The sequence below is a fragment of the Rhododendron vialii genome, chromosome 9a (genome assembly GCF_030253575.1).
Source record: "Rhododendron vialii isolate Sample 1 chromosome 9a, ASM3025357v1".
Lineage (NCBI taxonomy): Eukaryota > Viridiplantae > Streptophyta > Magnoliopsida > Ericales > Ericaceae > Rhododendron > Rhododendron vialii.
In genome coordinates, this window is record NC_080565.1 from 24,839,115 (window position 1) to 24,983,293 (window position 144,179).

Below are 144,179 nucleotides of genomic sequence, written 5' to 3' on the forward strand. Positions count from 1 at the left end.
GACAAGGTGTTGTAATTTTTGCTGCTCCTTGAGGCAAGAATACATCTTACATATGGGGCAAGTTAATTAAATTCCCAAACAAATTACACCCATCCAATGAAAACTTAACACCTTAGTGGGGTCAAGGGACCCCCTTGACCCTTAATCCCTCCGCCCTCGTTACTATACATGAAAGACATTAGGAACCAAACCAGACACAAATCATGACCAAAATGGAAAAAGATTGATGCGTCGGTTCGGTTGCAAGGTTCAATGTTAGAGTTGCAATATCCAGACTATTCAAGTCATCGAAGATTAGTTATACTAATATAGAAACTTCATTAATATCACCCAATTAACTATTACTACGTATTATAAATGTAAAGAGACAAACTGATTCTTCGTACAAATTAACTACTTCACATGATGCACTGTTACTAAATGGTTTTTGATAAATCAATCTTATATATTTTTAGGTTGTTTATATATCAAAAAATTAATTATGACCCTTTAGAATAAAATGATCAAAAAATTAAGATCTTCACACCGGTTCAAACAGATTGAAAATTGAAACACTTAATTTTTTTAGGCTATTTATATATTAAAAAATATGGTGAAAAAATTAAGTGTTCAATTTCAATTTGTTTGAACCAGTGCGAAGATCTTAATTTTTTGACCATTTTATCCTAAAGAGTCATAATTATTTTTTTGACTTTAAGGCTTTCAATGAGAACCCTAAGAGAACCATGAAAGAAAAAAAAATCAATCTTTCCAAATTCCAACCAAACGACACCGGCCATTTTGAGGGAGGGAGAGAGTGAAATACCAAGCTTGCCCTTTGGTTTTGATAGAGGGAAGGAACGGCGTAAGCCGCAGAGACCATTTAAAAATAAAATTGATACTTTGGGGATGCAATGTTAGCAATTGAAATATTGAAGACCAAAATAACATAGTGGAAATAATTTGGAGACCAAAAAAGTCAAAAAGCCGATCTTAGCCCCCCTCTATCAATGTCCTTATCCACTTCCCTCCGACCTTCATCTGAAAATGGTGGTCAGACAAGCGAGCTAGGTGAAATCAAAAAGTCTGGCATTGTACAACAGTACCATAATTGTTATCGACAAAAGCAACCGGAAAACCTAGGAGTTGTGGTAGTGTCACGACCCAAATCTAGCGGATTTGAATATCGTGACCGGTCAGTGAGTCCATCTCACCAAAAGCCTCTATTAACTCTTTATTAAAAGAAATAATCATGACATTTACAGAAGCTTTCTTTAATAATCAACGATCACTTAGAGTGATTTATTCATTATGCTAATATCAACATAGGCTACACTCTTCTTTTATTCATTACATAACCATATCACCAGCATAATAATATTAATACTCGGCCCGTCTCTCTAATCCTGATTACCTGAAAAGAAAGATTTCAATAACATAAGCCACTGCTTGTGTGAGATTATGAATTATCAGAGTTACATGAGCTACCATGGAATTCTTTTTATCAAAGAGAAACAGGAACCATAACTTCAATTTTTCATGGCTTGAACTGTAACCAAAATCATAACTTCAGTTTTTTATGGCTTAAACTATAACCAACATCATAAACAAGTTCGTATATAACATAACATGCTGTAAACATAATACGATATACCATCCAACGATTACCGCCTGTAATGAGAGAGCGACCCCCAACATAACATGATGAATTCAGTTGGACACCTGGCTGTGCCCCCTTTTCCATTCCGTCCTTATAACACCATTCCGACTAGTATCTTTAACGTCCCCTTGATTCAAGGACATCGTTCGGATGTATCGATAATACATTAATTTTTCCATAAACTGTTCAAAATATCATAATTTCATGGTATATTTGCTACAAAAGAACTTTATTGTTAAATTCCCATAACCATAATTTAAAAACATAAACTTTACAAAAATTCATGTAACAGGGATAATTCATAACTCACCTCTTTGATTCCGAAATTAATCGTAAGATCTATTGGATCGTACTAGCCCTCTTGGAAATTCTCTCTCTCTCTCTCTCTCTCTCTCTCTCTCTCTCTCTCTCTCTCTCTCTCTCTCTCTCGCTCTCTCTCTCTCTGTCTCTCTCTCTCTCTCTCTCTCTCTCTCTCTCTCTCTCTCTCTCTCTCTCTCTCTCTCTCTCTCTCTATTTATTTATTTGCTAGTGGTGGTGTGTGTTGTTTGAGGTGTGTGTTGATATGGAAGAGGGGTTAGCTATTTATACTAATTGGGTTAGGGTACAAACCAAGCATATTCTTTCCTTGATCTTATCCTAACTAGAATAATCTTGGGATTATTCTTTCGTGCCAAGAATATCCTTGGAATATCTAGGATATCTAGAATTATACCCAAGTATATTCCTAGAATAATAAAAATCTAAGGGTTAGATGCCGAGAATATTCTTACAATAATAAAATCTAGGGTTTAATGCCGAGAATATTCTTTTGATGCTTAGGATAAAATCTAGGGATACCTAGAATATTCTTTCTCCGGATTTTTCTTCTTAAACCTCACAACGTTACGTCTCATGATCGACTCGTGCCTTAGATTTGACGACACGATGTGCCATTTGGGACAATATCTAAAAACATACATAGGAAATGAAAATTTTAATAAGCTTCAAGTCATATATATTTCCTAAATCCTAACGGTAAATAATTCGCTAAATGTTAACTGCTTACTAATTTATTTTTACCCTTTTTATCATCTTATTTGTATTTTTAAAAGTCGGGGTATTACAGGTAGCTCCGGCACCGCATATGGAAAACTCATGGACGTATGTAGATGAGGTTTTTCTGAGGTCCTGGCGGTGGCAAGGCGGAATAGGAGGACGTCGACAGTAGTGATCCCGCGATAGTGCATTAGGATGGAGCAAAGGCGGAAGCCTTGATGAGAGGTGCATCTATTGGCCCTCATTTTTGGTCTCAGGTTTAGAGGATATATGTAGGGCGTGGGAATGGTGAATTTTTGAATGATAGAGGATCGATATTGGGAGGCTTATTATTTCAATTAGTCCCCATATTGGGATGATGTAGAAACATGAGGTTGCAATATTTAAGTAACTTTTTTGCCTGATTGGAACAAAAAGCAGTTTGTTAGGGTGTAGTAAACAAATTAGTCCCTATATTGTGTGCATAAACATAACAGTGTTAAAGTGGAATTATAATAAACAAATTTACAACACTAATATACGTGTCAGATTAGTTTCCTCCTATCTACCTAATAAAACACAAGGGTATGAGGACCACACAAACACAAGTTGAAAGAAGGGCTGAGATCCATTTGATCCAAAGGCTGATGTGTGCTCTCCAATTTCTCTTAAGAAAACTCTCACACTCTTACAAATATATTACAAAAATACCATCGGTTCTTTTTACCCACTGCTCGGCTTCTGGCGTTAGCATAAAAAAATAAAAATATATTACAAAAATGCCCGTGCCTATGACACTACGGAGTGCATAGTGCCGTAGGTACGGACAATCACTAGTATCTTATAGTCCTAACTAATAATGCCAAAAAAAATCATTTCTTTGTTCACGACTCACAAGTACTACAAGAATGCTCTTTTTGAAAAAAAACAACAAAAAAATCCCTCCTCACTAAATTTTGCTTTAGTTATCTCAACTCGCTTTAAAAGATTAGTAAAACGTTTTAGTCCACAAAAAAAATGAAAAAAAAAAAGAAGCTTAGACATCGAATTAGTCGACTTCAAATTGATCAACTAAAAAGATCTTATTCAACCTTTTTCATTTTGCTATCAAAGTATAAAGTGAAATACCCACTCCTTGTAAGCTTTCTAGCTGTTAACCAGAACTTATAAACCAAGAAGACATCATGCAAAAAGGCTGTCAACAAATATCACACCTATTGGAGCCCTAGCAGGGACGGAGCTAGGAATTTCATTACACAGGGCGATCATGTATGCAAGACAAAAACATAAAATGAAACGTGCATAACGTGAATACATTAAAACTAAAAAATGTATACAAAACAGCAACACTCCATACTTAATTATGCTTTTTATAAATTAACATATTGCAAAAGTATTAACGACTTACCTCAGCTTATCTAGTAAAACAAAGCATTTTCAATTGCACTCGGTGCTCTTTTATGTCATTAAAAGCATCAATGATAGAATTGATCGGAATCAAACATTTTCGCAATATCCTTCTCCATGTAAGTGATTTAGAAATTTGTTAAAAGTTTATCCCTCATCCTGTTGCAGAGTCTAGTATTCACACATTTCATAGACTTAGACTTCACCAAGATTACTTAGGATTCCCGAAATCTCTTCTCTTAGGTTCTTATTTTCTCGAAAATGCCTTCAAGTGTTGACGATGTGAGATTCTTGTGCAGAGAGAGAGAGAGAGAGAGAGAGAGAGAGAGAGAGAGAGAGAGAGAGAAAGGTCTAGTGTGCCATGGAGATTTTTTAGGCAGAGGGAAGAAAATGTGTGAAACTCTCTTAACGATTGAGGATTTTTGTGGGTACAACTGGAAGTTAAATAATTGAGTACTCACAATGTTAACCCTCAAATTTTATGTTTTGTTATATTTAACCCGTAGTGTTTAGAAATTAACGTTGATATCCTTGTATTTCAAAGATTACTAACTACTTACTACCATTTGATTTTAATTTTTCCCTAAATACTAGAGGGGGGCGAGCCTCGATACTTTGATAGGAAAATTTTATTTTATATATAATAAGTATAGTTTTTTTTTTCTTCTTGCAGGGGCGACCGTCCCTACTGGCCCTCCCTGGCTCCATTCCTAACACTAGGCCAGATTGTGATGTCCGGTGTCATATATTTGGCATGTCAGGGTTTTTTGTTACGGAGTATGTGATTTACAAGAAAGATGATAAGCACAGTAAATCAAAAGTTCATGGACTACTTACCCAAAGGCCAAAGCCCAATACTTGAATTCATCTGGGAAAAACAATTGAACAGCGGAAAGCCTACAAGACCAACAGATTATAGCCAAATCATTAGTAGCAAGATAGTCAAATTTTTTATTTTATCCGACAAAGAAACCTTCGTTCACAAAAGGCATATGGCATCTATATGATTTCCTTCCAAATACAGAGATAAGGAAAAAATGTTAATCCGGAAAACTAAGGATAAACAACAGGCACAAAGAGACAAACTAATGTCTACTAAGCCTAATCGCGAGCACAAATCTCTCAACATGTTACTGTCGAAACCATTCATTGGGGTGGCTTTTATCCATGTTGCATTACAACAACAACAACAACAACATAACTCATTTAGTCCCCAATCATTGGGAGTATGAGCGGGAGAGGTTTGGAGACCGGGGAGGAGCTATGTTGGGGCCCGGGGGGGGCCCCGGCCCCAGCTCCCCAAGTGTCCGAATTTTAAAAATTTTCTTTTGTATATACCTAATTTTGAATATTATTGATAATTATTCGTGTATAGCTACTTATAATCAAAATAATTTTGGTTCGATTTGATAAAAAATCGGTTCTTTTACATTATCATTTCTCAATTTCTTTCATAAATAGAAAAATAAGCACGTGATAGTTGATGTAGCCTAAAGAATCATTTTAATGTACAAATGTGACAATTTGTGAAGAGTACTATTGAATGACGTGACAATTTGTGAAGAGATTGTCACTCTTCAAGCCACACCAAAATATGATGTAGCATGTTTGCTACTTCTCGAAGAGTGACTTTTGTTGACAACTTAACATGTCTCTGCAACTATATATAACTGGGTTGCTACCTCTCTTGGAGATGCTGTTAGTGAATTGTAGAAATCATCAGGAAATTTAATTTGTTTGTACATTGTGTGGTGTTAATTAGTTGGTGTTTTGAATAGACAAGCAGTGGTGGACTAGTATTTGAGAATTTTGGGGACCATAATTTATTATAGAGTGCACGAATAAAATGTAATAACTTTAATTTTAATTTGATGTTTTATGTGTAAATACTATTATGTTTCTTCTCCCATATTCAAAATGTATTTTTTATTGTGAAATGAAACTTTTGTCTCCAACTTGGAGAAGTGGAACCAAATGTTCAACTTGCTCTTCTGCATATCTCTATTAAGCTCTTGGGAATCACGAGAAAGATTGAGATTCATTATCCATGCCTAACTCCTAACACGAACTTGATAAAAATTCCTTCTCAATAGAAGGAAAACAACAAAAACCAAAGACAAATGAAAATCGAGGGCCGGGGCGCATGCCCCAGCAACAGTTCCTCTTCTGGGCTTGTCAATTACGTCATTGTTTTCAAAATTTGGTCTTTCCAAAAAAAAAAAAAATTTGAGATCCTCCAGAGTAGAAGAATCTGAGAAAATCAGCAAGTCTGTAGAAAACCAATTCAAAAAAAAATAAAAAAGGTCTGAAGAAAACCCCAAAACAAAAACATTAGCTGAAAAGCAGGGGCAAAACCTTTGCTTTGTGTTTTCAATGGGGATAATGTTTCCACTTATTGAGTTGGGGGACAGGAGGCCATTGCAGTTCATCAAGGTGCCCCCCTCCCTCCAGTGTGGCAGAGAACACAGAAGCTCATATATATACAGCTTCCTAAACTTTCATTTCCAATCTAACATAATATGTTTGACAGGAGAACAAATTTGGCAGGGCATAAAATCGGTAACACATCATGTACACAAATTTATTTCCCTAATTATTCAGTCAAGTGTTAACCCTTGATAAACATATATGGATAATGGAGTGGTGTTCATACAATGTTGGCTCTGTTGTGTTTATGTGTATAGATAGGCGAAGTGGTGTTCAAACAATGTTGGCTCGGTGAGTTATTTCATAGTCTATAGTAATTGGTCAATGTCTTTCCATCCAACTCTTTCTTGAAGAACCTTTGCAAATAGTCTGAGAGCGTAAATTGACGATAACGAGCTGGTTTCTCCTGCAACACTAGCTCTGGCAATGGCCCAAACAGTCCATCTCTGTTGCTTGGGTTGCAGAAAACTGCAACTGAAACACGAGGCTCTTGAAGGGGGTTGGCCAAAACTCGATGCTCCACACTTTTGTACTCATCATTTGAGATGATCTGCAAAAAAAGATGGTTAGGAAACCCGGGAAATTAGTTCCAGAAAGAAAACAGGAAATACTCTCTGATACGAAAGAGGTGAAGCAAAAACACACAACCATAATTGACGAGAGAAGAAAGCACAAACAAAATATTAGGCTTTGTTTGGAATCATGCATAATACTGTTAACTATCTTCAAAGCTTACACATGCTTTTTTCTTTTTTTAAAAAAAGGAATCTCAGTATCGCTACACAAGTTATTCTTCCAAGCAACTTTCTCTAGAATAGGCTTTCTTCAGAACACTATTCTAATTTCCAATGACTCTCACCCATTTTTCATTCAGAAAATTGGAAGAGACCACAAACCAAAATCATATCAACAACAATCATAACCACACACGCACTTTTTTCTGAATCATATCTTTCTCACTCCAGCTATCAGGTAGATAAGAAAGACTCTGATTACACTACTTATGAGAACCGTCACCGAACCAAAATATTAGGAACCGAACCAAAACCAAAACGAGAAAAATAGAATGTTTTGGTTCCACGGTTCAATGCTAGAAAGAAAGCTAAATACCACATACAAACTACCTAGTCACCATAGCAAAAAAGACTATTCAAGTCAACAAAGTTTTTCCCCTTGAAAAATAAATGTCAACAAAGCCTAATTCTACCTATAGAAATTTTACTTCTTTTGTTCAAATAGATAATTTGTAAGTGAAAAGACAAAAGCTAATTGGTCGTACGACACAATATAAACTAATCATTGCAAACAAGATGTCAAATGTCATATTGACAACTGTTCTTGATAGGTGAAAAACAATTGACAATTTTAAGCATCTCCACTGGTTTTAACTTCCCCCAAAAAAATTATAAAAAAATAAAACATTCCAATAATTTTCCTTGAAACAGTTTTAATTCAAGCATTTCCAATGGTTTTACCATTTTGGCAATGCTAAACCCACATTTTGCTACAATCAGGAAAATGATTGAATCTGGCAATTATGTTCCAATGGTGCTAATGTTATGTCTAATGCTTTCGTCACACAATTAAATAAAAATGTCATTTCGCATAATAAAAGAGGTAAGAGAATTATCTTGCCAAAACATGGCAGTCAAAATGGCTCATTGCTTGAGACATTTTCTCAAAATCAAAGGGTGATTTTCTCAAAGGGTGACAGGAGTTCAACAAAGGGCTGGCTCTCAGAGGGTCTAGTATATCTCTTGCAAGACTTTTGGCAATTGCCAAAATTAGGCAAGCCAATTCTCTCTACCTCTTTCTTAATGAGGCCCACAGACTTATAGTCCTGGATTGTGTGAACAAAATATAACAAACCAAACCAAATCGAACCGTAAGTTCCAATCAATCGGATTCGGCTACATGATTTCATTTCTCCATTGAGTTTTGTCGAGAGCATCAATTTTGGTGATATTCAAAAAACTATAGAGGAATGAAATAAGATGAATGAAACTTGAACCATTGGATTAGGATTGTCAATTATAACATTTTGGCTAGTCAAGCATGCCAAAACAATAGGTCTAGCATTGCGAACAGATGCAAAGCCACCGGATGCTCTTTCATTACTTGCCATTGAGATGCTCTTAGTTTGACCTATCCAAAAGAAATTCCATACCTGAAACAACACAAATCCTAAACTACATAACCATAAGACTATAAAATAGAGCTTCGATTGAGTAGTTTTATGAGAAGGTGCCTAGTGTTAACATGTCCAAATTAGGTTTCTGAAACAGATTCCTCAAATTCCAAACCAAACATTCAAATGCTCAAGTCACTCAATGCGAATAATCCATATCCTTGGAACTTTACCTAATAAAAAGGTGCCCAAACAATATGCAAATATGAGTTAGGTCACATAATCCTCTGGCAGAATACTACACTCTCGCTTTCAATCCTCGTTCTTACAAAATTATCGCTCTTATGAACTTATTGTGTAGTGGCCCCGGAAATGGGGCTCAGAGAATTCACCGAGACACAAGCCACCGGGCACAATCAAGCAGGTCCCCCAAACCGGCAATGGGCGAAAGGTCCGGAGCGTCCTACAGCCCCCTCGGTGTATTGCTCGGTGAGCAGCACCGAGCTAGGCTCCGTCGTATCAGGATGGCTCGGGAGCGGGCCTGTCTCGGGGATCCTGTGGCCATGTCCAGGAAGGTGTCATTATGACTGGACCCCAGATGGTTACGCCAAGAGAATAATCTTTGAGGCGTGACCTAGCCATGTGCTCCGTAACCGCCTTATCCCGTACGTCACATGTGACATCACCCGAGGCAGTTACCAGAGCGTACCTTCCACACGCTTGCTTGGAGACCAAGTAAAGCGAGGTCTATAAAAGCAAAGGGACTCTAACCTAAAGAGGTATGTCATTCTACCTTAACCCTAGACCTACACTATCTTTCCTAGATCTAACTTGATCATCAGAGGGTCCCTGGACTGCCACCAGCCCTAGTGACTTGCTGCAGGTCAGGCGAACGGAGCACGGAGCGACGGAGGAAGGAACAAAGCCCTACCACAGTCCAGATCCCGATTAACCGAACCCCTACATATTGTAATATACTAATATGGAATGTTCTCGAGAGATGTTTTTCACGCTCACACACTTTAACTTATAGACTTGCAGTGGCGTAGCCAGGAATGTGGATCTGTGGGGCACTACAAACAAAAACCTCCGATGAAAGCCAACCTCTGAACCCACCAACCAACAAATTAATGGTTGTTGGTGATGCGACGGTGGCTTGCATGCTATATCATGAGAAATGAATGGGAGTTTGCAAGTTTTGAAGAATATTTCATTCACTCACCCAAATAGTGGGTGACCACTACTCTGCTGTCCATACAAGTGAACATTACTCATTTTTCATAAAGTTCACGCCGGAATTTTACTGACTTCGAGGATAAGAAGCATTCATTTTGGGCGTCTTGTTTTCGTCAATTCAAGTCATTCTTATTCTGACATTATTTGATCGAATATCTTGCTTTAAAATTTAGGTCCAGAATTTAAACCAAAAATTACTCCAATTTGATTAAGCAGTTGTGGATATCTAATTGAGATATTTTTCCTAAAAATGATCAAAAGGGTAAGACATTAAAAATGGCTTTGACTTTTGAAGTGTGACCTAGTGTGAATCCCAAATAAAGTAGACAATGCTCACCCATTTTCTAGTTATTGAACAACATATCCTTTGTAAGTGCGTATTTGAGCGAATTGGCTGAACTATATAAAAACAACAGCTATTTGATTCAATTTAAACTGAAACTATTAAAAACAAAAGGGCAGTGGGGGTTGTGCTCCGGTGGCCCTACGGTGGCTCTGCCACTGATTGACTTAGTATACGACTAAAAAATGTACTATATAAACCAAAACACACAAAACAATGTCCTGTTTGGAAACGGGCATACCTGAAGAATATCCCCAATGTTGATAACCACCGCACCCTCCACCGGCTCCACATCCACCCACTCCTCCCCAACCTTCACCTGCAACCCCCTCACCTCGTTCTGCACCAGCACCGTCACCACCCCCGGATCCGTATGCGACGTCAGCCCGTACGTCAAGTCAGGCCGCGGGCAATACGGATAGTAATGCGCCACCATCGTCCTCCCCTCCAGACACGTCATCTCCTTCAGCCTCCCCTCCTCAACCCCCAACCCCTCCGACAGAAACCCCAGCACCCTTCAAAAAAACAAAACAATACTGTACTATAAATTAAGCATATGTAGTATTTAGGTCGTGTTACCAACGACCTCGTTTCAAAAAACTAACTGATAGTGTGGTGGCGTACGTATGCCACCACGGATCCCACACAAATAAATGATCCGATCTGTTTGATAACTTCAAAATATTTTTTCTTTCAAGTGGTTCTGTTCAAAATCAGCTCAATTGAGAAATTGAGAATATGTGTAAGTACTTAATTCAAAATTTTCAATTTCTCAACCTAGGATCCTAACTTGTAAAATATCGTATTCGTCTAGAAGAAAAACAAACCTCTTTCCTATCCTCTCCACCTCCTCGTTCCACTCCAACAACTCCTCTCGAACAACCTCGGGAATGTCGCTAGGGTTCGGAGGGACAGGGGAAACCCTCATCTGGAGCGTGTCGCGCCAGCTGGCGGCTTTCGATTGGTAGAGGTCGACGTTGGTGGAGAACGTCACGCCGCGGCCCACCTCGCGGTGGTAGTGGGCCGTCTTGATCTCCGCCGGGAGTTCGTTGAAGGACTTGACGGCGGCGAGGGTGCGTTGGATGACGTGGAGGGGGATGCCGTGGTTGGTGATTTGGAAGAATCCGACGGTGGAGGCGGCGCGGGTGATTTGGTCGGTGAGGATGGGTTTGGGGGCGGAGAAGTCGACGATGGGGATTGAGTGGTGGGTGTGGGTGGGTCGGGTATGGGGTATGGGGCCGGGTTGGGAGTCGGGCGGGTGGTGGAAGATGAGGGGGATGGAGGAGGAAGAGGCGAGGCCGGAGTCGAGGAGGCCTTTGACGCCGAGCTTGGAGTCGTCGAATTGTTTGACTTCTTTGAGACGGTCGTAGTCTTGGTGGGGGTGGTGGGGGTCGGAGGTGAGGGTGAGAGATGAGGAGGACATGGTTGGTTGGTCTGTTTGGATGGGGTTGATCGTGGAGGAGTTGCGGTGGTTTTGGAGGAGATAGAGAAAAAATGTGGAGAGTTTGGGTAAAAATTCTACTGTTTGAGATAAGATATGTGTTGCAAAATTTATACAAGCAGGAGGAGTGTTTTCTCGAGAATTCAGGTCCTATCCAGCCCCAGCCCTCCAGCACAGCACACTTAAGTCAATGGACCATTCAGTTACGGCTCTTATAAGTTGTTTATGGAACGAATCGATCTCAATTTAGTAATAAATTTTAATTTAATCTGTTTTGAGTGTTAGCTTTTTCGAGCTGAGTTTTGAAACTTTAAAAAAATTGTTGATTATAGTAGGATTAAAGGACATTACCAAGTTCACTTCATTTTATGCCAATGCAGGTCCCACCTCTAGCAGGAATCGATCATGTTTAGCCCCTTGAGGAGGGTGGTGAGTGAGGACAATGGCAAGAGCCAATGTTTAGGGGGAAGCCATTTTCGAGAAGTTTGGGGAGCGGGATGAAGAGAAGGGAGGGAGGGAGGGAGACAAAGAAAGAAAGAAAGGGAGGGAAATGGTTGTGGAATGAGGAATAATGGGTTGTTGGGGGTATTCATAGGTGGCAAGGGAAAGGGGGTTTAGGGATATGGTTTTTTTTATGCGGTCGGTTTTGCCGGAGTTGTTGATAGAGATGAAGCTATGAGTGGCAAAGAGAATGGTTTTGCTGGTTCATGCCTTTCATGAACTAAGAACTGATTAGCTGTACATTCTAAATATGAAGCAAGAGGTAGGGAGATGTATAGCTCTTGATGAGAGACCTAAGCTGTACTTTTGAATTTGAAGACGACGAGCAAAAAACATGGATAAAATGTCTCCAGATGTGCAGGAATTGCAGAGATTAGCCATAATTAACAATAGCATAGGGTAGTTGCTGGAACTAACATTGTACACCATTCTAAGTTTAGTATACCAAAGGTAAATAGCTGGGAATAACATATATCATCTTATTTATGGCTTTTCTGGGTCCTAAAATGGTGCATTAGAGAAAATCGAGTGTGAACAGAGAGAGCGAGAGAGAGATTCTATATTCAATGCTCCCCGAGCAGTCATTTGGCATCCCAACCTCTTTCCCCACCACTCTCCCCTACAGTCATATGACTGGTGGAGAAAGGCTGGGTGGCCCAAGTGACTCTACCCAGGACCAGCCAAACCAGCGGATCTCAATCGACATCACATGCTGCAAATCTGAAGGTTAAGCTGAAATATGAACTACAAAACTTAGCAAGCAGCCTCCGAGCATAGCTTTGGCGGATAAAGCAAAAATAGAAATAAACCATGTTGAAGAAAGGAAGCGATTATTATCCAATTGATATTCCTATAACACCGCAACTTTTTATGTCACAAAGCAACCTTGGCTGAAAGAGTGTCCAGGTGTGGCATCTAGTAAGAAAGCAAGTTATGGAGCGGAAGTTTTATGTCAAGATTCCCGGTTTATGCCAACGTCAAACAAAGCAAGTTACAGTATAAGCTACGACAAAAATCTACTTCTTCAAGGCATCAAATAGAGCGAAAAGCTCATCCGGTAGGGAAATTTTCTTGCCCAAAATAGCTCGAGTGATCTCATACTTTAGGAAACGAAGTCTTCATTGGCATGCATAATATCGGCAAGAACTCTGGCTTACAGGCTACACTACAAGAGAGATAACATGTTATCTGATAGGATATCAACACCTAACTACGAGCAGGCAATGTCACAATGCGTCGATCAAAACTGTCCGAATAAGATCTTCCAACCATCGATCAACGCTTGACCCACTGGAAGCTCTTTCTGGCTTTTGCTTGTCCTGATTTTTTCCTTTCCACAACTCTAGGATCCCTTGTCAGGAAACTAGCTGGTGGAAGATAGAGTAGGATGGTCAGTGTGAAATCAGAGGACGAAATATACACATAAATGCACAAAAATCTGCACCTGTATCTAGAGATTATTAGTATGAGAGTAGCACATATTGTCTATCAGTTTATGGAAGTATTTGTGGACAAACTCAGCCAACGGCCAAGCAATATTACCCCATATTGCTTTTCCCAACCCTATAACCAGGAAAAGCATATTGCTGAAACTGAAGAGAAAAGGGAAATAATGGTAATAACCATGCTTGCATAAGTTGTACCTGATCTGAGAGGTGGACGTAGATCTGGTTCCCAGTTTTGCAAGGCTCTGCTGATCCCTAATTGAATTGCCCCAACTTGACCTGTTCCACGCAGATATAGTTTTCCAATTTAAGAAATAATCTCAAGAAAAGCCAGAAAGTTGAAATGCAATAAACAAAAGAGAACAGCATAACTAGGGATGGCAATTCAACCTGCCCCTGTAACAACCCGGCTCCTCAAGTACCACTAATTAAAACAACACACCCTCAAGCCAATTGTAATCCTTAAGACTGAATCAAATACCAAAATATGGTGATTAACAACTTAAAATTATATCAACTAAAACCCCCACCAAAATTACCAAACTCCAAACTGTTCATTTATAATCCGACATATTTGTCATGTATAACATCCACCCCACCCTTCCTCTCTCTACTTACCCATGTCTTTCCCCTCTACCAGCTACCCGCTTTTATTCTTCATTTTCCTTCCTTTGTGTCTACCAAAACTTCCCCTCCATAATCAGACGTGAAAGAATTCCCCCTTTCTATAACCCTATCCTCTTTTTTATAGTACAAAGTTGACACACTAAAGAAATTAGTTCTTTTGCCTTATGTTTCTTATATTTCCTTGTCTCTTCCCATAAAGGCAGAAACATATCTACATTAACGCTTAGCACCAACTTAAGTGCTCACAATCCTACAACATTAACACCTATATTTTCCCATGCAAGCTACATTTTTATCCCAAACGACTGTCTTTACAGGTACTTGCTTCATTGAACTTAAATTTAGTCAACTTAATTACTAACAAAACACTCATTTGTCAATAAAGCATGTATACAAAACGCGGGTTTTACAATATCCCTCCTTCTAAAAATTTCATCCTCGAAATTTATTCTCGACGTCGACTTAATTAGCACACTTAGCGGCTATGGAGCACGGGTACCGGTACGCGGTACGGGTACGGGAAACGGCAAAACCCCAAAAAAGTAGGGTACGGGTACGGCGGGGGTACGGTGAATAGATATATAATTTTTTTCTATTTTTTATTGCTTTAAATGAAATATAAACCCATTTTACCAACAAAATGTAAGATAGATAAAAGTTCGAAGTTCATACATCAAGTTCAACGTGCCTAGATCAAAGCTAGACGAGTTTCTTGTTCCTTACATACCAACAGTACTTACAAACATTGACTCAGTGTAAACGTGTATGTGTATATAAAAGAGAGAGAACTTACGTCTTTTGTTCCAATTTGGAGCCCTAGACCGCTGCCTCTTTCAGTGACTCAGTAAACGTGTATGTGTATATAAAAGACAAAAAAATTACACAATAAGCCCATATTTTATAATTATTTACAAAAAAATCCCTGAAATTTTGAAAAAAAAATCATTTTGGGCTAAAACGTACCCATGCCGTACCCTTGCCGTACCCATGCCGTACCCAAAATTATCAAAAGTACCCGATCAAATTTTGCCGTACCCGGTACGTTTTTGCCGTACCGGCGCCGTACCCTTACCCGGTACGGGTACGGCACGACATTTCTGAAGTACCCGTGCTTCATAGCTTAGCGGCAAAATCTACTTGCTTTAGCTGCACACTAAATGAAATCAACATTTTCCTGTCTCGTTTCCCTTTTATCCCAACGTTATGTATTAACAACATAACCTGATAGCCAACAATAAGAATTCCACGTATCACCACTGATACGCTTGCATCTCCCAATTTCATTATGCATCTATCCTCCCACTTATGGTGTACATAAACAACACAAGTGTAAACAAACATATACAATGTAGCCTACTTTAGCAATAATATACATTTTTCTAATTTCATGCCACATAGGCAAACTCCATACACATAGAATTCTTGTCACAAAAGCTCATACCGGCATAAATCCACGTCATAAAAGCAATACTAATGCATAAATTCCCCGCCACAAAGGCTAAGGCACAAAAAATAATACCACACCAGCCACGCCACTAAGGCTATATATATACCATGGCACTAAGGCCAAATTTCATGCCACTAATTACGTAAGGTGAAATACATCACCTATGGAGCACGGGTACCGGTACGCGGTACAGGAAACGGCAAAACCCCAAAAAAGTAGGGTACGGGTACGGCGGGGGTACGGCGAATAGATATATAATTTTTTCTATTTTTTATTGCTTTAAATGAAATATAAACCCATTTTACCAACAAAATGTAAGATAGATAAAAGTTCGAAGTTCATACATCAAGTTCAACGTGCCTAGATCAAAGCTAGACGAGTTCCTTGTTCCTTACATACCAACAGTACTTACAAACATTGACTCAGTGTAAACGTGTATGTGTATATAAAAGAGAGAGAACTTACGTCTTCTGTTCCGATTTGGAGCCCTAGACCGCTGCCTCTCTCAGTGACTCAGTAAACGTGTATGTGTATATAAAAGACAAAAAAATTACACAATAAGCCCATATTTTATAATTATTTACAAAAAAATCCCTGAAATTTTGAAAAAAAAATCATTTTGGGCTAAAACATACCCATGCCGTACCCTTGCCGTACCCAAAATTATCAAAAGTACCCGATCAAATTTTGCCGTACCCATGCCGTACCCGGTACGTTTTTGCCATACCGGCGCCGTACCCGTACCCGTACCCGGTACGGCGACATTTCTGAAGTACCCGTGCTTCATAGTACATCACCAATGATTACTAAGTCATAAAACATACCACAAGTTCATACCAAATTTATAGCATCATAATGAACCCATATATATGTCACAAACTCAAACTATCCTGGAATCATGCCACAGTTCCTTGATAATTCGTATTTTCATATTACAACAAAACCATTGAAATCTAAAATTAAAGTGCAGCGAATTTTACATTCCTCTCTTTTCTTCTTTCTGATGCTAAAGAGAAACATGTGCACCTCTTGCGCATACGGATTGAACCAATAATATTTTCCACTCTTCAATGTCCTTGGTTCCCTCATATCTGATTCATAACTCACCAAAACATAATCAAGACATTTCAACTAATAAAAAGTACTGACCATTACCTCACATATCTTCATAACCCGCCACTACTGGCCCGACCCTTATCTGGTTCTATTTTCTACACCATAACTAAGAACTTGCTCTATACTCATTCCTTGACTTTAAAAAGACCATGAAACACCAATTCCGAGAAAATATAGCAATTGATTTTTACTTTCAGCAACTGTGAATAAATATTGTAGCACTTCGATTCATATGTTGAGCAAATACAAACACTCATGTACATGTACCAGCATCTAACACCAAATTCCTGCATTTAAGCACCCATTTTCAACATTGACGTTCATTTCCAGCCTCCCATTTACAATTTCAGCAACCCAAATTTCATTTTCCAGCATCAACAAAGATGATTTCAACCTCAAAGCTTCAGTTTCCCGCATATTTTAGCACTGAATAACATATACAAAATTCTGCTACTAAATAATTAGTACCATGAATATTTTCAGCCCAGTTCTCAAAACTCAACACTTAACACTTAATTCCAACAATCAACCACAATCCCAAATGACCCAAGGAAGGAGCTAGAGCTCACCTAATCAAGTGCCCAAAAGCTTTACCAAATCTTGATAAATAGAAACATGTTGAGTATTCGAGGCACCAGTCCACTGTCTTTCATTTTAAGAGGACTTGAAGACGAAAGCAAGGAGTATTAAGCCCTTACCAAATATTAGTCCGGTAATTCGAACCCCAACTCTCATGTTGAGTATTCGAGGCACCAGTCCACTGTCTTTCATTTCAAGAGGACATGAAGACCAAAGCAAGGAGTATTAAGCCCTTGCCAAATATTAGTCCGGTAATTCCCAATTCTCTCTCTCTCTCTCTCTCTCTCTCTCTCTCTCTCTCTCTCTCTCTCTCTCTCTCTCTCTGTAAAACCCGTTCCGAGCATGCACGTGCATCGCATATGGCATTTAATTTTATGTTGCATAGGTCATACTAATTGTTACACGTGTTGTGTTATCGTTCATATATCATTCATAAATTGTTTAGCGATACATGATTAAATTTGAGAGTTTAATTAAGTTAATTAAAAGGGATTGGTCTTGGTAGGTGGATGAAGGGTTAAGATGAGTTATTACCCTTTTGTAGAGGTGTCAAATGGCACGGCACGGCCCGTTTAACTACGTGCTAACCGTGCTTCGTGCCGTCCCGTGCCGGCCCGTTTACTTTATTTACTTAAATCGTGTCGTGTCGTGCCGTGCCGTTTGTCAATCGTGCCATGCCGTGCTGGCCCGTTTACTTAAATCTTGCCGTGCCGTGCCGGCCCATTTCTGAAATCGTGTTGTGTCGTGCCGGCCCATTTTCTTAAATCGTGTCGTGTCGTGCCATTTTCAATCGTGTCGTGTCGTGCCGGTCCGTTTTCTTAAATCGTGTCGTGCCGGCCCATGTTCTTAAATCATGTCGTGCCGTGCTGTGCCGTTTTCAATCGTGTCAAGATGTGCCGGTCCATTTACTTAATCGTGTCGTGTCGGATCGGGCCAGGCCGGGCCGGGCCGTTTTAAGTCATGTCGTTTTAGTCTTGCCCTAACATGTGTGGGTTGACTTAAGGCATAACTAATCTTGCATCAGACATGCAACCATTGTATACATTTGGTTTTTTGGCATATTGGAAACTCAGCGACATTGGGCAAGGATAGAGAAATCCTTGCATTCACTGCATCCTCATAAAAAACAAGGGATGAGTGTGTGCGTTTGAGAAAGAGAGAGAGCGAAGTTGCTATTCAACTTCGGTTGCCCCTTCTTTTTCCTTCTTTTTCTTTGAACGTCCCCTCTTTTTCCTCGCTTTTCCAGCTTTCTACTTAATAAATCTTAGATAACTTTTAGGTTAGTATACAAGCGAGTTTGGTAAAGGGCTCAATCAATCTGCAGTTGCGCTTTCAATTCTTATTGTCGCACATTTGAATAGTTTGAGGTGTTTTCTTAAAATAGCTTTTACCGTTTTACGCTCCTGTTAGTGCACGAGAATTATGCTAGGCCAAAGGTTCACACTCGGTCTCAGAATATCATAATCACTCTATAACTTGCAGAAGAGAAAAAAGCGAGGACAATTCACAATGAAAGGAGAAAAATAACAATGGACGCTGCATTTTCATATACCATGGCACGCCAAAAAAGTTTAACAACTAAAAAAATAACATATTACAACCCCTAATTAAAAAGAAATTCTTGGTCTTAATGAAGTAAAATTTAACAATTAAAAAAATAACATATTACAAATGGTCCTATTGTCTTAGTTCAGGCTGTCCAGCTAACCCTTATTTATATATATTTTTTCCCTTATTTCTACTATGTATTTTTTTTCTTTTTTGTTTGACTTTTTTTTTTTTTATTTCTTGTTAGATTTGGGGTAAATAATATATATGACTTTTGCACGTTTCCTTTCATATTAAATTACTCTTGCACCATAAATATTTTGATAAGTTTTTTTAATTTTACTTGTTATCTTGTATTGTAATGTTAAATTTGCAAACCAAAGGTCCAAAGCCTATTTAATTTTACTAACAAAAACAAAACAAATATTTTTACCGAATAAAATTTGATAGTTTTTTAAAAGTGAAAAAATAATTTTTTAAAAACATGATTTTTTAATAAATTGTTTTTTTTTAAAAATTAAATATCTTAGTTGTTTACCTTTAAAAAAAGGTAAACAAATATTTTTTACCGAATAGAAATTGTTTAATTTTTTTAAAATTTTAAAAAAAAAGCCATTTGGCTTATTTAATTTTTTTTCCCGTGCCTCGTGTCGTGCCCATGTCGTGCCCGTGCCGTGCCGTTCTTATCCACTTTTCGTGCCCGTGCCCGTGTCGTGCCATGCCAAGCCCACTTTCGTGCCGTGCCCGTGCTGTGCCGCCCACTTATGTGCCCGTGCCGTGCCCCGGGCCCACTACAATCGTGCTGTGTCATGCCGTGCCAGGCCAATACCGTGTCTGTGACGTGTCGTGCTGCCCCGTGCCCGTGCTGTGCCCGTGTCGTGCCGTGCCGGCACTGCCCATTTGACACCTCTACCCTTTTGAACCCATGCACCCAACCTCATGGGATATTTCTTCCCTAATAAACCTTCTACGGTATTTCATTGTTTCCTCCGTCCCACCTTTGTATAACGTAGAGAGAGAGAGAGAGAGAGAGAGAAGAAGAAGAAGAAGAGGAAGAGGAATTGGGGAAAACTAATTGAAGGTAACCCTATCTTATACCTATTTATGTTTTGGGTGTTGATCAAACATGTATATACCTGGATATTCATGTAGTTTAAGTCCTAATTAGGTATAGAAGATTGGATTTTACTGTACCAAATTCGTCCATCTTTGGATATGTCAATTGGAGCTTGAGCAAGATTGAAATCTGTCATGTTCTTAGCGAATTTTTCTCTCTGATTTTCCTACCTTGCAATTTTCTGAAATTTTTACTGGAGATGGATATGCATGTCTAGTTTATTGGGTAAAATTTTCAGAATTTATTTCAAAGAGCGGAAGAAGTTAAAAATCACACACCGAACTGCTGCTGTGAAACTCGCATTGCTGACTGCACTGACACAAGTTGGGAAAACAGTCATATCTCCTAGCTCGAGACTCGAAAACACATTCCGCTTGCTTTGCTGAAAACTAGACTTATAGAGCTTTCCAACGATGCAACCCATGCGCTGTGGTTATGCCTGAGCAATAACAGATTTTCTGTTAAAGTTGACCTAAAATCTGTCTCTGCACCAGTTTTAGTATTATGTTAAGTTATAATCGCGAGGCCATAGTAAGGTTACCCAAACTCCATTTTTTGATGAATGACCTGTCGATTCGAAGAGGAAGAAGTTAACTTTTCAACGGTTTAAGTGAAATTCTTAGAATTCATGATTATGTATTGGATACGGTCAGAACTGTACACGTTGGCCATGGACTAAGCCTTATTCTTGGAAATTCTTGTGTCAAACCTTATTGAATCAACTTTGGAGCATTGAAACACATCATCCATCATTTTTATTGTATTGGTCTCATTCAGTATCATACTAAGGATGGAGATTAAAAATAAGATCATATGCTAGACTTATTGATGCATTTTACTAGCATTTTAACATGAGTTGGAGTATGAATTATACTAAGTGTAGTGTCATTCATATTCTAGGATCGGGGGACGAGTCTCCACCTCAAGGTTGAGAAGGAGGCTTTTTGCTTTTGTCTTTTGAATCTCAAAGGTGAGTGTGCTATTTTCATTGAAGTGGCTAGCTAAAAATAAACTTATACCTTTCTGCAAATGTTGGAAAATTTTGACGGTTGTGGATATGGATCAAGTGCTTGAAACATGATTTTATTTCAAAAGCATGCCATAGCTGTATTGTTGGTTGGAATTGTTTTCTTCTTGATGTACACAAGAAGGGTATAAATTGTCTGTTTGCAGGGTATAAATTGTTGGAAGTACCCTGTTCATAGGGTCATGGTACCGTCATAACTCCTGGTTGCGAGGGAAGCAACCCTTTGGCTTCTTGAAATATTGTTGCTTACTTAATGGTTTGTGAAAAACTGTATGTTTCTTGCTAAATATGATTAGAAGCATTACTCGATCCATGTTTGCTCGTGTAAATTGTTTTATGCTTTCCGCTTGAATGAAGTAGTAACACTCACAATCCTTTCAGGTAACTGAAGTAGAGTTTTGGTCCACTACTGGTCTGACAGGCTGTAGGAGTTGGGATGCAGGTCGACTTGGTGTCCTTTTGGCATAGTACATTTTGTGATATCAATTTTTGGAGAGTTGTCATATCATATGTGGATGCAACTCGTCTTGTATAGTTCTCTTTGCAAATTTTATTTTGGAAGCCAGATGAAATCTCTTTAGTCTACTTTGTCTTGCGTTTATGGAATGAATCTTATTAAGGTTGTTGCTTAGCTTTCTTTAAGACAGTTTATGCCAATCATCCGAGAGCGGGTTGTTACACACACACACACTCTCTCTCTCTCTCTCTCTCTCTCTCTCTCTCTCTCTCTCTCTCTCTCTCTCATAATCCCATAAAAGATCTATTTCTTATGCTCTGATACCAATTGTAGCAACCCGGCTCCTCAAGCACCACTAATTAAAACAACCCATCATCAAGCCAATTATAATCCTTAAGACTGAATCAAATACCAAAATATGGTGATTAACACCTTAAAATCATATTAACTAAAACCCCATCAAAATTACCAAACCCCAAACCGTTCATTCATAATCTAACATATCTGTCATGTATAGCTTCGATCCCTCCTCTCTCTACTTACCCACGCCTTTCCCCTCTACTAGCTTCCCGCTTCTATAAGTTATTTTCCTTCCTTTGTGTGTACCAAAACTTCCCTTCAACGCCCACCTTTTTTTTTCCTTTCTTTCCCCTCCATAATCAAATGTGAGAGAATCCCCCCTTTCTCTAACCCTCTCCTCCTCTTTATAGTACAAAGTTGACTCATCAAAGAAATCTAGAAACATGACACTTGTCCTTGTCTAGTTCTTTTTACTTTTGTTTCTTATATTTCCTTGTCTCTTCCCATAAAGCAAGAAACATATCTACATTAACACTTAGCCTCTTCTTTATAATACAAAGTCGACTCATCAAAGAAATCTAGAAACATGACACTTGTCCTTGTCTAGTTCTTTTTCCTTTTGTTTCTTATATTTCCTTGTCTCTTCCCATAAAGCAAGAAACATATCTACATAATTAACACTTAGCGCCAGCTCACATGCTCACACTCCTACAAAATGAACACCTATATTTTCCCATGCAAGCCAATATATTTTTATCCCAAACGATTGTCTTTACAGGTACTTGCTTTATTGATCTTAAATTTAGTCAACTTACTAACAAAACACTCATTTATCAGTAAAGCTGTATACAAAATGCAGGTATTACAACCCACCCCTGGGTTTTTGTTATATTTTTTTGGGTATCAGGGGAGAACTGAAGAAAACCCGCTTGGGTTCGGGTAGACATTAACCTGCCCCAAACCCGCCCCAAAATTATTTTACGCATAAAATATTTATTGTTATTCCTATATAAAACACTTGCAACTAAACTAGTACCACATATGACATAACATATTAAACTATTTCTTCCATTTTGCTTTTAGATTGTAGAATTTGGTTAAGTTGTAATAGTTATTTTGGAACTTTTATTATTTGTGCTCACTTATTTTGGAGCCTAGAACATATTTTCTCAATAGAAAAAAAATAGGGGCGGGCAGGGCAAACCTACCCAATAGGGAGAGGGGGGTTACCAATACATTACCCAATCGGAGTTTTGGGCGGGGCTAAATTTTCGTGTCGGGTCAGGGTATAGCAAAACCCGCCCCGCCCCGTTGCCATTTCTAAGCATAACATGCCTAAAGTATTTCAACTGCAACTTCTACAATAACTTGTTCTTAAACCAACTTTATCGATCAGAATATAAGCCTCTAAACCTTTTCTCAAAGAAAATCTTAAGATGAAAGAGCAACAATACTTTGTTGGATTCACATGATGAAAGATGAGTTCTCCTGTATTTAGCATGGAGCTACAACGAGAACACGATGATGAATTAAGAGCAACAAGACACTAAGCATTTCAAGGATATGAGTGCACTCAAAAACCTAGAAAAGATGTTATTATGCAGATAGCCAATCCCCCAGAACATCTTTACACTTTCTACATTCAATTTTTGGACGTCAATTTTCTTTACTCGACGAGCATATGTCATTTGGTTGAACCCTCATCTTCAGCATAACTAACATTCATCCTCACATAAGAAACCCACAAGAAATATGTAAACTACAAATTTAGTTCAATTCGTTGTACAAAATAGGTAATTGGGCAAGTCATAGACATGCTTAGCATGTGCAAGTCTGAAAACCAGTGCAGAATAGCAGCAATATTGTCCTAAAATGTCCTTATCTCCTTCCCACTATATACCCCAAGCAAGTAGAACATAAAGGTAAGGGGAAAAAAGCATCATAGTATGAGGTTCTTTTGCCATAACCATAAAGAAACATAAAGTTTACTATTTTACCTTTACAAGAATTACTATCTTCCAAATAAAGATGCTAACCAAATCATAAGATATGATAGGACAAGAGTTGGGCTTACCTGAGACACCACCTCCTTTCACAGTACAATCGATGTTCCACAGACCCAAAGTTTTAGTCTCAGAAAAAGGTCACAGAAGAGCAACACGATGATCAAGCATTGGGAAATAGACATCAAACTCTTTCTCATTGACTACAAATCTACCATCACCAGGTTGAATCCAAACATGGGCTATGCTGCATTTCCGTCTTCCTGTTCCATAAGCCTTCCCTTTTTCATCTACTTGTCTCACTCTTGCTTTGGCAACTTCCTCCTGTTTTTGGCTCTCTATTTCAGCTCTTGTCGATTTTCGTGTAGTTTTCTCATAGCGCATGTCTTCTATTTCTGTAAGAGGCGGCAATCCTTTAACGCCATCCATATCCTTGAGCGCCATCAGACTATCCAGCATTTCTTCTGTGATACCAGATGCTGCAACTAGATCACCAAATGCATGATTTGGACCTGCAATCACACAAATTTGACAAATATGTCTGCAGTCAGATCCTGTACACATGATATAAGCAGCGAAACTTGGATACAGCATGGAATCTTCTATCACAGCATCTATAAGCACAATAAAACTTGCAGTTAAAGGAGAAGATAAGCACAATAAAACTTACAGTTAGAAGAAGAAGAACTGGAGCTTGCAGTATTTCTAAAGAGTAATGTCTATTTGTCCAAACTACAATACTTCCTATCCGAGCACAAAGCAACAATTCAATTGCAAGATTGGACATAGATAAAGTTTAAAAATCCAAGATGCTGCTCTTATTATTAGTCAGCTGTCAGCCAATCATCTTTATCCAAACAGAGCCTTAAGTGCCGATCAATTGGAGTTGGCTACATGAATCCCTTTTTTTTCATTGAGCTCTGTGGAGGGGTGTCGTGTTCCATGGTATCCAAAAGAACAGACATCCTTTCAAACTACTGCCAATCAAACTTGAACTACATTATTTGACGAAAACGCGAAGCAATATAGGATGCTAATAAAAGAGGCAGTTACCAAAATCCTATAGCAAATGGGCATGGAAGAGCACTGAACTAGTAGAAATGTCGCAATGAGAGAATCAAGGCATTGTTGCACATATGAGTTCATCAGAAAGCACATTTCAGATGAAGAACTGGAGCTTGCCTTTGAGTACATTAGAGAGCACTTTCTCTTCGTCCTTAGGTCTCCTCTCCTCTTCAACCTTCTCCTCAAGCTTCCTTTCTTCTTCACTCTTCCCAATCTCCACTGTTCCACCCAATTCATCCCCTCTGAAACCAAACACGTCATCATCCCCGATACCGAACACGTCGTCGACCTTATCCTCTTCTCCCTTCAAACTCCACGCCCCATCCCCCGTCGCCCACTCTTCGCTCTTACCCCCCTCCACCCCCTTCTCAACCCCCTTGAAAATATCATCCTCTGTGTCACCCCCATCCGCTGCCGCAGGAGATCCCAGCCACGATTCCTACTCCGCAGCCTCCGGCGGTTTCCCATCCCCGCCGAAGATTCCCTCGACAGTTCCTCCGGCGTCTTCTCTGAACATGGATTCTTCTTCTTCATTCTCCATTGAAATATTCCATAAGTCAATCCTTGGTGTGGGGTGATCATTTCCATTGTTGCTGTTGTTGTTTCGATTGGTGGAGAGAGATCGGGAGGTGGAGAGGAGGAAATTGGAGTTAGGGATGGGTTCGTAAACTGGGGGGTTGAGAGTTGAGAAGTGGTTCGGGGAAGAGATTAGGGTTAGGGAGATGGAGGTGGGGGGAGAAGGGTCTGAAGCAACTGAGCAAATTAGGAATGGCAAAAGGGCGGGGCGGGTTTTTGCATGCCCCGACCCGACTCAAAAATTATTACGCGGTCCCGACCCTGATCGGGTATTTTTTGGATACCTTGTTTTTGCTCCGATCGGGGAACGGGTTTATCCGCGCCCGCTCCGTAAGAAATTAAAAAAATTATTAACATAAAATGAAATAATTATAAAATATAGTATAATGGTGAAATATAAAGGTAAGATTAGAAAGTTTTTTTAGTAAAATGATAAAAATATTAGGGTAAAAAAATTAGTATAATGATAATTAGATTAGTAATAAAAGTATAATTTTATATATAAATACAACTCGGGGCGGGTAATGTTGGGGCGGGTTCGGGGCGGGTTTAGAAGCGGGGTACTTCCACCCCAAATCTAGCCGGGTTTTAAAAATTTTACCCCGACCCTATACCCGAAAATAAGGTGACAACCCCACCCTGTTCGGGGCGGGGCGGGTTCAAGGTGGGGTGTGTGCAATTTCCATGCCTACTAAGCATCGTAGATACTACAGGAGAGAGTAGGGAGGTGGGGGTGGGGGTGGGGGTGGGGAAGGAGAAGGGAGTGCAATTTTGTTCACTCTCTCTCTCATTGGTTGAAATGATGTGGACCCCACCATAAAGTGATGTGATACTTATCATGCAATACATTTTTTTAGTAAGCATGACATCACTTTGTAGTGGGGTCCACATCATTTCAACCAATAGAAAAAATGGTAATATTCACCCTCTTAAACGGAGGCTGAACAAAACTCAGAGTGCCCCGTTCCAGAAACATTCTCAAAAAAAATAAGCAGTTTATTTCATATTTTTAAACTCAAAAATAATATAAATAGAAAATAAATTTTTAATTTTTTTTTCACCATTTAGAAGTTCTCAATCTATCAAATAAGATCCATATTGCATTCTTAAAAAATAAATACTCCCTCCGTCCCTTTAGAGTAAGTAGGGAAAGTGAAGATAAAAGTTGATGTGAAATGTGTAATGATGATGTTTCCTTAATAACTTAGAGTTACGAAGCAGGACACTTAAAAAATGACATATGGAGTATTTATTTGGTTTTCTGGAACGGAGAATTGAGCATCTCTACTCCTTACTCAAATCTTGACTCAAACTCAAATTTGAGTGCAAATCATCCAAACCCTCCTCCACTCATTACCCAAACATATACCAAATTGGTTAAGACTCAAACTCTTAATTAAATTTTTGAAGTCAAATTCCACACCTTCAAATTTATAATATTGCCATTAATGAAGTTTTTACTTAAATTTGTGCATATTTATGTTTGGGTTTAAGTTTACACACACAATACCAAATTAAGTTTTTACTCAAATTTTTATGATTTTCGTTCGTTAGGAATTACTCCAGTATATTAGGATTACTGGGGCGGTTCCGGAATACCTAAAAAAACATCTTGAAAAACACCCCAAATCTCAATCTCATAGTTTCAGATCAAATTTTGATGATCCAAACTGTTCAGTATGTTTAAAACATGTTTTTAATGGTACTTGTGAAAAATCAACTCAAAATATGAATGAAAAGTGCTTGATCCAAACAATTTATATATATATATATATATATATATATATTATTTTATGAAAAACTATTTGGATCGAGCATTTCTCAATCATATTTTGAGCTGATTTTTCGCGATTACCCTTAAAAACACATTTTAAACACATTGAACGACTTTGATTATCAAAATTTGATTGAAAACTTTGGGACATTTTTTTAGATATTTTTTTAGGGGTCCCCGGAACCGCCCCAATTACTTACATATCGTGACATTAGCTGGGCAGCAACCCAATCATTATACCCCTCCATTTATGGATATCAAAAGAGAGAAACTTATTCACGGTCATGGCTCAGCCGTTAACAAATTATTTACAGCAGCAACCAATTACGATTGTCCAAAAGTGTTCTAGACGGTCCGAATTTTATTAAAACCCTTCGTTCGCGATTGGTTCCGTAAACAAACTATTCACGGCTCCGCAGTTAAAAATATTTTGAAACCCACAATTGCCCAGACACTAAATTGAGAAAATTATGTTTCTGCGATTCCCTACTTCACCCGTTGCTTGTTACAAATTTTGGATTTTTAACCCCTTAAGGACCTCAACACCCACTCAATCGAAAATCAGGCGAAACTGAACTTATAAAATATGCAAATAACCTTCATGGCTTCTGCAATTCGTACTGCCTCTCCCCTTTGTTCATATTCATCAACGAGGCACCACACCAAATAGGCCTATCTACTTCTATGAAATCATATCCCAAATAGAAATGCTATTAGCAAAGAGCTATAGCTCGCAGTTGCATCTATGGCATTAACAGGCAAGCAGGTAACAATGATAAACAAACCGGTTATATCATAACCCGATTTTGACTATGGCATTAGCATGTAAGTACAATTAATGAACACTATGAATATGCATCCAACGTTAGTGCTACAAGAAATTGAAATACTTTGCACAACATGATTTTGCTGGATTAGGGCTTTTCATATTAAAATAATACATGACCCATCAAGCCATCATGATAGATACCAAATGCGAGAGAGAGAGAGATGGAGAGGGGCAATCGCATTATTTTGGTACACTGTCTTGTATGAATACAATAGGGTTATTTGGAAGGATGCCCATTCAATTATCACGTTTTGTCAACATGACCCCCTCACGTTTAAAACTTGTGAACCTCATTCCATCAACTATCAAAACCAATCGACATCACCCCATTCCGCCCAAATTCATTAAAATTTTGGATGGAAACAAGGAAAAAGACTGAGATACCCTGTTGTGTTAAAATTAGATCAATTTTGCTTCTTCATGCCTAACGACAACCGGCTCATGTCGACTCTCTTGCCGGCGGCAAGTTCTTCGGCAAGTTCATGAGCAATGGAATTCTATTTTCCTTTTTCCATTCTCTCTCTCTCTCTCTCTCTCTCTCTCTCTCTCTCTCTCCCCAAAACCACCACAACCATAACTTATTTCTCTCAGCCACGAAAGCCAGTTCCCGACCTGATAAAACTCGTTAGAATCGTTGATTATCAACATCAAGTTCATCGACGAGTATGTGTGAATCAATTAAGGAGTTCGTTGTCGAGTTCATCGATCTTCTTCTCGCTATAGTTGGAATCCCAAATCTGGATAGGAGAGAGAGATCCTCTCTCACAAAAGCACACCACACACATACACACACACAGACACATATGGACACACCTGATTGCAAAAATCAAAACCCATTTCAAATTCAAGAAATCCAAACCCCAGTCAATTGTCATCTTCTCTCTCTCTCAAACGCACACCACACACACACGCACACCACACAGCAATTGGAGCGGCAGATGACGTCGGCGATGGATTCGAGCTCAGAGGAGAGGCGGTCGGTGCGATGGAGGGTGGAGCGTAGTGGAGGAGGGCGTCGAATTCCATGGGTTGGTGACGAGTTTGCCATCCATACCCTCCAACACATAGGCCCCTTCTCCGGCAACCCGAACAACTCTAAAAGGGCCTTCCCAATTGGGTGGGGGGATATTTTTTAGGCTTTGTGCACATTGGATTTAGACTTAAAATGTGCAAGGACTAAGTAGTTTGTAAAGATTAAGAATGGCAATGGGGCGGGGCAAGTTTTGATGTACTCGACCGTGACCCTAAAATTCTCGAACTCCTTCAACCCTGCCCTAAAACCCGACCGGGTCATCATTATGGTGCTCGATCGAGGTGAGAACATACTTAGAAAAAGTTCTGAGAAATTCAAGTACAAAGAAATCTCAAACCGACCAAACTATTGTACTAATATTGAAACCTGCACTAAGTACTTCGAGAAATTGAAATAACCGAGCTGAAACTTGGCCGTACATAGGATAGTTGCGGCCGAAGCCGAGACAAAAACATAAAAATAAAAGATAGATAAAGCCGAGATAACAAACTCGCTTTTACAATAAGTGGCCGAAGCCAATGTTCCTACATGTAAGCTTTCTTCAGGTTTTGGGCATTCCATTAAGCTTTCTTCAGGTTTTGGGCATTCCATGGGTTGGTGACGAGTTTGCCATCCATATCCTCCAACACATAGGCCCTTTCTCCGGCAACCCGAACAACTCTAAACGGGTCTTCTTACTGGCCTAAACGACCTTTCTCCAAACTAGGTTGTCAAGTTTGAAAGTTTTGACCCGAACGTTGCCATTGAAGCCTTTAGCCACTTCCTGCTGATAGCTTGCCAACTTGAGCCAAGCATCATCTCATTTTTTTTCGGCCAACTCCATTTCCACTACTCCCCCATTTGTTTTCGGATCAAAATTCATTGATGCAACAGAGGGCAAATAAGTCAAGGTGGAGTTGAGTTTTGGCAAGAATAATTTGGGTTTTGGCATTATCAGCTCCCATAAATATTTATACATATATAGATCGGGATGGGTTTGGGACGGAGTATTGTCCCCTCGAACCCGGTTAGATTTTAGAATTTTTACCCCAATCCTATACCCGAAAATATGGTAGAAAACCCGCCCTGTTTGGGGCGAGGCGGGTACAATTGCCAAGCCTAGCAAAGATCGAATAAGACACACTGGTGTTTTATCAATGCGCGAAAGCATTACAATTGGGGACCAAAGCAGTGGACTCCGGAGCAGTGGATTGGCGTGTGAGAGCATTAAGATTGAGTAAAGAGACACTGCTCTTTTCTTAAAAAAGAGCATCAACTCGATAGCTCGCAATTGGATCTATGCCATTAACAGGCAAACAGGTAAACAAACCAGTTAAATTTTGAAGCAGAGGGCGAATGAGACCTTGGGAAGTTATTTCTAGCTGTTAAACCAAAGACATTGAGCAAAACACTGTATTCATACACAATCTAGGAAGAAACTTGAACTTTGGATACCTCACTTTTAATCTCTCACTTGGACTCTTACTTGCTTTTTTGCTTGCACTCTTTGTTGCATTGCATTCATAAATGACCCAGGACCTTATTTATAGGGAGCAATGGATGATTCTAGATAAACACATGTGACAATACTTATGGAAATTTATGACCCCGTTCGTTTTGAGATTTTGAATTTAGATTTGTAGGTAATGAGTGTAGAGAGAAATAGAGTAATGATTTGAGAGAGATAAAGAGAAAAAAGATATAGTAAAGATTGGAGGGAAATAGGATAATGATTAGAATCCAAAATTGAAAACCCTTAAATGAACAAGGTCATAGAGAAACCCCCTTTAAGTTCTATCATATTCCGAAGGATTCCGACAAAACCCGAAAGGTCCTAGTATGTTTTAGTATACTCCAAAACATTCATTTGGTTCTAGTTTTCCAGTGAGGTTTGATCTCAATTTAGAAAGTGAAAAAAATCAAATCAAATTGTTTGGTCTGTAGATTTATTTATTATTCTACTAGGCGAATCGCGACGTGCAAGGCACGTTTGTCATGCCCGTTGTGGAGAACGGTTTTCTAAATCGTAAACGAAGGTGAGTGGAACGGAAGTTGAATGCACAAGTTTGATATGGCTAAGTTGTCTGCGTATATACTATCTAGAATACTATCATGCAATTTGCATAAACTATACTACCAACATTATCACAATTAAGTACCTGTATAACAAATAAAATAGAAAAACAATATGCAAAATGCATCTACACTAATCAAACAGATTCTGGAAAATAAACATGGAGTACTATAGCGCATGAACGAATTGTGGACAAGAGCATCCGGCCATTTAACTAAATCACTGTGCAGAGTCCACCTCAAATTATCACCCAAACCTAATACATCTCTGTACTCGTGTTCAAAGTTACCATATGCTTTGTAATCAAAGTAACCAGTACCTTGATGCCTTGCAACAGCTGGAATCATCTTTCGGCCTTGAATAGGAATAAGATAATAAAAACCTCCATGTGGAGCTTGAGGATTTCGATGCTCCACATATATATACCCATCGGAGAAATGGAACATGAATCTAATCTCCCATTCTAGGAATTAATGCTCCAATGACTCCATCTCGACAGATCATACAAGTTCCAATGAAAGCTAAAACAAGTATGAACCATGATCGAGTCTTTTTCACAAACAGAAATCTATCTTCCTCATAATCCGGTAGCTCCTCTTCAACTTGTCCAAGGTACAAATTTGGGCATGCTGCCATAGCAATGAGGAGCAAAAGATTTAACTTAACTATTATCATGAGCTCTAAGAGTATAGAAACATATTTAACAGTTGGAAAGAGTTAATTTCCAAAAAATAGACCAAGCAAGGTAAAAAAAAAAAGTAGTCCGGAGAAAACTGCTCGGATCAAGCTCTTCCCGATCATTTTTTTTGCTGATTTCTTACGGTACCCTTATAATCACGTTCTGATCACTTTGAGCGGCTCGGATCGTCGAAATTTGCTCGGAAAAGGGGAGTCCCGCACGGTAGCACTGTGCAGGATCCCTCATTGGATCCGTGGTGAAAAAAGAGACGGCAATTTTAGATTTGAAACTCAACAACATAAAAAAGAAATATGACAGTCCATAAGAGTACATGTGTGGTGGTGCAACCAAAGATTCCATTAGCAAATCCCAGAGCAGACAATGACAATCTTCCAGTTCAATTCGAAAAGGCCCTATTTCATCAAACTCCATCCTTAACTATATAATTTCGCGGCACCCCATAGTTGTTCAGCTTAATTTTCATACACCAAAAACGTAAAACCCCATGAAGGCAAGATATATCTCCAATTAATCATCTTATATCATTGTCAATTCACGAAGTGTCTTAGTTTTTTTTACCTAAAACAACTTAGACATCTCGACGCCTATTGGTTTACAAGCGATTGCTGGGTATCCAAAGTAAGCGGGCAGGAATTGTATAATGTGATGCATTCCTCATATAAACTTATGCTTGACAATGCTTTAAGAAGATTAGGAAACAATTAAAGGCAGAGCTAAATAAGAAAAATAAGAGGCGACTATGTACAAAATTATATTTATTATTAATCAATATATATAGTGCCTCACGAGCCAACAACACTTTAACCCATTCCTCATCCTTCAACTGAACTATCAACTTTTCCTATTGCTTTCAATACTATCTTTGTGCAAGAGAGGCTAAATTCACATAGGAAGCTACAAAAATCAATATACTGCATAGTAATTCGAAAAGGTTGAACTGTCCAAAACCATGAAATATAGATTGAACGAAATTTTTATTCCACATCACACTACTGGATTACAATCAATTAGAAATGGTTATAGTAATTTCCAACCGAATCACTCATTTGGATTGAGCATTTTGGTTAGAAATAGACAGAAAAGTACAAAAATGAAAATTTTTTGATTGACTCTTTCACTTCCTCACCCAATCTCACAGAAAATTGTTAGATTTTGTGAGAAAAGACTCCTCTTTCTTATTTCATCCTTTCCCATCATCCAAAAAGGCCAGTTAGACTGCTTAATTTGAAAGGTTTGAAAATCTCTCATCACATAGTCATTTGAAACCCATTACAGTAAAGCTGCCAAATTGAATATTGAAATCCATATCTTCATTTCGGTATCCTCCTTAAGTAACTATAAGTCTACCACCAAATCATTTCATTCCAAATCAACAAACCAAAACATAACCTTAAAACTATAGTAGGACATTGAAAAACACACATACGAGGAGCAAAAATTGAAGCAAAAAATTGCAAGATCTCTCTTTACCTTGAATACGCGGTCATCGAATCGAACGGGAGAAATCTGAAGGGCATTGTAGTGACCATCATTGAAGGCCTAAGTTCTGCACACAGTGAGACCTATTTTCGCCCTGGCTTGAAGCATTGCAATGACTTTAGGTCTAGTATATTCATCGACGGCATGGTCCATTAAGCAGTATGAGTTCCACCAGTTACTGTAGAAAATTCTACCATCCAAAGTGAAGTGAGTCCCATTCCTCCGAACAAAACTCAACTCTGATTCTTTACTGTAATTAACCCACAAATCCCTAAATGACTTGTAAATAAATGCCATGCATGTTGCAAATCCAACAATGGGGTAAAAGACGCCATTTCCTATTGCCATTCTTGGTGATTTAACCATAAATAAAGCACAAATTACACTGCTCAAGATTTTAAATCAACAAATGTAAGATTCAGAGGCACCCATATTAGGTTAACCCAGATCCCTTTCTTGAAAGTACCCAAACTAGACCCCAAAATCATCAATGGCATAGTTAAGTTAGAAACCAGAGAATGTAACTGAATCAAGTACCTGCATTTTTTTTTGTGATACCAACAAACATAAGTGCTGGTAGTGGTGGCCAAACCAAAAATCAAACCCTTTTCCAATCGAAACATCGGGGGGAGGGGGGAACTCACCGGTGAACGTGGGAGAATATGTAGTTGTCAGGAGAACTAGAAATGCGTAGGGGAACTCAACAACAAAGGTCGGAGAAGATGTAATAGCCAGAGTTCACAGAACAGAAGCATGCAACACTTAGTAAGCGTAGGAACAAAACCGTTGAAACAAACATCACCCCGTCAAGCCATCAAGCCACGTGCCCTTCACTCCACCCCATCAAGCCACGTAAATTGCAAAGTGAAGAACTTGAATTGACCATGCTGCCCAACAACCCATGAACAATATCCCAGCAATTGAGGGGTAAAATTGACCAAATCAACCAAAAATTGGTAAGCAACTAATTTGGCAAAGTGTTTCTTCTTATAGAGGGTTAGGATAACACGAAGATATCTTGCAAAAGTTAGGCAAATTTTCTCAATTTTGCGGTTTCATTAAATCTTGTTTTCTCTTAGAAGAATAAAGAAAACGTAATGAAACAAAAGATTTACCGCAGCGATGGAAATCATTATCTGGCATTCTGGCTGGCCTTCCCCTCCAATATATGGGAAGGAGAAACCGGCCCATTCGTTCTACTAATAAGAGTTCCAACAATATTCACTTGTTGAACTTGAAACATTCCACCTATATATACACACACACATATATATATATATATGTATATGTGTGTGTGTATATATATAGATATAGAGTTAGGTTCCGGCGAGGGATCCCTCATTTAATTAAAATGCGGGACTCCCTTTCCCGATTGAATTTCGATGATCCGAGTCGCTCAAAGTGATCAGAAAGTGATTTTAAGGGTCCCCGTGAGAAATCAGCAAAAAAAATGACCGGGAAGGGCTTCATCCGAGCAGTTTTCATTGAACGGTTTAAAAAAAACTACTCAGATGACGCCCTTCCCGGTCATTTTTTTTGCTGATTTCTCGCGGGGACCCTTAAAATTACGTTCTGCACACAACGGTTCGGATTTTTAAAATTTGATCGGGAAATGAAAGTCCCTCATTTTAACAAAATAAGGGATCCCTCACTTGAAAATTCCTCTATATATATATATTAACAGCGAAAAGAAATTTTATTAATCTTTAAAAATGATGAACCATTGCACCCACCCTCACGAGTGTGATCAACGGGTTTGTGATAAGCACCCGAGAATGTAATGTAGAGTGCGCTAGTGTTTAGCTTTAGTGTAATTTAAGTACTAATTAGTTATTGATAACGTTGTTTGCTTGTAGAGTGTTTTAGTTCTGTTTTGTAGGTGAATCGCCAAACAAGGGAGTTTTCGAGGTGTAAGGCATGTCATTGCCCGAGCATAACCAAATTTGCCCGAGCAAGAGCTGATTTGCCCGAGTAGAAGCTGATTCGAAGCTGATTTGCCCGAGCAGAACCAGATTTGCCCGAGCAAGAGGCAGGCAGCCAAGGCAGAATTCTGGGTTAATGCAGTCGGCATCGATGTCAAGTTCTACAATCCATCGATGCCGAGCCCCTTAGTGGTCCAGCCCCTTAACCACCTCGGCATCGATGGAATGTATTGTGTTACATCGATGCCGAGCCCCATAGTAGAGCACTCTAAGGCCATTGCCATCGATGCCGAGGGACTTAAGAGCGAATTTTCTGAGCATCTTGGGAATATTCCAGGCACGAATCCTCAGGATATAAAAGCTTATGTCATTGTTTTGTAAAAACAAGTAGCATAGATTCAATAGCACCTTTTTCTAGATCTAGATTAGATTTCTTTGCAATTCAAATTGTTCTTGAGTGTTCTTCATTTTCAGTTTTAAATATTTCAATTTCTGCCTTTAGTTGTTAGATTTGGATATTGTCGCTTTAATTAAAGTTGTTTCTTTACTCCCGATCTATCTTAATCTCTAATTTTCTTCTAGTCTTGTTATTTCATTATGTTAAGTAGATTTTTGCTTGTTTTTATCTCTCTAGATATGGGTGAGTAGTTTCAAGGGTTAGGTCATGGGGTGATTAGCACCTCATGGCTCGGGCAAAAATTGCATTTTGCACCCAATAAAGCTTTAAACTTTGATTTGAAAATTGATGTGGGGTTCGGGTTTGTTTGACAAATCACCGAGGTGTTAACCTCTTTGATCATGTGTAGGTGGGAGTATCGCCTACCCACCACACATGATGCTTAGAGCTCTGTCGCTCGAGGTATTTGCCAAATGAATTCTAGAGCTAGCTTGATTCACAAATCATTTTATCTTTTAATTTGAGAACTTTAATCAAGTATCTTGCTTCGTTTGCTCCGATGTAATGGAATAACGCCCCAAGCGTAGGGCCTAAAACGTCTGTTGAAGCATAATAAACCGAAAATCCGGGATCGTACCCAAGGGAATAATTATATGGCTTGCTCGGATTTGTAGATGCAAGTAGGGGCTTTCGGCTTTAAGACAGCCAACTTTGTTTTACTTTAATGGTGGAAATAAAAGGGCTAAATTAAAAAGGAATTAACTAGAGAAAAGATAGGCTAGGTCTAGGAATTATTAACACCTAAGACCCGAGCTAAATCACACTCGTCACCCAATTACACAATTCAAGATACTCGGTTAAAGTTCTCAAATTGGAAAATAAAATGATTTGGGAATCAAGCTAGCTCTAGAATTCATTTGGCAAATACCTCGTGCGAAAGAGCTCTAAGCATCATGTGTGGTGGGTAGGCGAAGCTCCCACCTACACATGATCAAAGAGGTTAACACCTCGGTGATTTGACAAACAAACCCGAACCCCACATCAATTTTCAAATCAAAGTTTAAAGCTTTATTGGGTGCAAAATGCAATTTTCGCCCGAGTCATGAGATGCTAATCATCCCATGACCTAACCCTTGAAACTACTCACTCATATCTAGAGAGATAAAAGCAAGCAAAAATCTACTCAACATAATTGAAAAGCAACACTAGAAGAAAATTAGAGATTAAGATAGATCGGGAGAAGATAAACAACTTTAATTAAGGTAACAATAACAAAAAGTAACAACTAAGGACAGAAAATTAAAAGATAAGTGCTGGAAAAATGAAGAACAACAAGAACACTCAAGAACAATTTGAATCTAGATCTAGATCTAAAATTAGGTAAGCAAATCTAAGTCTACCCACTTGTACAAAACAATGAAATAAGCTTTTATACTTCTAAGCTCCGCGCCTGGAATATTCCCTAGATGCTCCAAAAATCCACCTCTAAGTCCTTCGGTATCGATCGCGAAGCCCTTAAGTTGCTGAGATAAGACCTCGGTACCGATTGGATAGAAAACATGGTATCAATACCGAACTAGTTAGGGGTTTTTACTGAGAGCTCGGTACCGATGGATTACATTTCTTCCTACCGATGCCGAACCAGTTAGGGGCTGTTTTGAAGAGCACGGTACCGATGGATGCTAAACTTTCCAACCGATGCCGAACCAGTTCAGCCCAGCCCTTAGTCTCTTGCTCTGCCTTGCCAGCCTGCCTCTTGCTCGGGCAAATCTGGTGCTGCTCGGGCAATGATAACTTTTGCTCGGGCAATCAACCTCTGCCTTGGCCATGACAGGTTCTACTCAGGCAAAGACATGTATTATGCAACGAACACTCCCTTTTGTGGCAATTTACCTACAAAATAGACTAGAACACTATACGAGCAAACAATGTTAATAATAACTAATAAGTAAGTAAATTAAACTAAAACTAGATACTAGCGCACCCTCCATTACATTCTCGGGTGCTTATCATATCTTAAATTGTGTAATTTGGTGAAGAGTGTGATTTGGCTCGAGTCTTGAGTGTTAATAATTCCTAGACCTAGCCTATCTTTTCTCTAGTTAATTCGTTTTTAATTTAGCCTTTTATTTCCACCGTTTAAAGTAAAACAAAGTTGGCTGTCTAAAAGCCGAAAGCCCTTACTTGCATCTACAAATCCGACCAAGCCATATAATTATTCCATTGGGTACGATCCCGGATTTCCAGTTTATTATGCTTCAATCGACGTGTTAAGCCCTACGCTTGGGGTATTATTCCACATTATCTTGGAGAACGAAGCATTTTTGGCGCCGTTGCCGGGGATTTCTTATTATGGCTTTCTTGGAGGTTCGATAAACCACTGTAAGTATCCCGCTTTCGTCTAGTAGTAGTAGTTTAGTAGTTTATGTGTTAGTAGTTCATATTTAGTTTGGTGGATACCTCTAACCTAGTTCATCTAAACTTGAGGTGTAACGAAGCCAGGCTAAATATCGAATTTGTTTCTTAGTTAGTTTAGCGTAATTAATTTAGTTAGTTAGCTTAAATTTGATTGCATTGCTTAGCCGAGGTGGTGGCATAACCTCTCGCATATTCTGTTTGCTGAGTTGAGGTGGCAGGATGGCCCCTTCTGTCTGGTAGTTAGTTAGTATTTTTGCTTATGTATGCGTGTTTACCGAAGCCCAATTTCCAATCGGCTTCATCGTTCTTCTTCACCGCCAAGAATCCGTAGCATTGCCAGGGCATATCCTGCCCACTCTCCGCCTCGCAAATTATTCGCAAATTAGATCGCAATTGCAAAGGCCCAATGGCCGAAGAAGTTCCAGTTCGTACTTTACGTGATTATCTGAATCCAGAACGGGCTCCTCAAGTATCTCCTATCGTTATTCCGACTCCGACCGCTGGGAATACATTTGAATTCAAGGCTGAGTATCTTCGAATAATTCCAGAGTTTCGGGGGAGAGAATTGGAGGATCCTTATTTGCATATCCGGGAATTCGAGAATATTCTACATTCTTTCGTTACAGTACCGGGGCAACTTGATCAAGCTCGTCTGAAGTTGTTCCCATTCACTCTCAAAGACAAGGCAAAACAATGGTTCAATTCTTTGAAGCCTCAATCTTTGCGTAACTGGGGAGAAGTTCAGGATGCTTTCACTACAAGTTCTTTCCAGCAAGCAGGACGAAGTTACTTATCGATCAGATTCAATGTTTCAAGCAAAGGGATAGAGAGACTTACCACAAATATTGGGAGTGATACAAGGACTTGCTTATGTCGGTTCCTCATCACAACCTTCCGTTGTATCTCAGAGTCAACTATTTCTACACAGGGTGTTCTCAAGAGAGTAAACAGTTTCTGGATACTATGGGTGGAGGTGATTTTATGGGAAAGACACCGGAGGATGCTTGGGATTACTATGAGTCACAAGCTGAGAAGACCCAGTCTTGGCAGTTTGCAGATCCGGGAGATAGAGCAATGTTCAATCAAGGTCCTACAGGTTCAGAGAAATTCTCTATTGCGGAGCATACAGCTTTTGAAACTCGTTTGGAGGAGATTGCTCGGAAACTTGATAAGTTGGAATTAAAGAGTGCTCAATCCCAAGAAGTGAAAGCAGTGCGCCAAGTGGAGGAAGTTTGTGTTATTTGTGAGATTGTGGGCCATTCTACTGAAGCGTGCCCCAATATTCCTGCTCTTAAGAATGTGATTAATGGAATTGCTCCAGAGGAAATACAAGCCGTGCAATGCTTTGACCCTTATTCTCAATCTTATAATCCGGGGACAAGGCAACATCCAGCTTTCCGTTGAAATCAATCTAATGAAGGGGGTTCTTCTCAAGCTCCACCGCAAGCTCTTCAAATGCCTTGGAAGCAACCTCAGAATGCTTTCCGTTTCCCCCAAGCTCAAGGTCCGCCTGGTTTTGCTCCTTCTGCTCCATTCCCACATGCAAACCAATTTCAACAACAACCTGCTCAGTTCCACCAACAACCACCGAAGCGTTCTTGGGAAGATCAATTCAGTGCTCTTTTGCAAGGTCAAACTGCTATCAACGAGCAACAAACTCAGATGATGAATGACATCAGAAATCAGTTAGGCAAGTTGACAACTACAGTGGGTTTGTTACAACAAGAGAAGGGGAAGTTTCCTACTCAACCTCAACCTAATCCGCAACCGAATTCTAATCCAGCTTCTCAAGGTCTTCACTTTGCTAGCTCTTCGGTTACTTTCCCCGAGCAAGCAAAGGCTATTATTTCTCTTCGGAGTGGAAAGACAGTTGACAATCAAGTGATGATGCCTCCGAAACCATCTTATTTGCCTCCTCCTATCGAACGTTCAATTCCAATCCTTGGGGAATCTCCCAAGGAAGCAAGTAAGGAGACTCTTATAGAAGAAGAAGGAAAGGATAAAGGCAAGAGCAAGGAAAGTGTACCGGAACCTTAAGTGATTCCAACACCGGCACCATTTCCCAACCGTTTGAGGGCTTTGGCGAAACCAAATTACAATGCAGAGTTGCATGAGTTATTCAATCAAGTGAAGATCAACATTCCTCTTATGGATGCAATTAAGCAAATTCCCTCATATGCCAAGTTTCTTAAGGATTTGTGTACTCGGAAGCGCAAGCTTAATGTTCAAAAGAAGATATTCCTTACTGAACAAGTGAGTTCTATCATTCAAACGAATATCGCGCCTAAGTACAAGGATCCGGGGAGCCCTACTATTGCTGTCACAATTAGAGGAAAGCGTATCGAACAAGCCTTGCTCGATCTTGGTGCTAGCGTTAATCTACTTCCGTACTCTGTTTATCAAGAGCTTGGTTTGGGGGAGATGAAGCCTACTCGTGTTACACTCCAATTAGCCGATCGAAGCGTTCGTACACCAAGGGGAGTAGTGGAAGATGTTCTAGTCCAAGTTGATCAATTTGTCTATCCGGTGGATTTTGTGAGATACAAATCCGACCGACTCTTCTGCTGCTTCTACTCCGGTAATTCTTGGAAGACCCTTCTTAGCCACGGCGGATGCAGTTATCAACTGTCGAAATGGACTCCTCAATATGACCTTCGGTAACATGAAGATGGAGGTCAATGTTTTCAATGTGGGTAGTCAAATGGGGGATGACGAGAACGTGAATGAAGTGAGCCTTATCGATACTCTTGTAGAAGAACACGTGGATGAGTTACTTTTCAGTGATCCTTTGGAAGCTGCTCTTACAGCCGAAGAGGTCAAATTTCTCGAGTCTTCTGAAGTGAGTTATTTGAGTTCATTGCTTGGTGAGGAAAATAAAGTTTGTGCTATAAATTCTTGGACTCCAAAGTTTGAAGAGTTTGAGGAGCTACCACCAATTGAGAAGAAGTTTCTCCCATCTAGTGTTGAGCCACCAAAATTGGAGTTGAAGCCCCTACCTGATACTTTGAAGTACGTTTTTCTTGGAGACAATGAGACTTATCCTGTGGTTATTTCCTCTTCTCTTGGGAATCTCCAAGAGATGAAGTTGATCAACTCACTAAGGAGGCACATGAAGGCTATAGGATGGACAATTGCTGATATTAAAGGGATTGATGCTACTCTTTGCTCTCACCATATTGCTTTAGAGGATAATGTCAAGCCATCTCGCCAACCTCAACGTTGCTTAAACCCGATTATGAAGGATGTAGTTTGTGTTGAAGTTTTGAAGCTCTTGGATGTGGGAATCATTTATCCTATCACCGATAGCAAATGGGTGAGCCCGATTCAAGTTGTACCAAAGAAATCCGGAGTTACAGTTGTGCGAAATGAGGAGAATGAGCTTATGCCTACTCGTGTTCAGACTGGATGGAGAGTTTGTATCGATTATCGCAAGCTCAACGCAAGTACCAGAAAAGATCACTTTTCCTTACCATTCATTGATCAGATCTTGGAGAGGATAGCCGGCTATGCATTCTATTGTTTCTTAGATGGTTATTCCGGTTACAATCAAATTGAAGTTGCTCTAGAGGATCAAGAGAAAACGACATTCACTTCCCCCTTCGGAACGTTCGCTTATCGTCGTATGCCTTTCGGTTTGTGCAATGCTCCGGGGACTTTTTCACGATGTATGATGGGAATTTTTAGTGATATGGTTGAAAAGATAGTAGAGGTTTTTATGGATGATTTCTCTGTTTTTGGTGATTCATTTGATTCATGCTTGGCCAATTTGGAGAAAGTTTTAACGAGGTGTGAAGAGAAAAATTAGGTTCTGAATTGGGAGAAGTGTCACTTCATGGTCACTCAAGGGATTGTCTTGGGGCATATTATATCGTCGGATGGTATCGTAGTAGATAAGGCCAAGATCGATCTTATTTCCAATCTCCCGACTCCAAAATGCGTGAAGGATATCCGTTCATTTCTCGGGCATGCCGGATTCTATAGTCCGTTCATCAAAGATTTTAGTGCTATCTCTCGACCCTTGTGCCATCTTCTTGTCAAAGAAGTTCCGTTTGAATGGACCCCCGCGTGTGAGCAAGCTTTTGTTCAGTTGAAGGCTAATCTCACCACTCCTCCTATTGTGCAACCACCAGATTGGAGCCTCCCGTTTGAGCTTATGTGTGATGCAAGTGATTATGCTGTAGGTGCTGTTTTGGGGCAAAGGAAGGACAAGCATCCGTATGTTATCCATTATGCAAGCAAGACTTTGAATGATGCTCAAGTGAATTACACCACCACGGAGAAAGAGTTACTTGCGGTAGTGTTTGCTCTTGATAAATTTCGGTCTTATCTTATTGGAGGCACCCCTATTGTTGTGTATACGGACCATTCTGCTCTTAAGTACCTACTTACCAAGCAAGATGCCAAAGCTCGTTTGATACGATGGATTCTACTTCTCCAAGAGTTCAATTTGACTATCAAGGACAAAAATCAAGATTACAGTTCGAGGACCCTACTCCAAGCTTACCTATTGTAGACACATTTTCGGATGAACAATTGTTTGGTGTTTTGAGTACCCCATGGTTTGCGGATATAGTGAATTATTTGGCTACAGGACTCTTACCGCCACATTGGTCTCCTCAAGAACGTCGTCGGTTCCTTCATGAAGTACGAATGTTCTCTTATGATGACCCTTATCTTTTCAAGTATTGCCAAGATCAAATAGTGCGCCGTTGTGTCCCAGATTCAGATCAACGAAGAATTCTTGAGTTTTGTCACTCAGAAGCTTGTGGAGGCCACTTCTCTTCTAAGAAGACTTCTGCCAAGGTGCTACAATGTGGATTATATTGGCTAACCTTGCATAGGGATGCTCATCACTTCTGTGTAGCTTGTGAACATTGTCAAAAGCTTGGGAGTATGTCTCGGAGGGACGAAATGCCATTGACTAACATTATGGTGGTTGAGATCTTTGACTACTGGGGCATAGACTTCATGGGACCTTTTCCCGTTTCTTTCGGCAATCTATACATCTTATTGGCGGTTGATTATGTTTCAAAATGGGTAGAAGCCATCGCAACACGGACCAATGATGCCAAAGTAGTGGTGGAGTTTCTCAAGGACAACATTCTTTCACGTTTTGGGATGCCGAGAGCAATCATAAGCGACCAAGGAACTCACTTTTGCAATCGTGTTTTTGGGGCATTAATGAAGAAGTATGGAATCACTCACAAGGTCTCCACTGCTTATCATCCTCAGACGAATGGACAAGTTGAGTTGGCAAATAGGGAAATCAAGCACATTTTGGAGAAGACGATGAATCCGAACCGAAAAGATTGGAGTCTTCGTTTGACCGATGCACTTTGGGCTTATCGCACAGCATACAAGACCATTTTGGGAGCTTCGCCGTATCGTTTGGTTTTTGGAAAAGCATGCCATCTTCCAGTAGAGCTCGAGCACAAAGCATATTGGGCAATCAAGACACTTAATTATCGTTTACCGGCCGCCGGAGCACACAGAAAGCTCCAACTCAATGAGCTTGAAGAAATTCGGAGAGATGCTTATGACAACACCGCCATTTACAAAGCAAAAGTCAAGGCCTTCCACGACAAGCGAATTCACCAGAAAGAGTTTGAGGTTGGACAAAGGGTACTCCTATACAACTCTAAGCTTCATTTGTTTCCCGGTAAATTACGTTCCCGTTGGGCTGGCCCTTATGTTGTTGAACATGTTTATCCTCATGGTGCTGTTGATGTTGTGAATCCGTTAAATGGTAAATCTTTTAAAGTTAATGGCCAAAAGCTTAAACCGTTTCTTGGTACTTTTGAGTTTGGAGAGCTGGATGAGGAGTTAATCGATCCAGTTTACACGGTTGATTAGTTTGATACTTAAAATTGCACGGGGAGCGAAAGCGTAACCGCTGAACTTAACTGTTTGTCGGACCCGGCCCTCGAGTAGGGGGTACCCTGCATTGACTTGGGTATATGTAGCTTCGCACGCCGCTACTAAAAGAAGGATCGTGTGCCCAGCTCCAGTTCGAAGGGCAAATCATTTAATATCAGTGACATAGAGCTGTAATTAGCTTTTCTGATAGGAGTAATTCATAGTAAACCACTCACGTCTCCCAGATTAGCCCCAACGGGGGCGGTATAGATCCTTAGGTTTGGCCTTGATATTCCCGTGCTTACGCACTTGGCTCTATCTTGTTTGCTTGCCTGGTATTCGATCTTAGGGGACGCTGGACTTCATTGTTTGGCGGAGTCTAGCTGTGACTTTGATGCTCCGAGTTCTGATATTAAATTTGTATATTCTGTACATATTTGTTTTTTTCTTCCTTTCTTGCTTTGTTTCTCGTTTAGTTTAGTATGCATGCTTTGTTTTGTTATGTTTTGTTTGTTTTTGTTCTGTGTTTGCATCCAATAAAATCTTGGAGATACATCACATGCAAAAGATTTCATCAATGTGTTAGTGAAAAAAGGGCTTTCATTAGTCCTTCTTGGTAATAGTTTATCGTTAATGATCCATGCTCTCCGCAATTGCCCCTAATCGGAGGCAACTTAGGTCTGTGAGTGAGGTTTGATATTGCCTGGAGTGCACGCTAGGTTATATTGCATCTTACTTTGTTTTGATCATAGGGGACGCTAGACTTCATTGTTTGGCGAGGTCAAGCGATAGATTTTATTACAGGCGCTAGCATAACACATGTTCAATGGTCTAGTATAGCCACCCATTTCTTACCCCACCGGTAGGGAATGGGAAGAAAAGTATGACTCGTGTGATCGCGTGATGATCGGGTGGTGCATTTCATTATGTTTTGCATGTTTTCATTTGTTCTTTGCATTGTCTTTATATTTTGTCTTTTAGTTTGTGTTTGTTTGGAAGTCGGATAACACGGGCCGGTGGTTCTAATGTCATTTGTTTTGTGGAAGGTCGTTCTCTTAAGTCTTCTGCAGGGTTTATATGCTACCACATCAGCCTTGGTGGTTTGGACCTAAAGCCGAAGTGAGTGGGGCGTTCAGGAGCCCTAAGCATGGGTGCGCTAAGCGCCGTGGTTGTTAGTCCGATAAAGCTTTGGATATGGCCCAGTGTGACTAGCTATGGTTTCGAGTTGGTAGAACCGAAGGAGTAAACCCTGGAAGCATCTAATCTGGCTGGAGCAAAACATTGACATAAAATCCTCCAACTTGGTCGAGGTATTTAGGGGTTGACATTCCCCTTGGACGGTACATTCGCGCACTCTTCCTCTTTTCACTAATGTTCTTAATGCTATGAGGGCATAGCATCGCTTTAAGTTAGGGGGAGGGGTTAGCTTATGTGCTATTTGGTTGATTTGTTTGATTTTGTGAAAATTTGAAAATTTCAAAAACAATAGAAATTGAAGAACCAAAAACATGAGAAAATTGAAAATTTTCAAAAATAAATAAAGTTTTTTACTTGCAAGTTCTTCCTTTTGTCATTGTTTTTAGTTTTGTTCATGACTTGTTGCATGCTCAATCGTTGTTAGTTAGCAAGAATTCGTAACAATCCTAAGAATTTTGTACTTCTTAATTTGCATACTTAGTTGACAATTGAACGGTTTAAGTGTTGAACAAGTTTTGGCCCATATCCCCATCTTCTCAATAAAATGCTTGTAGTTAGGTGAATAATCGCATGTCCATGCCTAGTTGTGTTTAAATGTCGATTTTCAATCATTTTGGAATCCAAAGCGCACTTAAGAAAGGATACAAGGCATTCTTTGCATGATCATACCACATATGAGTCACCTAATCCTATTTTGCATCATGTCCTCTTCCCATTCTTTGCTTTAACCTAGGCGACCGGTTGTTTGGAGGGTTGTTGGTGTGGTTTTCAATGTGCAAAGGTGTTCTGGGGGTGATTAGATGAAGATTTGGAAGTTCGGGGGTTCAAATTGAAGAAAAGGCAGAATTCTGGGCTAATGCAATCGGCATCGATGGGATGTAAGGCTTTACATCGATGCCGAAGTGGCTATCTTCCTGGGCAGCTAAGGGCAGAGGCATCGATGGAGGAAACGACTTGACATCGCTGCCGAGCAGCTTAACTCACTAAGCGGATAACAGGTTCGGCATCGATGGGATGTAAGGCTTTACATCGATGCCAAAGGGTTTTTCACAGCAGACAATCCCAGATCAGTGCACGATCCAATTCCCAGTTTCATCTTCTCAAAACAGCCGACTGTCCTCATCAAAAATCCCAAAACCCTAACCTTCAAACCTTCAATCCATCACCAAATCTTCCACCTTTTCCCACAAAATACCCCAATTCTCCATCTCCCTCAAGAATACTCAAGGTTTCTCCACCTATTTCAGGTTTTCAAGCCAAAAATAAGGCAAACCCAATTTCTCCTCCTTTAATCCGAAATTTTCTTATTTTTTTCCACATAAATCCCTAATTTTTTTCTATTTTCCACCCATATATCCAACCCTCACCATAATCTACCCTACATTCTCATTTTTCCACCAAAAATCGAAACTCCAGAAAAAGCCCTAGCCTAAAATCCGAAAATACAAAAAATAAAACCCTAGCCTTTTTCAACCTACAATGCCGAGAATAAAACAGACTGCGCACCGTGCGCCTCCTTCTCAATCAGAAATCGAGGAGGAGGACGATTTTATGGCTGAGTGAGGAAGAGAATCAGCCTGCGGAGGCTTCGGGATCAAGGAGTAAAAGGAGGAGACGGACTCCGGGTCAAATTGCAGCAGATAAAAGGAGGGTGTGGGAGGATAGTTTTATGGGCAGAAAGTTCAAAAACGAGAGGCAAGTGGATGCTATGGCATTGGCCGATGATCACACGGGGCTTCGGTACATCATGAGAAAAGGTTTGAATTTCTAGACTAAGCCGTTATTGGGTTATAATAAGAATGCTGTTATTGAGTTTTATAAGTTCATGATTATTCCTGAGGGTGATTGGGAAAGTGACCCGGCTGTTGGAATTTTTTCGAAAGTAGGGGGAATAGATATTATGATTACTCCTAATGATATTGCTGCATATCTGAAAATTCAAAGGCCCCCTCCTGAATTTGTGAATTACCCTAGAAAGGATGAGTTGATTGATTTGCAAGTGGTGAATGAGACTTTGTATCATGACCCCGCTTTAGCTTCATTACCCCATGTGCCCGGGAATTTCAAAGCAAGCTTTAGATTTCTGAATAAAGTGATTCATTATAACCTTTATCCCCGAGGCTCAGAGAGTAGACCAACCAGGAAAAGTGGAAAAATTCTGTTTGCATTGACAGCTAATGATTTGATAGTTGATTGGGCTATGTTCATCTTTACCCAGTTGCTTGATTTTAGGGCCAATACTCTGATTACTGCCAATATGCCATTTCCATGTATGATTACTAGCTTGTGTAAGGAGAAAGGAGTTAGGGGGTAGCTTATGAGCAATTGGAAGAATTTTCTCCGGGGCCTATAGATGACACATTTGATGTGAAGAGCTCATCTCAGATTCACACCGCTAAGGGTAAACAGGCGAGAAAATGGGATTATTTGACTACGATGCCATCAAGAAAGGAAAAACATGGGTCTTGGCTAAAGAAGCTGTTCTGTCAAGGGGTTTCAATAATCAATAGTCAAAGGAAGGAGAAGGCTGAGAGGAGGAAGATGATGAGGGAACAAGAAGCACAAAGGAAAGAGATAGCCTGGCAGACATCAATTCTAGAGCAGCAGCATGGGGTAAAGTATGTCCCCGAGCTGGCTGATGAGGGAGAAGTAAGTGATGACTTTGCAGGGTATGAGAGTGAGGAGTTGGCGGATTGAGAGGATGACTTGATGAGGTGGTGACGTGGTGATGATCTGATAGAGAGTCGGTGGCTCTAGAAATTCCCCTTACTTGGTCGGGGTCTTGGTTGGTTGACATGCCAACTATCCTATCCTTTTATTTTGTTTTATTGCATTTTCATTTCGTAGTATAGCTTTGCACATTGTTAGTTAGTAGTTGGTTTATTGGTTTGGCCGGTTTGGCCTTGACTTGGTTCATTTCTTATGTTGGCGGCGGTCACTCGAGTAGTTAACCAAGCTAGTAATAGACCGTCGCCCATTTTTGCTAACCTGTTCTTTGTAACCAAGGTCATTACAAGCTGAAAAAGACCTTAGTTGATCTTTTGTGCGTATGGATTCCTTTTTGATTGACTGTCTGATAATTGCATAACTAGTTAATGGCATGCTTTCTTTTCGTTATCCAACGTTCATCTGTTAGTTGTTAATTCTGTTGAATAAAGTGCTTTATTGTTTGAGGCATAGTATTTCTTGTTCGCTAATGCCTGTTGTTAAGCACATCTTCGGTGGATATGGTTTAGTCTGAATTCGCAGGTTCTGTGTCCCGTATCCTCCCATTGTTCGAGGACACAGACCATTTTGACTTGCTCTTTAACTTGCTTGATACTTAGTCTGTTTAATTGAATGCTGAAAATGTGAGTTGTAAAAATGAAATAAGAAGCTGGATTGTTGAATTCTTGCTAGGTTACAGAATTGAGCATGTTCTAAGTTGTGAATTCGGAAGGATTGCATAGTTGCTAATATTCTAATTTTCTGCATTTCGTTCGCTAGGGACTAGCAAACCTTAAGTTGGGGGGTGTAATAAGCACCCGAGAATGTAATGTAGAGTGCGCTAGTGTTTAGCTTTAGTGTAATTTAAGTACTAATTAGTTATTGATAACGTTGTTTGCTTGTAGAGTGTTTTGGTTATGTTTTGTAGGTGAATCGCCAAACAAGGGAGTTTTCGAGGTGTAAGGCATGTCATTGCCCGAGCAGAAGCTGATTTGCCCGAGCAGAACCAAATTTGCTCGAGCAGAAGCTGATTCGAAGCTGATTTGCCCGAGCAGAACCAGATTTGCCCGAGCAAGAGGCAGGCAGCCAAGGCAGAATTCTGGGTAAATGCAGTCGGCATCGATGTCAAGTTCTACAGTCCATCGATGCCGAGCCCCTTAGTGGTCCAGCCCCTTAACCACCTCGGCATCGATGGGATGTATTGTGTTACATCGATGCCGAGCCCCATAGTAGAGCACTCTAAGGCCGTTGCCATCGATGCCGAGGGACTTAAGAGCGAATTTTCTGAGCATCTTGGGAATATTCCAGGCACGGATCCTCAGGATATAAAAGCTTATGTCATTGTTTTGTAAAAACAAGTAGCATAGATTCAATAGCACCTTTTTCTAGATCTAGATTAGATTTCTTTGCAATTCAAATTGTTTTTTGAGTGTTCTTCATTTTCAGTTTTAAATATTTCAATTTCTGCCTTTAGTTGTTAGATTTGGATATTATCGCTTTAATTAAAGTTGTTTCTTTACTCTCGATCTATCTTAATCTCTAATTTTCTTCTAGTCTTGTTATTTCATTATGTTAAGTAGATTTTTGCTTGTTTTTATCTCTCTAGATATGGGTGAGTAGTTTCAAGGGTTAGGTCATGGGGTGATTAGCACCTCATGGCTCGGGCAAAAATTGCATTTTGCACCCAATAAAGCTTTAAACTTTGATTTGAAAATTGATGTGGGGTTCGGGTTTGTTTGACAAATCACCGAGGTGTTAACCTCTTTGATCATGTGTAGGTGGGAGTATCGCCTACCCACCACACATGATGCTTAGAGCTCTGTCGCTCGAGGTATTTGCCAAATGAATTCTAGAGCTAGCTTGATTCACAAATTATTTTATCTTTTAATTTGAGAACTTTAATCAAGTATCTTAAATTGTGTAATTAGGTGAAGAGTGTGATTTGGCTCGAGTCTTGAGTGTTAATAATTCCTAGACCTAGCCTATCTTTTCTCTAGTTAATTCGTTTTTAATTTAACATTTTATTTCCACTATTTAAAGTAAAACAAAGTTGGCTGTCTAAAAGCCGAAAGCCCTTACTTGCATCTACAAATCCGACCAAGCCATATAATTATTCCCTTGGGTACGATCTCGAATTTCCGGTTTATTATGCTTCAATCGACGTGTTAAGCCCTACGCTTGGGGTATTATTCCACATTATCTTGGAGAACGAAGCAGTTTGATTCTGGCATTTTGGTTCCTTGCGACCTTTTTTTGGTTTGTTTGTTGTTTTTTGTATTTTAGACCGGTAGTGTCCCTCTTTACACACACACACATCTATGTTTGTGTTCCTGATATAAAAAAAAAATGCATTGCATAGATTTTTTGTAGGGTTCACTAGAGGGTCCCACAAAATGATCCGAGCCGTTCATTAATTCTAGATATTTTTTAAGAAACCCTGTTAAAAATCAACTCAATAAGATACATGTAAGTGCTTGATCGAATCTTACAACTTTTAATTCAAAATTCCAGATTAAAATTATGAATGAAAAGTTGTAAAATTAGATCAAGCACTTATATATATCCTATTGAGCTGATTTTTGACAAGGTTCCTAAAAAATTTATTTTAAAATTAATGAACAGTTCAGATCATTTTTGTGGGATCCCATAGTGGGCCCCACAAAAATCTATGCAATGTATGTGTAAAAAACATGTGTCAGAAGTGTTTCCGGAAAATGATACAAAGATTAAAAGGGCAAAAGAAGAGGCATCATATTTCTAATCCTGTGCCCAGTCCGAGACCTAATCCTTTATTTGGCAAGATGCCAACTAAGGAAACACCCAAATGCACAGGCCACATAACATATGGGACGCAGCTCAAACACCTAAAGGCCTAAAAGCCCGGATAACATGGGATAGACCCAAAAAAATGTCGGCTAATATTGTCTTGAAAGCTTTTGCACTTCCTGCTTTATTATTTTGTGTCCTTGTCTATTCTTCAATGTTCCTCTGCCTTGTAAGTTGTGGATCGATGCATCAACTTGTCTGCAAAATTACGGTAGAGTTGTCAAATAGGAGTAAATAAAAATACAAAAATACAATTTGCAGAATTCCGGTAGGGGAAGAATTAGAAAAATAAAACTCTAGCACTTCACAAAAGTCTACGACCCCTCTTTGAGACATAAGGTGTGGATGGACCATGGATTTGTGATGAAATATAGGAGAGATGATAATGAAATGGAAAATATAACGAAATGAAGAAGCTAAATTTAGGATTTTCCTCACTTTGTAGTTCCTCGACTAAACCTTGATCTAAAGGTAGAAAAGTTCAATTATACCGAACTATAATAGAAGAGTTAGACTAATTCAACAATGACTGGTAATTAGCAAGTCTGAAAGGACTCAATTACTTATAGCAATATATATTGGGGAGTGTTCAAGGACTTTTAACACAAATTTTGACACAAGTCCCATGGTAACAATCGAAGCCGTTCATTTGTATCCTGTCAAAATTTATGGACAAATACTGATCAATCCCTTACCGATATCCGAATGAGTTGATTTTTTACGGGAACTCTTAAAAACATGTTTTAAACAAATTGAACGACTCCGATCATTTGCGTGGGATTCCAAAATGGGTCCACACAAGGTTTTTGTAATTTTTGTGTCGAAATTTGGGTTAAAGGTTGTGTCCCTTGAACGTTATAGAATATTCAAGATCCACAAAGAAATGTCTGGGTTTAAAAGCAGAGAACGTATATTGTTCTCTCAAGAAGCAATTCACGAAAATTATTGCCAGATGCATTCTTTACGAAGTTGGCACCGAAACATGCTAAACTAAAAGATGTAGATCATAGCAGTGATAATAGGGTGAAGCTCATAACCATCTCTTTTGAGTGCCTCAGTTCTCCAAATGGAATTTTGAGGAAATTTGGTGTCTCAAGACCTCAAAACCTAGATGATGAAGCTGCTTGGATAAGCCAGTACTGCAAAGGTAAGAGGGTGAAGCATCCGAGGGTGAAGCATCCAATGGTGACACTGGGCCTCTCGGCCACTATGCATCCTATTTGGGGCAAAAGGAACTGCAGAATCTTTAAAATGTAGTCTTGATGCCGAGGGAGTTTCTGCTAAGATTGATAGCAATCTAGGGGGCTCTTTGGCAGCTTGGAGGATTATGTCCTCAACTGCCAAGAGTATAATCATAATCTCCGATCAATTTCATATAAAAGGCTAGGGGCCCTAAAATCTGATCTCAAATGTGCTCCCTAAAATATTCCTCTCTTTGAAAAGTATGGTAGGGGTAGATTTAAGTTGCAAAATTAAAGAAACTAAATACACAATCAAAAAAATTCATGAAAAAAATATGAAAAATGAGCAGGTAATTCTGCTTCTTAAAGTGGCAAGCTATGTGATAGATATATGAAGAGCATCGTTATTTGAAATACAAAGTAAGACCAATGAGATTAGAGAAGTCGAACAAACCTCCGAATTTCGGAACACTACATTAGTTGCTATGTATTTCATTGTTACTATCTACTGATGTCTAACATCGGACATACAAGGTTCAACTCCTGCATAGAAAAACTCAAGCATTATTGAACATTGCACAAAAAGGAGCTCTTCCATAAACTTAAAACTAAGGACCTGTGTCATCAAACAAAATAAAAGGAAAACCCACGTTGAAAATCTGAACCCCAGGACTATCAACTTTAAAAGAAGAGCTAACTGCTATTTTGTAGAAACTCTTTTCCTCAATATGATTTGCAGTTATAAAAAATAGAATTACCTGATCAACAAGATGTCAGACCAACCTCATAGCTGCATTACTAATCATTGGTATCAATGAAATAAAAATTTGTGCATACCGATGCTCTAGACTATCAATGAAGGAAGCATGGTAATATGCACATAAATTGATTTGGGTCTCTAGGCCTGCCCTCTCTGATGCCATTTGGCTTTGATTTGGGGGCATAGTTCTACAACAAAGCGTCCCTGTAGCTCCTCGGTTCTTGGAGGTTTAGGGGGGCCACTGTTTCAGTGGCATTCTAAGAGCAGCCACTTTGTGCATATATTGCCAAAGGTTAGGTTTGTCTCCAATCATCCCCCGCCCATACCCCCAATGATTGGGGACTAGATGGGTTCTGTTATGTTGTTGTTGTTGTTGTATCAATGAAATAAGAAATTGGCCAGTGTCTTAGAACAGTGAACCATATTTTTCCCAGTGCATCTATGTCTGCAAGTGGAAGTCAGGAAGCCTAAGGAGCCAGAGGCATCCAGAATTCAAAAGAAAATATGTTTTCTCCGTCATGAAGCATGCTATCAAGAAAACTAGTTCCTTGGTTATACCAATTTGAAACTATGAACAGAGTCTACTATAAGAGCATGTCAATGAATCGTGAGGCAAAAAATCGAATAAAAAAAATAGAGCTATATACATTTCACTTTATTGATAAATAGACACTTAAAAAAAATGTAACCTAGGTGGGCTCAGGATTTCTTCTGCTGCAAATTTCAAGTAATCAAAGTAATAACAAGGGGGAAAGGGCAAGTTACTCACCAACTTCAACAGTTATAAGGAGTTAACATCCTATTTGCACCAAAATTGAGGCCGGACGCTCTAGTTGTAGAAACTGGGGTGCAACATCTAACTGCTGCTGAATCCCACTCCTTATCAAACTCACATTCAAGGCGTCTTTCCAAAGACCTATCAACAACTGATGCTGCAGACCTATGAGATGGACAAACTGCACCATCCTGCTTCACATTCATGAAGTCTACTTCTCTGGTACAAGAAATCATCCGTGCAGAAGTGTCATTGCGATCAGAATATTTACTGCTGACAGCTTTTCTGGAAGACCGCTTCCTTATAATTGAAGGAGTATTCTTATAACTCATCGCTGAATTTCGCAACATAGATCCTGGACAGCTACTATTAATAGACATACTTAGTTTGAGGTCAGGAAGAGTAGAACAGCAGACATGACTATTATCATGGCTAAGATAGCTGTCTACACTTAGCCATCCTCCAACATTTTCCTTGGGAGTAACAAAATCCTTCAACTGGGGTGGTTTATAAGACAAGTAACCAAAATATTTGTCATCTGAATGGTGAGGTATAGCATGGACTCTGTTTTTCTTGTAAACTTGATCATAGGGCTCATTAATTCCAAATGTTGACAAACTCAAACAGGAATTTTCTGACCAGCTCCCAGATTCCAAATTCGCAACACCCAAACCCCTGCCACAACTCCTATGCCTTTTGGAAGATTCAAACGTTTTCTCAGAAGTGAAGGGAAGATCAGCATTAAGAGGGTTAAAAGTATATTTAGTTGAATCGAATGCATGGAAGAAATCATCATGAGAAGAGGCTTTCAGGTGGTCATGTATACCAAGAGGTGAACGATTGCCTTGGCATGGCTCACTAGTCAAACCTCTTGCACCTGTGTGTGTCCCACTGAACTGAATCCTGCTAGATGGACTTATCTGTTTATTTCCCCCTGCTTCAACACTTGCCGAATAGGGATTCAGCTCTAAAGGATTCACAATTAATTTGGCATTTCCAAGAACCAACTCTGTTGAACAAGTCTCACTATCATGCACCTTAGCCCTCCTGCAATCAAGAGATTCTTCATTGAGGCCATGTCTGGCTAATTTATCACCAGTTCCCACTGATTTTGTTTCATTGCTGCAGAAATCAGGAGATGCAGTTCCCTGCATGTCCAGCACGGGACTAGGAGGCGAATTTAAGTCGAACTTCTTCTTCACCGAGCAATTCCAGTGGTTCTTTATAGCATTATCAGTTCTTCAAATACCCAAAAGATAACAAAAATAAAATCAGACGTAATAAATAAAACTGCACCAAATATATTAATGGATCCAATGCATTACTGAACAATAATATAGACGCAGAATTGGAATTTTTCTCATCATTAGACTCTGCTAGGCAATGTTAAACAAGTAATATGTTCATCCGTATCACATTTGGAAACTTGAATTGCCAATGCAACAGGCAGAGGTTTTTCAATCATATAACCAACTCCATGCGTATGGGATAATGAGACGTCGAGTAATGGATGCCACCACAAAAAGGTCAGCCAACTTATTTTTATCAGAATGACTTTGTAATGTTAGATGAAGCATAAACAACTCCCCAACAATACAAGTAAAAAAGAAGAAGTTGTACCTAACAAGTTCATAAACTCCGTCCTATCCATCTAGAATTACAAGACACAAAAATTTCAATTGCAAAAAACAGCATGACTATAGCAACATTAGAAGCACAAATTATGCCTTAATGGCTTCCTGAGGCCGGCACAAGAATGTCAGACCCCACTTACCCACACTCAGGATATAAGCCTTGTATGACCAGTTAATATCTTGATGAGCATAAACTGTATAATCCATTCAAGTAGTGCCAGCAAGTAGCCAACATATACAGAGACTATTTTCATGGGGTTTTCTGGTCGTCCTGTTTATCTATGCTACCATGGGCCAAAGATTTTTATTATTACTTTTTTATGGTTGAGTTTTTTTTTTCTTTTTCTGAAATGTAGGATACGTCATTCAAAGACATTCAATCTTCAATGCATACCTTCCTGGTAGAAACCTTGCAAGTTCTGCCCACTTATTACCGTATATTTGGTGGTAATAAGTAAGTATAGCCTCCTCCTCTATGGTCCATGCCTCTTTCTTTATAGCTGGATCTAAATGGTTGTGCCACCTGATAAATCACAACACAACTTTAACTGGCATCAGCTTACAAAAAAACATGCATGATCGATGGCATCAGTTTCTTGTTGGATTCGAGTTTCCGAGTTTTGAAATATTATGGCCGCTCAAATTCAGACGTAAATTCTCCACAAAGGTTTCTCGTCTTCAAGGGAAAATATGTCACTAGGAATGCGCTTTCAGCAGTCAGCTCCTCTCAACTGTTTAACTTTCATACTAATTAACACAAATTGATCTCAACTAGCAGGATATAATGTGACAAGAAGTCTGAATATGTAAGCAAAAGTGGATAAAATATTCACCTTCAGACAAATTAGTAAAGGGTGTCAATCTTGGCAGCATTTGAATTGCTAATACAAACATGAAGATAGTTTTCCAACATTAGAATACCGAAAACAGTAACTTAACGAGCAACATCTTAAAGATGGTCTTCGGAAATAGAATGACGTGGTAAAATAGCACAATGTGTAAACTTGGTTCGAATTATGACACTGTAGCTCCACAATGCATTCCTACATCGACCAAAATGACCACGTCAAAGGAAGCCTTAGGCATCTTAGTTGATCGCCTCACATCTCAGCCAGCACAGCACACGGAGAAATGATATGGCGCCTAAAGTGTACCATTGTACATCAAAGGAATTGCCCACAACTGTAGGATGGGTGGCCTATGTCGACCAAGATGATTGCATCACCCATGCCAACCAAGGCCTCAACAACACAAATAGAAGCATGCAGATAAGTGAAGGATCCTACGGATAAAGAACGGCAACTGATTCCATTGAAGCTCGAAAAGCCTCAAAGATTGTTCACGGAATAGACCTTGGAGTCGAAATAAAAAAGTGAGATGAAAAACACTTGATGAAACAAGTACTATCACATAGAATTGGAAGCCATCACCTACCTTTCTCGGCATTGCTTGCCTATCCGACCATGTAAGAACTTTGCAATAACAGACCATTTCTTACAGCCATACTTCTCTACTGAATAAATTATGTGCTCATCCTCCTAAAGGTTAACAAGAAACGAGTGCAATCAAATATCAATATCAGCAAAATGGAGTATTTGCATTGGAACTCCCATCAACAAAACCGAGCTAGAAGATTGATGTATACCTCTTTCGTCCAATGTCCTTTGACAAGTTCAGGATTAAGAACTTTTTGCCAGCGATGCAAACACTGAACATCCGTTCGTCCAGGAATACATTCAGCTGAACAAGAAAATAAAATCTTATTGGGAAAGGAAAATATCATCTCGCTGCATTATTGATCTTTTCAATTCTTATTTCAACTATTACAGAAACATAGAGTAATTCTTCATATCAACAAAATCGTTCACACAGGAACATTCCTGTACTCAAAGGTAATTTAAAGGAAGGCAATGGGACGTGTCTAAATATGAGCATGCCCACTCTCAGCATCCAAATACCATTGCCCAATGTGAGCCATCTAGTGTGTTTCAATAACATCAATTGTGAAAGTTGTGCCACCATGCAGGCTTATTTTACGGTATTGGGCACATAAAACTTATTGGGGGACAATCTAATAAACAATGACACTGTCATTTCAAATTTTTTACTGATAAAAGCTCGATGATTGAAACTTCTTGTTGAATCAATAACCCACATAAAGGAGTCACAAGCATAGCACTGGAACCAATAGGAATGATGCCATGAGGTATAGATGCTTACCAATTTTCTTCCATTTTCTTCCATTGTACTCTTCGACAACTTCACTTAACAGATTATCCTGCAATCAAGCAAGAGAGAGTAACATGAAGACAGAGTACAGATGCTCTGAAGAGATTTCTTCAAATTTGAGTGTTTTGTTTATGGAAATTCAGCCTAGACAAGAGTCACAAGACATATCACATGCTCATTGTCAACTAGCGTTGCAATCAATTAGTTCATTCAAACAAAATTGCACCCAAAAAAAGTGAGACAAGTGTCACTACGAAAGCTAGTGAATTGCTAGTACAGCAATGTAAACGTGAGATTTCTTGGAGGGTTCTAATTTCTGACCTAAGACCAATTGGCAATAGTTGGAGTGGCCTCTTTATTCTATTAACTAAGCTTGGGTGGCTTACGTGAGCGAAGTGGTATAAAGTCTAACACCCGCCCTCACGGGCAGCCCAGTAGCACGTGGAGGTATTGATTGAGGAGGTGAGGGAATTGACTTGGCAGGAAACTTGACCACGTGGGATAAGCCCACCTTGACCTAGCTCTGATGCCATGTGAGATTTCTTGGAGGGTTCCTAACTAAAACCAATTGACCCAGACCTATATAAACCAAGCTTGGGGGCTTAGGGGAGCGATGTGGAACAAACTACAAAGTCTAACAGTAACACAAATGACACTTCTCTAAGACAGCAGACAATGGTTGGCACCTACAATTCACAGTCTTCACATCATATTTCAAACCCACAATAAAGTTTAAAAAGTGGAAAAAAGCCATAAGCGGTTGCTATTACCAGCTTCCACCATGATCACTATGCACATAACAAAGGTACAACTGAAAGAGAATCTCGTGCTACTGACCTCTTCCTCTGTCCAACCTGCCTGTGATGAACATCTAGTCACACCTGTTATCCTCCTATGACTGAAAACAGTATCCAATCAGAATAATATATAAGATACCTTTTCACCAACAGCTTAAGAAACATAACAAAGTAAACTACAGGGATATACAAGCTGTAGGTCCTCAGAAACACAAGTCTCGATTATCTGCTCCACTACTCGTATCCCAGCCAGCTATTGAACAAAGCTTTTTACATTAGTTCTAAGCGCTACAGACACATAAAAAAATCATGTCCACCGATGCACCTTCGACCGGTTTCTTTGTCTGTAACGCTATTCAATTTATTGAACTCGTAAAAAAACTAGTACGGGAGTCCATATATCTGTACATCGTAAAAATAACTTCGAATTCGTAGTTTAGAAACTTTTCCGATTATCAAAATTAAGAAGAAAAAAAACCTACCCCCGCGCAGACGGAGATATCGGAGTATACGTATCACAACTGCTATCAGAAACCGAAGACCATGCAGCAGTGAATCCCACCTCCTTTTTCACATCCACAATGCATTCTTCCTCCTCCTTAACCTCTATCATTATCGCTGCAACCATAAAGACAATAAAACAGACCAATTCAGAACCTAAACTAGAAAGTAACGATTATCAATATATCAAGGTTTCACTTCCCAATTGAACAGGAAATTCTTGAAAATTGAAAGGGGTCGAATACCAACAACTACTCGATCTGATAAACAACGGTTATATGCGAGAACTGGAAATAAAATCTAGGGCTTGAAGATTGTGATTTGGAAAACAGCATTGAAGATTGTAACCGTTGGGAAGTGGAAAAGGACAAAGAGAGTAAGTGAGAAATGAATACATATATACATACGGACGTGCAAATGTAAAGAGAGGTAGGTTTGAACGAAACTAACCGAGAGGTTTGATTTTAGGGTTTTAATGGGAGATTGGTCTAGAGAGAGAGAGAGAGAGAGAGAGAGACAGACAGACAGACAGACACGAAGTAGCGGGAAGAGAAGTGAAGACGCAGGTGAGAGAGAGAGAGAGTTCAATTTGGGAGCCTTTTTAAACGCCTCCAGAAAAGCTTACGTTGGAAGCCAAAGGCGTTGAATTAACGGCTGGATTTACGAGTGAGTGTTTGTTTTTCAATTTAATATTGGTGTTACTGATAGTGTATTGTGGGGAACGTTTAAAGTGCGGTTAATTGAACCTTTAGTCCCTAAACTTTTGAAAATATCGGTCGAGGGTGAGTTGAAGCTTTGTTTTTTTGGATTCTGATGAACGTTAAAATACCACTTGTTTCTATTAAAAATATCATTTAAAAAAAGTTAAGAAAAATGATTTTCTCAAATGATTAATATTTTTGGACTAAAATAATAATAATATCGATAATACCGTTTAGAGTGCGTGAATTCACCCAGAGTCGACCTTTGATTTTTCCGTCAGTTTAAGGGGGCATTTGACCAAAAAATTTTGTGTCTTTATTGTAGTCTCTTTTTTTTTTTTTTAATTAAATTTTTATGAGATTCGGATTAAAAAATTTAGATCAATCAATCATCTTGAAGTTGAAGGAATATATCGAAACAAAAATGTTGCTCACACAATAATCCAAAGACAACCCCTCACATGTATGTGGGCTTCACACACATTACTATGTGTGGGCCCCACATGTATGTAAAAGGTTGTGTTAATTATTGCGTTTGGATTGTTTTATGAGTAGCATTATTTTTTTTAACATTCTGTTAGCTAGTTGACTTACTAGACCCACATTAGGTAACTGACATAATGACATATTTTTAGAAACAAAAGGTTCGATAAACCCTTTAAAAGTGCTTTCTGCCTCTTTATGGATACACCCAGATAACGTTTATTAAATTGCTATAGTAAATTCCAAACATAGGCTAGGGTGTTTCGGCAAAATAATCTATCTGGATTATTTTTTTTTATCCTTATTAAAAAAAATGCATTTGTTAGTTCTGCGTCAAATTCTTGTAAATTTCGTCGTGATGAAAAAATTTGAAAGTAAAAAATTACGAACCAAACTTTTTTTTTTGAATAAATACCAAAATAAGCCTAATTTTGTCCTTATTCAAAAAAATTTGGACCTCATTCGTTTAAGGGTTTTGGATTTTGGATTCTAATCATTATTCTATTTCTCTCCAATTATTACTCTCATTTTTCTCTCTATTTCTCTTTAATCATTATCCCTATTTGATAATAATTTTGTACTTTTTTTATTCCTCTCGTCGAGACAAACCAATAATTCACACAAAATCGAGACAAAACTAACAAGTGCAAAAAAATTTGAATAAGGAAAAAAATTAATTCAAATTAATTATTTTGCCAAAACACTCCTAAAATTTGCAAAACTTCTTCGAATGTTTATTGGACTTTTTGAGAACAGTGTTGTATTTCGCTAAGGGTTCTTAAAAAATAAGTACTTATTTGTAATTTTCAAGCTTAAAAATAATGGACTTACTAAAATAAATTTTTGTGTAATATGGATCTTGTTTGATAGATCTCGATAAGATCTTTTGAATGGTACAAAAAAAAACAAAGATTATTTTCGTAAATACAATATTTTTAAATTTGAAAATTACAAATAAGTACTTATTTTGTAAGAATTCTTAGCAAAACAAGATACCGCTAAGTTTTTATTTTTTAAGTATTTAATTTTTGTTTTACAAGACAGATCATTTTCTTACAATACATCACATTTAATTCAAAAAAATGAGTACTTATTTTTTAAATAAATAAAAATAATACTTATTTAAAAAATAACTACTTATTTTCCTTAGCGGAACATGGCCTAATCATAAAAAGACAACATTTAAACGAAGATACATTGTCTAAAAATGAATGAGGGAGTAGATTTACTTTAAAAAATTACTATGGGTAATGTACACCAAACGTACACCGAATTGTGTGGGGCCTACCTTAGGGTTTACACCAATTATCAGACATGTTCACTTTGTTTTAAAGATACGTACTTTTTTAAGAGTTTATGTAAAAAATTAACTCATTTGAATATCGATAAGGATTGCTTGATTTTCATTCATGAGTTTGTAGGAATAAACGTTGAATGAATCAATCAAACTCTTATCAATATCCAAACAAATTTTTTTTTTCAGGGCCCATTTATTAATAATATTCTTAACAGATTGAACGGCTTCAATTCCTATGAGACCTCAAAAGGGTCCTACACAATCTAGTGTGCATGAATTGGTGTACGGTGTATCCCATATATTTTTTTAGTCTGGTGTACCCATATTATGAGAATTTTCTCTGTATCATATAAGAGAAATGATATGACAGCTACAAAATTAACATGAAAGAATAATCGAACAACTGTGGATGTTGTTTATTTGTATGTCTAGACATATTTTCGGCTCTATATTATAAGAGTATCCACAATGCTATAATTAAAAGTAAAATATTTTTTAAATTAATAATATTTGTGCAAAATATGGCTCACAATGCTATAATCAAACTTAACAGCCTCCTTAGAAATAATCAAATTTTGGGTTTTGGATAACCAAAACTAGCAATCTTTTGACAATAACCAAATTTAATAGACTTTACATATTCTCAATTAAATACACCAATCATTATACAAAAATATTCTATCTCTCTTCATTTTTCCTCTCTCTTCTTTTCGAAAATATTTTAGGGAAAAAAATATCTTACTAAAAAATTTTTTTTTTTTAGAAAACTGTTTTTTAAAAAGAGTTTTTTTCCTAAAAAAAGTTTCAAAAACTATTTTCTATTTCTAGTAAATATTTTTTATTAGTTTCAAAATTATTTTAGGAAAATTATTTTTTACTGTTCACAGTTTTAAATTTTTTGTAGTTTGAAAATATGATGTGATAAGTTTTGGTTATCTAATTTTGATTATGTCATTGTAGACATTTACATTGCTAATCTTAGCAATCTCTTAAATGAATAATCAAAAGCTGATGTGGCAACTTTTGATTATAGCATCGTGGATACCCTAATATAGATTTTAAGGGTTAAAACTTAAAACACATCAGTAGAGATAGTCATTACTCATTAGGCTATGGGTGAGTTTGGAAAAAAACATTTTAGAGGCTTTTGCTTCTTTTGCAAAAATTTACTTTGTTTAAAAAGACAACTTGTTTTGGCTAACTTCTTCGTATTTAAATAAAAACAATTAGCTTTGTCTGGTTTCCATTTTTGGATATTTTAGTTTTGGTAATGGGTGGAGAGAGAAATAGGGTAATGATTGGAGAGATGGGTAATAAGTAGAGAGAGATAAAGAGAAAAATAAAAGTAATAAGATGAGAAATAGGATAATGATTGAAGAGAAAAATATGGTAATGATTAGAAAATAAAACAAAGGTAAAATGGAAAACGAACAAAGCGGTTTTCTTCTTGAAAAAGCTCTTTATTTTGTGAAAACTCCTCCAAATGGTAAACGTCTTTATAGATTGCATTTGTCGGATAAAGCGGGTAGTTTGTTTTAAGATTCCAGCCCAATTTTTTTTCCCTTGCACTTTAACGATCGAGATTGTTTATCTTTTTGAACTCATCGAGAGCAAGTCACTTTCCATCTTCAACACACAATGCATCTATAAAGAGAGTTGCTACAAGTACAACAAAGGCTGTACAACAACCGAGATTGCTTTTGCGCCCGTCTTGGGTTCCGCAAAGATGACCAGAGCCTCTCATTTTGTTCAAAACATTTCGTTTAGGGTCATTGTAAGAAATCATCTCGATCCGATATTAGAAAGGTCATTTATGAATTATCCAATTTTGCTTTAGAATTTAGGCTAAATTTTGAAACAAAGTCAGATGATTCGTAATCGCCCTTATTGCTATTGAATTAAGATGACTTTTTATAGGGACCCTAAACGAAATGTTTTGAACAAAATGAGCAGCTCGGTCATCTTTGTGAGACTCGAGATGAACACAAAAACCATCTATACGCGGCAACTGTACAATCTTTGCTGTACTCCTATCTTTACCGATCTACAAATTAGAGTCCGACTATTCACATAGATTTTTTGTGCACATATTGTGCATAGATCACTGTGTGGGGCCCACTAAGGGTCCCACACAAATAATCCAAGCCGTTCATTAAATTTAAAATATTTTTTCATAGGCCCCGCTAGAAATCAACTCAATCCGATACCTATAAGTATTCGATCCATACATTTAAACTTTCATTCAGATTTTAGTATGGATCGAGCATCTATAGGTATCGGATTAAGTTGATTTCTAACGGGCGCCCTTGAAAAAATATTTTAAATTTAAGGGAAATTTATAAAAATGGTTCCTCGAGTTTGCATGAGTTCTCATTTTCGTCCCTCTACTATTAATTGTATCAATTTTAACCCTATAGTTTTCATTCCATTTCAATTTCGTCCTTCTCCCTAATGCCATCCATGAAACAAACAGAATTGAAGGGCAAAATTATCATTTTCTCTCACAGAGGGACCAAATTGAAATTTTATGCAAACCAGAGGGATTATTTTTAAAATTTTACATTTTACTTTCGTTTTTTGCAAATAAAATGAAAAAGACCATAAGTAATGTATTTGATAACTGAATTATTTTTATTGGGTAATCCAACTATATTGGAAAATTTATATTTCATTACATATTACAAAAATATTAGAAAATGTACAAATCAACCCCTTAGCTAATGTCTTTGTATCATGTTCTTATAATCTTCTTATTTTTTCACCCAATAAAAAAATGTTTAAAATTCGTGTTTATTTGTTATATGAGTGATCTTATGAGTAAGTCCCAAAATAAATACATTTATTACACCCATATTTTAATGTATTTGATCTCTTAATATTTAATAGTGTTTCATTGCTTAATTAAACACAATTACAAGATTTCTAAATACTACTGAACAACTTTTTCTTTTTAATCATGTGACAAAAAAAATAACGATAGTGAAAATTCAATTGAAAAAAAAAATACAAGACCAAGACAATTAACATAAGGGTTGTTTTTCGAATTTTCTCATATTTTTTGTGATGCATATAATAAAAACTTTACAAAATTTCAACATATATTTTATTATTCAATATAAAATGAGATGAGAAATATATTATATATGATGTATTTTAAATTTATTTACAAAAACAAAATTATAGAAATAGTCCCTCTAGTTTGCATGAAATCTCAATTTAGTCCCTCTGTGAGGAGAAATGACAATTTTGTCCTCCAATTCCATTTGTTTCATTAACGCCGTAAGCAAGAGGGACGAAATTGAGACAGAATGCAAATTATAGGACTAAAAGTAACACAATTGATACTAGAGGGACGAAAATAAAAATTAATGCAAACTAGAGGGACCATTTATAAAAATTTCCCTAAATTTAATGAACAGCTCGGATCATTTGTGTGGGACTTTTAGTGGGCCCCACACAGTGATCTGTGGATCGAGCATTTATATGTATCGGATTGAGTTGATTTCTCGCGGGGGCCTTTGAAAAAATATTTTAAATTTAATAAACGGCTCAGATTATTTGTGTGGGACCCTAAGTGGGCCCCACACAGTGATCTGTGTACAAAAAATCTGTGTGAGTAGACATTCTGCAAATTATAGGGGGTATAATTGCACCACGTTCTCTATTTTTTTTTAAATTTTTTAAAAATTATAACCGCACCACGTTCAAAAAATAGAATATACTGCAGAAGTTTGGCTATAAAAATAAATACTCCGTAAGAGAGCAGTTTCTTTATTCAACGAGGACGTTGGAGTTTTTTTCTGGGTACATACATAAGGACTTTGGAATTGTTAATTGTAGCTGGACTGCAGTCTTCATCAACCACTTGTCCCTCTCTCTCCAACCCTGCCAGCTTTTTGGGAATCTCTCTCTCCCTGTGGATAAATAATTGAAACACTTCTGCCTCCGAACGAAGCAAGAAATGGAGTCAGAAGGATCAAGGGTTGTTGGTAAGCTCCAAAACCTTAAAACTTTCTATTTCTAGGTACTTGATTGCAACGAATTTACGGTACTGTTTCGCATTTTGTCGTTCTAAATTTGTGGAATCCTTTTGCACTTGTTATCACGATGCTTTTGTTCTGCAATTTGTGTGTTTTTTTTTTCTTGCCCTTTCCTCAAATAAATACTGGGTGGGTTTAACAGAATTAGGGTTCCTTTAGGTTGTTTGTGTTCAGATTGATGTTGTGTGAATTGGGTTTATATGAATTTACTGGTTATCCCCATTGAGCTTGAAGTTTCGGCCACGCTTATGAGTTACACCTACTTGTTCGACACTATATTTTCGATTCTGCGCTTTGAAAAGGTTTTACCCTCTTGAATATCGAGATTTTGGATTCATAAGGTGTGAATCGAAAGGAGAAACAATAAGTGAAGATTCTGCACGTCATGAACTTGCTACCATCTATACAAACCATGTCAGGGAATAGTTGTAGTTAGCCCCTCGTAAATGTTATGAAGATTCCTCTCATTCAACAAAAAATATGAAATTTGGAAATGTGAATTCGCTATTTTGTGTGGGTTTGTTTAGCAAGAATTTTTTTAGGGTTTTGTTTTTGATGGAATTTACTGTGGAAGAATTGGCACAATCGAAAACACTTTGGTTAGCATGAACTTGATTGTGGTGTGCTGCCAAACTTGTGCGGGCACATGTGAGTTGGCTACACTTGCCATCATATATTTCCATGTCACTCAGAGCTTGAGAACGTTTAACTTGAACCATTCTTGCGGTTACTGTATTTTTCTGTAAATTTAAATATCTATTCTTCTTGGGGGATTATCTGTGGGTATGTGCAAAAAGCTGTGGTATGAAATGATTAAGCTAGCAATTTTCAACTAAAAAAAGCAAGGAAATAATGCCTTATTTTTACTGCATGTTGAGGTATAGCGGAGTGTTTCCAAAAACCGATAGCGACAATGAGTTATAGAAAGGAAAGACTTTACCCTTGAACCCCGCCATCTTGCCTTTCATATTTTTGCTGTCGAATTCACATACCGAGAGTTGGATTTTGTGAAAAGTAATAATAATTATCCAACAACTAGCACATGCCGTAGGGTTAAAGAATTATGTGCACGCGGCGCTCAAAGCGTATGCCTACAAGAGATAGAAAATTAACTCAGACACGAAAAGCATATGCCCTTGTGAAGATAGTATAAATCGCACATCTTTGAAGTATGCCATTAGTGTCTTTTTGTACTTATTGTGTTGTTATGGACTTTGTTATGGGTGTCAGATACAAGTGCGTGTCTTTGCCTTGGATTTCCGTAAGTTTTCTTGTTGTTAGGGGCCTCTTATAAATTACGTGTTGATCGGAGTTGCAATTCAAGATAACCACCATGAGTTACTAAATATCTTGAAGAGATGTTTAATAGCCAATAGTTGTGGAAGAAATTAACTCCGCATGGTTCGTGCTTAGAGCCTTATCCTTCTTTCCCAGCCGGTCCCAAGCCTGGATAAAGGAAGAGGGTAGCTAACGGCCAGCACGTAAAAAGCCTGTCAGATCTTTATGACATGAATCCAAATATGATATGAACAAGTGGCCCTTGACAGAGCTCAATGGAGGAAAATGATTCATGTTGCCGACCCCAAGTGATTGGACATAAGGCTCGGTTTGGTTTGGTTTAGTCGTGGAGGAAATTCACACAGACATGTATGTATGGCCGGCAGAAATAGAGGAAATGACTGTTGTGTTCTGGAACTCCAAATGTTTAGCAATCATCCAGAATCCAGATGTTAATACTTGATGTAAAATTATTCTTTAGTAGTTGATTCCTGTGTGTTGATGTGGGCCTGGTTACGTGTGTCAGATACAAGTATGTGTCTAAGCATTAGATTTCTGCTAATGGTTTTATGGTTTCCTAATGTGGGGGTGGGTATTAGTAAAGGAGAGTAATTATGAGGTAGATAAGAATGCAAAGATTTTGGTGAAAGTTGGAAAACTAGAAAACATGAGATAGGTACCTTGATTGTTCTTGAAAATACTGCAAAATTGAGGATATATGTCAAGTTGTGTAGTAACACATATTCAGATACGGGTGTTTTCTTTTTTTCTTTTTGCAAACCTGGAATGTTATACTAAGTAGGTCTCCATTGCTTGAGACATGTGTTCTTAGTTGCATACCAGAGAAAACTCTAGGACATGTCTCCTCTTCTTGCATCCTTCACTGCTTTCAGTGAGCTACTACATTATGGGATGTAAAGCTACCTAATTTCCCTTTATTTTCTTCTCTCTCTCTCTCTCTCTCTCATATAGCATGTAGCTGTTGGTCAAGGCATGTTTCATACGCCCGTCAGTATGTGTGATTGCGTCGCATTGTGTTGTCACTTGTCACTGGTGCATTGGGCCATTGGGGCATTCACTGTAACTATATTTGCATCCAACTGAGGTGTGGAATGGGCAATGGAGGAAGTTGTTTTCTATAAATTTAGTGCTGGAGGTGACTGCGGAGATATCTGTGATTGTTATGTGATTTATGCCGTAATGAAATGTTAAAACAAGAAGACTGCCTATAAGGAAGACATTGTAGCCTAAAGCTAAACAATGGGCACTCTTGTCCAAGAATAAAAGCTAAAAGATTTGTGAAGTTGAGATAGCTATGGTCAAGTTAGTCCTAGATAGTTAACTTATCTGTGGGAAACACTCAGTCAGCCTTATTAAGTTCTGAATTTTCATGGGGTTGAAGATATTACTGGATTGAAGTGATCAGATGCATTGCTCTTTATAGGCTATAGCAAAGAGGATTTGGATGGTAATGAAGCAAGGTCAATGGGGGTTAATGATCCTTAGTGTTACGTTTGTCATTGTTGTATTATCGGATAAATGGTATCTAGAATTCTTCTAGTTTGACAAAATAGCAACGTGCTTTTACTTGCATTACCAGAAATCTTGTTGACTCATTTTAAAAGCAATTTTCAACAATCATTCAGGATACTGCTGAATTGCCTAACCAACCCCATCAACCCCCGCCCCACCACCACCACAGGCAGCAACCCTTTTTTGGTTTGGCAGTTAGTTTAAGTTTTCATATAATACTGTATCCTCTCTCCAACTCTCCCTCTGTTGAACAGTTGAAGTAGCAAAATATAATTGTGAAGTCCCCTTCTGAAATTCTTAAAAGTTTTAGTAATTCCATAGTTTAACTGACACTGGAAAAAGGGAAAATGCTCTACCCTTTAAAAAAGGAGCTTGGACATACAGTTTGTTTCTGTATTGGCTGTATCCTTGAGATGGATTATCTGAAAATTAGCATGTACGTGGTTTCTGTGCCGAGTTACATATGAAAGGAAAACGGATCTATAAATATTTTCTGTCAAGATGAACCTACAACTGATTATGCGAGGATTCTTAGTATTTTGCTTGTTTCCATGGATTTTAGGATTAACAAGAATTTTTATTCATTTTCAGTTCCTAGGAATTTTAGGTTGCTTGAGGAACTTGAGAGAGGAGAAAAGGGAATTGGAGATGGAACAGTTAGCTATGGAATGGATGATGCTGATGATGTGTATATGCAGTCATGGACTGGGACTATCATTGGCCCACCCAATGTAAGTTTTCTTTTTCAATCTTCCCATTTACGTCCTATCAATAAGCGTTTATCCCCTGCGATGCATGGCGAGTAGTTACATAAGATTTTCACCCTTGATAAACCATATGAAAGTGATTATAGTTATATAAAGTGAATCATAAATATCACATTCCATCCAGTAAGAGATTAGCAAAAAAAAAAAAAAAGAAAGAAAGAAACTGATTCGTTGTTCCTGTTAAATAATGCCTAGTGTTCCCTAAATATCCATTGATGCGCTGCCTGAATTACCATAATATGAAAATAATGTAAAACATCTTGTTAATTATTTAGCTCAAAGAGAGAAAATGGTGTGAATTGTGATTTTCCTTTTCAAAATTTGATTGGAAGTTTCGAGGTTTTTGATTTTGATATTCATATAGTTTTCCATAGCAAATGATAATGAAATTTACAACTATTATGAGTTCAAAGGGATTTTATTTCCTAAATAGTGGCTAATTGAAAGTCCAAGACTTCTTAACGAAATATTCTTATTTGATACTTTCCTTTTTCTGGGGGAAGTAAGGAGAGAGGAAAGAGGTGCCGTGTGGAACTTGAAAATTTGTAAAGAAAAGGAAGAGAGTGCATTTTTATAGTCTAGCTATTGAAAAAAATTACCTTGTATGTTTTTTTTAAATAAGTCAAAATGTTTGGCCAGCTTGCGCGCATCCCACCATTCACTAGCGGGGGCCCAATTAAAGCTGGAGCAAAGCCCCGTATGCGCTGGCTGCATAAGAGTTGATAGCACCTAAGATGTTTCAAACCTGAGACCTAGGAGGGAGCAAACCTGTTAAGTCCTAGGCCTTGATCTCCATGCCAACCCCTTGGGGTTAACATTATCTTCTATGTTAATTTGCTTTCATGATGGACTCATGCTCATATTGATTGCAAGTCTCGAGATTTGGATTATTTTGGCTTAGCCAAACACTACGATCCGGTTTTTATCATAACCAGTTTTGTTTTCATCTTGATCCACTATATAAGCTGTTTGTCTATGCTTGTGTGGAGACAGACTTGGAGAGACAGAGAGGAGAGAGGAAAAATAGTTAGAGATTCATCAGTTAAAGGAGAGGGCGGGAAGTTCTTACCTCTATAAAGAGGAAATATATAAACCCAGCAAGTAAAAACTAATAACTTTATGTATGGTGCACTTGTTTTTTTGAACGGCATCAGAATGATGAATTAACCTCATATGTGTTGATTATAACACAGAGTAGAAGAAACTGTGTATATATAAGAAACATGACTACTTATCAAAAAAAAGAAAACCATCTTCTCCAGCAGCCAAAATTTTGTCGTTGTCAGAAAAGGAAAGTAAAATGCTGAAAATGCAAGTTTTCTATAATTGTTGCCTACTAGTTTGCAGAAAAGTTGTGGGACTTGCTTGTTTAACTTTCCACCTAGGATTGATCTTCCATCAAAACATTATGCCATAAAGGGAAAAACTATTGTGCTGCAATCTACATTTAACTTTTACTTTAAACAAAGATATTCTAATGTTTTGGCAAAATGTTGGTTGTCATTTCAAGGTACACTCATGAAAACAATTTCCTTTTCCTTTTAGTTTAATACTACACTTTTTCTGAGGATATCTTGCACAACATTCTTGGAAACTGAACAAAGCCTTAGTTGGGTGAGAAGAAGTTTTTGTGATTGGACCTTGAGCCTCTTGTTGTATATCTTTTTCTTGTGTATATCCTCTTCTTTATTTCATTTAGGTTTGTGGCCAGTTTTGGTATTCCAAATTAGCACATCTGTACCAGGGCATGTACAGTCTTGACCCCACTTGCTCAACCGTTAATCGCAAATATAGGGAAAACAAGCACATTCTGAAAATTTTATTTTCTACTCTTAGCTATTATTTATGTTGCCTTTTTTTTTTTTCCAACCCAAAGGTATGATTGTGGTGGTGTTATCTGCGATTAGTACTGTATGCTAGAAGAGAAAGATTGAATTTTTATTGTTGACTTGTGCTTGCTTTCCAGACGGTGCATGAAGGGCGGATCTACCAGTTGAAATTATTTTGTGGTAATGAGTATCCAGATGAGCCGCCAGCTGTGAGGTTCCAAACTCGAATTAACATGACTTGCGTAAATCAAGAAACTGGATTGGTAAGCATAACAAACGACGATATAATATTGCATAGGATACTTGAAAAATAAGCTGGTGGGTGGTCAAATTACCTGCTTTGTTTTGGGTTGGTAATTTTGCTAATTCGAATTACCAGGTTGAACCTAGGCTTTTCCCTATGCTTGCTGACTGGCGAAGGGAGTACACAATGGAGGACATACTAATGCAATTGAAGAAAGAAATGTTCTCTCCACAGAACCGGAAACTAGCTCAGCCTCCTGAAGGTGTGTCCGTTAGACTTCTAAGTCCCGGCAATCTTCTTTTCTCTCTATGCATCAATTTGGTACCAGCTCTTCAGCAGTTTTTTGTTTTGTTTTTTTGTTCTATGAAGATTCATCCTTCGTCTAAAAGTTCCTATAGATAGTAAAGAAGTGGGTTGATTGGAAAAATACCAATAAGGCACAATAGTCCATTGAAGAGGTTCTTCCGGAAGAAGAGTACACACACACACACACACACACACATGTATATGTATTAAAGTACGCATCTTACAGATTTTAATATGCATCTTGTAGATTGTTCTGTGTAGGAGAAGCTCCTTGATCCTTTGCCATGGCTCCTGAAATATATTAGTTTCTGCTACCCATGCAAAAGTAGGATATCTTTGGCGAATAGTTAGCCAAACTGCCAAATTCACTGACCCACGACTATTTATCAGTGTATCTTTCTTCCCGTAGGCAATACGGGGTCATGGTCCTCGGATAATTGCGTGCGTCATATTCCATTATTTGGATTAGCTCTGATTCACGGAAGATGAAATCAATATTTAACACACTGAATATTTGTATATTTTTAGGAAATGAAGAGGCAAGGGTTGATCAGAAGGGACTGATAGTGAACTGTTGTATTCTTTAAGTTGAAGGGAGAATTTTGAGGATTAATTTGTGTATATGAAACATATACCTTGGGCAGTTCCACCTCCGACTTATTGTCTTCTTCTTCTTGATATAAGCTATCTATTTAAAATAAAGAGAATGTAATTTAAGACACAAACCCTCACTCTTACATTAATGTCAAAACGTTCGAAACCCTGTGATGTATCTTGTGTTAATGGTGAATTTGGATCCTCTCGTGCGATCACCCATGATCTTCATGTGAGAAGAAATGAGATCCGCATACTCCCATTGTGATGTTTTGAGTTGTTTAATTTTTAAGTTTTAATGTGTAACTAATTCATGAGCATAATCTTGTTTTTTCGGCTCTCTGAATCTTTCTTCGAGCAATATAGGCTTTCACGCATGAAGAACATAGTTGATTGTATCCTTATTGTCCTAAGGGAATTGAAATTAACTTTTAAAAAATTGACGGTCTGTTTGTCTGAAGACAGAAAAAGAAGGATTAAATGACAGGACCATAGGAGAGAATTCAATCTTGTTAATGTTAGTCTGTATTTGGATTAAGGGTTTTGTGGAGGGATTTTATACTATAAAAAAAATGTAAAATGGTAGTAGCACATCAAGATGATAGTCATTACAAAATTTCTGTTCTGTTTGCTGAATCACATGAATTTTTTTCTCAAACTCTATATATAGACAAGATATACAGGGAGTTGGAACTGTAGTGGTTTTTTTTTTTTGTCAAAAATGAAAAGTTTTATTCAACTGTGAAGCGAAAGCCGGATAATAGAATCACTTCGCGTACTGAATAACTAGGTTTTTTTTTTTTTTTATATTCCTGTAATCTAGTATTATATTCCTGCCCAAGATTACGATTCCTGTAATCTAGTCATATTCCTACCCAAGAATCCACATTACTTTAAGTCGACAAAAGTGATTATTAAGGGGAATGCCAGTTGGACGAATAAAATTTACCCAAAACAGCAAAGTTCAGAATGAAGAGCACGTGTACATTAAGGCTAAGCTAATAGAAAAATGTAACCATCTGGGTGGTAGTCCAGTTGGTGGGAGCCATCACCTCTCTTTAACACCTGCGCCAGTTTGAGTCCCGGGAGACACATTTACGTTGATACCCGGTGGTGCCATAAATAGACTTTATTTCAAACCCGTATGTGGACCGAAGATGGGAATTTCTCGCCACTGTGCACCAGGTGGTGCCGTTGCAACGGCCCGTTCTTCCGAACGGTAGCTATGGCTCGAACCGGACATTCCATTGGCAGGTAGGGAGCCCGTATGGTCATGCCCAAGGGAGAGTTACTACGTTGGTCGCCCTATTCTACCCTTTTGATTATCAAAGAAATAGAAAAATGTAAAAAGAAGCACGAATATAACTTATCGTAAGATTACCTATTTTTTCTATATCTAACCCAGAAAAAAACCTAGCCGTTTTCTCTCTTCCTCCCTTCCCCTCCCCCGTTTACACCACCCTAATGTGGCGGCAAGAGGGGAGGGCTTTATCCTTAATGGGGTGTTTTCTTCCTTCCCTATAAGTGATTGTCCTTTTTCTCGCTTTCAAAAATCTCTCATGTCCACTGAGGGCATTTTCTCTCTTGTTCTTAAATTTGAGAGTTTCTTTGTATTTTTCCTTCTTTTTCATCTTTCTTGGCTTCTCCTTCATCACCATGGTGCCGCTTTGTGTTTCGACAATGGTGGTGGTGATGGTCCTCTGGCATTGCGATGGTGGTTCGATGACAAATCAGGTTAATTGGATCGGCTTCACCATCGATTCATATTTTGGGTTGCAAAAGATCTTGCCTTATGGAAGTGGAAATTGTCATCGAAGGTATTTGCCGAGAAGTTGATCGGTTAGGATTTGGGATTTTCTTTTCATTCTTAGATTGGCTATCGTAGTTGATCATGTAAGAAATATTTTTAGGGGCCCACTTAGTCACATGGGTGGTTAGTATTGCCCACTTCCATTATCTCAGATAAGTGGTGGTTTAGAAACTCTTCACTAACCCATTTTCTCAATTATGTTTAGTTTCCATGATGGAGGGGACTATAAGGTTTCTTAAAGAAGATTAAGGTTCCTAGTCTAGCATTATAAAAAGCCCATGATCTCCATTAAATCAAGGCATCAAGTCATGCATATGCATAGGCTAGAAGACACCTAAATCAAAAGATTGTGTGTTTGGTGTTCAACTTGAACAACAATAGCTAGAGGTTAAGACGTTCCTAAATTCCGCTGCATCAAGTCATACATAGGTTAGAAGACACCTAAATATAGAGAGTGTGTGTCTGGTGTTCAATTTGAACAACAATAGCTAGAGGTTAGTACATTAATTCCTACTTTCCGTTGCATATGCTCGTACGTGTTTTGTTTAATTTATCTTACTGATCACACTTTGGATTTCGTGTTTGCAAGGTTCTGGTATTCGCACTTAGAAAGCTAGACCTCTTAATTGGTTATTGGATCCTCTGTGGAACGATAATCATCATCTTTGATCGATTGTTGTTATATTTTTTTATTAATGAAAGTTTCCTACCATGTTTAAAAAAATCCCTCTGTCCCTAAATAAGTGTTCAGCGCGCAAAACTAGGCTTTGCAAAAATGCATATTTTTTATTAAGAAATTTAATTTTTTTACAATCTAATAGAACTCATTGCTATCTATTAATTTATGAAAAAAGATTAATTTTTTTAACGAAACAAATGCATCTTTTTGAAGGTTTAGTTTTGCGCGCCGGACACTTATTTAGGGACGGAGGGAGTAGTAACTTATAGTTGGACCGGAAAGAAAGACATCCACAGTCGGACTGGAAAAGAAAGATATTGAGGAAAGAGAGGAGATGGAGGATGCTCCTTGTTTTGCCACTCATGGTTTGCAGACATGAAATTGTGGTCCAGTGGAGAAAAAAGAAGCACAACCACTCTTTCCAAACAAGTCACTTCTTAGTAGTTTTGATTTCTCTATGACTGCATGATACCCAATTTGAATCCAAGGATCGGGCTCTCTTTTTAATTTACTTCGATTTGGTAGATGGAGACAGAGTACAAGTGATCAACTAGAGAGATCTGTGGTGATTGAATGTGGTTTCCTGAGTGTCCAATGGAAGAATTGCCGGCCGTGCGAGGCAATTGAGGTCCCGTTTGATAACAGTGATAGATGGTTGGGATTCATAAGGAGGTGAGATTAGGATTGTGATTGGTAATGAGAATGGATTAGTAAGGAGATAGGATTGGTGATGAGTATGTTTGTTTGAGATGAGATTATTAATATCATGTTTGTTTCACGTGGAATAGAATTTGATTGATAGTATACATTTCCGTTTTTGCCCTTATGCAAAACTGATTTAATTTTTGGATGGATATTTTCTGGATCAAACCAATTTTTCAGAAAATAAACAGAAAATGAAAAAAAATACTTTTGAAAAAAGAGGTAGAACAAGGCTATAAGCTGCAGGTATTTTGGTCATTAAATGATTTTAGCAAGGCTATCTTTGTCTTTTCACATTGGAGGAGTATGGACTGGACTACCAATACCATGTCCAAGAGATGATTTCCAATACCCCCAAATGATAGGACTGCTAGTCCCTTGGGCTTTCCAATCCCAATTTCAAATGTGCAAACAAACAAGGGAAAATGATGGCCTAGGATATGTTTTGATAATTAATACCTGCCAAGAACATGCTGAGAACATTTGTTAATGATGTAAATGTTCTTGACGGGTATTACTTATCAAAACACGTCATTGACCGTCATTTTCCCAACAAACAAGATATTGTGAGACTCATGGAATTCATACTCCCAATCCAACCCCCAATCAGGTTATCAAACAGGCCCCTGAAGGAATTGGTATGAGATGTGCCCAAGAGAAAATTTACAAAGTTTTGGGCTATTGCCCCACGGTGGAAGTTGCCTAAGCTCGGAAGCTTGTGGCCTGTGGGGCTTACTCACGGCTGGCCCTGTATATAATAAGCATTGGATACTACATAAATGGTGTCACGTACGCGTGAACGCCACGTTTGAATAAAGGAGTAGTAAAAGCCACGTTGGAATAAAGTAAAAGTAATCATAGGTAAATTAAAGTCAAAGTGGGGGCCTAAATTGCATCTTTTTAGCATGGCAAGTCACCACGTACGGTTGGTTACATTTGAAGATAATGCTCATAGCATACATCAGGCTCCAAGAATTTTTATACATGAGATACTCAAAAAGTTACCCAACTCTACTAGCTCTATTAATTAGTCATATAAATTTTATATATTGGTGTGAAAAAATGATCAAACAAAATACGAAAACATAAAAGATGTTACAATTGTTCTTGGCTAATTTTTAGTATATTTTTAGCCCAACAAGATTAAATTGGTGGATCGATGCATTAATATCTTCTTTTTTTTAGGAAATAGTGTGACCGCAAATAGTTTTTTTTTTGTGTGTCTATATTGTATACATGAGAAAAAGGTTAGTGGAGAATTAGTGTGTTAACAATAAAAAAGGATTTGAATCTATGAAGAGACATCGAACCCTAGACATTCCCTTTTGCGAAGCAAGAGGTACTACCAGATGGGCTAATAGGTTGGAGTCCGATTTTGTTTACCCTCGCTAAATGAGGGTGACCATTACATTCACTTTTATTGGTTGTCTCTTGTTGTTAAACTAATGCCTAAAATGGAGGGCAAATCACAAAGGAAAGGTTTTAATGTTTGATTGACCAAAGGATATGGTAAAAACCCTCTGTTTTCAATCCACACGGAGGAGATGATGATGCAGAGAACATACATGGAAGCTGTCTTGTCGATCAAACATTAATACCGGTAGACGGATAATCCTAGGTGTCAAGTGGAGATTATCAAGAATCGCCCATTATTGGAAGCTTCTTTTCTAGAAACCGGGCTAGTAAGAGAGATTAGGACATACATATGGGGCTTTTCCAAAAATAGTACTAGCAATATTTATCACGTTTCTTTTACCTATATACAATTATAGTAGGAAATACTATTGATAGAGACACGCAAGTCAAAACTACAGTAAGAAGATTTAATTCTAGCTCTCTCAAGCTCCGTTCCGTTAAAATTTATATTTTTTAAGTATTGATTTTTTTTATTTTACGAGATAGATCATTCTCTCATAATACATTATTTTTAATTCAAAAAAATATAAGTACTTGTTTAAATAAGTACTTATTTGAATTATTTGAAATTTCCTTATTGAAACAGGAACCATGGTTGATCCAACCATTTGGCTGACTACGGAATTCTCTATCATACTCATGTAACTCATCCACACGTGAACACCTAGAGAGGTGGGGTGGGGTAGGGTAGGGTAGGAAAACGTTTCGTCCAGTACCGACAATCAAGTCGGGTCATAATTTAGTGATCAAGATTTGGGATTTAAAAACTTATTAGTTTTTGGGTAAGTGATTTAGAAATTTGTTTTCTCTTGAGGTTTAATCTCTCAAGTATTATCAATTTTTTTGGAGTCAGTCTAAATGGAGTTTTACTCTAATTTTAATTCTGCTCCTAGTAAGTGGGCTGTGTGAGGTTAAATGTTCAGTCGAGGTGCATGTAAGCTGGTCCGTACACCTGATATTTTTAAAAAAGTCGCGTCATGAGTCATGAGTGACAGCCAAAGAGAAAACATTGCCCGTTGGCAATCTTTAATTTGGATGCTTTTACAGCATACTCAATATTCACATGAGAAAGAAACGGCACATGTCACATGCATAGGGAATTTTTGTTGACTTTTGAGGCCATGTTTTGGCTCCATCCTATACAAATGCAGATTTGCATTTACTCAGAAGATTTGGCGTGGGTTGCATTGAATGCAATTCATTCTCCCATGTGGGTGATTGAAGTCAAAGATTGGCAGCCTATGAAGATTTCTCAAGCCACGCTCAAATCAGGAAAAATCTCAGGCGTGGATTTGCATTGATCCTCGCATGGCCATGAACAGTGAAGTTTGCACAGCCTATAAAATTCGAGCTTTGCTCCATGTTTTTGTATCTCTCTTGAGTGAGAGACCAGAGAGTGGGAAATCAGAAACGTATCTGATTTTGTATCAGTTTGAGAGAGTGTGAGTTTGAGTGATTTGTAATCCTCCTCCTCCTAAATATAATCTGGCTGCCCCCCGTGGATGTACCCGATTTTGGGGAACCACGTAAATCTTTGTCTCTGTGTTTGTGTGTGTGTTTGTGTTCTGGTTTGATCCTTAGTTTCCGCAACAATTGGTATCAGAGCATTTGGTTACCAAGAACACAAACTCTGTTTCGGCTCTGTTTTCCGTTTCTGTCCAGAAAATTACAGTCACGGAATTCTGATCAAAAACTCAGTTTGATCACTGAGTCTCGTGCGTCTCTCCGAGACGATTCCAACGCACCAAGGCCCGTCGCGAACCGAGCACCACAGAAGCAGAACGCTCCGTTCGACGGCGGCGTGTTCACCGCGAGTTTTGTCCAGATAGAACCCAGTTCCGAAAAGTGATCGGAAATTTTTTTTGATCAAAGACCCAAATTCGGATTGTTGAGACGATCACAACGGTGGTCGGAACGTCGCCGGAGGTGGCCGGAGGAGCGAGCACGCGCCGGTCAAAGGTGGGGCGTGCGGAGCGCGTCAGATCTGCGCGCGCGCGTGGATAGCGCACGCTGGCACGCGGAGAGCACACGCTGGCGTGTGGAGAGCGTGTGCCGGTCAACGCCACATGGGCAGTCAACGCTGACTAGGCGATGAGTCAGCGGCCCAGTCAGCAGCCACGTCAGCGAACACGTGGCGGTGCCACGTCAGCAAGAAGGGTCCCATTTTGGTGACACGTCAGCGGTCAACTGTCCACGTCATCCGGTCAACGCTGACGTGGCAGTCCAGTCAGCGGTACAGTGGCTGGTCAATGGTCAAACTGCCAGATTTTTTTTCTGTGATTTCGGAGGCGTCCGAACTCCGTTTTGCGCCCGTGAGTAGTCGATTTTGACTATCTCGACGTTCCAGATCCAACCCCGTGCCCCGTTTTTCGAGTTTCCGTTCCGAAAAAATCTGTTGGGAGTATTTTCAGCGGTAAAACTCTCGTTTTTGACTTCGTTGGATGTCCAGCATCGACGAGGAGAGCCCTAGTGTTGTTTCTTCAACACCTATGGACAAATCATCAGATAAGAAGACTTCAGACGAGCCCTCGGTCAGTTCCTACATGAGGAGGAGCTCGGTTTCGAATGCCAAATTCGAAGTGGATAAGTTCGATGGCACAATTAACTTCGGCATGTGGCAATGCGAAGTTTTGGATATTCTAAATCAACAAGATTTGGAATTCACTTTGGAGGATCGTCCTGAGGATATGTCCACCTCCGATTGGGACAAGCTTAATCGGCAAGCTTGTGGCACGATCCGTCTTTGTTTGTCCAAAGACATCAAGTATTCTGTCATGAGGGACAATTCAGCCAAGGAGTTGTGGCAGAAATTAGAGAGCAAGTACATGACGAAGAGCATAGAGAACAGACTCTACCTGAAGAAGAGACTGTATCGTTTTCAGTATCAACAAGGTGCGTCAATGAACGAACATCTAAATAGTTTCAATAAAATTTTGGCCGATTTGCAAAACCTTGATGTTAAAATTGACGATGAGGATAAGGCACTTTTGTTGATAAATTCTTTGCCTGATACATATGACCACTTGGTTACTACCTTACTGTATGGAAAAGATGAAATTCGTTTTAATGACGTTTGCTCTACTTTGATTAACAACGAGGTACGGAAGAAGGATCAACAAGTTCATCGAGATCCCTCTTCATCAGCACTATCAGTAAGGGGAAGGACTGAATCGAGGAATAGACAGTCCGGGAGGAGACAGTCCAGGTCCAGGTCAAAAGGCAAATCAGCTGAAAGGAATCAGAAATCCGGTGACAGGAAGCAGATTGCAAAGGATGAGTGTGCTTACTGTCATGAAACGGGGCACTGGAAGAAGGATTGCCCCAAAATCAAGGAACAACAACAACAACGAGCGAATGTTGCAAGAGGAGAGGTTGACGACTTGGCGTCAGCCTTGATTGTTTCATCAGACACGAATTCAGATGAATGGATTCTGGACTCGGGATGTACCTACCATATGTGTCCCCATCGGGACTGGTTCTCAAACTTTCAGGAGATTGACGGTGGCGTAGTTTTGATGGGCAACGACAATGCCTGCAAAACTCAGGGGATAGGTACAATCCGACTCAAGTTGCGCAACGGTACAACCAAGCTTTTGACAGATGTCCGGTATGTCCCGGATTTGAAGAAAAATTTGATTTCTCTTGGAACCTTGGATGCAAAAGGTTACAAGATTACTTTAGAAGGTGGAGCCCTGAAAGTAACCCATGGTGCATTAGTGGTCCTGAAAGGCACTCGGAGGGGAAATTTATACTTCCTCGACGGGCGCACAGTTACAGGAGGAGTAGCCATCTCCAACAGCAGCTCAGATGATGCTACAGATGACATTTCCCGACTCTGGCACATGCGCCTAGGTCATGCCGGAGAGAAAGCTTTACAAGGATTGGTGAAGAAAGGTCTCCTAAAGGGGGCCAAGACAGGGAAGTTTGGATTCTGTGAGCACTGTGTTCTGGGCAAACAGACCAGGGTCAAATTTGGCACCGCAGTTCATCGTACGAAGGGTATTCTGGATTATGTTCATTCAGATGTTTGGGGGCCCACAACGACAGCAACTTTTGGTGGCAAACGGTGGTTTGTCACGTTTATTGATGATTTTTCACGGAGAGTATGGGTTTATCCCATGAAACGCAAGGACGAGGTCCTTGACACCTTCCTTCGTTGGAAGCAGAGGGTGGAGACTCAGACTGGCAGAAAAATCAAGGTACTTCGGTCAGACAACGGTGGTGAGTATACTTCAGATCCCTTTCTCAAAATCTGTCAGGAGGAGGGGATAGTCCGACATTTCACCGCCGCGAAGACTCCACAGCAAAATGGAGTTGCAGAGAGGATGAACCGCACTTTGGTGACTAAGGTGCGGTGTATGTTGTCCAACGCCGGTTTGAGCAAAGTATTTTGGGGAGAGGCAGTCGCCTATGCCTGTCAGTTGATCAACAGGCTACCGTCAGAGGCACTTGGCGGACGGACTCCCATGGAGGTATACTTTGGTCAATCTTCGATTGATTACGATCGGCTGCATGTATTTGGTTGTCCTGCTTATTTTCATGTCACAGAATCTAAGCTGGATCCTCGAGCTAGGAAGGCTATATTTGTTGGCTTTACTCCAGGTGTAAAGGCCTATAGACTCTGGTGCCCGGAGTCTAAGAAGATTATTACCAGCCGAGATGTTACTTTCGATGAGTCGGCCATGCTTCAAACCAACTCTCGAAAGGTTAACACCATTCCAAGGTGTTCAGATCAGGTGGAGCAGTCAGAGCAGGTGGAGCTAGAGGTTCCTGTAGTTCAAGTTCCTACCATTTCGCCACCACAGGAGCACCACAGTGATGTTTCAGATTCGAGTTCTGAGTCTGATGATGTTTCAGTTCCCGAGGCTATAGCGCCAACACAGTCTATTGCTACTAGCCGTCCGAGGAGGGAGATTCGAAAACCTGCCCGATATGATGGTATGGTTGCATACGCCCTTCCGGTTATCACAGGTGTTCCGAATACGTATAGGGAGGCCGTTTCAGGTTCTGACAGTTCTCAATGGAAGCAGGCTATGAATGAGGAGATGAGTTCTCTTCACAAGAATAAGACTTGGGAGCTGGTACCACTTCCCAAAGGGAATAAAGCAATAGGATGCAAATGGGTCTACGCCAACAAAGAGGACAGTTCGGTCAAGGGTGGTGTTAGACATAAGGCCAGATTGGTGGCAAAGGGTTATGCTCAGCGCGAAGGGATTGACTACAATGAGGTCTTCTCTCCAGTGGTGAAGCATGCATCGATTCGCATTCTATTATCTTTGGTTGCGCAGTACGACCTCGAGTTACAGCAACTCGATGTTAAGACTGCATTTTTGCATGGCGACTTGGACGAAGAGATCTATATGTCACAACCAGATGGTTTCAAGGTCTCTGGAAAGGAAAATTGGGCTTGCCGTCTTCGCAAGTCACTATATGGCCTAAAGCAGTCGCCACGACAATGGTACAAGAGATTTGATCAGTTTATGGCTACGCAGAGGTATACTCGCAGCAGTTTTGACCATTGTGTTTACTTTCGTAAACTTCGGGATGGTTCCTTTATCTATTTGCTCTTATATGTTGATGATATGCTAATTGCATCTAAGAGCAAGGTGGAGATTTCTCGGTTGAAGGCACAACTGAGTTCAGAATTCGAAATGAAAGACCTTGGAGAAGCAAAGAAGGTCATTTGGATGGAGATTCAGCGCAACAGGAAGCAGGGCACAGTTTGCTTATCGCAGACTCAGTATCTAAAGACTGTACTCCAACGGTTTGGCATAGATGGCAAAGCTAAACCCGTTAGTACACCGTTAGCCCCGCACTTTAAGCTCAGCGCTTCGATGTCACCTCGTACTGATGCGGAACGAAAACAGATGGCCCAAGTTCCGTATGCCAACGCTGTGGGATCCTTGATGTATGCAATGGTATGTACCAGACCCGATATTTCACACGCTGTCAGTATGGTTAGCAGATATATGCATGATCCAGGAAAGGGTCATTGGCAGGCCGTGAAATGGATTCTCAGATACATTCAGGGAACAGTTAATGTTGGCCTAAAATTTGGGAGAGATCAGAAATTTGGTGATCAGCTTGCAGTTGGTTATGTAGATTCAGATTACGCTGGTGATCTGGATAAGAGGCGGTCAACTACTGGTTATGTTTTCACTATGGCAGGAGGACCAGTTAGTTGGCGTTCGACTTTACAGTCCACGGTTGCACTATCTACTACGGAGGCTGAATATATGGCGGTGACTGAGGCCATAAAAGAAGCCATCTGGTTGCAGGGTTTGATTGGTGATTTGGGTGCCAAACAGGAGCACATCAATGTCTATTGCGATAGTCAGAGTGCCATTCATTTGGCAAAGAATCAGGTGCACCATACCAGGACAAAGCATATAGATGTCCGTTTTCACTTTGTTCGGGAAATTCTAGAAGAAGGGGACATATTGCTTGAAAAGATTGCCACTGCAGACAACCCAGCTGATATGTTGACAAAGGTTGTTACTGGGATCAAGTTCAATCATTGTTTGGACTTGATCAACATCTCTCCGGTTCAGAGCGCCTAAGGGCGCATTGGGGGCAGCATCGGATCTTGGAGAATTGTCGCCAAGGTGGAGATTGTTGACTTTTGAGGCCATGTTTTGGCTCCATCCTATACAAATGCAGATTTGCATTTACTCAGAAGATTTGGCGTGGGTTGCATTGAATGCAATTCATTCTCCCATGTGGGTGATTGAAGTCAAAGATTGGCAGCCTATGAAGATTTCTCAAGCCACGCTCAAATCAGGAAAAATCTCAGGCGTGGATTTGCATTGATCCTCGCATGGCCATGAACAGTGAAGTTTGCACAGCCTATAAAATTCGAGCTTTGCTCCATGTTTTTGTATCTCTCTTGAGTGAGAGACCAGAGAGTGGGAAATCAGAAACGTATCTGATTTTGTATCAGTTTGAGAGAGTGTGAGTTTGAGTGATTTGTAATCCTCCTCCTCCTAAATATAATCTGGCTGCCCCCCGTGGATGTACCCGATTTTGGGGAACCACGTAAATCTTTGTCTCTGTGTTTGTGTGTGTGTTTGTGTTCTGGTTTGATCCTTAGTTTCCGCAACAATTTTTATTTTTATTTTTTGATCGTCAATGGGGAATGTTTGATTCCCGCACTAAAAGCCGTGGTATATTTGTACAATCCTAGTTAATATTCTACAACTATAATGAATTATTTTTGTAAAAAAAAAAAAACTACAGTGAATTATTCCGACACAACTCCATTTTTTTTGGAAAAATAGAACGATGGATTAGAAACTTAATTAAGAGTTTACAAGTCAGGGGTATACAATTCCTATCAAATCCGCACAAAGTAGATTAGCAAAACAATTGAGAATACAAGGGCAGATATATAAATCCCCCACCGAATTTGGTGCGTCATTTGCCAATGCATCCGCACAACAATTTGTTTTGCGATAAGTATGCTTGATGGACACCACTTCAAATGCCTCCATTAGTGACCTACAATCAAGTAGAATGTGACCAAGTCTGTCTCGCAAAGTCAATTATTACTCCGTATCCGCAACTTCTGTGAAGACACCTGTTTATAATTAGTCGTGAACTATTAATGCGGCCCCTTTCATTTTGATCACCGTCCCTGGACTTTGAAAATTCCGTAACGAAAAGAAGTTTCTAGTAGTTCCTTAAAAAATCTGATGGATGATTATTGACTAATTCTACTAATAAATTGTAGTAGTAAAACTAAAACAGTTCTTGATTAAGCCGATGTGCACCAAATTTGTACTCCTCAAAACTGCAAGTGGGCTTCACCTTGGGGTCCAGACCAACAGTCGCACCCGATATAGGAATCATGACCGACATAAAACAGTACTACTAGGATGCCAAAATGCCCATGGTACCGACATACATTTTTTATTAGAAAATTGATTTACGTGCTTTATTTTTTATTTATAGTGAACCAATTTTAACGTGAAGTTACTAGTAATTTCATAAACAAAGTGGAGCACTATCAGTAAAAAGTGGAGCTCCAATATCAATTTTTTTTTTATAGCTTATATCATATATGCGGATCAGTTAAAGCACATTAGAATTAATTTTGAGGTCGTGTTAAAAAATAATAATTTTGAGGGCCAAATTGAAATTGGAGCAAAGCTTAGTATGCACGACCTCTAAGGAGTGGATAGCATGAGGTATATATATTGAGATAATAATCGTAGTACCATTCTTTTTTTAAAAAAAAAATACATACAATACACATAGTAGACCGTCAAATTTTAGAGTGCGATTATAAGAAACTAGAGTGCAAAAATCCTTTGTGGAGTATATGTTTTCATGCAAAATATTTTTAATTGGCACTCTACTTTTAATATGTTTATCTTAAATTTTATCTTGTAGTGCTTGACATAAACCCAAAATAAAATCTTCAAATCATGATAAAAAATGATTTTTATCATGAATAGAGTGCACATGGTGTAAAAGTTTAAGTGCATTTTATAAAGAAATACCTAGGCAAATCTACTGAGGTTCTATCACTAGTCAACACGTTTTTATTCTTAAATTAGGAACGTACTCTTTCTCTTTACTCATTACAATCACATAATAAAACACACGCAGTGTTGTTGATATTGTGTCTCTAGCATTAATATTGTTATGCATTGGGAATGAAAAAAATAATAGTACTTTATCTGTCCCAAAATATTTGTCCGGTCTGCAAAACGAGGACTAAAAAATAATGCATTTATTTCAAGAAAAAATTCAATTTTTTTTCATAAATTTAAAGAACTCATCAATATCTAGTAAATTGGTGTTGGAAAAAATTAGAAATTTTCTTGCAAAACTTGTATTATTTTTACGTCATCGTTTTACGGATCGTACAAACATCATGAGACAGAGGGAGTACTTACATGAAGATAGCTAAAATACAAAAGTCTAATTTTGAGTAGCTATTTAACGGATCAATCCGTATAGTAGTTAGAATTATAAAGCCAGAAATGAATAACTGCATAATGCGTATACGTGATAACTAGCCATCATTGAGGTGTGAACCCAAAAACCTGTAAAGCCCTTCCCAGTGCCTCTCTCTCTCTCTCTCTCTCTCTCTCTCTCTGGTTGGCCACAAAGAAGATACCTAATCCATGGCGTCATCCTCAACTGATTCCAAAACCTCATCCAACAGCATTGAACATACGAGGGTATGCAAATTCTTTGTAACAAAGCCTTCTTTTTTTCTTTTTCTTTTTCACATGTTTCCAAAAAAAAAAAGCCATCTTTCTTTTTCCAGTAAATTACAAGCCACTTTTCTGTTCACTTCTGAGAACAGGCATCTTTCTTTTCAATTTGAGAGGGAATGTGATGCTAACATGCAGCAATTGGACGCAAGGCCGGGCACAATGTGAATGCTTTCTAATCGCAGCATCAATGCTTTCTAATTGTACCATCACAAAATGTGAATGCTTTCTAATCGCAGGCCGCAGCATGTTAGAATCTCACGTTCCCTCACCAATTGAACTTCTATAGGAAAATCTAAATATTACCTGCTAGTAAACGGTAAGATTTGTTCTTCGGAGATTAATTGGGGTGCACTTATACTGGACTGAAGACCAAACACTTTGTGTTAAAAGAAAACAAAAAAACTAGTATGACATTACTTGGGAAATTGAACTTTTTAATGAAAACCTAACTTGAATGTCTGTAACGATTTGTAAAGGATATATTCTAACATTTTTTTCTGCCAATATTGTATACATTAGTGGGGTGTTAATAGGTTAGTGAGTTTCAAAGCTATTCATAGCCCTAAAATCTAAGCCCATTGGTATATTCTAACATTACAGGGCTGGTTTTGTGTTTTTAAAACCGGTTTCTTGTTATTAGTATTAAAATAAAAAAGTTTTTTTATTAGTAAAAAAAAAGTTATATAAATAAAAAAGTTGTCACATCATTAGTTATATTTGTGCTTTACGCGTGGTAAGTATTTTTCTTCTTTGTTTTGTGTGTTTTGTTCAACGCCTTTTTTGAATTTTTGTTAGATTTGTGTCCTATCTTTTAGATTCATCATCCGCCTCAATGAGAGGAGTTTAAGAAGTACAGTACAAAATTATGACGGAAAGCAAAAAAAGTTTACTAAAGACGAAAAAAGTATCAAATAGTTATTTGATTTTGTCTATAGTACTGTCTTATTACTTTGATTTTTTTTCAAAATCGATCCATATTTTTATAATTTTTCAATTAGTTTTTTCGAGACAAATGGTTAATCCCAAAAATTGTGACAAAAAGCAAAACAAAAGGTTACGAAAAGTAAAAAATATTGAAATAAGTTTCAGACTTATAAGCTTACAAGGACGGAGTCAAAATACGTGAAATTTCATGTTCAAAATCTCTCAGTGTGCAAATCCTAACTTTGTCCCTACGTACCTACAGGCTACAACAATATATAAGTTGCGTCGTACCTACTCCCTCCATCTGGATTTAATAGTCCCTCGTTCAATTCTAACCGGATAAAAATGAGTTATATCTTTAAATTGATAATGAAGTTTATATCCAACATGGATCTTGTTTGACAAATCTCAATTAGTTCTATAAGACAATGCTTTTAAAATTACATAAATTATTATAAATTACAATAAATAATTGATTGAAAAATGACACAAACTCGCAAAAAAGACTATTAAATCAGAACAGAGGGAGTACTAGTTATGATAGTGAATTAGTGATGTTCTAATTTTTTTTTTTGGTCAGACTTTAGAAATACTTTCAATGATATGTAGTGATGTTCTATTTCAGCACACCCTGATTAATAGTGTTTAAATTCTTTCCACCTTAGGTGGAAATTTTGGGGTTTCCACCACCCATTTCGGATCCCATCGTGTGATTTTTTCAATAATTTGAACCGTTCATCTTATAGGGCCCGCAAAGTAGTATGTTGACTCAAAAAATTATACTTATCGGATATCGATAGGTACATCAAAAATTAAATTTTAGTTTACGAAATAGACTGTCATGGATTGTTTAACTTTAAACTTATCTACCGTTGATTTTGTAAACCAAAATTCAATTTTTTATATACCTATTCATGTCTGATAAAACTGATTTTTTGCGAAAATATACTACTTTGCGAGTTCTACAGATTAACGATTCAGATTACTGAAAAAAATACACGATTGAGACTCACAATTGGTGGTGGTGAAAAACTTATTGTTTCTACCTAAAATGGATAGAATTTATACTCATTTAATAATACTAGTACTGTCTTTCAAGTTTGAAGCATGAGGCTTCCACGCAACTTGTTTAACGTTCCTCTCATGCGGAAGAAATGAGAACATTTTCAGTTCTGGTGGACACGGCCACGTAGTGTCTGTGCGCATATCTTAGCTGATCAAACGTATTTTGGACTGTTCAGATTTGTTTGAGTTTGAAGAGGTGTTTTAATGATTTTGTACTAAAAAAACTATCCAAACAAATTTGAGCCGTTCAAAATATGTTTGGACGGTCGAAATGTGCGCATGGACACCATGTAACCGTGCCCATAGGGCGCTAAAAAATTTCTCAAAAGAAATTGCTTCTACTTTTCCAGGTGTGTAAAGATCCGACCGACCCACTTCTTTATTTCTCTTGATTGATGTACTGTTGTTTCTCTTTATTTCTCTTGATTGATGTATCTCCTTTCTAATAAATAATGCTTCAAAACAACAAGTAGGGCCGACTTATGGGCCCAATCCAACGGTTGGATTCCCATCATGATTCGATGAGAATCCGATGATCAACGCCAAGAATTAGTTCGGTTGGTTGGTGAATTTGCTTACTACATATATGAAAAATGTTTGATTCTTGGTGTTAAAAAGCAAAGATTTTATTTATTTACTTATTTTGGACTCATTGTGCTTGGTGTGAATGACTTACTTTTGAGTTTTGATCAGATTGAGACGGGTAGTCAAAATACGTGTAAACTGACACAGATACCGACCGTGGACGAAAAAAAGAGAAAAGGAAATTTCAGGGTTCCAGATAACTTTGCGTATGTATGTCCAGTATTAACAAAAACTCTAAAACACAAATATACTCACATGGTTTAAAATTTTAACAGCATTTATAACAAAACAGATTTTTTTGAAGAGATATAACGAAACAAATTGACAAATTAAATCATTTCTTGGTGCAATTCATTACCCATTTAAAAGATTATCAATTGTTTCATTATAGTCTCCTTATTTCAACCTGTTTGTATATATTTATTTTTATCTATAATGTATAAAATTTGTTTTTATCTACCCCTTGTTCTCTATTTTCAAAGCTACTTTTAATGATTTATAACGGTTAGTATGTGTAACTAACATGTCTAGCTATTAACGAGGACAGCTCCTGTCCAATTTTTTTGGTTCAATTTTGGATTGTTGCGGACCCATAATAATAATCGGAATCTTTCACTTTGTAGAACTCGTCGAGTTTGTCATACACGTAAAAACTTAGGTTGATCACATCGATAAGTACATGATTGAAATAGATTTGTACAAGAAAAATGGAATAAAAAAATAGTTCCAAACTTAAATTTTCCATTCTTTTCCTTGTAAAAATATGTTCCAATCATGTACTTATCGATGTTCGATCAAGCTAATTTTTTACATGAATGATAAACTTGACGAGCTCTTCAAAGTGAATGATTTCGATAATTTTTGTGGGTCAAATTTTGAATCGTTGTGGGCTCAACAACGACCCAAAACTGGACCAATAAAACTGGATAGGAGCTATCCACCTCTATTTACACAACCATTTGCACAACCATTTATAAAACATCCATTTGTGGCATTCTCTGGTTAGTGAGTAAATGCCCAATTCTTTCGTTTAGCTAAATTCATTTACAAATGATAGAATGCCACGTAAACACGTTGTATAAATAGTTGTGTTTAGAGCATCCGCAATGGTAATAATCAAAATCAATAATTATAATGTGCCACGTCAGCATTTGATTATCCATTTAGTTCATAATTAAACTTAATAATCTCTACCTCCACATTGGTTATTTTTTCATCCCTAACAAAAAAAAAAACCCCCACAATACATAATGCACGTTTATCTAATAGCAAACGAGTTCCAATCACGCACCCGACCACATCAAATTATTCGCCTTGATGAGACGATTCTAATGTGGGTTGTTTTTTAGTTATTGAGTTATTGAGTTTGGTTATTGAGTTTTGGTTATTTGTAAAAGTTGTTAAGTTTGGTTATGGAATGAGTGAAATTTGATTATTTGCTAAAAGACTTGTAACTTTGCTTATTACAATGTGGGGTATTTTATGAGCATTATTGTTAAATTTACTTATTCACACCCATTTTCTTAGTACAATGAGGAGAGAGAGAGAGAGAGAGAGAGAGAGAGAGAGAGAGAGAGAGAGAGAGAGAGAGAGAGAGAGAGAGAGACTTGCCCTTCCTTTATGTAAGGGTATCCACAATGCTATAATCAAAAATTGATAACCAAAAGTTGCCACATCAGCTTTTGATTATTCATTTAAGAGATTGTTAAGATTAGCAATGTAGATGTCTACAATGACATAATTAAAATTAGATAACCAAAACTTCTTACATCATATTTTCAAATTACAAAAAATTAAAAACTGTGAATAGTACAGTAGAAAATAGTTTTGAAACTAATAAAAACTATTTATTAGAAATAGAAAATAGTTTTTGAAACTTTTTTTTTGGAAAAGAATTATATTTAAAAAACTGTTTTCTAAAAACAAAACAATATTTTAGTAAAATATTTTTGTTTGGAAAATATTGTTCGAAAAGAAAGAGAGAGGAAAAGGGAAGAGAGATAAAATATTTTTGTACAATGATTGGTGTATTTGATTGAGAATATGTAGGGTTTATTAAATTTGGTTATTGTCAAAAGGTTGCTAGTTTTGGTTATCCAAAGCCCAAAATTTGATTATTTCTAAGGAGGTTGTTAAATTTGATTATAACATTGTGAGCCATATTTTGCATCAATGTTGCTAACTTTAAAAACATTTTACGTTTGATTATAGCATTATGGATACTTTAAATCTACATGCTTGTTTCTTTCACTTTTCAAATAGAACAATTATTTTGGGACATCAAAAAATACGGAATGGTGGACAAGCAATACACGAAGGAAGGAGTAGATATATACTCTGTGTAGCCGGTGCATAACTGACGTCATGCGTATACGTACGAGTTCTCTTATGCGCAAGGAAGATTTGTAGGAAATCACGCAAGAAAAAATGCGTTTGGGCTCATTCTGGATCCCACAAAAATCTAAAAAAATATTCATAAATTTTTGAATATTATTTTATGTAGCCTTATAAAAAATTAGCTCCAATAGATCGGTAAGTATTACTTTTTGATTCGTAGGGGTGAACTGAGTAGTTTCACCTTACGAATCCAAAAATAATACCTACCGATGTTCGCTGGATCTGATTTTTTACAGGGTCTTATAAAATAATATTCAAAAATTTATGAATATTTTTCTAGATTTTTGTAAGATCCGGAATGGGCCTAAACGCGTTTTTCCTTGCGTGATTCCCTGCAAATCTTCCTTATGGCTACGTTTGAAACCTAAGGAAAGGAACTGAAAAGAAAGGAAAATAAAAGAGAAGGAAAATGAGAGAAAAATAAGAGGAAAAGTTTACTATTTACTACACTTGAAATTTTTATTTTCTTCGTTCTTTCTCTTCAAATCAAACAATGGAAAAGAACATTTTTTAATTTTCCTTTCTTTTCTTTTCCTTCCATAGGTTCCAAACATAGCCTACCATTAGAATTTCACGTATACATCGCACAGGTGTGAAGTGTGAACACAAAGCAGCGAGCAGCCCCATACAATTTCTTTTCTTTCATTATTATTATTCGATCGAATACAGTAGTGCTACTTTCCCCTCTCTATTTATACCACTCTTGCCATTTTCCTCCACAATATTCCTCCAACTATTGATCCCCCCCACACTAACAACGTCCCCTCATATTCTCTGTGCGCGCGCGTGTGTTTAGCCACAAAGAAGATACATCATCTATGGCTTCATCCGCTACTGATTCCAAAACCCCGTCAAACGGCATTCAATACGAGGGTATGCGATTTCTTTACAATCCCAACTTTTTTTTTTCTTGGGTAATTAAACAAACCCACTTTTCAGTTTTCCAAATCCGCAAAATATATGGTGTAGTGATCATTAATACTGAAATCAGTGGCATGTGTACGTGTTAAATTTATATACTGCAGGAGTGGATGGTACCGACCAGAACGTCCTGAAAAAACATGTGGCGTTCTTCGATCGGAACAAAGACGGGGTTATTTATCCTTGGGAAACTTTTCAAGGTTCTATCCTATTTCTCCCCTCTGATCTTGTTTATGGAGTACGGTTTTGTTCAAGTTTCCTTTATATAGGAGTATTTTAAGAAAAATCCAATCAATTTTAGTGTGTTTTGTTATTGATCAGGTTTTCGTGCAATCGGCTGTGGTTTGTTATTGTCCTCCTTCGCTGCCATTTTCATCAATGTGGGTCTCAGTCGCAAAACTCGCCCTGTAATTTCCTCTCTCTCTCTCTCTCTCTCTCTCTCTCTCTCTCTCTCTCTCTCTCTCTCTCTCTCTCTCTGTGTGTGTGTGTGTGTGGATGTATATACATGTCCTGACTCCTGATTTCTGTAATTGTTATGGCCTAATTTCATTGTTTGTGATTTGATTCAGGGTTTAAGTAGTAAGTTTAAGTTATAGCAATAAACAAGATTTTGGCATTAACAAAATTAAGTTATAATAATGCCAATATTGTTTCTATTACTCGTGTCCTGCTTTTTGTACTCCATTGTCATGGCCTAATTGCATGCTTGTGATTTGATTCCGTGTTTAAATTAAGGGCGTGTTTCCCCTAAAAAAGTTTGTACGTAGGTTAAGAAATTTAGACAAGTTGTTTTCGTTAATGAACTTTTAATTGATGTATATGAAGATAATGACATATCTCATAATCTGAGTTTTGTGGGTTTTAGCCCCGTTTAGTCCGTTTCTAAGTTATACCAAACAAAAGTGCTAGATATAAAGAAAATGTAACCGGAAATTACCTCTAAGAGATTTATGACGGTTAGTAGATTTTTATTAGCGGTAAGAAACCATGTTTTAGTTGATATCCGAATATATTTTCTTTGTACCTTAGCATTCCTATATGCCAATAACAAATTTTTTGGCGTTAACAAGTTTTGGTCAAAATTCAAAGACAGAAATCGGTTATTTGGTAGAAGATATATGCATTCTTTATTCATAAGTCTGGGTTTTGCTTGTTTCCTTGATTATTCTTCTTGGGATTAGATTACATTTCTTTATTTTTCTTTCGGGAAAATCACGGCCCAAGACGCGTTTTGATAATTAATACTCGTCAAGGACATGCTGAGAACATTTGTTAATACTGAAAATGTCCTTGACGGGTATTAATTATCAAAACACGTCCTTAGCCGTCATTTTTCCTTTTTTTTTTCTCTGTGATTTCCTTTATCGGTCTTGCTATTGTCAGCCTACTGGGTTGACGATAAACACACTAGAAGATAAGGAAAACACGCATTTCTTTGTATTTTTTATATCCTTTAATATATATTTACACACTCACCATTGTCAGCCTATTAGGCGGAATTTAGAATTTTCCTTCCTTTATTTGCGGTGGGGGGTTTGTTAAATCATTAACAATACCGGAGCTGAAAAGTAGTAGGCCCGGGACATTAATAAAGTAGTAGTAGTAAATTAAATGCGTGACTTGTGTCTATTGCAATTGGAATCTTTTGTTCTTTTCCGTAACGTTTTGGCATAACCAGAACACTATAACAGTAACGACATAGGCATCTTCATTTTTTGCGAAAATGCCCAAAAGCTTTTTTTATTTTTATTTTTTTTCGATTTTTGGTGTGTTTCCGTAGGTCACATTTTTTAAAATACTTGTGTAAAAGTCTAATTCTTTAGTTTTTTTGATTTCTCTCGTTGATGAATCACTGATACATAAAAATTTGGCGCAAAACTATTTTTTTAAACTAACAAACGCAACTATTTTGCTGCTTCTTTTACGTTTGGAATCTTTAGATTTTCTTATATTGCTTGTGAATGAAATGAGTGATCACATAATGTTATATTGGGATCTCTCCCTCTAATAGTTTAAGCTTTTGGGTTATGTATAAAGTTTTCACATTTGGTATCAGAGCAGAGCTCATTCCACCCTACATTTTAAAAATTCACAATTCACACCGGACAAACCACAAAAAAGGTTGATTATAGATCCAAAAGAGGCTACATGTGACAAACTCCAAACGCGGCTGCAATGAAACTTTTTGGCAGTAGCGGACTGCGTAGCGGTAGCAGTATAGGTGTAACGAGAAGCGGTGTAGCGGTCGTGACTGTTTTAAAATTATTTTTGGTGCTAGAGCACTTGAATCTGATACAAAGCGATACATAGTGGAATCCGCTGATATGGGTGTGAATTTTGGGTAGCACCGATATAGCGGGGATAGCAGTACCGAAGGTTCAAAAAATCGCTACGAAGTGGACGGTTTTTAAATTCATGGGTTGCACATGAAGGGGGTGTTAAGAAAATGTAGTACTACATTTCTGGAAGTGTAATGAGTGATCAATTAATATAATGTTGGGACGGCTCTGCTCACTGACAATTGGCTTTGAGTTGGGTCTAAAATTTCCGTAAGATTATAGCTTCACGTTGTAGTTAAGTGATTTGGCCCACCATTAGCCATGCTTTGTGGACGGGAAAATTCTCCTAGTTTACCCTTGCTTGTCGGGATTCATGAATTGTGGTGTCTCTGTCATCCACCAATTTCCCTGTCCTTGTGGAGAAGAGAGACCGGGTCCAATAAACTAGATCTTTGGCACCTGTGGCTTGGTGGGCTGGGGAGGTGGGGCACTTTTTGGTTGATAGAATCTTGACCAAATTAAACCAATAATGCAGTTAGGTTAAACCAATAATGCAGTTTTGAGAATAAATTTTATGTAAATACTCCCTCTGTTCTAATTTGATACTCCACCTTTCCTTTTTTGAGTGTTCCAAAATGAAAATCCCATTTAGCAAGTCAACACAAAAAAGGATCCAACTTTTCCTTTTTACCCTTCTTCAAAAAGGACAAAAATGTGTGTGTGAGCGATAGAAAGAAAGTTGGTTTCAATTTTGAATTCTTGAACCAACTCTTGAAATGCCAGCCAACTTTGCCGCCCAAAACATCTCGGGATTTGTTACTTATTTATGCGGAAACAACTGGTTTCCATTTAAAGTGTACAAAAGCAATTCTAAAATTGAAATTGAAAAGTTAAAAATATGTGCATGTAATAATTACACTCTCTTAAAAAGTTGGAATCCCGGAGCAGAACTCACAAATTAGAACGGAGGGAGTACTTCTTATGATAGGAGTATAGCTATTGAAGTCCGATTTACTGAACTTTAAGATGATGACTTACTCGTTGAGCCTCTATAGCGAACCGGAGATGTGACCCACGGGAACACACCACACCGGCCCGTTTGCCTTGTCATTAATTTTAGGTTGAGGAATTAGTCGAATTGCGTGTAAGCTGGTTCGGACTTGCAGTTATCAAAAAAGAGGACAATCCTCTGAGAATATTTTACGTATATGTTACTTATATTTACACTGATGGTGGATATTTGGAACGAAGAAAAGAGAATTATAAATGGGGTAAAAGAGTAAAGCTCGCCACCCAAGTTAGGAAAGATCACCACCATGGCACCATTATTCTCCTACGTTATGCACCACTGAATAGGAGTACAAATTGAACCCGATTATTAATCGCTAGAAAAAATGAAAATGTATGGGAGTTTGTAAGGAACTACTGTAATTGTGCGGTTCACAAAATGTGACATGACGTATACCCGATAGTACATAGAATGAGGCAGTCATGGACCGAGGGTGAAGATATGAAAACTCATCGTTGACTAGTATCGAAGTTCGCGTATATATTTGCATGCCTTTTTGTTTCGTAAACAAATTAGTTTGAATGCGTCGTTTTCGCTTATTTGCAAATAAAAATTTTTCCCCCTTCAAAGAGATTATAAACTCAAGTGTTTATTGACCCCACTAGAGGTTATTTCTGGAGGCTGACTCTTTGGATAAACAGCTTTATCTAGAATGACCAGAATACTTAGGGGTGCAGGGTAAATCAGTCTAGATGCATCAATCTATTTATAGAAATAGATCAGGATACTTAGAGGAAAGTAAAAGTTAATCAACACACTCCGTATGGTTTTTGTATTTGGGTGCAGGGTAAATCCATTTCTCTATCCTTTCCAATTGAGGTCAACAACATCCACAAATCCAAGCATGGGAGTGACTCTGGTGTCTATGACTCAGAAGGAAGGTACACCTGTTTCCTCTCTCTCTCTCTCTCTCTCTCTCTCTCTCTCTGAATATGTACATAAGTCCAGTCAAACAGGGGACTAATCAAAATATTCTTGCTTGGAATGGGCTTCTCTGCTTCTGTTATGCCATTCGCAGTAAGCCAACAAGAACAAGTTCTGCAGAATAATAAGCAAGAGTTAGACTCTTAACTATGTGATGAAACTTGGTTTGGGAAATGGAATGCTCAACAATTTCTTAGTTAATTTTGATGGGGGATAATTTTGCTAGCGGAGTACATAACTATTGGGTTAAGTGCAGCAGCAGTAGGGGTGCACTTAAGTGCCAAGAGAAAGAAGGCCAAGAGTTTAACTCCTCTTTCAAAGTGCTAATCTAATGATTCTGGCAATACTAACTTTCACAGATTAAGAAAATAAAAATAGAAAACTATTGGGCGAAGTGTTGCTCTGATGATGATTTGCTTTTGGTTTTGCAGTGTTCACAACCTTTTGTTTCTTGATATACATAAGATTTAGAAACTTGAGTCTCTAAACACACATTCATGTTTGGAATTTGTTTGGTCTCTGCATGCACCATGGTTTCCCTATGGCCTTATCTGTGTTCATATTTGAACGGAAGGAAGTTTTCTCCGTGTCCACTCTCAATATCCAATCAACTGCTAAAATGACAGAACACGAAACCTTGCTGTTGCAAACCTAATCATAAGTCGGGAAATCTCAAAACTATATTTGATTGATTTTGTTCTGCCAGATCTCTTTTAGACTAACTCGAGGGAGCTAATGTGTAGTTAGAATACTCTCTCCCCAGTTTGTGCTATGGCTGAATTCAGACTATAATCCTGTAGTTGATGTTTGTTTCCCATCTTTTTTTAGGTTTGTTCCTTCGAAGTTCGAGGAGATTTTCAACAAGCACGCACATACAAATGCAAATGCCTTAACATCGGAGGAACTACAATCAATGCTAAAGGCAAACAGGGTCCCAAAGGACTTTGGAGGATGGTTCGGTCTTTTTTCACATAAGCAAAACCATACCCTAATTTCATTTGAATTTTCCTTACAAATAAATAACAAAATGATTTCAAAATTTGTGGTTGTCAGGCTTGCAAGCTTTGTCGAGTGGAAGATCTTGTATATTCTTTGCAAGGACAAGAAGGGCTTGTTGCAGAAAGATACAGTACGAGCCGTATATGATGGAAGCCTGTTTGAACAAATGGCAAAGGAGAAGGCTTCGTCCGGGAAACAAGCGTAAATAAAACCTAACCTTACAATATGTGACTTCTTTCTTTCAGAAATATTATGCACACATATAAAGTGTAATATGTATGTATCTTCCAATATCTGTATATCACAAGCAGTAAAAAGTTATAGTGGGATGTTTTTTTTCTTTTCATTGCAGTGTTGCTTCAGTGTAAGATAGGCAAAATTGCATGGATATCTTCATAACGTTGGGGGCGTGGTTGTTGTTGGATGGTCTTGATTGTAGAACACCTAGTAGAAATAGGTTTGCAGTGTGCAACAATAGTTGAAGCATTTGTTGATTGTTTGAATGAAATTCGTGTGGACTTGATTTACGAGTGTACTAAAATAATTTCCAGTGACGATAAACATCTCTACGAGATCTAGAATACATATGTACAAGTAGGTTTGTAGTGTGTAACATTAATGGTTGAAGCATTTGTTGATTGTTTAAATGAAATTCATACGGCTTGATTTGTGACTGTACTAAATAATTTTCAATTGACGATAAGCATCTCAAGGACATCTAAAAAATGCAATTGTATGGATCAGATTATGAAATTGAGGCCGATATATGAACGCAAGGGGTGAGCTATACAGCCATATCCTTTATTTATTTGCTTATTGTGGTGGGCTATAGTAACCAAAGGAGCATAGTCTACAAATAAGTGGGTGATAGAGCTAAACTGTAACATCCCACATCAGGTTTGAATTGGAAATGGAATTGGTATTTAAAAAGTCGCGATGAGCTACTGTATAACCTGAGATTAATCTTTTGAGCCACGTATGTAAGGTTAGTAGGTTAGTTGCCATGGGTCGTCACATAAACACTAAGTCCCATTGCCAAGATCATGTCCGTTCACTTTGCAGGTTCGTCTTTTTATTCATTGTAGCGAAAATTTGATTGAATTTCATATCATTAAGTATTTGATCAATCATTCAATTCTTCTTTTATGATTGGAGACTAAAATCCTAATCATTATGAATTGGAAATGGAATTGGTATTTAATAAGTCGCGATGAGTTACTATATAACCTGAGATTAACTTTTTGAGCCACGTAGTTAGGCTAAGGGTTAGCAGGTTAGTTGCCACGGTTTGTTACATAAACACTAAGTCCCACTGCCAAGATCATGTCCATTCACTTTGCAGGTTCGACTTTTTACTCATCGTAGCGAAAATTCAACTACATTTCATATCATTAAGTATTTGATTTTGATCAATCATTCAATTCTTCTCGTATGATTGTAGACTAAAATCCTAAAGCAAAATAGGTGTTATTTGATCAAATAATTAGTTACACGGAACTGATCTGATATGACGATATAATCGAAGAACAAAATTAAACTGACGACCCACATCTCTCTAGTCTCTCTACATTAAAATTCCACTACATTTTCTCCAAACGACGTACCTCAGCAACATTGTTACTAGTCTTCTTTCGATGTTTTCTCTTGTCTAAAAATGAATCTTTTCTTTGGTAATCAAATTAGTGATTAGCGTTAGGCACACAAGTTTCTTTGGGGTTTTGCTTCTGTCAATTCAAATTACTATTGTGGGATTTTTGAGTCTCCAACTCAAGAGCATGACTGTAAGAGGTACAAACCGCCATCGATGAGAACAACTGCCACAACTGTTGGTTCTATGGCCATTGCAAAGCTACGATTTTTGGTTTAGGTCGAAGCCCCTAGTTGTTGTTGACTTAATTGAAAGTCGAGTACATCCGAAAAGATTGTAGTAATAAAAAAAGGTGACTTAATTGTAAGTTGAAATTTGCCCGTTCCATAGAATTGCACAACGGTGACCGAAGGAGAGAGACATGTTAACATTGTGATCCGCCAAGAAATTCAATGGTTTATGGTGAAAATTTCTTAAACTCGAGGCTTAATTTGATAGTTGTTTCAAACTATAGGATTTAAAATAGAAATTTTCTCATTCTATTGTTGACTTTCAAAAACATCATATTGTCGCAATTAAATAACGAGAGCACATCAAAAACATCACGCTGTGATATTGCCACTATTAAATAACGAGAGCATATTATTCAAACGAAGAAAACTTATTCAAGGCTCCGCACAATTTCGGTCGTTCATTTCGACAATTAATTGTTGAAATTTGCTCTTCAATTTTGACCGATAACAATTAATAATTTTTATCGATCAAATTATTTTTCAATCCAGACCGTTCAAAATAACATTTATCGTAAATTTTATTTACGGATTGCTCTGTATGAAAGTTTTCCTATATTCAAATACCTATAAAGAATTGATAATTCGAATTTATTAGACCTTCCCCTCTCTCAATTTGTAACCCTTTCTCTCTCTCCGTTTTTGCCGCAAAGAAGATACAGCCATGGCTGCATCTTCAACTGATTCCAAACCCACATCAAACAGCATTCAATACGAGGGTATATATGCAAATTCTTTACAAACCCAACTCTCTTTAAGTGCATATATACACACACAATTTCCAATTCAAAAAATATGTATCTAATGTACATGTTTATGAACTGCAGGAGAGGATGGTAACGAGGAGAACGGTCTGAAGAAACACGTCTCTTTCTTCGATCGGAACAAAGACGGAGTTATCTATCCTTGGGAAACTTATCAAGGTTCATTCATTCCTATTTAATTTCTCCCCTCTTCATCTTGTTAGAACAAGGTCACCCATTGCAGTAAAAATGACTTTATCGAAGTTGTTTCATAGTTTGTTACATTGCAAAAAGTCAGATGTTGGTGGTTGGTTTGGTACCCTTGCCCTGGTTGCTTCGGCTGCCACTTTCGTAGGCCGGATTCCAGCCGCGGGTTGCTACTTCTGGGAGTGGCCAGATCGGCTTAACGGTGACGCTGGGTTTTTTCCGGTGGTTTGTACGGCGGTGGTTGCCGTTGTGGTTAGGGTTTTGGGGGTTGGCTTGGGTGAGCCGGTCCAGGGTTAGGCCGGCATTTGGGTGTTTGAGTTTTATTTGGGTGTTGGGTTGGGCTCTAGTGTTTCTATTTTTTTGGACCCATGTAGACCATTGGATGGTTGGGTCTTTGCCCTTTAGATGTGCATTCCAACTTTTTGTTAGATTCTCTTTTCCGGTTTTCAATAAAATTTCATCTTTTGCCGATAAAAAAAAGGTCAGAAAATAGTAGTATTGGTGCACCAATTTAGTTCCGCACAATTTCAAATTCAGACCATTTTTTTGATTGCCTTGAATGATGTGGGAGATTTGACAAAATCAAAGGTAGTTTTACCATTTTTGACTTCCAAAAATAACAACTGGTTGACCTAAATTTTGCCAAAAAAATTGGAAAAATTGTGGCTCTGGCAGCTTCGTGGATGGACTTGCAGTTGTACAATTTTGTTCAAGATTCTTTTTATTTGAAGGCCGTCGGCGTCAAGTCAAGTTTTTGTATTAATCTACTTGCTTGTCCTTGATGATCAGGTTTTCGTGCAATTGGCTGTGGTATTTTCTTTTCCACCTTCGCTGCCATTTTCATCAATGTGGGTCTTAGTCGCAAAACTCGCCCTGTAATTTCCTCCATCTCTCTCTCTCTCTCTCCGTGTGTTTGTATGTTCGTGCATACATTATGTTTTCTTTATTATAATCTTGAAGTGTTTGGTTGTTCTTCTATGGCTCCCAAACATTTCCATAGAGTAAGAGTATATAGTTACTCTCCATGGAGATTTATCTTTGAGGTTGAAGATATAGATATAGAGAGGAGTGGTAGAATACGTGACTCTCGGTACATGAAAATGTCCATAAAAGAATAAAAGAATCTGGACCGTTCGTTTTCTTTCATGGACATTCTCATGTACAGAGACTCATGTATCCTAACATTTTTGAAAGATATAAGTCATTAATCCATCATTTCCTATTTAAATAATGTCCAGCAATCCATCTAAAACCCACATCATTTCAACAAGTCTTCTTTTGAGCCCACACCCAGAAGAGGAGATTCTTTTAAGTATAAGAAGCCTGAAAAATTATCCAATTTTCTAATAAAACATCAAAGTCATATATGGCAGATTTCATGAAAAGTAGCAAATGGCTAATGTACACGCGAAATCCTGAAAGTTATGATTACCTTATAAAACAGAAGAGATGGAGTGAGATATTGTGTTGTCGCAATTATTTTTGAGAAAAATACAAGTATGAGGTAATAGTTTTGATAATGATACGCTTTGGGACGTAAAAATCATGTCAAACTAGGGTGTTCATGTAAGTAAGTTATAGATTATAACAAAAACAAATTAATACCGGTTTTGAGATTCTTGGGGCCCTAGAATATTTTAATTTATAAACCATTATATCTTTTAATTTATAATATTTTCATAATTTAGAAAATACTATAGAATAATAAAACTAATTGAGATCTATTAAACAAGACCTTATTGCATATTTTTTGATGTTCCTATTGAAAGATATAAACATTCGAAAATGACATAGACTCCCAAAAGGGACTAACAAACACGGATGTAGTAGTATATCATAAGGATTACATATATAAAACATAAAGTACATATCTTTATGTTACTTCACATTTATCTGACTTGCATTGAAACTTGGTATTAAAGGTATCCGCCCAAGAATTTTGGCAAGATATCAATAAAACATTAAGTATCCACTTTTTGTTAAATAACTTATATTATATTGATTCAGCTATGTACGTACAGCTAACCCCAAGAACATCAATGGGAAAAGATGCAGGATTCAAAAGGTGCTTTTTTTATGGTGTGAGAGTTGCAAGAATTTGGGACACTTCGTTGGTTGTGTTCTACTAATTTGTTTGATTCCCTGGCTAGCTGTGTCCTGTTCTTTTGGATTCCTTGGTGCTGGATAGATCCCATGCATGCGAACCTAGTGATGTGAATTCCCTCTAAATTAGGAGGAATTAGAGTAAATTAATATGTTATGTATGCTTTTTGTTTGGTGCAGGGTAAATTCCCTTCTCTACTCTTCCCAATTGAGATCAATAATATCCATAAAGCCAAGCATGGGAGTGACACCGGTGTCTCTGACGGAGAAGGAAGGTACATGTGTTCCCCCGCCCCCTCTCTCTCTCTCTCTCTCCACTACACATGTACACAAGCTAATTCATGTAAAGTGAAGTCCCACATCGCTTGGGTACCAAAGTAATACTAGGAAGTATATAAGAGCGAGGACATTGCAATGGTTAGCTTTTGGGTTGAGTACTTCCACTAAAGACCCGTGTGACATTCAAAGACACACACAAATACACACTTGAGGGACTAGACGTGGGGCCACAGTTATATGCGAGTTTGCAGGCATGCAAAGTGTGTGGCTAACCAGATCAAGTTCTATAGAACTAGCTATTAGATGACTAACTACGCGATGGAACTTGATACATGAAAAACGGAATGCTCAACAATTTCTCATTAAATTTTGATGGGGACATAATTTTGCTACTGGAGTTGAAAACTCTTAGGCTGAGCTAATTGTTTAGGAAACTTTTTTGATTTTGTTTTGTTGTATCAGATCTTTTTCATACTATATACTAACTCGATTGTGCTTATGTGTATTTAGAATTCTCTCTTCCTGGTTTGTGCCATGGCTGAATTTGGGCTTCTAATCCTGTAGTTGATCTTTGTTTCTCAAAATCTTTTTAGGTTTGTCAACTCAAAGTTCGAGGAGATTTTTAACAAGCACGCGCGAATGAATACAAATGCCTTAACATCAGGCGAACTAAACGCAATGCTGCTGGCAAACAGGGCTCCAAAGAACTTTGGAGGATGGTTCGCACTTTTTTCATACATATACTTGCGAATATTGCACATTAATTATGGTTGAATTTACCTAAATAAATAACCAGAGCTGATGAAAATATGTGATCTCTTTAGGCTTGGAAGCTACGTAGAGTGGAAGATCTTACACAGCCTTTGCAAGGACAAGAATGGTTTGCTGCATAAAGATACAATCCGAGCTGTTTACGATGGAAGCTTGTTCGAACAAATGGCAAAGGAGAAGGCTTCATCTGGGAAATATGAGTAAATATATTCACTCGAAAAATGCAAAATTGCTCGGCTAATTGATAACGTTGGGGTGTGATGGTTGATGGTCTTGATTGTAAACCTCTATATACATGTTGGTTATGATGGGAGACCGTCTGTTAGAACGATATCTGGTTAGTTGCTCTTCCGCTATAACATCGCGTCACCTTTAACATTGTTTGTCTTGAGAAGTACTTCTTTGTTAAGAAGTTATCAATAAGTCTACAACCACACCTTTAACACACACAAACACAAAAGCACCAACATAAATGGGTGAGATCACACATGCACACTGGTGGTACAGTGTGCAAGTCACCTTATTTATTTGAGTGTTTGTGCATTTAGATGTGTATGTTGGAAATGATTCTAGACTTTTTGTAAAGTTATCGGGTGCTCTTGCATCACCAAAAGCCCCATTGCCCCATCAACATTTGGCTCTTACGGCCTGTTTGGCAGAGGGTATGTTTTGTGGAGGGGATAAAGATGTGGATATTGTTGAACGAAGTATTATTTTAGAAAGGGAATTTAAAAGTTAGTATTTGGTTGTTTTGTTTTTGTTAGAAGGATATATGAGCCGGTGGATAATGTACAATTGTGTGAGTTTCCTATTTTAGCCTTGGTTGTTAAAGAACTTTTATTTCAATAAAAACCAACTCTGAATAAAATAAAAAAAACAAAGGAGTGACCCCATTTTATTATCCCATCCCTACCACAACAGTGACCCCATTTATTTATTTTTAACGCCCGTCGTCGTCGGTCTGCTGTTCTTTCTCTCTCTCCTTGTGGAAGGAAGAGGCAGAAAAGGGTTATTTTGGTAAAGTGGGAGCAGGATATAATCTGGAAGGGGGGGGGGGGGGGTTGTCCGAACTTTATCCCCTAGCCTACAAGTGGATATGGAAATCCAAGGCATGTTATATTCGGGTAGCAAAAAAGTAAACAAAAACCGGATATAACCCTACTCGGGTTTCTAGATCCGGTTAAAAGCCATATCCGGTTTTTACTTCCCACTGCCAAACAGGCCCTTAGAGTTAAGGGTAGGCCCCACAAAATTTTGGAGACTCGGTCAAATTAATCAGTGTTCCTCAGGCATGCTCCAACCGCTCCCAATTTGGGTTCTTTGCATTCAACAAAGTTTTGGACGTGCTCCAGACGCTATAGGGCCCAAGAACAAATTTTCCAAGTCTAGTACGTACAGGATGACTTGTAATACTCTAATCGCCCTCCTAGCCCAGTCTTCTTTGGTACAAGTCGCAAATAGGAGTTATAGTATTTGACAAGTTTAAATGGGCATTCCATTGGGTTCCAAATCCACAAAAAAGTAGGCATTTCCTGCTCTGGGAACTAGTGGGTGTTTGTAAATCTTCTAATAGCTGTGTTAAAACTATTATGCAGAAAACAGATATAACAAAGATATTGAATTCAACACATTTCAAAAATAGAAAATAAACATACCTCTTTTGGCCATGGAGATAAGAGTGAACAAACCCCATAGGTAAAATTTTGATTCTTGGCTCATTTTCTGCTCTCTTTCTATCTCTCCGCTTTTCTAGAATATTATTGATGGAAAAATCGTGAGAATAAGGAGTGAGTATTCTATCTTTTATAGAGTATCTGATAGTGGAGTTCTACATGCACAAAACGTGGAGGCTAGTGGCCCACAATAATAGGAAAAAACTAACAGTGTTACCCCCATTGCTCTATTTCACCGCTCTCTCAATCTCACCGTCCGTCTCGGTAATTAATGGTTCGGATTTTTAAAAAACTCTTTCAGGGAAGAGTTTTTTTAAAAATAAAGGTCCTATACACTTTCGGACAGTGAGATTAAGAGACGTGGGGGAGCAGTGAATGTGAGCAGTGGGGGTTGACTTTTGGAAACTTGCCTCGGCTCAAAAATTAAAGTAAACTGTAGCAAAATGAAGTAAAATGGTTCTGTTAAAAAAAGAAGAAGAAGTAAAATGGTTTTTTTTTTTTTTTTGACATGGTCGAAGTAAAATGGTTCAGAACTAAAAAAATACAAGCATAAATTCTACAGTAAGTCTTTTGACATAGACTTTTGACACATAGATCGTGCACAAATAAATCACTGTGTGGGGCCCACTACGGGTCCAACACAAATGATCCAAGCCATTTATTAAACGTAAAACATTTTTTCAAAAATCTCCAGCAAAAAATCAGCTCAATCTGATACTATAAGTACTCAATCCAACCATCTAACTTTTTATTGTCCTGAAAATTAAATAAAAACTTAAGATGATTGGATTGAGCACCTATAGGTATCGGAATTAGCTGATTTTATGCAAAGACCCTTGAAAAAATATATTACGATTAATGAACGACTCGGATTATTTGTGTGGGATCCTTAGTGGCCCCACACTGGATTTGTGCACGCAATCTGTGTATATATGTTGTGTGAGTATCAGCATTGTAAATTCTATGGAACAATTCACATACAGTATGACTTTTCAGTAAATTTCGAAGAGGGTTCTTTGGACTTTGTATGTTGGGTACTAAATTTTTTTCTTGAGCTAGCTCATATGCTGGGTACTAAAAGTTAAGTTTCTAGTTTTTACAGGTTTTTTTTTTGGAGTCCTAAGGCGGCCGTGGGTCTTATCGGAGGGAAGATTTTGTGCATGTATTATAGCAATTTCCTTTTCTTTATGTTTTTAAAAATGGTATTATCATTGTCTTCAATTCAAGGGTTTAATCTATTAAGTGGAATCTGATGAAACTAAACTAGTATTAGGTAGAAGCCCAACATATCGAATCATAACTCATTCCACATCCAAACAATGTGAAATAATTGTCTGGTGATATGTACAATTTCCCGAAAAAAATAATTACAAAAGCTCTTTGGCACGAACGTAAATGGTAGCTTATCGTATGGCCACCCAATCAGAACATAATTAATAATTTTTCGAATTTTTTTCACCGCTCAAAACTCATCGAGATCTATCAAACAATACCGTATTGCGCAAATCGCACGTAATTTCGTAGGAAACTAACTTTACAGGTCGGAGTGAGTAATTAATAAACCTGACAAAGAACACCAATATTGACCATAAAAGAGTAAAGCCAGACAATGAAGTTGGGGGTAGGTGTAAAAGCCAAACAACGACTAATGAAAGTCAAGTATTTAATTTATTGAGAGAAACATGGGGCTATGGGGTGCTCGTGAATTTGGTCGGGGTTTCCTCTAGAAACCCGTCGTGGACGCATCAAAAAGCGAAAACAAAATTCTCATTAATTATGCTTCAAATATTGCCAATTATTGAATGCGACCTTCCTTCTCCCGTCCCTTTCCCACTCCTTTTTATTTTTAGTTTCAACTTTTAATTTCCCAAGACTCTAGCCACAAATATGAATGGAGTGTGTCGGAGATGGTACGAGTAGAACGACCACAAAAGCTTTCCCACCAGATCACATGTACTGAAAAATGTTTGTACATCTGTTCTCGTGTATTTTCAGTCGAAGGATCGCACAAAAGTGCGTAGAATTTTTTGGTATAGAGGATTCGAGTTCAAAAACAATTACAGGAGCATGTTTATGTGATTGGATTTCGTCTATCTATAATAAAATCACAGTTGCTTGATTTCCAGAAATAAACAAAGCCAGCACGCTGATAGAGAAAAACACAAAGCCAGCACCATATACGTTTTTTTTTTTTATTGACAAAAGTAATATTTTATTAATAAAAAAAGAGGAAGAGAATTTCAATCAAATATTGAAAAATACAGCCAGCACCATACGCTCCATGCAAAGAGATATCTGTTAAAAAAAATATTCTTTTTTTTTTTTTCGTTTTCAGGCCCAATTTGTTGCCATTAGTATTTCAAAGAAACAGGAGTCAATCATTGAAGACTTTATTAGTGTACCAATTGTCGAAATGTCTCTGATATAATTGAAGAAGTTACACATAAACAAAGCCCAGCCGCAGGAATATTGAGAGTGGATGTCAGAACATATAACAATAATTGTGACAAATAGAAATAGGACGTGTGGATCTTGCATCCAATTATTATTAAACAACCACAACAGGTCCAACCCGTTCGGTTTGAGTTTTGAAAGTAATGAATAGAGAGAAATAGAAAATTTATATATTAGAGACTGTGCGAATGGATTTTGAAACCCAAAACAAACAAGAATTTTTGTGCATGGGTTGCTAAGGCCTATTTGTTGAGAGGATGAGGGAAGAAGGATGTTCGTTGATGAGAAGAAGGGAGGAGGGGAGAGCTTATTCTTTCTAAGGGTGTTAGCTAACAACATCACACATCCTAGGATTAGCTTATTCGGTTGGGAAAAGAATCAAATTACCCATCAAATCATTTTGTATTCTCAATGAAATGATTAAATGAGGGCAACCACGTAATTTATTACATTATCCACTTTTATCCACTCATATCAATTACTACTCAAACCAAATAGTATAAGCAAATCCTTTCTCCTTAACAAATCTCCCTTATAATATATCCACCTCTTATCCATCGTTGTTCCTCATCCACCTAAAATCTTATCTGTCCGACAAACAAACCGTAAATTCATTCAGGAGAGAGAGGGATGGATAAATTTATTCATAGTGCATGCATACCATGCTACGGACAAAGATATGTTCAGAGTCATTTGCACATGGATCCCATCGGATGCATATGGGACTTGCACGCATATTTTTATCATGACACCTATATCTAAACTATTTTTAATGGAAGATAGGGATGGATATTACTGGGACTGCAAATGAACTGAGCAAAAACTCGTTCGAGTTTGATTCGGGGTACTAAATAAACCGAACTTGAGCCTCAACTTTAAGCTCATTTAATAAATGAAATGAAATTGAACCTGACAGTATTTGGCTTGATTAAGCTCGCTAACCTTGTGTGTGTGTATATATGTCAAAAAAATTCACATATAACCTTGAATCTGTATGAACATTTTACATGTACATGATGAAACTTTTATAATATGTACATATATAATCTCTTAAAAGTACTATAAACTTGAAATTTCAATCTTTTTTTGTAAATTTTATATGTATGTATGAGCTTATTTATGCACCAAATAAATATTTTATGGGAAAAAAATCGAAATTGTTCCTGTAGTTAAGTGTTTGTGTCAACTTGGTCCCTGTAGTTGTAATTGACTCGATTTACACTCTATACTTTCCATTTTATTTCAATTTGGTCTAATTGCTAACTGTTGTTAGTCCGCCGTTAGTCCTTTTAAATAAAGACAAAAATAAGCTAATAAGCCAATTTTTTCGTCTTTATTGAAAAAAATTGGATTTCGATGGTAATTTTTTAATTTTTAGGTTACTCTCGTCATGACGAAGCAATAATCTTCAAAAATTGATAAAAAAAACTAACAAATGGGGAAAAAAAATTGAATAAGGACAAAAAAATAAGCCATTTGGCTTATTTAGCTGAACAACCCCTGAGTTTATGTAATATTCTGACTTTTGGAAATAGTTCTTTATCATGTTATGACTTTTGGATCTATATCATGTTGTGACTTTTGGACATGATTCTATATGCATTTTCAGTACTATGCAGAAAAATAAGGCATCTTAGTATTTGTCCACAAGTTGAACAAGTAGACAATACCAGTGGTTATGTTGTCTTATGGCTGATCGTGAAAATGCTGAATTGGAGGGCAACTTTTTGCAGAAAACTATAACCAAATTTCTTCTCAAGTACCTCCTTATCAATGGAGAATGAAATAATGAACTGTGTTTTGGTTCAAAGGTATATTAGGTAGGCCAGTGCAAAAATCCATCCACACGCGGACCCGACCTGACCCGAAGGGTCTCGAGCGTGGTTGAACATGTGGTTCGGACGAGTACGAGTTCATTTTCTGTTAAAAATCAGATTTCGGTTCAAGATCCGGGTTGGTGTGTTTCTTATCCCTTTTCGGTTCAGTTTGCGGGCCTAAAATATTTGTTACCCGACATGTTGGGTCGGGTTCAGGGGCAAACCCGACCCGTGCGCACCCCTAATATTAGGGTAAGAGGGGAATGAAAGAATTACTGTTTTAACCCCAAAAAAGGAGACCATTTGATTTTGCTGTTAAAATGACTAACGGATGTTAGAAATTGGACCAAATTGGAACAAAATAAAAAGTACAAAATGTAAATCAAGCCAATTACAACTACAGGGACCAAGTTGACACAAACACCTAACTACAGAGACCATTTCAGGTTTTTTTCCCATATTTTATTTGTAGTTTTAGACCTATATGAAAGCATAAATATTTAATATTTTTGATTCGTTAAAACTCGTGAACAAGTTCAAGTCGAACCTAGGCAAGTTTGGTTCAACTTCGACTCGTCAAATTTTCATTGAGCTCGAGCGCAACTCGAGTCGTTTAAAAACTTAACGAATTATCAAACATGAACATTCTAAGTTCAACTCGATTCGGCTCGTTTGCAATCCTAGATACAAGCCAATTGTTTTTTTTGGTTGTGGAGGATATATAAACATTTATTCCAACCCATCTTTTACTCCTCAGTGCTAAATGATTGAATGATCGCCAACCTAGATTTTGTCTTATATAAGTGTGTTATAATTGCGAGGTAAAGCAATCATAATTAAGAAATTGACCTTAGGCATATATACTGTATTAACAGCCAGTCAACGCAGTGCCAGTACAATTAGGTGACCAATCCAGTTTCGAAATTAGTTTCAGTTGGGTCCTACAAGGCTCCGGTGATGATACGATGTCTACCAGATAGAATTGGATTATTGGAATATTCTTTATTACAGTTACTTAACATACGATTAACTGCGTAATTAAAAAGGTACTTATTAGGGGATGTTTTCACTAACAGCGAACCTCCTGCCAAGAGGCCAAGGTTGCTTGCTAACTCTCAACCACATGGATAGTTTAATGTGCTCATCAGCGCCTGATCATAGGCCTATCAATGGGCCGGATCTGACATATCCAAATCCGATAAGACTCGAATCCGATAGTGGTAATCCGAATCCGGATCCGATCCGAAAACTTTTGTACTTCAAAAATTTTAGCAAAAAAAAAAAATTCTCAGAAAAATACAATTTTTTTTTTCAAAAAAAAAAATATTTTCCAAAAAATTTAAAAATAAAAATACAACTTCTTAAACATTTTTTTTCAAAATAAAAAATTTACAGTTTTTTTACAAAAATTAAAAAAAATAAAGTTTGGATTCGGATTGATAACGGATTTAATACGATCCGAATCCGATCCGTATTTAGATTACCGAATTCGGATTATCGGATCGACATTGGATTCGGATTAGATTTTTCGAATCGGTTCCAATCCATTGACAGGCCTACCTGATCCTGAGATGTGAATCATCCAAGGCACAATAGCATGGCATACTCCTCCTATTCGAACCGAGGTTTGAAACCAAACTTCTCCTCAGGAGGATAGATGGGGTGATTCAGGTTTAGATTAAAAAGCTCATGTTTTTATAAATTTCTAGACAAGTCATTCTCCTTACATACATCAATTAAAATGTTATTTAGCAAAAACAACCTGCTAGTGTCGTTAGCTTGAAGACAAATTTTTGTAGTGGAAACAAACCTTTTGTTGTATTAACACCGGGGGAAAATTCAATTTGATTATTATTTTATCAAGCCTAATAAACAAAGCTAGTGCTTCCCTTATTTTATCCTTCCACCATTACCTGTTCTTGGGCATTTTTTAGACCCACATTTTGATATCAAAATAGTTCACTTTTAAAGTTCGTAGTGAAAGTCAATATGAAGTGGACTTAGAAAGAGCTCCACAAACGAACAAAATTGGACCATCTAGGCCACCATTGTCTGCGGATGATCCATTTTCGTAGTAAAAATATTTTCAGGCTCTCATCTTTTCTTAGTTTTTTTTTTATCGACAAATTTTTTTATTAAAACTCGATAAATGGTACATTGAGATAGACAACTCTATATACAAAGAAAGCTTGAATTATAGAGAAGTCCTAAAAGAAAGCGAAAAAAAGATTTAAGAAAAGAAACATATCCAATAAGAGATTTGAATGAAGCCCAATTAAGGGGTAAGGTAACTCCAATCCAAGCAAGCAATTTCTATCCCAGAGTAGAAAGAAAACCAATCACAGAAGATCACCTCAAGACCAGAAGGCAAAGCATTAAGACACCCTCCAAGAGACAGAGGATATCAGTTTCGTTCTTTCCCGAGAAAAGTTAAAAGTGTACCGTGGACACAGTTTTTCTAATGATATTCGAACCAGTTTATGCGCATCTTATTTAATTGCTCTTATTTTTTACCCCCGAGTTCTTGGGTCTATTAACCTAATTAAAAAGGTAGGATTTTCAAAAGGAAAATGATATTGACACTCCAAAAATTGATGGAGACACTCCAAAAAACAAACTAAAGTGACTTTGAAATTACACTGATTTTAAAATGTCTGCATCAATTTTTAAAGTGCCAATAAAGTAGGAAAAGATGTTTTGTCACACACTCCGAATTATTGCCAACCTTTTATCGATCTATCTATTTGTGTCCGAATTTGCCTGTAAGGGGCAATCATAGCAAATGTCTTCTATCTGCCAGCTTGGGATAAAAGGACATTCCACCATAGTTCTGAATGCCGTTTCGGAAAGGGTATCGGTTTTTTCACTGGTACGGTACGTACCGGTACCGGTCAGGTACCGGGTACCGTTTCAGATTTACCGCAACTACAATATATATAATAATTATATATAATTATAATTCAAAAAAATCTCTCATACCATACAATTCATCATAAAATACCTCTAGTCCCACATTGTTTAGTTACAAAATTCTTTTTCACTTTAAATGACTTTGCACACTAGTAAATTTGTGAATGAGGACCTAATGAGAGGTCTCGCGCGCTCGGAAAAATGTGCCGTGGCCGAAGGCAATTTGTAAAAATTGATCCGGAAACCAATTAACTGGGTGCGCGTCACGGGTTATTCGCGCGCAGGGAGGTGTAAATCCGGGATCTGAGCCTCGCGCACGTACCCCACGTTTTGCTAAAATTTTGAAAAACGTTTTTTAATTTTTTGGAGAGATAACCCATGAAAAAAAATCCTCCTGAAACTTTTTTTTTTGGGACCAGATTAACGTAAAAAAAAAAAACGCTTCTAAATTTCGGCTCCCGATACCGGCCGGTATTTCCCGAAAAGTCCGGTACCGACCGGTATTGGGACCGGAACGGTATTGGGGTGTTAGGATACCGGTTTTCTTCAAATCCGGTACGTACCGGCCGGTACGGTACGGGATTGATAACTATGCATTCCACATCCGTTTCATCTTCAGCTAGCCAAGTACACCTTATTTACTGAGACTTAGGCTCTGTTCCGCAATTTAAAATAAGTACTTAGTTTTTAAGAAGATAATTTTAAGCTTAAAAATAATGTGTTTACGCAAATAATTTTTCTACCAATATGGATATTGTTTGATAGATCCCATCAAGATTTTTTATACCGTGCAAAAAAAATTAAAAATATATTTTTCATTTACATTATTTTTGAGTTTGAAAATGTGAAGTAAACTGCTTATTTTTTAAGAAGGTTTTTGGAACGGGGCCTTAAACCGGTTTGTACTTTGACGATATATAAGTATCGGATTAATTGGTTTATATATATATATATATATATATATATATATATATATATATATATATATATATTCAAGTTGACCAAATATTGGGTATTTGATTAAAAATTTTATAACCCAGATCAAATATATATTCCTCAGATATTAAAAATCACAAAGTGTGATATATAAGTATATGTCGTGTTATTGTTAGTTTGATTCCCACTAATCCCCTTCGCTATTATCCCTTGAATCGAATGGATTCAAAGTACAGCTGTGACTGTACTTATGGCTGTAAATGAACTGAGTCATTCGCGAACTGTTCGAGGCTCGGTTCGGTAAGAGCTCGTTCGAGTTCGATTCGTCTGCTAAACGAACTGAACCTGAACCTCAATTCTAGGCTCGTTTCGTAAATGAACCGAACCTGAGCCTAACGGTATTCGGCTTGGTTAGGTTCGCAAACCTATACTTAAATTTAATTAATAATTCAATAGGGGTCTATTTGTTAATGTAAAAAATTTTAAGGTTGTATATATAATTCAATATTTATTTTTCTCTCAAATTCTATACGATCAATGAGAGAGTTTGGGTTCGCTTGAGTTTAATGAGTTGAGCCGAATCAAACCTGAGTCTTGACGAGCTCAATTCGAGCTTAAATTCGGCTCGGCTCAATTCATTTGAGTTTAACGAGCCAAACTCGAGCCAAGATGTTCAAGTTCGAATCGAATCCGAGCCGAACTCGAGCCATATCAGTATCTTAACGAACCCAACTGAGCCGAACTCGAGCCTTGAAAAATTTTAACGAGCTGAACTTGAGCTGAGTTGTTCAGGCTCAAATCGAACTCGAGCCGAACCCGAGCCGAACTCATACCTTAACGAACCCGAGCTAAACTTAACAGGGTTCGGCTCGATTCGGTTCGTTTACAGCCCTAACTGTACTACGCATTAGGGGTGTGCAAAAAACCCGAGACCTGACGGACCCGACCCGAAGGGTTTCGGGCGGGGCTGAACATATGGTTCGGTCGGGTATGGGTACGGGTATACTTTTCCAAAAAAAATCAGTTTTTAGTTCGGGGCTCGGGGTGCTGTTTTTTCTTACCCGACCCGACCAAAAGGCACGAATTCACATAGTCTACCTCGTTTTTTTGGTCGGACCCGACCCGACCAAAATCCGAACCGACCAAAAAATCCGGTTACGCGGACGGGTATCCCCCTCCTTTGGTTCGGGTTCGGGTCCCAAAAATTCGATAACCGACCAGTCGGGTCGGGTTCGGGACCGAACCCGACCCGTCCACACCCCTGCTACGCCCAGCTTGTTTTTAATTTAGGTCGAGCAAAAAAAGAAAACTCATACTATTTAAGTCCTCCAATCTGAAAACGAGTTCTTTTATTTTACGAAAAGATCGAGCTTCAATTCTTTTTTGAAGAAACAGTATTACTTTTAGTAGTATGATTACTTTTGGGCTGCGTTCTTATGAACTGAATTTAAATTTAACTTAGATTTAAGAATTTTGTTCTTATTTGAATTTTTTTTGCATTTGTTAGTTTTGCGCCAAACTTTTATGAGTTATTGATTCATCTGGTCGAGACGAATCAGAAAAGTAAAAAAAATTCACTTTTACCCAAGTATTTTGAGAAATAACCATTTTTTAGTGTTAAAAGTGATTTTTTGCGCTAAAAAAATGGTTATTTCTCAAAATACTAGGGTAAAAGTCACATTTTGCTTTTCCAATTCATCTTGTCGAGATAAATCAATAGCCAAAAAAAATTTGGCGCAAAACTAACAAATGCGAAACAAAATTCAAATAAGGATAAAATTATCAAATTTAAGTTGAGTTTAAATTAAGTTGATATATAAGAACGCATATGGTTACTGTTTTGGTGGTTTAGGAGTCTACAAAGTTAGTTAAGACGTCAATTCAGATTTCAGAGCTTCTACCTAATGTATATAGGTCTAGCTGCTCTTCTGTCAATGCATACGTAATGTATGGAAACCATCTTCATGTATCAATTTAAAGTCGCTGTTAAGAATTCACGTTTCCGAATATTAATTATTAATTTCTGTGCAAAAGTATTTCTCATTTGTGAAAGATGTGCATATATATAAGCACATGAAACTCACAAACATTTGAATTTGGTACTTTTTTTTTGTGACGGAATGACACTAACGCTACTGGATCACGTTTTTCTCTCGAATTCCAAAAATACTATTTCTTCCGTCTTGATTTGTTTGTCCAATTTTTGATTTTTTCAAAGCGTTTGACCTCTAAAAAAAGTTGTCTATAATTTTCAATTCGTAATGTTTAATATGCAATATATATCTTGTTTGGTATATCTCAATTAGTTTTATTATACAAAATCTTTAAAATTATAAAAAAAATTATAAAATGTAAGATATAAATATATTTTTGAAATACACGAATTTCGACAATTGGGTAAACAAATTGAAAAGAGGGAGTAGTATTTGGATCATGTAGCATGCATGTAATTAAAAGTCTACAAATAGAAAACTCTCGATCGAATTGGAAAGGTTGGCATGCAGGGTTCTACCAATCCATGGAACTAAACGAAAATGAAAGAAACTAGAAGCTTTAATAATAAAAAAATAAACATATTGATATTTGGTAAGAGGTTGATTTTGCAAAAACAAGGGGTCCTCACCCACCACCAGGGGCCCAATAAGGAAAGCTGAGCCCCACATTCCTTCTCTCCCCCTACACGAACTTGGATGGTCCATACACACCTTCTCTTCACATGTTCGATCACTTTTCGCCCATGAGACAATATCATTCACATAACTCATTTACGTCTTTTCTCTCTCTCTCTCTCTCTCTCTCTCTCTCTCTCTCTCTCTATATATATATATATATATATATATATATATATATATATATATATATATATATATATATCCACCATCCCACACCATATGTGATATGTTTATACGTTTATGTGGGATTCATACCCTTCATTGAGAAGCATGCAGAACTAGCAGGCTTTATGAGCTCGGGACAAGGCGCGGGGCATAGTGATTTCCTCTACCCACCGAACCACAGAACCCTTACCTCTGGAAGTAAGGGCGTGCAAGCACGAGATTGTTCTTCGGATTTGATTGGACCCCAAGAGAATGTGTTGTGTTGGAATGTCTCGAAGTACCACATGACCGCACTTCAAGTGTACTGAATAATTAGAACACACTCTCTCTCTCCCTCCTAACCTTTACGTAAACTCTCCACCAAGCAACTCCACACAACACTGCCAAAGTTCTCAATTTCGCACGTACTCCCCCACACCCTCTTTCAGTCACTTTTCCTCCATCAAAATTATCACATATAACACACACACACACACACACCCCTATACATATATATTTACTAACATATTCGTTAGTTCCACCAAATTAACGGTTCATATTTCCCTTCACACCCCATAGATCTCTCTCTCTCTCTCTCCAACACTAGGCCAAACAAGCAGCATGTCCCTTCACTCCCTCTCTCTCTCCCCTCTCCTCCCTCTCTTCCTCATCACAATCTCAACCCTCACGCGCCCGTCGACTTCCGCCGTCGACTCCTTCGTATACGGCGGCTGCTCCCAACTGAAATACAAGCCGGGCACCCCTTGCGAGTCCAACGTCAACTCCATGCTCACCTCCCTCGTCAACTCGGCCGCCTTCGCCGGCTTCAACAACTTCAAGATCTCCGTCCCCGGCTCCAGCGCGGGTGACGTCATCTACGGCCTCTTCCAATGCCGCGGTGACGTCGACACCTCCAACTGCCGCGACTGCGTAGCCAAAGCGGTGAGTCAACTCGGCGTCCTCTGCCCCAACTCGGCGGGCGGCGCGCTCCAACTCGACGGGTGCTTCGTGAAGTACGACAACATTTCCTTCTTGGGAGTTGAGGACAAGACCCTGGTGATGAAGAAATGCGGGACGTCGGTCGCGTTTGACTCGGACGCGTTGACCCGGCGAGACGCTGTGATGGGGTATCTATCGGCTGGCGGGCAGTACTTTCGTGTGGGCGGGTCAGGGGATATTCAGGGTGTGGCGCAGTGCGTACAGGATCTGAGTGCGAGCGAGTGTCAGGATTGTCTGAATGAGGCGATCGGACGGCTGAAAAGCGAGTGTGGGTCTGCGGCTTTTGGTGATATGTTCTTGGGGAAGTGCTACGCGCGTTACACGGATCGTGGGGGCCACTCCAATGGCGGTAAGTTTTTTTCACAACTGTTCTGGTGGCTTGTGTTGTTTGGTTTGGCGTAAATTTGATTTATTACTATTTGTTGAAATTTCAGTAAAACTAATTTTAACCCACTTTGGCTAACTTTGAATTTATGTGTCGGGAGGTTTTTTTATTTAATAACTTGTGTTTAACTAAATTTCGTTTAGCAAAGTCAGGCGGAGGCCAAGAGGGTTTATGTTCGATTTAGAAGATTTGCCTAATTGACCATAGGACAAATTACCCTCCCGCGGTCCATTTCACTCAAATTAAATACAAAAAAATTGAAGTGGATTTATTATATTTATTCCCAATTGGTCAATGCTTTTTTTTTTTGGATCAAGAATATAGCTGAATTTAATTGTCAGTTTGTGACTTTCAAATAAATGGCGAATCCGAAGATAAAAGAATGACTTAATATTTTATTTTGTTTATGGTTTGTTAATGCATGCATATTACATTTGCTAAACTCTTAAGATTATTTTTAAGACTCAAGTCCGATAAATATGTTTGTATGTTATATACTTGTAACCCTAACGAAAAAACAAAGTAAATAGACGTACAGAATTTTAACAGGGTGAATGTCTGGGAACCTTAAAAATAGAAAAAGCTGGATGTATTTGCAACTGTGGATTGATGATTGTGGACTAGTAGTTGAGTGTCACATGATTTATTCTTTGATTGATAAATAACTAGGTGGCTTTTTTCTTTAGATAGAGATGGCATAAACTCTACTGTTGTAGAGGTTATGTGGCTCAAATTGCTTTTGGAGTCATATTCTGGTTAGTCCGATCAGTTAATGAGTTTGCTTCTCACACAATCGATTAGGATTCGATTTTTGGGATCAGACGGCAAAAAAATAATTTTTTATAAATTCCTTAGTCTCAGCATGGATAGTCTGCATTTGACCGTACCTGTGAGATCCCACATCGGAAGATATGGAAAAGTGAATTCCATATATAATGTATCACGAACAGCTACTGTATAACTTAAGGTTAACATTTTGAGTGACGTGGTTAGGCTAAGAGTTAAGCAGGTCAGCTGGCGCGGGTCGTATCAGGTGGTATCAGAGCTTGCACCAACCGGAAGTGTAGGTTGGGTCTCGCTAGAAGACGTGCTTGGGTGGGCCCGATAAGTGAGGAGTTTGAGGTGCTTGTCGTGCTTGGACGGGTCCCACATGAGACGAGCTTGAGGTGCTTGCCGTGCTTAAGCGGGGACTTGTCCTACATCGCTTGGTGAGTGAAGTGGTGGACCTTGGGGCGCAACGGGAACGTTGCGGTCCTAATGGGGGAGATTGTGAGATCCTACATCGGAGGATATGGAAAAGTAAATTCCATATATAACGTACTGCGAGCAGCTACTGTATAACTTGAGATTAACCTTTTAAGCTACATGGTTAGGCTAAGAGTTAAGTAGGTCAGCTGGCGCGGGTCGTGTCAGTAACGAAAAGGGAATCGAGGTAAGTGTAAGTTAACCCGAACCACCGTTGCCCATCCAACCAAAAAAAAAAAAATCATATTCCTATACGTGTTGACCAGATGGTTGTTGAATACATTTTGAATTTTAAGCGTTTAAACTTTCTTTGTAAACAAGTAGAAAAGACTTTACTTTCAAAAACTTTAGCTTTATTGGGGGACTTGTCTCAAAGCCAAACGAGGCCCCACATTGAATAAATGTTTCATTGGAATCAAAGAATCCAATGCAAAACAGAAATATGTTTCGATTGAGCACTGTTTCATTTAACAAATTGATTGAAACGTGCTGCTACTGTTTTCTCCCTACTTGGCCTAACATTTAGCTATATAAATTGGCTAAATCCACAGTGAAGATACTGATCAATGGAAGTAATTGAATAAAGAGAAAATCTTGTTTACAAAGCAGCTGTAAACATGTGTTTACAGTGCTCAATCTCGACGGTCCAAAAGTATTTTGAAATATCATTAAGAAATTTTCAATCCGGGCCGTCTAATTATACTGAAACGGACGACTTAGATCACTCAACTCCATAAAGAGCCGCTGCAGTAAGTATATCTCTTGAATAAAAATGTCATGCTGAATTGCTGACTAGAACATTAAGTTGGCCAAAACAAATGTTTCTTTGGAGTAAATAAATGAGTGGCTCGAGAACATCAAATTAGAACGTCTTCTCTCTTTTTTCAAGTACATATGTTGTCCGATATATCAATCAATTAGATCAAAAGTCGTTCGACACTTTTTAGGGTGCAGTGATGATGAGAATTTCGGGTCTTTGTTCTGATTAATCCCGCAATTACATGCAATCTCTGTCTTACGTACACTATATATATATATATATATATATATATATATAATTCATACCGTATTCGAGTTATTATCCTTCTTGAAGAAGAGTTGTTTAATTTTTGCACAATTACAGTTGCAGGGTGTTGCGACAATCCCAATCCCAATCACAATGACAATGACAATGACAATAACAACAATGATGATGAGATTGAGAGGACACTTGCAATTCTCATTGGCGTCATAGTCCTTGTTGCCGTGCTTGTTGTTTTCCTATCATTGCTAAGCAAAGCTATAGAAAAGAAAGGTATGAAAATCCTTTATTTATTGGTTTCAGAAAAACTTATTTGCGGAGCTTTTCGTAAAGAAGAGTTTACGGAACCTAATCGCGGGCGTCTAAATTATTTTTGGGCAGTCTGGATTGAAAATCAATTGTGACCGATTAAAATAGAAAAAGAATCTCAATCACTGATTGCGCGAATAGATAGTTATGATTGCGCCGTTCCGTGAACAACCTGTTTACGGAACTTCCGTAAATAAGTTTCTCACAAAGTTTTGAAGTTTTATGTTTTGTCAACATATTAAAAGTGAAACTTTTTTCGATCTTTGCAGGTACCAACTCATCCTGTAAATAAGCCAGAAGATTCTCACTTTTTCTCTCTTTTCTTAAGCTCCTCTCTGGTAATTGAGAATTGCTTCTTCGCTTTTGGTATTTCTTTAGCTTTTCTTTTCAATGTCCCTACCTTTTTCTCTCTCCCACTTTGTCTTTGAAGGTTCCTTCATATTTCCTCCAAAGAAGACATGAAGGGGAAGATAGAGATATGTGTACCCAAAAACATTTTCCTTGAAACAAGGGAAAAGAAAGTTGAAATAACAAGAGTGATAAGAAAAAAGCCCAAAAGATTCCACAATCCTCACACCCAACTTACCAAAAGTTGCTTCTCATGTGCTAATAAAAATGTCAATGCTTTTGTAAAAGTGCCTCTCTACTGTTGCTGCAAATATATATATAGTAGGTGCCCTTTTTTTTTTTGTTTTGTTTTGTTTCTTTTTGTATGGTTAGACTTCTCAATTCTCATTGAAAGAACTTGATTTCATAAAAGCTGGACCTTTACTAGTGATCTTGTACCTTAGTTCAGTAATAATATAGCTATTCGATCTCTTTATGTTTGTGGTGGACCGATCATCACTTTTCTAGCTTTATTAATGTACTTTACTTTGATTTGGCATGGACAAGTTTGAATCTTTCCTCAAACCAGAATTCCAAGTTATATATGTTGTCCTAAAGAAAACGATCCACGCGCGGTGTCTGAATCTTGTTACATATTTTGCACTACTACTATGTAGGTTAATTGAAGTCGAATAGAACTTCCTTCTTTATGTCAAAGAAATTTTCACAACTATAGAACAAGTGATTGACTACATGCAAGCAACCACATACGGAAATTAAGCTCGAAAATGTTTAGCTTATCTCATTCTGCTCACTGGATTACGGGTAGGCCACATGCTACCAAATCAAGATAGAAACATGTAGAAGGACATATATGGCATGTGTTTTGGTCACAAATGAAAAAGAAAAAGAAGAGATACAAGCACAAATTAATCAGAATATCTACATGCTTGTAAGAATTCAGATATGTTGGAAATTTTTTACTTAAATAAGTTTACTCTTCTGGAATTGGGACAATCTGGAAGGTTTTCTTGTTCCCATTTCCGAACCTGAGTCTTAACATAGTAGTTGCATATTTAGTTGGACTTTTGTATATATATATGCGGTACAGAGTATTTTTGAGCTTCTATCTAGGTTCTCTCTCTTTTTGGGAGAGTAAGTAGCAGGTTATCTTGCTATTGAAAGAAATCAGAATCTTTCACCTGACCAATCGTCCAAAAGACTGGTTGGTGGGTTTGTCTCAAAGGGTCAGTCCGGTTGGTTAGTAGGCTTTACTTCACGCACAATAAATTACTCTGGTCTATTCTTGGGGTTAGGTCGCAAAAAAGTAATTTACCCGGACTTAAGAGGAGATTTAGACGAGGTGCGCATAAGCTGACCCGAATATACTAACGCTACTAACTTTCGGGAATAAAAAAATTCGATTGTGAGTAGTAGTATAATATAAGAAAACTCAAATTATATTTGATGATCTTATGAGTTTGAAAATAAGATCATGATACTAGTTGGAGACAATAATTGTGAAGTGGAGTATATCTCCAGTATCTTCTCTTTCATCCATTATCCATTTGCTTTTGGCTTGGAATTTTTAACAAGCTAGTTAGCTGATAGTTTGGTACCAATCCCTGCGTCCCTATTTCTTAATCCTTTCACAATCATGCTTAAGGCCCTCTGCCTTTTTCTGTTAGTATATCTTATATTATCTTTGCATATATGCCAATTGTGTATGGGGATAAATATGAAAATGAAAGATTTGATGGGAAGTAGGGTACGTCCCCTGCATATAATGCAATTTTGCATCACAGAAAATCAGAACTAATGTACTGTAAAGCGTTTTTATATTTCTTGTAAAAAGCATTAAGGTATTGGTATCATGCACCCAGAGGGAGGACACACGGACGCGGGGCTCTGCTGCCCGGGGGCGCAGCAGCCCCTACCCACTCTCCGTAAACGGCACCGTTTTTATTAAATAAAAAATCTCAACCACTAATTTGCAATCTTATGGAGCAGAAACGTGATTATGAGAGCTTTAGAGACAAAATTTGATTATGTCTCTTTAGAATAATATGATCAGAATAGTAAGATCTTCACACCCGTTCAAACAAATTAAAAATTGGACCACTTAATTTTTTAACCATATTTTTTAATATATAAACGGTCTAAAAAAATTATTGCTCAAATTTTCACTCCGATTGAATCGGTACAAAGATCTTGTTATTCTTGTCATATTAGAAACAAAGATCTTGTTATTCTTGTCATATTATTGTAAAGGATCATAATTTATTTTTATCTCTAGGGCTCTCATAATCACACTTATGCTCCATAGGATCCTAATAAAGGATATATACTTAATATGAGAGCCCTAAAGATAAAAATGAATTACGACCCTTTAGAATAATATGATAAGAATAACAAGATCTTTGTACCGATTCAATTGGAGTGAAAATTTGAGCAATAATTTTTTTAGACCATTTATATATTAAAAAATATGGTTAAAAAATTAAGTGGTCCAATTTTTAATTTGTTTGAACGGGTGTGAAGATCTTACTATTCTGATCATATTATTCTAAAGAGACATAATCAAATTTTGTCTCTAAAGCTCTCATAATCACGTTTCTGCTTCATAGGATTGCAAATTGGTGGTTGAGATTTTTTATTTAATAAAAACGGTGCCGTTTAAAGAGAGTGGGTAGAGGCTGCTGCGCCCCCGGGCAGCAGAGCCCCCGCGTCCAGGACACATGTATGATGTGGGACCAAAATGGCAGGAGCCAGGACAAATCAGATCCATGATCAAAGATTTGAATACTAAAAATAGAGATCTTTTGTACCAACTTTAGAGCAAGTTTACTGGCCGAGGGAAATAAGAGAAAAAGCTATTTTAGCTAATCAAAGAGATAAATTTTCTTCTGCACCAGAATAGGTAAACCACACGGTATAATTCCTCCCACCACAGTCGTTCGCTTCTTCTATAGAACGACTGTTCACCCGGTTTCCATTTTTAAATTCTTTTTCCTCCCTTCCCCCCCCTCTCTATTTTCCTCCCTTCCCCCCCCCCCCCCCCCCCCCCCCCCCTCTCTATCTCTCTCTCTCTCCACCGAAGAAAGAAATGGTACTGGAACGAACGAAGAAAGGCTTCGATCTGAAACGATCGATCGACTTCGATCTCGCGGACCAAGACTTCCTTCTTCAATCTCGCCCAGTGCCCACCAAGAATCGCCCAATTTTGGCAAGACACCAGTCAACATGGGCGGCAAAAAAATGGTTGAGAAAATGAAAAATAGGTTTGTTCATGTGTATATGTATATAGACATATATAAGCCTGTGGATAGTTTTTGGGGTTCCTCAAGTAGGGGAAATTTTTGTTGGCCATTTGATTCCAAAAATCCAGATCTGGTGTGGTGTTATTCTAAGGCATCCTGCATATATTATGGGGCTTCAAACCCAAAGTGGGAGGATCAAAAAAAAAAACCCAAAGTGGGAGGAAGAAGAACAAAAAAAGAAAACAGAAAAAGAAAAAGAATGATATTTTAATATAGAATATGTAAAATATATAGATAGTATTGATGTGGTGTTAAAAGAGATGTGAATAGGTACAATGAAAAAATTACGCTGTTCACTAGCATTTTTACATGATAACTGGTAAACTTGCTCTTAGAACATAAGTTTTTCTTTTTTACGTGCACTTATGCAATAATTTTTGCAAGAGTAAGGGGTCCACTGTTTTCCTACACAGCTAATTAAAGGATATTATTAATATCCATCCTTTCTATGAGGCAAGATGCAACATTTCAAAAAATGAGGTAAATACTTTCTTTCTTTCTTTTTTTTAATAATTCGGGTGTCCGATCAGGTTACATGCACTTCGTCTACTCCGGGAGGCCCAATCCCACCGCCCAAACCTGCATTGGAATTTGAGAAATTTGAACAAAGATTGAATATGGTTGTCATCATACTTGTCAACCCCGTTCCGCTAATTCAAATAAGTACTTAAAAAATAAGTAATTATTTTTATGATTAAAAATAATGAGTTTACAAAAATAATATTTTCGATTTTTTTTTGCATCGTTTAAAAGATCTCATCAAGATCTATCAAATAAAATCTTTATTGCATATTTTTAAATTCTAGAAAGCCTATTATTTTTAAGTTTAAAAATTACAAATAAATACTTATTTTTTAATGAACCTTAATCACAAACCCAAATAATGCTCAGTGACTAAAGCCAGGAACTCCTATTCAATTAACGGTCCAGCTAATGGAAGCCCAGTAGGCCAACTTTAAGAATGTCAAAACACAATATTTAATAGTTTAATTTATGTCCTTGCATGTCATTTCTCTGCACCCCAGTACAAAACTTTTTACTTTTTGTTCAAAAGTAAATAAACACACACTCTTTTGTTCTCTTTAGATGAAAATGACAATTTTACCCTACACCAATTGCCACTACTTACTAACGCATTTGTTGGATTAAAAAAAAACCAACGCATTTGCTTCATCAAAACATTAACTTCTTTATTTAAATAGAAAATAAAAAAATATTATATTGGATTAAGCACTTGAATTATCTGATTGAGCCAATTTTTTATAAGACTGTAGGTACGGTCAAAATCGTCAACTTATTGTCAAGGTGGACTATTTGACCTTCCAATCGCTTACATGCACGTGGCACGAGGGGCCGTGGAGAAAGCGACCTCAGTCAGATCTTTACCCAATGAAAGAAAGGCACGTGGACAGATAAGAGAGGTATTGGTCCCCGCGGAAGTCCCCCGCGGGAGGCCACCACGGAAGCCCCGATGGTCCCGTGGAATTATGAAATGCATCTTGAAATAGTTCTAGCAGAAGGAAACCATGTCACCACGAAAAATGGCATTAAAAAAGTTTTCGGAGTCTCGTCCTAGCCTAGAGGCAGGGTCGTGACCTTGCTCTGGCGGGAATTGGAGAATTTCTTGTGGCTTGGTGGCTTGGGAAGGAGGTATCGCCGCGGGATCACAAGCCGTCCCGCGGACACTTGTCCGCGAAAAGGGCAAGTTTCCCCAAGGCCAGGAGGTACAGAGGGAACGCGTGTCAAAATTTAATAGGACTGTTGTCCTGGACCTAACCTAGGACCAAGTGCCTTATAAATACCCCTGACATTCCCAATGATTGGAGAGGACCTTTTTTCTGGGAGAGAGGGTGTGAACACTGAATTTGAGGAAGGAGGATATTCTTCCTCAAAGAAAAGGAGTGACCTCACCCGCTCAAGCCCAGAAAAGGCCTAATACCCCGCGGAGAACGAGAAAGAGACACGCTGCCTCTGTTCCGTCCGTACCTCCTACTCCTTCTCTCACCCCATGAGATTTCTCCCCTCTTCCCTCCGCTAATTATCAGTCAATTGCACCTCTCTAGCTCACGAATACTCACACGTAAGCAATCCCCCGAGAACCCCTCCTCCTACAAAGACCATCTGCAAAAATATTTTAAATTAATAAATGGTCTGGATCATTTGTATGAGACTCAAAAGTAGATTTCGTATGCCGATTTGTACATGGTCAGTCAAGTCTTCCACTTGGCCAAAAAAAAGTGCAACACTATTATAGGTTGAACAAAAATATATATATTTCTTGCTCAATCAAGTCTTCCACTTAGCCAAAATCACCAATCAAATTCAAACTAAAATTTTATGTGAACATGTACAAAATGAGTTCCATCTCACATATTACTACAAAATGAGTGGCCATTTACATACTCAAACCCAATGTCCACTAAGAAAACATTGACCAATGAAAGGATCAATTTCTTTTGGGTACTCATTCAACTCTAATGCATTTTGTTCAAATTCAATCACCCTTTCTCCATCATTAGGAAGCTGATTTAAGTCGATATCAAATAATGGTTCATCCATTGTCCTACAATTACAACATAATGCCACAAAAAATAATTCGATTTTAAAGGGTAAATAACAAAATCAAAAATTAAAATCTTATAACATTTTTTGTATTACAAATGGGAGGTGAGTTTGTTTGGAAAAAAACAGTGGTTGAATTTCCCAACTGTAATTTTGCGCCTCTTTTAATTTCATTCCATTCCATTTCTATAAAAAAAAAAAAAAAAAACTAAGTCAAACTTACCTATCACACTTGAGAGATACGCATTTTAAGTAAAAAAAGAATTTGTATTGGAGCAAATAGTGAATCATAATAGTAAGATGCCTCTAAGTTTAAGCCAATAGAATAGAAAAATCTGCATGGAGAAAATAATTTAGAATACAAAACAAGTGAAATTTGGAACATTATATAAAACCGAAATACGAGAAAACTCACCTGGTAAACCCCCAATTTTCCTTTTCTCCATGGAGGTGTTCTGGTGAAGTTTTCAGGAGATGAAAAGGTAAAGTAGGCAAAAAGTGAAAATAAAGTGAATTTTGTATGTATGCGTGAAAAAAAAGGAAAAGTTGGTGGGAAATTGACCGCCAATTGTTTTGGTGGCAATTTTGTAATTGACAACAAATGATAGGGTTAGATTTGTCAAATTATATATAAAAAGTTTGTTCAGAATAAGTCAGAGAAGTAGACAAAAAGTATTCAAAAAATAAGTAAATGGGACTCATTAAACATGAGCCCATTAGGCTTACTTTAGCATTTGCCTTCAACTAAAAGTGCTAGCTATCTGCCTGCAGAAAGTTGTTGGCTTTGCATGTCAATGGGTTTGAACGTCAGTCGCATATTCTTTCAACATGGCTTTCCCTCTTGCTTTCCATACTCGGTTTGTGCTTACGCTCTTAATATGCGCAATCACAAATTTTAGTTAATTTGAAGGTTTTCGAAAAACGCTTTTACTCTTACACTCACTTCCTTTGAACTGAGAAAGGGTGTCCCATGTATTAATAACAATAAGTTTGTGTCAACACAGATCATGCACAGACTTTGTGTGGGTCCACGACGGGTCCCACACAAATGATTCAAGCCGTTCATCAAATGTAAAATATTTTTTCAAGGGGTCCCGCTAAAAATTAGCTCAATCCAATACCTATAGGTGCTTGATCCAATTGTCTAACTTTTCATTGTCCTGAAATCCGAATGAAAAGTTAGATGATTGGATCGAGTACTTATAGGTATTGAATTGAGCTTATTCTTTGCCCGATCTGTGTTCTATTTGTATGTGTGAATAGCACAGTTGTATTAATAATAATAAAGGTAGACGTCTTTTGTATTGAACGCTATTAGTTATATTCAACCATGGCACCAAATTGAAAAATCATCAAAGTAGTTGTGGCAGCCTTCTGGACATGTTGAACAATAGTTCCGATGGCGAGTCATTTCGTTTTCAAGATCTACTTTTAAAAGTTAGAAACGGTGAAATGTGCACTTTAACAGCTTGCCAAATCTCTGATCAAGAAATTTGTCATTCCCTCCTTCGTTAAAAAAGAAAGAAAGAAAGGGACAATTTGTGTATAGTGCAACCCACTCACAAGACGTGAAAGCATAAGCAATTGAAGGCAAACGGCCGAGGAAATCATCAATTACATACCTATACTGACAGATGGTTTAAATCTCAGTGGATGAATCATTCATGTAAAACATGAAAGTTACTTGGGTATCAACATGTGTCTAGGTATCTTTTAATACTGGAACTTCCTTTTTTTTTTTTTTGCGACGAATGAGATTTGATGGTATACTTATTAGTGTTAGATTGATCAGGTACGGATGAATTTCAAATGAGGAAATCCGTGTAATGTAGCAAAAGAAGCAAATGAAAACAAAAATAACGGTGGATAAAAGAGTTCAGAAAAGAAGTAAGAAAGATCTCTGTTGTTGTCAAAGCAAATTGGTGGAGGGAATTTACCCTCTACGGCTTGAACGCCTCGGATGCGCTGTACGGGTACACATGGTACCCGATTTGTAACCAAAAATTTCTCCATTTTTAGGATGATAAATTTCGTCTTAGTGCCTGGGAGTGTGATGGGCTGACCCTGGAAAAAATGATGGGCTTAGACTAGTGGGTCGGATATTTATTGGGCTGTAATGGGTTTTGACAATATCTACACAGTTACATCATTGGGCCGTTCTCCTTATCTAGGGATGGCAACAGATAGGATACGGATCAGGTGACATTGTTCTATACTCGATCCCTAATTGGAGGGTCCTTTACTATTTCTCCCCCAATCCCCATTGTGGATATGAGGTAAAAAACCAAACCCGCCTCTCGATGGGGATCGGAGTTTTCTTGAATATACCCATATCCATATCCAAACAAAAATATATAAGAAGTCAAGAATGATAATAAATTGATATTTTTATTTAGAAATATAATCTCAGTTGATATTCGTAGGATATTAAGAAGTCTATAATAATTAGTACTCTCTCCGTCTCTATTTAATTGTTCACTACGGTTTTATGTGCATTTTCACGTCTTATATTTCTCAAGATATATTGCTAAAAATATGTAATATGGATCTTGTTTGATAGATCTTAATTTTTTTCTATAAGAAAATGATTTCAAAAATATAAAATATAATATACATCGAGAGATATAAGCCATTGAAAATGCACGCAAAATCGTAATGGACAATTAAATAGGACAGAGGGAGTAATTGATAAGATTATATTATAAACAGGTTAGGGTGGGTAAGGGTATTCAGGGGAGAGAATTACAAAATCACACCCACTCCATACCCGAGTGGGTTTTCTTTAAGTTCCACCATACTTGCTACGATTGGGAAATTTTTGTATAAACCCCCCCCCCCCCCCCCCCCCATAATATGAGCCGGGCGGGGCTACAAGCCCCTTTCATCATATCCTAACCTTGTCCACGGGCTAAACTCAACAAAAGTGTTTAAAAAAGCTTCAACCGGTATAAGTGAAAATGTAAAACTTTTATTCAGTATCCGAATCATTCGACGACTGACCGACGTATAAAAACAAAAAGAAGAAGACAAAATTAAGACTTCCGATTCGAAGTTCGTCTTAGACCCTTGAATTGTCAAGGTTAGCCCTAACCTTATCCTATGTGGTACAAAAAATTTCCTATTTAAGGTGCATTGCGTATGAATAAACTGTCATCCCTGATACGAGACTTTTTGTCAAGTTACACATGTTTTACTAGATTTAATTGCCTGCAAGTCCTTAAAAGAGATTGGACCATCCAATTTAGGACTTTTATGTGTCCTTCTCGAGCAAATTTTTTTTTTTTTTGAAACGCAATTTTTTTTATTAATTCTTAAAATTGTTACAAAGATTAAAAGGACAAAAAATGATCACATCAAATTCTAAGCTAAGCTAACAAGCTAAGGACTATCCTTTGCTCACCCATGACCCAAAGTCTAGGATAGTAAGAAACCAACCCAGGAAAACACCAATTGGGCAAAGCCTGTTACACCCATTGGGCTAAACCCAGAAAACCTATGGGTCTATAACCTAGATCTACAACAAAACTCAAACAGACGGGCCAAGCCAAGCCCAGCCCGGCACCGCCATTACCTAACCCTAAACCCTAAACAGATCAACCCATCCTGCCGCCCCACCTAGCTGCCGGCCACCAACCACGGCGAAAACACACCACCACCACCACAGCACCAATCTGGGCCCAAACCCAACACAACCGGACTTCGAAGACAACAACCCACAACATCGTGAGCTCCACCCTTTCCTAGATCCAAACAAAGACCGCCGAAGATCGCCAATTCAACCTCCACAAACGGCCAGGAAAGCTGGCACCAAAGCATCAAACGCCGCCGCATCGAAGCCACCCAAGAAAAATAGAGAACCAAGCCCGGGTTCGCGACCACGCCAAACTCACCAGTCACGAGCTCCCAACCTCCGTTAGGCAAACCGAAACTGCTCACTTGTAGAGCTCAGTGAGAATATCAACTGTATCATAAGCGAGTTAATCGGATACTGCTAAATTCCATTTCAAAATATCTCTGTCTTGGAATAAATAGATTTGCACACCTAATCTCAATATGTTTATTTTAAGAAGAGAATGTATTTCAATCATGCATTGATTGCGATTCGACTAATAAAACTTTTGAAACAGTCTTTACGGAATCAAATAATTATACATTTCTAGTCGTCTAAATATAGACCAGAAAAGGCCTACAAAAAGGGCAAACTGGAATCCAAAACCTTTTTTTATTTATATTGTCTACATCTTCTCATATTCATTTTTTTATTTGTGCAAATTTAAACAGGTCTACTTTTGTTTTCTATCATGAACAAACTTATAAAAGTCATTAAAGAAATTGGTCAAACGTTAGAGTCATGAGAGAAACTTCCGTGAACAAGTTATTCATAGCACCACGCAATCTCAGCTATCCTTTTCGGCAATCAATGGTTCGGATTAGAAAAAACTCTTCCAGCGAACAAATAGTTTTTTTAAATCCAGTCCGTCCAAAACACTTTTGAGCTCGTGTGATTGACCAACGTAAAATATATTCGCTATAAAAATGTTTTTCTCTAGAGTCAAACCTCAAGGCCTGCTTTAAGGTCGAGCCTAGCCTTTGGAATTAAAAATGATTTTGAACTCTAATTACTCCATGTAATATTCAAAGTTGCCAATGAAAGGTACCCCTCGGTAAAAAATTTAGGGGTGTCAAATGGACGGGTTTGGGTCAAATTTGGTAAGTTGTAAGTGGGTTGGGTCTTTAATAAGTCATTGTAGAACCCATTAGCTATGAGCCCAATGACCCATACCTAACCCGACCCATTTATTTAAAAACAAACCCGATCCGCCCATTAATCCAATTACATATATATTAAAATTTTAAAAGGACTAAAATACCTATCTACACTGAAATGACTATATTACCCCTATACATCTAAACAACTAAAATACCCATGTACACAAAAATTATCATATTATCCCTATATGTCATTTGATTTGGAGAATTCTGAAATAACGTCTTGATGTTCTAGATTGCGCAAATAAGATAATTGAGATTTTTTTTTAATTTGATAATCCGATGTCCAAATCAGCTTGCACGCATCTCGATTAATTTCGGAACTTGAAGTTGACGGTCGAGCAAACCTCCAGTGGTCACAAAATAAGACAATTGAGCTTGGGTTTCTCCCATCCCCCATTCTACAAGAACAATTAGTTAAACAAATGTATATATGTGTGTGTATATCGGGGCGGTTCTGGGGACCCTTAAAAAAACCTCTAAAAAAATCCCTTCAAATCTTAATCTCATAGTTTCCGATCAAATTTTGATGATTCGAGCCGCTCAATGTGTTCAGAATGTGATTTTAAGGGTACCCGATATATATATATATATTTATTGAGGCGGTTCAACCGGATTAAAAATTAGAGCACTTAATTTTTTAATCATATTTTTCCGTTAATTTCATTAGCGGTGTTAACGATTTTACCAATTTGGAACATAAAACAAACTGCAGGGTTTATTTGTTAGCAATTGAAACTAGAGGGACGAATTTGAGACAACCGTAAAACTAGAGAGACAACTACAAAAATTTGCCCTTTTTTATTTACATTGTGTACATCTTCTCATATTCAGTTTTTTGTTTGTGCAAATTTAAACAGATCTACTTTTGTTTTCTATCATGAACAAATTAGAAAAGCGGAAAAGATATCTGCACCGACGGTTTCCGTAGGGAAACCGTACCGATAGCCACGCGTGGCCGTCTCCGGCCAGCGGACGGCCGATCCGAGCCGTCCAAAAATTTTTTTTAAAAAAAATGAGGGGGCTCGCGCAGGAATCAATGGCATCCGAGGTGTGTAAGGTGCTTGATCCGAGTACCCTTTTTTTCGTGTATATATGTATAATATGTACATATATACACGAAAAAAAGGGTGCTCGGATCAAGCACCTTACACATCTCGGATGCCGTTGATTCTCGCATAGGCCCCCTCGTTTTTTTTTTTTTTTAAATTTTTGGACAGCTCGGATCGGTCGTCCGGTGACCGGAGACGGCTACGCGTGGCAGTCGGTACGGTTTCCCTACGGAAACAGTCGGTGCAAATAGTAGTACTCTTAGAAAAGTCATTAAAGAAAGGGCAAATTTCACTGACCTCCCCTGAGGTTTCTGACACGAACAGAAACCTCCCCTGAGGTTTTTGAAATGACACTGCCCTCCCCTCCTTTACCCGACAATACCAAGGGACCCCCCTGCCGTTACCTTTCCGTTAGAAAATGGATGGAAAAGGTGATGTTGTACTATACTTTTTACAATACCTATACTACTCTCATCAGACTCTTTATCCCTCTCATTTATAAAATATAAAATACAAACATTTCTACACTTTGTGCTCATTTCACTTTGAGATTTTGTACTTATTTAAAAGGATTCATATTTGTTAATTTTCTGTCAAACTCTTGTGAATTATTAGTTCGTCTTGATAAGAGGAATTGAAAAAAGTAAAAAATTAAGACTTTTATCAAATATTTTGAGAAATTCAATATTTTGGGTAAAAGTAATAAATTTATACTCTTTTGATTCCTCTCGTTGAGACAAACCAATAATCCACAAAAATTTAACGCAAAACTAGCAAATACAAAAAAAATTCAAATATGAACAAAAACCAAAAAGCCTAAAAAACCCCCACAAACAAGCCCGCACGAAAAAAAAATTTGTGGGTTTGTTTGTGGGATTTTTAGGCTTTTTAGTTTTTGTTCATATTCAATTTTTTCATGCAGGCTTGTTTGTGGGATTTTTAGGCTTTTTGATTTTTGTTCATATTTGAATTTTTTTCGTTTTTTCGTATTTGCTAGTTTTGCGTTAAATTTTTATAGATTATTGGTTTATCTCAACGAGAGGAATCAAAAGAGTATAAATTTATTACTTTTACCCAAAATATTGAATTTCTCAAAATATTTGGTAAAAGTCTTAATTTTTTACTTTTTTCAATTTCTCTTATCAAGACAAACTAATAATTCACAAGAGTTTGACAGAAAATTAACAAATATGAATCCTTTTAAATAAGGACAAAATCGCAAAGTGAAATAAGCACAAAGTGTAGAAATGTTTGTATTTTATATTTTATAAATGAGAGGGGTAAAGAGTCTGATGAGAGTAGTATAGGTATTGTAAAAAGTATAGTACAACATCACCTTTTCCATCCATTTTCTAACGGAAAGGTAACGACAGGGGGGTCCCTTGGTATTGTCGGGTAAAGGAGGGGAGGGCAGTGTCATTTCAGAAACCTCAGGGGAGGTTTCTGTTCGTGTCTCAGGGGAGGTCAGTGAAATTTGCCCTTAAAGAAATTGGTCAAACGTTAGAGTCAAGAGACAAACTTCCGTGAACAAGTTATTCATGGCACTGTGCAATCTCAGTCATCTCTTTCGACAATCAAAGGTTCGGATTTGAAAAAGCTTTTCCAGCAAAGAGTTAAACTCTTCAAATGAGTAATTTTTTTAAAATTCGGACCATCCAAAATATTTTGAAATACGTGCAATTGAGCACCGTAAAATATATTCACGGCTCCGCCATAAAAATGGTTTTTCTAAGGCCTGCTTTAAGGTCGAGCCAAGCCTTTGGAATTAAAAATGATTTTGAACACTAATTACTCCATATAATATTCAAAGTTGCCAATGAAAGGTACCACTCCATAAAAATACAAAAAGTCTAATGGTACAGACAAAAAATCTATACCAGTGGGTACAAACTCTTTTTTGGGCCTATTTTGGGTCTAAAAAAAATACGGCTTTTGCTGTTGACAGAGATTTTCTATGTACAGATTGTACACAGATTGTGATATGGGGTCCACTACGAGTCCCACACAAATGATTTGAGTCATTTATTAAATTGAAAACATGTTTTTGAGAGCCCTCATTAAAAATCAGCTCAATCCAACACCTAAAAATGCTCCATCCAATTATCTAATATTTTATTCAGAGTTTAGGATCCTATAATCTGAATGAAGTTATATGATTGAATTGAACACTTATAGATATCAAATTGAGCTGATTTTTGCCTTGGGCCCTCAAAAAAATATATAAAATTAATGAATAGCTTGGATCGTTCACGACAGACCTATAGTAGACCTCCACATCACAATGTGTGCACAGAAAATCTGTGTGGACAGACTTAATGATAAAAATAAGTTCTGGTAGGCAAAATGAAATACAGTAGTATGTCTCAATAGGTTTCTCAGGAGAGGCGGAGCTGGCCAAGACCGGCAGGGGTCTCACTTTCCCAAATTTCGTACTCCAATTTTTAATTTAAATCCATAATTAGTACTTGCGGCATGAGTCTTGCTCATTACTTTAGCAATCATTCTAGAACCACAGATACTTTAACGTATTTAAGGGCAAATTTTATTATTTTTTCAAAATGACGCACAAGCTTAATTTATTTTTGTTACCTTATCATTTGCGAACCATAGAGAGTATTCATATACTTGAGACTTAATACTTGTGGCTCTAGTGCCAGCAATATTAACAAATACTTACAAAATAACATATGTAGAAAAAAAGAAAAGAAAAATGTTATTGTATTTATTTCGAACCCATAGTATTCGCTTGAACCCTCCCCAATCCAAGCAGAGCCGATCCTGCTGGCTAGCCACCACAAATAATTTCGATGGATATACAATTTTCATCTTGAAAAAAACCCTAGAAAAAAAAAAAAAAATTGGATAATTTTCAACAGGCCGTTATTGAAGGTCAAATGCTAGATTTCAAAATTGGTCATTTTGGACTTTTTCCATTTTTCCAAGTCTAAAAGTTGAGTCACCTTGGAGACTACGCGGGAAGACGAAAAACAGAGACTTCTTCTTCTTCTTCTTCTGCTTCCCCTATTTCCTATATGATAATCCTAACAAATCATTCGCCCGACGACAACATTCTCCAGCCAAAATGGTTTCTCAATTTCATCATCTTTTCATACCAATCATATCCTTATTATTCTTTCTCTTCCCGGTCGCCGAACTGGACCTGGCGGCCGACAGAGCTGCCCTGGTCAACCTCTACGATGCCATAGGCGGCCACGCCTGCCTGTGGAACGTGTCCAACCCGTACCCCTGTTCCTGGAAAGGCGTCACCTGCAACAAGAACGCTACCGCGGTCATCCAGCTCCGCCTCCCGGGCTGCCGTCTCTCCGGCCAAATCCCCAACAACTCCATCGGAAGCCTGACCAATCTCCAGAACCTCAGCCTCCGACTTAACTCCCTCTCCGGGCCTCTCCCCCCCGACTTAGGCTCGTGTACTCAGCTGCAACGCCTCTTCTTGCAAGATAACAACTTCTCCGGCCAAATCCCGGCTACCCTGTTTGCTCTGACCAACCTTGTTCGATTAAACCTCGCCGGGAACAGCTTATCCGGTGAGATTTCCCCGGGTTTCAACAACCTTACTATGCTGAGAATTTTGGAATTGGAAAATAACAATCTTATTGGGTCAATTCCGGAGTTGAATAATCTCACAAGGCTTCGAAAGTTCAACGTTTCTTATAATCGTTTGGACGGTTCGATTCCATCAGGTTTAAGCAAATTTTCAGATGATTCGTTTTTAGGTAATACTCTTTGTGGCTCACCACTTGATGCTTGTCCTAGTAATAATGATGGAAATGGTGGTGGTGGTGGTAAAAAGTTATCCACCGGAGCCATCATCGGAATCGTAGTTGGGTCGGTGATCGGATTGATTTTGATACTTCTAGTTTTGTTCTTTCTGTTGAGAAAAAGAAATCCGCCGACTGCTACCCCACAAGCAGAGACGTCTCTGCCTCGACCTCCGGGGAAGCCAGCGGTTTTGGATATAGAGCTTGATAGCCCGAAACCGCTTATAGTGGGAGAAGCTAGTGGAGATGGAGGATCGAGAAATGGCGATACGGTGGTTGTGAATGGTGTGCAGAGTGGTAGGGGTGATGGCTTGGTGTTTTTTGGTGAAGGGAGTGTGGCTTTTGCTTTGGAGGACTTGTTGAGGGCTCCAGCTGAGGTACTGGGGAAGGGGACTTTTGGGTCTACTTACAAAGCGTATTTGGAAGGTGAGACTCAGGTGGCGGTGGTGGTGAAGAGGTTGAGAGATGTTTGTGTAAATGAGAGAGAGTTTAGAGAGAAGGTTGAGGATTTGGGAATGTTGGCTCATGAGAATTTGTTGCCTTTCAGAGCATACTATTGTGGGAGAGAGGAGAAGTTGATTGTCTTTGATTGCATGCCCATGGGAAGCTTGTCCGCTCTTTTGCATGGTGAGTTTTATCACTATTACTTCTTCATTTTTGCACTAACAAAGTTATGCCTACCGCTCATTTTCACCGTTCTCTCAATTTCACTGTCTGTCTTCACAATCAAAGGTCTGGATTTTAAAAGAACTCTTCCAAAACATTTTTGGATGGTGAGATTGAGCGGTAGGCGTAGACTTTGAATTTTTGCATTTGGCATCCTCTGTTCTGCCCTTCCATGTAATGCGATATTTGTTAGTTTTGTTTTCCAAGTGCAAAGCTTCTTCTTTTTTTTGGTGCAAAAGTGCAAAGCTATTTGTTAATATGGTTCTGTTGCTTTGGAAATGTCTTCTTGTAATGTAGTAATCAGTTGTGTGGTAATTAGGCTAGGGATTATAATCATTAGCAACGTGAAATTATCTGACTTTATCCCACGTCGCTTACTTAAATCATTCATAATTGAACAATATAATCTAGATGCTACTCCACTTGTTATCAATTAGTTTTACGTTTGCCCCCTCCAAGTGATTTTATATGGTATCAAAGCTAAGTCTTTGATGGCCTCACTTTGCGTTGTTAAGTCTTTGCACAGGTCAAAACCCTCACTTCCTCGATTTTCACATGTACCTCGGTACTCTCCAAACTACACATGAAGGTGAGTGATAGAGTTTATACTATATCGCTCTTCTAAGCCACTAAACGTTTTTGTTTGAGAACACCAAACATAACATGTATTGTAGTCATAAAACAAGTACACAATTGCACGTCCAAAGGACTCTATCGGTATGAAGATACAAGAAACAACAAAAAAAATAGAAAAAATAAATAAATAAAAAGCCTAAAAAAAATGATCAAGAATAGTGAAAACCAACGAGTCCACCAAACTTGAGTTGTAATATAATCTAGATTACCATCAGGGGTGATAGCCTAGTTTGTCAAGACTTACTCCCTTTGGGTTTGGGTGAGGTAGGACCGTAGGAGGTACCAAGTTTGAGTTGCGCCAACGGTGCCCCTCTCGAATTTGGTCATTCTCCTCTGTTTGGCTTTGGCCTGCTAGCTATTGGTGAGATGGTAGTTGCTATGGCTCTTTGGTCTCTCTCGGGATCTGCCGCGGGTCTGGAATCCCTATGGTCATGCCCGGGGAAGAGTTGCTAGGCTCGGTTGCCCCATCCTCCACCCTTTTTAGCTTAGCAAAAAAATATAATCTAGATTCTAATCTACCTGTTACTAACTAGTTTTAGGTTGTACTCTAGTAAGAAATCTCGGGACATGTATTGTGAATTATTGCATGATGCTTCTATGGCTCAAGGTGTGGTTTTCGTATTGTTACAGTATCAGACAATGTTTTCAACTATTTCTAGTATGTGTCTGTTGATTTGGCTCAAAATTGTTTCGTATTCCTAAACACATCTTATGTATAAATAAATCATGCGACACTTTGATTGGTTTTAAGGGATTTGTAAAAGTTCATTCACTGCACATTGGCTTTCTCTTTTATTTCAATCATAGTTTTGATTTGCTGAACTGATTGAGCATTTATCGATTCGCTCCCAAAATGCTGCCCGAATACGTTAAGATCATCGTAAACATTTTCTGATTTTCTTACCGTCTCTCATTTCATTCCTCAGGAACTGCAGAGGAATACAGAGCAGCATTAACGTGGGAAATCAGGACTAAATTAGCTCTCGGTGCTGCCCACGGCATTGAGTACCTTCACTCGTTAGGCTCCAACGTTTCTCACGGAAACATCAAGTCATCCAACATCCTCCTCACCGATTTCTACGCTGCAAGTGTTTCCGAATACGGTATATGCCAACTCGTGTCTCCAAGTTACACTCTCGACCAGAACGGCTATCGTGCACCCGAGGTGACAGATTATCGTAAAATCTCCCAGAAGGCTGATGTCTACAGTTTCGGTGTCCTACTATTGGAGCTTCTGACGGGCAAGGCCCCGAACCATGGGTTTTTGAACGAGAAAGGAGTCGACCTTCCAAGGTGGGTAAGGTCGATGAATAAGGAGAACCAGACGATCGATGTGTTTGATCAGGAGTTGCTCAGGCACCAGAACAATACAGTGGAGCAAATGGTTCAGTTGTTACGTGTGGGAATTCACTGCACTTCTCGGCAACCGGAAAAGCGCCCATCGATGGTTGAGGTAACTCGAGAGATCAGGAAAGTTGTGATTTGAAATGAAGGAACGAAATCATGGATATACGTTTTCTTTTTGTACATTGAAGCGGAGAAGAACCTTTTTTTTTTTTTCCTCACATTTTTAGTTGTAGTTAGTGAGGTTTGAACCCCGTAAAAATTATGGAAGTACACGGTGCCTGCTATTTGGCAACTGCGGAGAAGAACCTTGATCATCATTCATTGTATTGGCCATTCTGATTTGGTGAAATGAGATCCATTGCTTCTTACTTGAACCGATTAACATGTCTCATGACCTATCTGGAGATTACCCTTAGCAAATCTTTTTGGACTGGTCTTTTTATTTCCCCTGTTTTACTAAAGTCTCTCTTTTACTACAGGGAAAAGGGAGAGGTGCAAACTTTCATTGGTTTAGATGAGGTTTTCTTCCCCTTTTCAAGGCTGGTATTATCTAGTTGCAATTGTTAGATTGTGTTGAGGTTTTTGGAGATGTTCAATCGTTTAACCATAGATGAAGTTACCTCTATCTATATTAAAAACAATATGGTTTTAATGAGACTTCATTCCGTGATAAACCACATATCCTACAAGGTTGTAAGAATGAAAAGGCAATATCATATCCTTCGATGCCCATCAAAAAAGGTTTCTGGAATCGGAATTTGCACCAGATGTGTTCTTCTCAAATGTCAAACGAACATATCATCATTGAGCCATATATAGGACAGGAAAACCTAGTAGTAGTGCCCATCACATGAATAGCTTATTCCAGCTCACAAAAATTTCGCTAACGGTGGTGTCCTATAACTTTCCTCCATTTTTCACTGCCAAAAGTGCAAACCTCTTCTTCTAGCTCCACATTTTTTGGGTTGCAGCCAAAACCCTTCTCTTATACTAAACCCTCGTGAACTTATTCGCAACATCCAGCCACCGGAGTAGACCCAAACCTATAAACCACCCTTTGAATCAATGGTATGTACGTGGAGCTAAGATTCAGATTTGACAGGGCCGTGATAGCAGGAAGAATATTTCCACAGCAATTTTTTCTTCCAACAATGTAGTCTTTAATAGGAAAAGGTGTAGGGGGCTGGGGTGGTAACACCTCTTGTTATGCTCAGACCAAGGCCTCAAACCAAACACACACACACACACACAAAACTGAGTTTGAGAGAAAAATTTCATCTATTTAATCATACGAAAATAGATTACAAGACAATCCTCCCAGAGGAGGAGCACACCAACCGTGTCTCAACTCTACTCCTACTGATTCTCTCTCACCCTCACCACCCCAACTCATTTTGCCACACTCAACTACAAGAAGAGTACATGAATTTGTAAGCCAAAAATGGGGACCCTTTGCAACGGGCAAACGTGATAGGGACGGATTGGGAGATGCTGCCAAGCAGGGGTGCTTGGCAGATTCATACCAATGGGCCTTCAATGCTCTCTTTCTGGCCTCCTAAAGGAGCAGCTGCTCCTAAAGGATCAACTTGATGGCCTATGAATTGTGTGATCCTACATGGGCCAAAACTGACAGATTCAAACTCGGCTCTTTACGATTCGGTTGGGCCAAGTAGCGGAAGTTTATATAGTGTCGGCCTTGGATCCAGGAAGGGATGAGCCCTAAGCATGAGCTCAAGCCCCCCTCAACCTCAAGGATAGCTCATTATGATTACAAAAACATTTTATTGTTTATCTGTACCTATAAAATGTTCTCTGAGCAAAATAAAATCTTAAAGATCAACATATAGGGTGTCCCTTTCAAAATCTTAATCAAAATGATATGCGGCCCATATTCAATTTTTGATAAAGATAAAGTAAAATTAAATTTTAGAAGTTCTAGTCGCATATAAAATTTAAAAAACTTTAATAGCAGCGGCTACCAAATTTGGGGGTCAATACTAGCGGCCGAGGCAGTGCATGACAAGTGGGGCTGCACTTCCCAAAAATTTCAATTTTACCCCTAAATTATATTGTATTTAAGAAATCATATACATTTCTCTTTTATATTATTTTCATCCTCTAGTATTTATGTCAAGTTTTTAAAAAGTACTCTTAACTTAATGGTTTTACATAAAGACCCATTATCTATTCAAATATTCTTGCAAATTTTATGCTTTCAGTTCTTTTTTAATTTGTTGTTTAGTATAAGTAAAAGATTGAAAATTCTAAGACCATGTTTAATGGTGTTCCTATTGAGCAAGATCTTTGGCTACGCCACTGGTCAATATCAGGGGCGGAGCCAGCTAGTGGGGGTGGGAGATTGGATCAATTTTTTTTTGTTTTATACTAATGTAATTCGGCTAGGCACCTATCGATATTTGGACAAATTCATATTTTACACACAATAATGTAAAGATTTCTTTTTTAAAAATGAACGGTTTAAGGCATATCTCTATGGCTTTCATTTGAATACTACAAGAGAGTGATTTCAAACTTTTATTCTTTTCACTACTAAAAATGGTCATGATAAAATTTAATTATATAAACTACCCTCACTCTTCACAAATTTTTTGCAGACAACACGCAACAATAAAAGTTGCTTCCTTTCGAACAATTCCGCTCTCAAATCTTAAAATTCTTGCTCCGCCACTAAGCTATATCTCTAATAGTACCTATGCACGTAAATACATCATCCGAAAGATCTTTCTCATGTGCACAAATCATGAAAACAATAGAGCATGTGACGAGTCCAACAACTTTGCACTACATTCAAGTAGCAAGTTTCGCTTTTGAAGCTCAAAAGGGAATCACAGTGAAACAACATAACAGTGTGCCGGCTCCAGAAAAACAGGGGATAATAGAAGGAATGGAATTCACAGAATATTATAAAATAAAAATAAAAATATATCGCTGAAGTCATTAATCCTCTGTTTCATTCTGGACCACCCGTATGGGTACGAGCATAAATTTGGTACCTTTCATTTTCGTATTACTAGTAGGGTAGGCCAGAAGATGCAGTAGTTAACAGAGCGGATAAGATAACTCTAGATAGCAATGCTACAGGGAGGGATAGGCCTAAATTGACATTAGATGTTGTTGTGCGCAAAGATACGAGTATAATGGGTTTGTGTGAACAAGTAACCATTGACAGAGCTCAATGGAAAAAACAAATTCATGTAGCCGATCCCAAATGATTGAGACGTAATGTTCGGTTTGGTTTCAACAATTACGGCCTCACGCCATTACTTTTACTAGTCGACTAGAAATCCAATACCATGGCGAATAATTAATGAAAAGAAAGAAGCCATTACAGGAGGATTACCAAGAAGACTTTGCCTCTGAAATTTTTGTCTCGGAATTGATCGAGGTGTAATTGTGTAAATAAGTCGATCTTGATATTTGGATTTTCACAAAAGCCAAATTTTCTTCTTATCTCGTAATATATTACAAACGCAATTATCAGCTACGGAATTCGCCAATATTTTATGGGGTCTATAATAGTAGATATTTCATGCAATCCAGAGTTGGTTTGGATAACAAAACCTTGGTTAACACTCAACCATCAGAGTTTGACTATTCACACAGACAATCTACGTACATATTGTGAAAAGATTGCAATGTGGAGTCCACACCGTGTTCCACATAAATGATCAGAATCGTTCATTAAATTTAAAATAATTTTTCAAGGTTCCCCGCAATGCTCGATCCAATCATAAAAAGTTCGATAATTAGATCGAAAACCTATAGATATTAAATTGAGCTGATTTTTCACGAGGATTCTTCGAAAAAAATCTGTGTCGACAGACTTTCTGTAACTATCAGCAACGAAATTCACGTTTTCATTGACAAGCCACAAATATCGTCACTTCTCCTTTCCATGTGAAAAAGACATTACAATTATTCAAGCAATTACACTTTCCGTCCCTTGATCTTTTTCGATATTCGCGTTATTTTTTAAATTTTTATATCTCTCAATTTATAATATTTTTCATAATTTTAAAATGTTGTATTATAGATCTAATCGAGAACTACCAAACGAGATCCATATTACATATTTTTGAAGATTCATACTGAAAGATACAAGAGTTTTAAGAATGACATGAATATCAAAAAAGACCAAAGAAAATGAGATGTATGGAGTACTAAACAATTCGGTGAGTGTTTACACCATAATTTGGTATTTAGTCTAATATGATCGATTGGGTCAAAACGTTACACGTGTTAGACTGATTAAACAAAATGTAGTATAAAGCCTGTTAAGGAAAAATCAAGTGGACTGATCGACGGTTGATATTCGACTGAACACGTTTCAGAATATGCATCACACACAGATCGTGGGCATGACAGTTAATGCAAGCAGGCAGTTGGAGTAATTACCACATTGGGAACATGTGAGATCGTGGAGAAGTAACCGCCTCGTGCAGATAGCGGAGCAAGAATAGGGAGCATGGAGCCACTTAATTCAAATCGAATGAGGGAATTCCATATGATTTGAATTTCAAGTCGATGACAGCCTATAAATACAAGAATAGAAGACATTTAGAACCCCCAATCAATCGCCCAAAGGCTTCTACTTTTATCTGTACTTTACATTTCTTGCTCTAGGAGTAGCTTGTAATTTAACCGTCTGTTCGATTGTGTTTTCATAGTCGATTGACTTCTACACCGAGGAATAATAAAGTCCATTTTGTTGTTCTTCTTTCATCTCCATTTCACTTCATTCAGTTTGCTTTCAGAGAAGTCCTGAAATACGGCAAGGAACCAAACTCCACCATCACAAACACCCACATTTCCAGCACACTCAACAACTTTTAGTTGATTCGTCGACTGCAAGTAAAAATAGACAAACAGTGAGACAGTAGGTTTTGTGTACGTGAGGTTAATTCTTTCAAAAATGCTACAAGCACAACAGACACAATAGTTGTGCAATTAATTCTAACCGTCCAGATGTGTATGGATGGTCCAAATTAAAAATAATCTATTAACTATTTATGACCGATCATAAATGAAATGAATCCTGACTATTAATTTTTTTATTTTTTTAATGAATGCTGAAATGAAAGAGTTTTGCACAACCCAAAATTTGAGGTCGTTTTTGTAATGATGCTGTTGTCCTACTCTGAAATCACCGACAAGTCACGATAGCAATATCGTGGGTGTGTGGTTACTTTTTTTTTTGATCCGCGGTGTGTGGTTACTTGACTTTCTAGGATTATCACTAGGCAAGCTAATCCACCAACTGGGTTTTTTCTAGTAATCAATTCAACTATGCGCACCAATTGTTGTGCCCGTATTGTACACAGATCGTTTTGTGGAGTCCATTTCAAAATTTTACATAAATAATTCGAATCGTTCATTAATTTTAAATTATTTTCTTGAGTGGTTCTTATAAAAAGTCAGCTCTTTAGGGTCCGTTTGGATCCGGAATAAGGATTGGGGATATTAGTTATGAAATGGGATATACATTGATGTGACAGGGGATTAAATAGTACTTGATGAGGGATAACATGAGGGGATAATATTGTTTTCTAGTCAAAGGAAGAGAAGGAAGAGAGTATTATTCGGAGGTATTATGTAATAACACCCAAGAACCTCCCCATAAATAATCTCCCCTCCCCTCCGGGGATATTAGGGGGTACAATATAAATCCAGGGCTTAGCTAATACCCCTCTATTTTACTTTCCAAACGAGATCTTAAGGCTGGTGTTTGAGTATCGATGCCTATCGCCACATATTATCTCATTCTTTATCTCGTATTTTCCTCGTTGCCATAGCAGGTTGATGCCGTCGCTTCCGTAAATTTGATTTCTTTATATATTGCTTCTATTTGTAATTTTCGTATGAAAGAAACCTTTTATCTTATTCGTCACTCTTTTCATTAAGTAACTATCGTTTCAATAAAAAAGTAAATAAATGAGGATAGAGAAATTTGAATTGAGATTGGCCACTCTAAAATCACACAAAAAGCTTAGCGTAGAATATCTATGAATCTATCTCTCCATATTATATATCTCATTCTTTAGCTAGCTAATAGTATTGCTGGTATTATATTCTCCTTAAAAAATAAATCCCTTTGTATAGTCCTCCATTATTTTATTAACAAACTATTGATCTGATAAAAAAAAACGAGGAGAGAGATAATTGAACCCAGATTGGCGAAATTTTCTGTGATGCTCCCAAGTGGATTGGGAGCATGATGCTCCCATTGAATTTTGGCCCTTAGATTGAAAAATACCTAATCACGGTCGTTAGATCAAAACCGCCCACAAAAATAATGTGAATTTGCTAAAAAAGAGATGGTTTTTCAAAATATTTTGCTTACCATAAAACAGGGTTTACATGTTGTTTACTAGAAAATTGATATTCACACTCTCTTTTTTTACTACTTTCTTTGTTTTTTGTGTTGAAAGTGTATGTATTTTTTTTTTTCCTAAAACACAAAAAAAGAAAGAAAGAGTGTAGATAACAAAAAAGAGAGTGTGAATATCAATTCTCATTTACTAAGGCAACACTTACTATTTATATGGCTACATTTACAATATTGTATGGCTATACT

General features: G+C 38.0%; 7 protein-coding genes, 1 long non-coding RNA gene, 1 other non-coding gene and 1 pseudogene across 14 annotated transcripts; 6 read left to right on the forward strand and 4 right to left on the reverse strand.

Annotated features, from left to right (window-relative positions):
* Positions 1 to 1,189: 1,189 nt before the first annotated feature.
* Positions 1,190 to 2,193, reverse strand: LOC131302128 (uncharacterized). The gene is made up of 2 exons (XR_009191604.1): positions 1,950 to 2,193; positions 1,190 to 1,393 (listed from the first exon to the last, which is right to left on the reverse strand). It is a non-coding gene; the product is annotated as an uncharacterized LOC131302128 (long non-coding RNA).
* A 4,344-nt stretch (positions 2,194 to 6,537) lies between these two features.
* Positions 6,538 to 11,623, reverse strand: LOC131302129 (1-aminocyclopropane-1-carboxylate oxidase homolog 1-like). Its single transcript, XM_058328760.1, has 3 exons — positions 11,022 to 11,623; positions 10,436 to 10,709; positions 6,538 to 7,037 (listed from the first exon to the last, which is right to left on the reverse strand). The coding sequence occupies exons 1-3, from the start codon at positions 11,615 to 11,617 to the stop codon at positions 6,789 to 6,791; spliced, it is 1,119 nt and encodes a 372-aa protein (XP_058184743.1). The 5' UTR covers positions 11,618 to 11,623; the 3' UTR covers positions 6,538 to 6,788.
* On the reverse strand, positions 11,529 to 27,465 carry LOC131299731 (small ribosomal subunit protein uS9m-like; annotated as a pseudogene).
* Positions 27,466 to 36,913: 9,448 nt separating this feature from the next.
* LOC131301842 (probable peroxygenase 4) lies at positions 36,914 to 97,231 on the forward strand. Of its 3 annotated transcripts, XM_058328314.1 has the most exons (8): positions 36,914 to 36,917; positions 91,148 to 91,260; positions 91,413 to 91,508; positions 91,630 to 91,715; positions 95,443 to 95,537; positions 96,409 to 96,534; positions 96,634 to 96,780; positions 96,932 to 97,231. In XM_058328314.1, exons 2-8 carry the CDS (start codon positions 91,206 to 91,208, stop codon positions 96,945 to 96,947), a joined length of 621 nt encoding a protein of 206 aa, XP_058184297.1. In that variant the 5' UTR covers positions 36,914 to 36,917; positions 91,148 to 91,205; the 3' UTR covers positions 96,948 to 97,231. The 3 variants fall into 3 exon arrangements, with proteins under 3 accessions (XP_058184297.1, XP_058184296.1, XP_058184295.1); XM_058328313.1 differs by lacking the exon at positions 36,914 to 36,917 and having other exon boundaries at positions 91,088 to 91,260; XM_058328312.1 differs by lacking the exons at positions 36,914 to 36,917; positions 96,932 to 97,231 and having other exon boundaries at positions 91,088 to 91,260; positions 96,409 to 96,922.
* Positions 50,382 to 58,968, reverse strand: LOC131301841 (uncharacterized). Of its 2 annotated transcripts, none has more exons than XM_058328311.1 (10): positions 58,961 to 58,968; positions 58,492 to 58,627; positions 58,050 to 58,110; positions 57,204 to 57,261; positions 56,629 to 56,723; positions 56,418 to 56,521; positions 55,378 to 55,506; positions 53,344 to 54,588; positions 52,269 to 52,357; positions 50,382 to 50,831 (listed from the first exon to the last, which is right to left on the reverse strand). In XM_058328311.1, exons 2-8 carry the CDS (start codon positions 58,620 to 58,622, stop codon positions 53,349 to 53,351), a joined length of 1,818 nt encoding a protein of 605 aa, XP_058184294.1. In that variant the 5' UTR covers positions 58,623 to 58,627; positions 58,961 to 58,968; the 3' UTR covers positions 50,382 to 50,831; positions 52,269 to 52,357; positions 53,344 to 53,348. The 2 variants fall into 2 exon arrangements, with proteins under 2 accessions (XP_058184294.1, XP_058184293.1); XM_058328310.1 differs by lacking the exon at positions 58,961 to 58,968 and adding an exon at positions 58,756 to 58,890.
* LOC131302138 (small nucleolar RNA snoR100) lies at positions 52,668 to 52,775 on the forward strand. Its single transcript, XR_009191613.1, has one exon. It is a non-coding gene; the product is annotated as a small nucleolar RNA snoR100 (small nucleolar RNA).
* LOC131301843 (ubiquitin-conjugating enzyme E2 variant 1A-like) lies at positions 64,749 to 71,751 on the forward strand. Of its 2 annotated transcripts, XM_058328316.1 has the most exons (5): positions 64,749 to 64,980; positions 68,434 to 68,573; positions 70,576 to 70,701; positions 70,818 to 70,944; positions 71,517 to 71,751. In XM_058328316.1, exons 1-5 carry the CDS (start codon positions 64,953 to 64,955, stop codon positions 71,573 to 71,575), a joined length of 480 nt encoding a protein of 159 aa, XP_058184299.1. In that variant the 5' UTR covers positions 64,749 to 64,952; the 3' UTR covers positions 71,576 to 71,751. The 2 variants fall into 2 exon arrangements, with proteins under 2 accessions (XP_058184299.1, XP_058184298.1); XM_058328315.1 differs by having other exon boundaries at positions 64,766 to 64,980; positions 70,818 to 71,751.
* A 1,686-nt stretch (positions 97,232 to 98,917) lies between the features above and the next one.
* LOC131301845 (probable peroxygenase 4) lies at positions 98,918 to 102,936 on the forward strand. Its single transcript, XM_058328317.1, has 6 exons — positions 98,918 to 99,176; positions 99,285 to 99,380; positions 100,197 to 100,282; positions 101,691 to 101,785; positions 102,383 to 102,508; positions 102,614 to 102,936. Exons 1-6 carry the CDS (start codon positions 99,122 to 99,124, stop codon positions 102,762 to 102,764), a joined length of 609 nt encoding a protein of 202 aa, XP_058184300.1. The 5' UTR covers positions 98,918 to 99,121; the 3' UTR covers positions 102,765 to 102,936.
* A 12,317-nt stretch (positions 102,937 to 115,253) lies between these two features.
* LOC131301846 (plasmodesmata-located protein 6-like) lies at positions 115,254 to 119,220 on the forward strand. Its single transcript, XM_058328318.1, has 2 exons — positions 115,254 to 116,514; positions 118,919 to 119,220. Exons 1-2 carry the CDS (start codon positions 115,788 to 115,790, stop codon positions 119,218 to 119,220), a joined length of 1,029 nt encoding a protein of 342 aa, XP_058184301.1. The 5' UTR covers positions 115,254 to 115,787.
* A 14,889-nt stretch (positions 119,221 to 134,109) lies between these two features.
* LOC131301847 (probable inactive receptor kinase At1g48480) lies at positions 134,110 to 137,958 on the forward strand. 2 transcript variants are annotated; one of them, XM_058328319.1, is made up of 2 exons: positions 134,110 to 135,562; positions 137,164 to 137,958. In XM_058328319.1, exons 1-2 carry the CDS (start codon positions 134,239 to 134,241, stop codon positions 137,721 to 137,723), a joined length of 1,884 nt encoding a protein of 627 aa, XP_058184302.1. In that variant the 5' UTR covers positions 134,110 to 134,238; the 3' UTR covers positions 137,724 to 137,958. The 2 variants fall into 2 exon arrangements, with proteins under 2 accessions (XP_058184302.1, XP_058184304.1); XM_058328321.1 differs by having other exon boundaries at positions 137,173 to 137,958.
* Positions 137,959 to 144,179: the final 6,221 nt, after the last annotated feature.

Excerpts from the sequence above, each read along its gene's own strand:
- LOC131302129 (XM_058328760.1), bottom strand. The coding sequence starts at position 11,617 with ATGTCCTCCTCATCTCTCACCCTCACCTCCGACCCCCACCACCCCCAC. Across the intron at positions 10,710-11,021 it reads GTGGAGAGGATAGGAAAGAG|GGTGCTGGGGTTTCTGTCGG; the intron begins GTTTGTTTTTCT and ends GTTTTTTTGAAG. Across the intron at positions 7,038-10,435 it reads ACATTGGGGATATTCTTCAG|ATCATCTCAAATGATGAGTA; the intron begins GTATGCCCGTTT and ends CTTTTTTTGCAG.
- LOC131301841 (XM_058328311.1), bottom strand. The coding sequence starts at position 58,622 with ATGATAGAGGTTAAGGAGGAGGAAGAATGCATTGTGGATGTGAAAAAG. Across the intron at positions 56,522-56,628 it reads AAGGACATTGGACGAAAGAG|GAGGATGAGCACATAATTTA; the intron begins GTATACATCAAT and ends GTTAACCTTTAG. Across the intron at positions 54,589-55,377 it reads GCAAGGTTTCTACCAGGAAG|AACTGATAATGCTATAAAGA; the intron begins GTATGCATTGAA and ends GGGTATTTGAAG.
- LOC131301843 (XM_058328315.1), top strand. The coding sequence starts at position 64,953 with ATGGAGTCAGAAGGATCAAGGGTTGTTG. Across the intron at positions 68,574-70,575 it reads CTATCATTGGCCCACCCAAT|ACGGTGCATGAAGGGCGGAT; the intron begins GTAAGTTTTCTT and ends CTTGCTTTCCAG. Across the intron at positions 70,702-70,817 it reads TAAATCAAGAAACTGGATTG|GTTGAACCTAGGCTTTTCCC; the intron begins GTAAGCATAACA and ends TCGAATTACCAG.
- LOC131301842 (XM_058328312.1), top strand. The coding sequence starts at position 91,206 with ATGGCTTCATCCGCTACTGATTCCAAAACCCCGTCAAACGGCATTCAA. Across the intron at positions 91,261-91,412 it reads AAACGGCATTCAATACGAGG|GAGTGGATGGTACCGACCAG; the intron begins GTATGCGATTTC and ends TATATACTGCAG. Across the intron at positions 95,538-96,408 it reads GTCTATGACTCAGAAGGAAG|GTTTGTTCCTTCGAAGTTCG; the intron begins GTACACCTGTTT and ends ATCTTTTTTTAG.
- LOC131301845 (XM_058328317.1), top strand. The coding sequence starts at position 99,122 with ATGGCTGCATCTTCAACTGATTCCAAACCCACATCAAACAGCATTCAA. Across the intron at positions 99,177-99,284 it reads AAACAGCATTCAATACGAGG|GAGAGGATGGTAACGAGGAG; the intron begins GTATATATGCAA and ends TATGAACTGCAG. Across the intron at positions 102,509-102,613 it reads CCAAAGAACTTTGGAGGATG|GCTTGGAAGCTACGTAGAGT; the intron begins GTTCGCACTTTT and ends TGATCTCTTTAG.
- LOC131301846 (XM_058328318.1), top strand. The coding sequence starts at position 115,788 with ATGTCCCTTCACTCCCTCTCTCTCTCCCCTCTCCTCCCTCTCTTCCTC. Across the intron at positions 116,515-118,918 it reads TGGGGGCCACTCCAATGGCG|TTGCAGGGTGTTGCGACAAT; the intron begins GTAAGTTTTTTT and ends GCACAATTACAG.
- LOC131301847 (XM_058328319.1), top strand. The coding sequence starts at position 134,239 with ATGGTTTCTCAATTTCATCATCTTTTCATACCAATCATATCCTTATTA. Across the intron at positions 135,563-137,163 it reads CTTGTCCGCTCTTTTGCATG|GAACTGCAGAGGAATACAGA; the intron begins GTGAGTTTTATC and ends TTCATTCCTCAG.